The sequence below is a fragment of the Oncorhynchus gorbuscha genome, linkage group LG08 (genome assembly GCF_021184085.1).
Source record: "Oncorhynchus gorbuscha isolate QuinsamMale2020 ecotype Even-year linkage group LG08, OgorEven_v1.0, whole genome shotgun sequence".
NCBI classification, from domain to species: Eukaryota; Metazoa; Chordata; class Actinopteri; order Salmoniformes; family Salmonidae; genus Oncorhynchus; species Oncorhynchus gorbuscha.
In genome coordinates this window covers 45619599-45763777 of record NC_060180.1, presented here as the reverse complement: position 1 = coordinate 45763777, position 144179 = coordinate 45619599, and the positions used below count along the sequence as shown (strand labels likewise).

Below are 144179 nucleotides of genomic sequence, written 5' to 3'. Positions count from 1 at the left end.
CACACACACACACACACACACACACACACACACACACACACACACACACACACACACACACACACACACACACACACACACACACACACACACACACACACACACACACACACACAGACACACAGACACACACACAGACACAAACACACTCGTAATCGGGCAGGTGAGGGCGTTCCCTTTTGTGGGCGAGCCTTGGAAAGCAGCAAGGATGGTTCACACTGTCCAAACGACAAAGGTTGCTTTTACACACCTGCCCTGCCTCGCTTAATCATCTACCACTCCAAACAGCAGACTGACGCTCACCCACCACATCCCATCAGCCACTGGGGCAGCCCCCATGGCAGTTGTCACCAACAGTTTCTCTTTTTAAAATATTATCATACAACTAACCCTAACCACACTGCTAAAGATAAACATAATTCTTACTTTAAATGAACCTTCTACTGCAATGGGCTAAGTCAGGGTCACACAGAATGTTTCTTAACAAATCTACTTTGAAACTAAAGTATACACCTCACACACATGGTAATAAGCTTAAAATAATAAATAATAGAGTTTGAAGGTATTCAATCATAAGTTTGCATCCCAATATTACATTTTATATACATTAAAGAAGAAATTAAATACACTATATATACAAAAGTATGTGGACGCCCCTTCAAATGAGTGGATTCGGCTATTTCATCCACACCCGTTGCTGACAGGTGTATAAAATCGAGCACACAGCCATGCAATCTCCATAGACTAGCATTGGCAGTAGAAGGGCCTTACTGAAGAGCTCAGTGCTAGCTTTCCAACAAGTCCGTTCATAAAATTGTGGCCCTGCTAGAGCTGCCCCGGTCAACTGTAAGTACTCTTATTGTGAAGTGGAAACGTCTAGGAGCAACTATGGCTCCGCTGCGAAGTGGTAGGCCACACAAGCTCACAGAATGGGACCACTGGGTGCTGAAGGGCATAATGCGTAAAAATTGTCTGTCCTCGGTTGCAACACTCACTACTGAGTTCCAAACTGCCTCTGGAAGCAATGTCAGCACAATAACTATTTATTGGGAGATTCGTGAAATGGGTTTTACAAGCCTAAAATCACCATGCCAAGCTTTGGGGGAAGTGGTGTAAAACTCGCCGCCATTGGACTCTGGAGCAGTGGAAACGCGTTCTCTGGAGTGATTAATCACGCTTCACCATCTGGCAGTCCGTTGGACAAATCTTGGTTTGGCGGATGCCAGTAGGATGCTACCTGGCCCAATGCACAGTGCCAACTGTAAAAAATAATGTTCTGGGGCTTTATTTCATGCTTTGGGCTAGACCCTTTAGTTTCAGTGAAGGGAAATCTTAACGCTACAGCATACAATGACATTCTAGACGATTCTGCGCTTCCAACTTTGTGGAAATAGTTTGGGGAAAGCCCTTTCCTGTTTCAGCATGACAATGCCCCTGAGCACAAAGTGAGGTTCATACAAAAATGGTTTGTTGAGATCTGTGTGAAAGAACTTGACTGGCCTGCACAGAGCCCTGCCCTCAACCCGATCAAACACATTTGGGATGAATTGGAACGCTGACTGCGAGCCAGGCCTAATCGCCCAACATCAGTGCCCGACCTCACTAATGCTCTTGTAGCTGAATGGAAGCAATTCCCCGCAGCAATGTTCCAACATCCAGAAGAGTGTTATAGCAGCTAAGGGGGGACCAACTCCATTTCAATGAGATGTTCGACGAGCAGGTCTCCACATACTTTTGGTCATGTAGTGTATAACAAAGACATTTGAATCATGTTTATTAATTATATTACTTAAAATGTTATAATCATTCCACCCATGAGGTCACTGTGTCATTTGACTGCAGGAAATGGCTATGACCTAAGAGTTACCTGTTGTTTTAATGCAGTTTCATTTTGACTTAACCCTCTATGGGAGCCACTGCCCATGCAGTGGGAAGGTAGAGACAGCCAGACAGACAGAAGGACAAACAGAGACAGAGTCTCAGGCATAAAACTTAACTGCTCTGTGCCTGCCTTCCATAAAAACAAACATGTGTAAATAGGGCATTTCATTTGTTTTAAGCCCCAAACGCTTCAGACACAGTGACGAGATCCATCAAATACCGGAAATTACTTTCACAGCCTCCATAATGGGACACGGAGTTTTATTTGACATCCAGAACAAATCACAACTCTTCCTCCCAGAGTCCAAGTTATGACCAAAGAGCCGGACGACCTATAAACAAGTTGTACTGACTGTGAATCCGAATAAGAAAGTGGGATACTATGCTCTCTGTATATGTGTGTCATGGAAAGTTAGATATATCAATTGTAGGTCATTCATTCTAAACGTTATCCCAATGCATTAGATGTCTTTAGGGGTCAGTTAAATAACAACCAATTATCAGCCATATTCAATATGGCAATTGAAATGAGATTGTATGTATCGCTAAAGCATAACGTGAAAATATGTCGAACAATTATTTATTTGTATTGAGTCACGACATTACAATATTTGTATATTTCCAAGACGCTCCTATACAAAGTGACATACAGGAGCAATTAGGGGTAAGTGCATTGCAAGTCAACAGATTGTTCACCCAGTCGGCATGGGATTCGACTCGGCGACCTTTCGAGTTAACCATAATTAGCGGACATTAGTGGCGTCCTTTGGATTTAATCCAACCATGACGTTTTCTCCTTTAATAACAATGAAATAGCATTCTGCTCTGAAATGATCTTCTATTCATAAATTACCTCGAAATATATCCTACTGTATGTGGATCCTCTTGATGGATGCCATGTGCTGTGTTCTGTACAAAGCTGTGTCATTTCTTTGACTGAATTATCTCACTACCAGCTCAGCTGAGTCTAAACTCCAAAAATGCTCGATAAATTATCCAGTCATTTCGAGAGAGAGTACCTGCAACGATAAATCCCATTCCTTCGCTTATCTTTATCTCGTTTTATCACCCGTTTGTGAGATTAAATGGACACTCAAAATGTAATGATAAAATTCTGCATTACATTTATCTAGTGGCTAAAACAAAAGTGTATCTTATTGTTGTTATTATAATTGTTGTAATAGCGCAATAATAATAATAATAATAACAATTAATTTCAAAGTCTGTATTGTCAAATGTAATATTAACAGGATATCTCAAATGTGATCGCATAGCGGTCTTGGCGACGATATTGGATTGGATAAGATTTGCAATAAAACATTTAATCAAATAAAAACATTAACGGCAACATTTTCGTTCAATTTCCGAGCACATGAAAACATCTCCACCTAATCTAATCAATTATTGAGACGCAATCGAAACTGAGGTGAATAATTAAGTAAAAGTCTGAATGCTACAAGGTAGACACTCATTTACAAATCGCTGATTGTTCCCAATTCATCATAAACTCTCACCTTTGATTACACTATTCTATTACACTACAGACAAAGCAGACTTCCCTTTTCCCTTCAACACCATTCACGAATAGCATAAATTATTAGGTGTTGTGTCTGTATTAAACCAATCCAATCTGATTTTACGATTTTAACTGATATTTTTATTACGCCAAATCAATAATAATAATAATACTTTTGTCATCACATGACTAGGCCTATCGAGTAGACAAAACGTTAGGAACACCTTCCTAATATTGAGTTTGCACCCCCTTCTGCCCTCAGAACAGCCTCAATGCGTATGGATATGGACTCTACCAGGTGTCGAAAACATTCCATAGGGATGCTGGCCCATTTGGACTCCAATGCTTCCCACACCTACTACCATACCCCGTCCAAAGAAACTTAAATATCTTAACCCTCTGAATGGCACACATACAACATTCATGTCTCAAAATAGGAAAAATAGAAAACTCTGTCTTTCAATATAACAGAAAACGAGTAGTAGGAGATAATCATTATGATGTCAGTACATACAGTATAAGGCAATGACACCTGAGGGCGATTACTCAATGAAACAGACACACATTATTGAGATACGAATGAAGATACGGCCATCTTGAAAATCAATAAAGAAATTAATCACAAAATAATAGCATTTTATTAGTATTACCACTTCTATTATTTTCAAATATATATTATTATATTGTTGTTATTATTATTATTATTAATAATTATAACATTAATATTATAAGCTAGTCGAGGTCATTCGAATGTAGGCCCATCTGGGCCTAATAATGCCATTAAATTATAATAAACCTTAAATTATTCCACAGTGACAGTAAATAATTATTTTTCAATTTCCACATGATATAGACTATTTATTGTTGATTGCAAACAGTATTCTCCCGGTCTGCCCCTGCCTGAGCCTGTCCGTCCCTGGATAGTGTGAAGATAGGCTGAGACTGAATGGCGTCCTGACACTTTACGGGTGGGGATTCGTCACAGGTAGGCTAACTATCCGAGAGACACACTTCATGGCATCACAGCGAAAACACCTCATTCGTTAAGTCGCATTGGAACAGACAGTAAAATGATTTATTCTCGCACCTCCCTGATAACTGTCTGCCTCGGCCCCCCAATGTCCAGCCGAGACAGTAGCGTCTGCTTACTCCATGTTCCACCGTGCATTTGATTAGCTATGTTCTGACTTTTTCGCTTTGCTCTCAACGATTTATCAAAATAGCCTAGGTGATAGCTGTTAGTGCTATCCCTTTTACGCACGAGGACACGTCCAATTCATGGCGCGTTAAACCAATAGTCATAGTTCTGATACCTATTTTAGAAGTATGCAGTTGCTTACACCTCTCAGAGAACGTTTCTAAAATGCCACCTAGGTTTACCCTTTGCAAAGCAACGAAAAGTGAAAGGAATGCAAAGACCAAATTAAAAGAAGAATGGCCATTGTTTGAGCCCATTTTATAAGAGGAGTCAAACAGAGGATAGAGCATTTTGCAATGGCTCGTGTCTCTCCTCTCTCTTTCAGTGCAACGAAATGGTGACCTATAATTTACTCTGAAACGCGTATCGCCTAACAGTGTTATCCAGACAAAATGTAAATAGAAAGAAATACCAGTTGAATTCTTCCCAGGTTGACTAACGACGGGATTATTTGTTAACGTCTGGAAGGAGTGCAGAAGACTGGTATTAAATGAATGGTTTAATTGACAACTCGTCACTTTTGATAATTTCACTGAGCCAATGTATATTCCAACTGAAGTAATCATCGCCAGTTCAATGTAAATCCTCTCTGCAACAACAGATACGTGCTGAGAGTTTGTGCTTCCGAGGCTGACCCCATTTAATCAATTTAAGGGCTCACTTTAATAAACTAACTGTGAATGGTCTGCCCTAACATAACGCCGAAATTGAGAATAAACAAATAAATAAACAAAAAGAGGAGATTTTAAAATAGCTGTTCTCAGCGAGGTTTGTATTTTAGGGCCTTTACTTTCTAATTATAATGATTGTATCATTCAATGTTAGTTATTTTAAGTATGGTGCAATTGATAGGCTATGAAATATTTCACTCTGTAAATTGAAAAGTTTTTCAATTGAATATTATTTTTAAAACTCTATATTCGATGCCAACAGTTTTGTCGATAGTTCTGTAACATCTTACATTATTACAATGTATTGCTTTCCAGAACTTGTGAACACATTCTGAAGAATGTTAGCCTAGGGACTACTTCATTTGTCAAATGTCTATAATGATAGGCCTACTATAATTTGTGAGCCTCTGATAGGTTAATGTCCATCATGGTAGTCGTGGTTTGTACGCCTAACTAATTTGTACGCAATATCCGTTTAAACCTGGCTTGATGTCAATTATGAAAAATCCCCCTTTTTGCTCTAAATAAAACTCAGGTAATATCATATTTCTTTGAATATCTTAACTATGTTGTGAGTAAACCAATGTGCGATGCCAAAACAAGCTTTGCTCTGTATATGTATTTTCTCTGATATATGAATTTCGATTGTATTTCAACAACAAAAAGTCAATAGCCTACCGTGAAATGTTAGATTGATTGCATGTACAGTTTGGGTAATTTTTTAGATATGATCAAGTCTCTCAAAGGCTAGCACCCTCAACCAGTTGATATGTTTGTTAAACTGAAATCCAATCAGAGAACGCCCTCAGATTCCAACTGCAGCCTCGAGAAGCGCCTCCTCTCTAAAAACCTCGTCAAGCGCGCAGTACGCTAACGCTTTCATTCCTATCTTCCCAGAGAACAGCTACGACCCAGACACTATAGGAAACTTCAACGAGCGACCGATGGCACAGAACGAGTAGGTGTGTGGTGAATAATCCTTCCTCTCCTCTTTTGTCTTCTGTGTTTCAGTCCAGTCTTGGTAAAACATCTGGTTTCAGTGATCGTGCTCCTGGGTGCCAGTTGCGCAGAACCTAAATCATTTGGGGTATTGGTTTGTCACAATTACCCTGCCTCTTGTGTCTTATCTGTTATGCTTCTTATCAAGCGGTTATCACTTTGCTCCAAAGATATATTGCATTTGGTTCCTATCTGCAACGGTGTGTGTTTTTTTTGTAATTATGAAGAGGCTATCTCGAGAGGGGAGGACAAGGTTTTGACACGGATGGATTCAACTCCTCCGGTCAGAGCGCGCGGTGTGCTTACATTTTTATTGCCAAACATATCGTAACGATTAGTCTATAACCATCATATAGTTTTAATAGTGAGGATCGAGTATTGTGTGCTAAGTAACCTAGCCTTTCGCCTATCATTTTGTGTCATGTACTCAAAATTACGCGAATACGTTTCAAAATGAAACCAAGCCCCACATCAAGGGCTATGTTGGGTTTGTAATTACGCAGTTTCCCAGAGGGTAAGCTATGGAATTGGTATGATATTGTTATCATGGGGGATTACATGTTTCTTGCAAATTAATAGTATCGCTTGAAAGGTAATTCAAATGTAACTCTTTGGACCAAATCTTTGGGAAGAATATTTGAGATTGTAATAAGATTTTGATTACCTCATCTCATAGATCCTTTATGATACCAGAAATAGTTACTTGACGCCCAAGGACCTGTTTTAAGTTAACAATTCACAATATGATATATACCCTTTTAGCCTACTTGATCTTGATAATAACATATTATCTCTCATTCCCAGGGCAGACAACACCCTCACGATTTTCTAGCCCTACGGTGTATGGAAAGTGATCCTGGATGGACCTGGGCGAAAACAGCTGGTCCATGGTCAAGCAAGAAGTGTCCAGCAGCCCAGGGTCACCGGCTGAACAGAGCTACTTACACGGCGGCCAGGACAGGAGGGACAGTCACGGCCACGCGCACGACTCGGAGGGACTCAGGTTACCGCCGACAACCGATCAACTTGACTTAGTGGGACACCGGCGTGACGAGGGGCCAGGTAGACCATCTCTACACTCCTACGTTCACTTTGGACACGGACACCACAACAACAACACTGCCCTGCCCACCACAGAGGACATCACGCTGTTCACGGATTTAGACCAGGGCAACAAACTAATCATCTCTAGTGGAGCGCACCCGCACCACAAGGGGGGCCTTATCGTCGACCCCAGCGACATGTATCAAACACTAGCCATCGCGGCGGCCCACCAGAGCCAGGCGGGGTACGACTCGCCCTCTGGGGGCTATATGCACTCCAACCCCAACTCTCCAGTGTATGTACCGAGCTCCCGGGTGGGACCCATGATATCCAGCCTCCCTTATTTGCAAGCCAGCGGGTCGGCACAGCCTAGCCATTCAGTCTGGTCGCAGTCTACTCCGGAGAGTCCCTCTTACAGCACCGGGAGTCCTCATACCTCCAACCGTTTCCATTACCCTCCAAGCCCGCCAATGAACAACGTAGCGTCCAGGGATAACGGCTACAGTAACCCGCTGAATGTGGGCAGTCGAGACCAGTACGGTCTCCCGCGGCCCCTCGGTGGATCCTACGCCAGCCCCTACTCCCCGTATGTTGGACCGCAGCTATCCCAGTTGTCCTCGCCTTGGCCTGGAGGACCATTCGATAACACCATGTTGCACACTTTGCAAAGCAGAGGTGCGCCCTTGACGATTCGAGGACCCAATGGAGGTAGGCTTACTATTCCCAAAAGTGTCATAGAAAGCTGATTAATGATGTGGACTTCCATTATGTGAGAACTTTAATTCTCCATCTATCGAATAGCTGTTTAACGCATAAGCAACAAGGACATGGGTGAAACAATGGGATGATAATTTACGATTACAAGTGTTTAGGTCTAATGGGCCCCAATAAATTCTAATTCAATTTGGTTAAGGAAATTATCGGAGCTAAAATACATGTTTTATAGTAATGGTAAGACATGGTAAATATGTTCCATTTTAGAATAGCAAGTTAAGTAGGCTATATTTTTATTTTATTTAACTAGGTAAGTCAGTTGAGAACAAATTCGTATTTACAATTACTGCCTACGCCGGCCAAACCCGGAAGACGCTAGGCCAATTGTGCGCCGCCCTATGGGACTCACATTGAAGGCCGGTTGTGATACAGCCTGGATTCAAACCACGGTGTCTGTAGTGTCACCTCTTATACTGAAATGCAGTGCCTTAGACCGCTGCGCCACTCGCTCGGGAGCCCTACTCTCGTAGAAAAAAAGGTTCTGGATAAAATCAAAAAGGGTTCTTTTTATACTTGCTTTACATATGGCAACCCCAAAGGTTGGTAGAACCCCAATTTTGGTTCAGTGAAAAACCCCTGGGGTTCTGATGCGGTTCTGATCAAAGAACCCTACAAAATGGTTCTATATAGAACCTTTAGGGGTGCCATAAATGAAGCAAGCAATATAACACTTTTTGGTTCTACCCGAAACCTTTTTTCTAAGAGTGAAGGCTATATATTAGTTACATAGGCTATTATCAATGCATTTGTTGCGTGAATTAAAGTTTAGGCCTATCCCTGATATCAAATGTTTTATAACGACTTCTAAACCTATCATATTTTTCTATTTTTATTGGTGTAACTCAAATAAATACATTGTTGATTACACCCTCTGACTGCACATATAAAACCAGTATAGAAACATTATGAGTTTCTTAAAGTAAATTAATGCATTAGACATAGATCAAATAGCTAAAGTACAGTCAAAAGTGCAATCTCCTTGTGTATTGAATGTATAATCTTAATTTGCTATCACATATGCCGAGAATATACCTCATTTTGAAAATAATGGTGAATAATCATTTTCAAAAAACTTAAAAATGTACAATGTACGATAACATATTTCAAGACAGGTGCTCAATTAAGCCTAGGAAAAAGTCATGGCTGTTTTAATGCCCAAGCACCTCTCTGAAGTGTCATGTAAGTGATTGGTGTATTGCCTATCTGTTTCCCGCAGATATTCTCGACGACCTGGGAGAGAGCAGGGAATGCGTCAACTGCGGCTCCATCTCAACGCCGCTCTGGAGACGCGATGGCACTGGCCACTTTCTCTGCAACGCCTGCGGCCTGTACAGCAAAATGAATGGACTCAGTCGGCCATTAATTAAACCACAGAAGCGGATGGTAAGCTGAACACGCTCAGGGGACTACTTAACCACTCAATTTCCTGTCTATTTATTTAAAGCAATGGCTTAAGGTTATCACCTCAGATCTCTATACTCCTTATGGTGATTTTTTGGGGGGGACAAAAAATTAGCTTAAACGGTAGACCATTTTATTGCACCCTCAATTTAGCCAGCGTTCATATATTAACAAGGTCATTCTGGCTGTCATATCGGTAATTTAGTCAGGGTCAACAAGTGTACAGAGGCTACGTGACGGGAGAAAAAAACCTTTTCAGACACACATTCTCCTGGCGCCATTACGCAGTTATTACGCACACTAACAAACGACTGATGCCCTTTTTCCACGAACTCACTGACAATGAAATTCATGGTAATAAGCTGAACGTAACTTCCAGTTAAATGGATGACATGAATATGACCAATATTATTGTTTGGAAATTAGTGCAGATAACAGAAAGAGAGTCATAAGTCATGAGAGGAGAATCCATGCCCTTCATATCCAATGATGAATTAAAGTGCTTGGATCACAGCCAAAGATTCCATTAGTCAGGTAGCCGCGGGCTCAGACATCTCTCAATTTCACGTTTACAGCACGCGCTCACCTTTGCTTAATCGTAGCTTCATATCTTTATGTTCCAGTGTGTTTATCGTTGTTTATATATTGCCTTTTCCCAGTCATCATCCAGGCGAATCGGCCTCTCCTGCGCCAACTGCCAGACGAGCACAACCACCTTGTGGCGCAGAAACGCAGAAGGAGAACCGGTCTGCAACGCATGTGGGCTCTACACAAAATTACATGGAGTAAGACACAATCTTTACATTATGTCACAAGTTACCCCTTTTTATTAACTTCATGTTCGACAAATGCAGAGAATATTGTAACTGACACGTGCCTAATTACCGTGCGTAATTGTTTCAATGACTATGGAGAACAATGTTAAACGGGATCAGTGTATTCAGTGTGTTTTATAAATTATTATTATTATTAATAATAAAGTTTATATTTAAAGGACAATGTACATGTTTTCATTCATTGTACGTGTAACCAAAAAACATGACAGACTAATGTAGTCGTTATTTTTGCAGGTACCTCGGCCGCTCGCAATGAAGAAAGAGGGAATTCAGACGAGGAAAAGAAAACCGAAAACTTTGAACAAAACCAAGGGATCCTCTGGTAAGCAGATCCCTCTATCTCTCGCTCTCTCTCTCTATCTGTTGTATAATTGAAATGCTTCACTTGTATGGTTCTCTTTATATATATATACTTTTAAAATCATTTTACCACAGGAAATAGTAATTCAGTCGCCATGACTCCGACGTCGACGTCTTCTTCCAACTCTGAAGACTGCTCGAAGAACAGCTCTCCCAACACGCAGGTGCCAGGGTTAATACGAACGATCCATATTTTGATATAGCGCATTCAAAAGGAAAACGAATATTCAGGTGCGGGATAGGCCGCGTGTGTTATAAAACGGACTCAAGGTCGTTTGCAATTGAGATTCGACTGTTGTCCCCTCCTCGGATATATGTCTTGTGTAATAAATTATGCACGGCTGAATTCTTCCCACACATTTCAGTTAGCGTCAAATATATGTACACGGTTTTGGTAGGATAGACCCACTTTTACTTAATATATATATATATATAGGAATGGAAGCTTATTGTGTGCAATAGGGAGCAGCAATTGATTTCAAGCTTTAAAAAAGTAAACAAAATGTGCTAAAACATTTCTAGCTTGTCTATCTATGGTTAAGAAGGTGGATGTGTTATGCTTCAACCGATCAGTTTTCATATATATATATATATGAAATAGGATTTTATCGTTTTATTTATTGCACTAATTGGTATTCTTTTGAATGAATACTGTTGACAAATGTAGGAGCAGGCAGGCTAATAATACACTTTCATCTTATATGTTCGTGATAGCAATAATATTGGCCTGATAATACTGGATTCATAAGTATTGAGTCATACGGTATGTGGGATGTAGCCTACTGTATCTGGTGTCTTCAGGGGTATTTAAAGGCTGTCTGTAATGGGTTCTGGGAAGTGGTCTGCATTTCTCAGAGATGATGCTCTTCGGAATTTTGTCCTAAAACATAGTCTCTGATTTGTTCCAAATGAAACAATATTACAGGGCTATTTAAAGTACATTTTATTCATGATATTTGTCTGTTCCTATCATTTGATAAATGGGCCGGTTTGCTATAATAATGTGGAGATTCACTGCATATAGGCCTATACACTGAGTGTACAAAACATTATGAACACCTGTTCTTTGCATGACAGACTCACCAGGCGAACGCTGATGTCACTTGTTCTCCAAAGAAGGATTTTTAAGCCTTGAGACAACTGAGACATGGATTGTGTATGTGTGCCATTCAGAGGGTAAATGGGCAAGACAAAAGATGTAAGTGCCTTTGAATGGGGTATAGTAGTAGGTGCCAGGCGCACCGGTTTATTTCACGAACTGCAACTTTGCTTGTTTTTCCACACGCAACAGTTTCCCGTGTGTATCAAGAGTGATCCACCACTCATTGAGACTGCTCTGAGGGCAAAACTCAAGATCAGGAAGGTGTTCTTAATGTTTTGTACACTCAGTGTATATCCATTTTAGCAGTTACAAATTAAGATTTATCATTGATAGGCTTCTGGAAGCACTGGCTGTGACTATAGAAAACCAATGGAGAATAGTAGGGTCGTTCCACCGATTCCGTGCCTATTAAGAAATGTAATTTGGCCCCAAAAAGTTTGATTTCACCTTATATTCACATTCTGTCATTAAGAGCACATTTTCAACTTCATAAAAAATACATTTTCCCGTCTCAAGATTTTATACAAAAACGTACTATGGTGAGTGCCTATTAAGTGGCAAATAAAGTAACAGGGTTGACATAACATGGTTGACGATTTCATCTTAAATCAGCCTTAAATCCCCTTGTGACAGGAGGAATGGAAGCTTGTTGTGTGCAACAGGGAGCAGCAATTGATTTCAAGCTTTAAAAAAGTAAACAAAATGTGCTAAAACATTTCTAGCTTGTCTATCTGTGGTTAAGAAGGTGGATGTGTTATGCTTCAACCGATCAGTTTTCTACCACAAAACACCAGAAAATTGCCAAAAATAGTCAAACCAGCTCACCGGCTTTTACACTATTGACTATTAGATGTTTACTGTTTCTTATTTAAATGTTTTAAGAATAGTTTCACCGTATTAAAAACGAGTGTTCAGTTCACATAACAGGGTTCATGTAATTTATTGAATTATACATGTGGTCTATATTTAAGGGCACTTCATGTAATATACCAGGCTTTTAAAATTCAATATTGGTTCACAATTTCTAGTAAAAATATCAAAGGGATGCAAAAAGGCACTTCTTTTATGGAAAGACCCAGTCATTTCTTTTGAATCTGTGACTAACATTTCTCTGTCCTATTCCAGGTCCAGTCCTCTGTCCTGAGTGGACCAGCGGATGGCTCAGGCTCTGATGGCTCTGCCGTCGTGAAGTACCCAGGCCAGGATAGTCTCTACACCAGCGTGGGCCTCACCCAGTCTCCAGACATAGCCGGCTCCGTCAGGGGAGAGTCCTGGTGCCCCATGGCTCTTGCCTGAGTCACGAGCTGGGGATGGAACCCACCACACTATCCTTTCTCTCTCTCTGGATGTCCTGCTGCTGTGTGGTGGAAATATTCTGTGCCTTGATGGTTCTGGGTCTGTTTCCTACCTCCCAGCTAACAACAGTTGGACAGAGACAGCCCCCCCCCCACTCCCTCCACGCTCATGCAAGTTTGAAAAGTCTGTGGAATATTTGGGATTGATTTCCAGAATTATATGAGAAAACCTTAGTGCCTTTAACAGAAAGGGAAATATGTGAGAGGAGGCCTGTTGATGCATTCTTGACACTCTGCAGTTCGGATGTGTTCCGGACCGACCTGCTGTTCTCTCTCTCTCTCTCTCTCTCTCTCTCTCTCTCTCTCTCTCTCTCTCTCTCTCTCTCTCTCTCTCTCTCTCTCTCTCTCTCTCTCTCTCTATCTCTATCTCTTTCTCTCGCTCAGCTATGGAGGTGGATAAAATGTCTGAAATGAAGAAACCTGTACATAATGTTATGGATTCCCCCACTCAAGACAAAGGTGGTTAATTGGATATTAGTGCTTAAGAAAAGCGCAACCATGCATACAGAGGACATTTTGATTATCATTTTTTTGCAACTGGAATCAAGCTATCAAGTTACCAAGACAACCTTCCTGAATCAAGAGAAAGTATTTATTAATCTTCCATTGTTGAAAATATGACTATGATTGTTAAATAAAGATATGGACATAGAGTAGAACTGAAAAAACAAAAAAATCTTATATCTTCGTTTTTTAATATACTTTTGTATTTCCTTCTCTCTTGTTGAGTTAGTAGTTGTTAACAGTGATCGTAAATCTGCACGTTTTTCCACTGATAGCTCTTACTGTATCTGACTGAAACTCTTGGTTTTAAACAGGGTATCAAAGACTGCGACATCCTATGTCGGTCAGTTTTTGTTTTGAATGATTCACTCAATTCGCAAATAATTAAATCCCACAGATTAAATTAAAATGCTGTTCACTTTATGGTACTATTTTTTAAAGAAATTGGTAGAAGTGGGGTTTTTATAGGCGAGGAAAAGAGAGAACATGTCCGCAAAATCTTTGACACGTGTACAACAGCTAGCTAAGTACTGTTTGAATGAATGGCACCCACAATTGTTTTATAGATGCATATTTTTGTTACAATACAACACGGCAAAAGAAGACTGCTGCAATATTATCTGGCTGCAACAAAGACTACCTAACTGGTAGAAACAGTATACATTTATACATGCATTTGATGTTTATATAAAATTTGACAAAAATTAAATGAAAAGGCTAAATAAGGTCAACATAAAATACTGTAATGTTGCTATATGGACAAACATATGCGGAATTGATAAATTGCCCCTAACAAGTTTTTGGTTGATAAAAGAGTAATGGCTGTTCCTACAACCAACTGTAGACTGTCATAAAACAAAATTAGTCAATGAGTAAAATGTTACACATTTTAGGTAGGTAGAAATTTTATGTAGGTAGAAAACAACCTTTCACTGGTTTCAAGACATCATGACCTTATATGACAAATCACTGTTGATTTTGGTTTGACTCAACACGCAACAAAAAGTGGAATACAAACGCGCCCTTGTATTTTTACTCAAAATATGTCAAAAGCTCTACAGTACATATTCCTGACTTTCAACTTTTGACGTGGAAATATGACTTTCCCATTCAATACACAGATCATACTGTATGTCTCCCTCTCCTCCAGCAGGGGTGTGAATGGCGCCTCGCTCAGCAGAACTCTCGGTGGATCCATTTTAGGGCCAGACAAATTCCTCTCGTTCTCTGGGGAATGTCAATTTTCGGTGGAATGAATCTGAAGGTCATTGTGAAACTGCCGTTTTAAAATGCTTTTCAGTTTCACCATCAGGGTCGTTCAGCTGAAACAGGGCCTGGTAATAGTTTTTTTCTGGACTTATTTATTTTTTGAAATATCATGTTTATTAATAACATTGTTTTTCCTATTTTTTTTGTTTGGATATTTGTATTTCTTTGGTTGGTTGTTTTTTAAATCCTTGATACAGTTTTAAATGATATTATTTCAATATTTGAAATAAATTGTTCTGTTGATATGTGAATTTTGGAATAATTACCCATCTTAGAATATTTTAAGGAAATCTACACGTTGTTGGTGTGTCGTTGTATCACAGTGTTTTTGTGGTATGTGCCAGAGTTTGCAGCAAGAGTTTTAGCTCCATCTAGCCAATTGCTGTGAAGGTACATATAACCATTTTGAAATTGTGATATTAAATAACCCCTTATATTTGAATAATATTTAGACATTTGTTGTTATATTGGCATTAAATAAATTGGCAGTGGTATTCCTCACTTAAATTATTTCACCTCATGATTCAGGGAGGTTCGAAAAAAGCTAGTAGCCTACGGATATTCCGAAATATAAATCGCCTTAGCCTACTTTCCATTTAAAAAAAACTTCATGCTGGAATAATAAACCAAACGTTATCAAAACGTTTAATAAAACTATGTATTACAGTTTGTACATTTTTAAGATGGTACCTTCAAGGGAAATATGTTATGAGAAGCTGCAATGGATCCCCGAGGGTTTTGAATTTCCAGACAGTGTTGGTCTAGTTGTTTTCTCATTCTGTATTAAAATGAGCCTTTCCTCTTACACACAACAACAATTGCTTTCCACCTTCCGGAGACACCTGAAACCCCACCTCTTTAAGGAATACCTAGGATAGGATAAAGTAATCCTTCTCACCCCCCCTCCCTCCCCCCCTTAAAATATTTAGATGCACTATTGTAAAGTGGTTGTTCCACTGGATGTCATAAGGTGAATGCCCCAATTTGTAAGTCGCTCTGGATAAGAGCGTCTGCTAAATGACTTAAATGTAAATGTAAAAATGCTTCTTTACGCCATGATATGCAATCACTACAATGGTTTGATCAGTGTTTTCAATGTGTGCCTGTCACAGTGTGAAATATATTGAATATAGCTTGTAAATTATACCATCGGTGGAGGTGGCAGCGTAGCCTAGTGGTTAGAGCGTTGGACTAGTAACCGGAAGGTTGCGAGTTCAAACCCCCGAGCTGACAAGGTACTAATCTGTCGTTCTGCCCCTGAACAGGCAGTCATTGAACTCACTTTTCCCAGGCCTTGCCTGTTTAAATAAACTTGCCTGTTTAAATAAAGGTAAAATAAATCGGTAGACACAGACATTTTAGAGATGGCTAGATTTATGCCTGAGCTTCAGGTTATCTGGCTGCAATTTTGACATATTGATGTTGGAGAGTTTATTGAGTGTCAGCGTAGCTATGTTCAAAATTGCACTGCACATCAACCAGATACATCATTTAGAGATAAAAGTTATTTAAATGTTGTTTCACTTTTATTATAAGAAAATGGCAATTGTTTTATACTACCCGTCCCCTTGCATGATACTAGTTTTGAGCAGACCAGTGTAGGAAAAACATTATAATCCATTATTTTGATAATGTCACCAGTTCAATATCTTCAACAACTTTATTTTTCACTTTAGGATCTTTTGTATTTTATTCCTCTATAGCACATGCCTGAGGTGTTGGCAAGTGTCTGCAGGCTTAATTTCCCTCCAGTCTTTGCCTGAGGGGTTTGCAGTTATGCATCATCCATATTAAAGGTACAAAGCAGCTTGAATTGATCTCAATATCAAATCATTTCTGGGTAACAATTGAATACTCTAGTATGATTGTTTTTTAATTTTTAATTTTCAACAAGAAACAAACTTATAAAAGAGCAATTTCTCAAGGAAATGTTTTACTAGGACTGTCATGTGGTAGTCTGAGTGGGAGTTGTCGTCCTTATTGGTCTTTGAACTAATTGGCAGGCCAAAACTCCCTCCGACCAAAACAGGCTGATATTTCAGGCTGTCATTTCAGCCGGTCTCATCAAACAGCTCTTATCATCCTTTTCACAATTTCACAGTATTATTCCAACCTCGTAGTGTGGAAATATATATATAAAACACAGGTAAATCACGTTTTTGATTGCAATGGGCCTTTAACAGAAATGACCTCACACAAACTTTAAATACGCTCTGCTGCAACCGAGACAAATTACAAACTTTCCTTTAGATATGTAAATCAAACGTAGTGTGAAACCTAAAATAAGAACAAATATTTATAGGTCTATGAATTTATGAAGTGGTCCTAGGCTAGTAATGTCTTCCGGGTACACTTTGCAGCTGTCCCCATGGATCAACTTTTTTTGGTTCCAGGTAGAAGTATTTGGGGTTCGATGTGGAAAGGGTTCTACAAGGAACCCAAAAGGGTTCTACCTAGAAGCAGAAGGGTTCTACTTGGAACCAAAAGGGGTTATTCAAAGGGTTCTCCTATGGGGACAGCCGAAGAACCCTTTTAGGTTACCTTTTTTTCGAAGAGGATTCACAACACGTTACATCACTGAGGCCTTCCTCCCATTTGTTACTCTGAATTCATGTGCTTAAGCTTGAGGGTCATGCGCATGACAACAGTCACTCTATGTTATTTCACCATCTGTAGCTGTGAAGCCTCAAACCTATTTTAGGAGTTTGGTGAATGGCGCAATAGGCTGATGTATTTGTCACTGAGCAGCGTAACAGAGTCTTATCTGTGTTGAATGTGCTATTCTAAATTGGCAGAGACAGAAAGAGAGAGAGAGAGAGAATTAGAGTGAAAGAGCAAGTGTGTGAGAGAGAGAGAAAGACAGAGAGAGAGAGAGAGAAGGATACACACACACAGCAACTGACGCCTAAGGCTGCTTTATTTAGACAGTGAGTAAGAGAGTCCGTGTCACTCCCGAGGGCAGCGCTACTGAGTTGAAAGTCCTCTGGCGGGAGGTCTGGAGCCAAGGTAAACAGTTAGCAGCACAGCACAGCACGAGGACAGAGAGACTGCAAGCCTGGGTAACATTCATTAGGGCACACCGTATTATCTTAAAAAGGGTATCAAAAGGGTTCTTCAGGCTGCCGCATAGGGGAACAAATGTTTTATATAAAACTATACTAAATATAATTAGGTCACAGAATAACTGATTAAAACACACTATTTTGCAAAGAAGGTCTACAGTAGCATTAACAGCACTCTGTAAGGTAGCACCATGTTATACCCACAGGACAGCTAGCTTCCATCCTCCTCTGGGTACATTGACTTCAATACAAAACCTTGGAGGCTCACGGTTCTCACCCCCTTCCATAGACTTACACAGTAATTATGTAACTTCCGGAGCACGTCCTCCAGCCTATCAGAGCTTTTGCAGCAGGAACTGACATGTTGTCCACCCAAACAAAGGATCAGATAGTTAATCTAGTACTGAAAGCATAAACTACAGCGAGCTAGCACTGCAGTGTATAAAAGGTGGTGAGTAGTTGACTCATAGAGATAGAAAGACAATAGTTGAACCGTTTTGAACAAATTAATTTCTTCCAAAATTGAGAAGCAAGAGAGAAATAGAGCAAGAGATAAAGATTGTCATTTGTTTTCACTTTCAGTTTCACTTACTTAGCTAGCAAATGCAGCTAGCTAGTATAGCCTACTGAAAAACCTTCGCTTGCAACTGTTGGACTAATGATTACATCAGCTAAATGCAGAAAAGAGTGAGCAAGGCGGTATTCAATGTCACTTTGTGTCACCTCAAATTGGTCTCTCGACCTGTGTGTACCTACGTTGTAAACCTTCATTCATAGGGTAGGTTGTAGCAACCTCATTATGGGTATAGGGGAAATCTGAGTGTTATGTAGTGGCCTAAACCTATCAACGTTACATGGAACTGGGTGTATGGAATATGAATGAAGGAAATTGATTTGATTTATTTATTTATTTCACCTTTATTTAACCAGGTAGGCTAGTTGAGAACAAGTTCTCATTTGCAACTGCGACCTGGCCAAGATAAAGCGTAGCAATTCGACACATACAACAACACAGAGTTACACATGGAATAAACAAAACATACAGTCAATAATACAGTAGAACAAAATAAAACATAAATATATACAGTGAGTGCAAATGAGGTAAGTTAAGGAAATAAATAGGCCATGTTGGCGAAGTAATTACAATATAGCAATTAAACACTGGAATGGTAGATCGGCAGAAGATGAATGTGCAGGTAGAGATACTGGGGTGCAAAGGAGCAAAATAAATAAATAAATACCAATATGGGGATGAAGTAGGTAGATAGATGAGCTGTTTACAGATAGGCTAAGTACAGGTGCAGTGATCTGTAAACTGCTCTGACAGCTGGTGCTTAAAGCTAGTGAGGGAGATGTGAGTCTCCAGCTTCAGAGAGTTTTGCAATTCGTTCCAGTCATGGGCAGAAGAGAACTGGAAGGAAAGATGACCAAAGGAGGAATTGGCTTTGGGGGTGACCAGTGAGATATACCTGCTGGTGCGAGTGCTACGAGTGGGTGCTGCTATGGTGACCAGTGAGCTGAGATAAGGCGGGGCTTTACCTAGCAGAGACTTGTAGATAACCTGTAGCCAGTGGGTTTGGCGACGAGTATGAAGCGAGGGCCAACCAACGAGAGCGTACAGGTCGCAATGGTGGGTAGTGTATGGGGCTTTGCTGACAAAACGGATGGCACTGTGATAGACTGCATCCAGTTTTTTGAGTAGAGTAGAGTAGGAGGCTATTTTATAGATGACATCACCGAAGTCGAGGATCGGTAGGATGGTCAGTTTTACGAGGGTATGTTTGGCAGCATGAGTGAAGGATGCTTTGTTGCGATATAGGAAACCGATTATAGATTTAATTTTGGATTGGAGATGCTTAATGTGCATCTGGAAGGAGAGTTTACAGTCTAACCAGACACCCAGGTATTTGTAGTTGTCCACGTACTCTAAGTCAGAGCCGTCCAGAGTATTGATGCTGGACGGGCGAGCAGGTGTGGGCAGCGATCGATTGAAAAGCATGCATTTAGTTTTACTTGTGTTTAAGATCAGTTGGAGGCCACGGAAGGAGAGTTGTATGGCATTGAAGTTTGTCTGGAGGTTAGTTAACACAGTGTCCAAGGAGGGGCCAGAAGTATACAGAATGGTGTCGTCTGCGTAGAGGTGGATCGGAGAATCACCAGCAGCAAGAGCAACATCATTGATGTATACAGAAAAGAGAGTCGGCCTGAGACTTGAACCCTGTGGCACACCCATAGAGACTGTCACAGGCCCTCCGATTTGACACACTGAACTCTATCAGAGAAGTAGTTGGTAAACTAGGCGAGGCAATCATTTGAGAAACCAGGGCTGTCAAGTCTGCCAATAAGAATGTTGTGATTTACAGAGTTGAAAGCCTTGGCCAGGTCGATGAATACGGCTGCACAGTAATGTCTCTTATCGATGGCGGTTATGATGTCATTTAGACCCTTGAGCGTGGCTGAGGTGCACCCATGACCAGCTCTGAAACCAGATTGCATAGCGGAGAAGGTATGGTGGGATTCGAAATGGTCAGTAATCTGTTTGTTAACTTGGCTTTCGAAGACCTTAGAAAGACAGGGTAGGATAGATATAGGTCTGTAGCAGTTTGGGTCTAGAGTGTCACCCCCTTTGAAGAGGGGGATGACCGCGGCAGCTTTCCAATCTTTGGGAATCTCAGACGATACGAAAGAGAGGTTGAACAGGCTAGTAATAAGGGTTGCAACAATTTCGGCAGATAATTTTAGAAAGAGAGGGTCCAGATTGTCTAGCCCGGCTGATTTGTAGGGGTCCAGATTTTGCAGCTCTTTCAGAACATCGGCTATCTGGATTTGGGTAAAGGAGAAATGGTGGGGGCTTTGGCAGGTTGCTGTGGAGGGTGCCGGGCAGTTGGACATCGAATATGCTGTAATAGAAATTAGACCATGCTCATGAAAAAAAATTGGCATCCCTCATGTTAAACGGCACCCACCGCCACTGGTCCTAATGAATATGTTATGACCCCAGCCAGGTCCCAGGCCCTGGGGCTGTTTGGGCAGGAATGGGTAAGACTAGTACAGCAGAGTGACTCCCCCAGGAGTTGCCCGTTGATATTTCCACAGAGAGGCTTTTCAAAGGGGAGCTCCCTCTGTTTGGCTCTGCCCTGGCTGCCCCTGTCTGCCTACGGAAGCGATGGGATCTCTGACTCAGCCCTTTTGGGTTTCCTCGACAGACACACCGAGAGAGAGAGAGAGAGAGAGAGAGAGAGAGATTTGTACATCTTTGCAACACTGTATATATACGTAATATGACATTTGTAATGTCTTTATTGTTTTGAAACTTCTGTATGTGTAATGTTTACTGTTCATTTTTATTGTTTATTTCACTTTTGTATATTACCTACCTCACTGGCTTTGGCAATGTTAACACATGTTTCCAATGCCAATAAAGCCCCTTGAATTGAATTGAATTGAATTGAATTGAGAGAGAGAGAGAGAGAGAGAGAGAGAGAGAGAGAGAGAGAGAGAGAGAGAGAGAGAGAGAGAGAGCATATTTAAAATATTAAAAACACATACATACTCTTTAAGACTGCCGACTCATGTTTCTTGGAGGATTTGAATGGCAAATGACGATGGAAAGATAATTTCAATACATCAGGAGAAATCACTGAATGCTTATTCTAAGGCCTTTATCATATACCTTTTTTGAGAGATATACTGTAGCTATGTGTGGGAGTGTGAAAGTGAAAATACGTTTTGTGAAGCTCTGTAGTTGACAATAACCGTTTGTTGACAATGACAGTAGAAGCATGAAAAATAGAGCAAGGGAAGACGCCAGCAGCGACCTTAGCTAGCCTGATAGTGTTGTCTTTTTTCTGTCTTTTTCATTCGTTCCGTGACTGTGAGGAATGTGAGGAAGTTGTAGGAAGGCGAAACCAGTCTTTATGGGAGGAGATGCATTCTTAGGCTGAGATTGCAGGAAGGGCAAGAGAACAAACCCTTTTTGCCAGCAGAGAGGAAGAGTGAGGATCAGTCATAACTGACAACCCGTGAACCCTGGATGGAATGATAGGTGGAAGTGATTCTGGATGGAATGATAGGTGGAAGTGATCCTGGATAGAATGATAGGTGGAAGTGATCCTGGATGGAATGATTGGTGGAAGTGATCCTGGATGGAATGATAGGTGGAAGTAGAATGTTAGGTGGAAGTGATCCTGGATAGAATGATAGGTGGAAGTGATCCTGGATGGAATGATTGGTGGAAGTGATCCTGGATGGAATTATTATTATATTATGGAATGATAGGTGGAAGTAGAATGTTAGGTGGAAGTGATCCTGGATAGAATGATAGGTGGAAGTGATCCTGGATAGAATGATAGGTGGAAGTAATCCTGGATAGAATGATAGGTGGAAGTGATCCTGGATAGAATGATAGGTGGAAGTGATCCTGGATAGAACGATAGGTGGAAGTGATCCTGGATGGAATGATAGGTGGAAGTGATCCTGGATAGAATGATAGGTAGAAGTGATCCTGGATGGAATGATAGGTGGAAGTGATCCTGGATAGAATGATAGGTGGAAGTGATCCTGGATGGAATGATTGGTGGAAGTGATCCTGGATGGAATGATAGGTGGAAGTAGAATGATAGGTGGAAGTAATCCTGGATAGAATGATAGGTGGAAGTGATCCTGGATAGAATGATAGGTGGAAGTGATCCTGGATAGAACGATAGGTGGAAGTGATCCTGGATGGAATGATAGGTGGAAGTGATCCTGGATAGAATGATAGGTAGAAGTGATCCTGGATGGAATGATAGGTGGAAGTGATCCTGGATGGAATGATAGGTGGAAGTGATCCTGGATAGAATGATAGGTGGAAGTGATCCTGGATAGAACGATAGGTGGAAGTGATCCTGGATAGAATGATAGGTGGAAGTGATCCTGGATAGAATGATAGGTGGAAGTGACTCTGAGACTGACAGTAGTTTAAAGGTCCAATGCAGTCGTTTTTATTTCAGTATCGAATCATTTCTGGATAACAATTAAGTTACCAAGAAGGTTGGCTTGGAATTCCCTCCAAGCCAACTTTATACTAGAGGACCTGGTGTCCCTGGAGGAGTTCAAAGGACAAATTGATGGACAGTTTGTTGAGACATGTAGTTGTTTCTAGTTGTCAGCCGGTGTCACTAGTTTGCGTTGCCTTATGTAAGGAAGCATGTTGTTTTAAGTCACACACACCACACACATGCCTGCACGCACACACATCCACTGTTTGTTCCCTGTTGTATTTGTGCTGTTGCCAGTGTCTTCTGTCTGTGTTGTACTGTACATTTAGTCTTACATAATTTTTTGTTTTGTTCTATCCCAGCCCTGGTCCCCACAGGAGGCCTGTTGCCTCTTGCCAGGCCGTCATAGTAAACAATAATTTGTTCTTCATTAACTTTCTGGGTTAAATAAAGGTTAAATAAAAAGTCCCTTAGTGTGATTGTTTTCAGTAAAAATGGTCAAAAATAAACAAAAATAGCTTCTTAGCAAAGAGTAATTTCTCAAGCAAGAATTTTGCTAGGACTATCTGGGAGTGGTCTGAGTGGGGAGGGGAAAACTGAAAATTAGATGTGATTGGCAGAGAGGTTTGGAACTGTCTTTGTTATTGGTCTATTAACTAATTTACCGCCTGGTGATGTCTCCATTCCACCAAAACAGCCAGAAGTTTCAGGCGTTCTTTTCAAACAGCTCTAAATCTAAAACGTTATCATGTCACGGTATTATTCCAACCTCAGTGTGTAAATATGTATAAAACATAGGAAAATCACAATTTTGACTGCACTGGGCCTTTAAGTGTTGTAGTCGTAAATGGATGAGTGAACATACTTATTGAGGGTCCGCGCCTAAAACTAAACTTCTTTTTGAAAATGGCCTATGTGGCAAAAATAAGAGTCAGAAAAATGTATTCTAAGTGTCAAAATTGACTACTAAGTGTAAATAGGATCATTTTGGTCATAAAGTCTGGTTCAAATCCGATATTTGCAAGATAGGAAGAAAATGGTATATCATGGAATGACGGGTACTGTAAGTTTTGTTTGGGTTGTGTTATTTTCAATCCTGCCCACAACTGGCAACATGCAAGTAATCATCAATTCGGAGCGCAGTTGCATGACTCTATCGTAATGGTCAATTTGGTTATACACTCGAAATCCCTGTGGCGCTAGTTACAGACCATCAATAAATTGCATGGGACAATTTAAAAAATGTCAATAGCTCCAAATTTGATTAACTTAAAAACCTCACACCACCTACAGTGCATTCAGAAAGTATTAAAACATGGATTACAATGTTTCCCCCCCATCAATCTACACAATACCCCATAATGACAAAGCAAAAATAGGTTTCTATTCATTTTTGCAAATAATAAAACAGAAACCTGCCTCACCCAATGTGATACGGAATCTTTTAGAACACACTCAAGAACCCCCAGAAGCTAACCATCTAACTAGCTACAAGCTATTTAGTCATTGTTAGTTTTTTAACCTGCATAACACTCGCCAGTCCAGCTTCCCTGCCCCATCCACCGCTGCCCCCTGGACACTGATCACTTGGCTACATAGCTGATGCACGCTGGACTGTCCATTAATCACGGTACTCCATTCTGTTTGTTTGTTTTATCTGTCGGCCCCGTTGCCTAGTCAACGCCATTTTACCTGCTGTTGTTGTGCTAGCTGATTAGCTGTTGTTGTCTCACCTACTGTTTTATCTAGCTTTCCCAATTCAACACCTGTGATTACTGTATGCCTCGCTGTATGTCTCTCTCAAATGTCAATATGCCTTGTATACTGTTGCTCAGGTTAGTTATCATTGTTTTAGTTCACAATGGAGCCCCTAGTTCCACTCTTCATACCCCTGATACCTCCTTTGTCCCATCTCCCACACATGCGGTGACCTCACCCATTACAACCAGCATGTCCAGAGATACAACCTCTCTCATCATCACCCAGTGCCTGGGCTTACCTCCGCTGTACCCACACCCCACCATACCCCTGTCTGCGCATTATGCCCTGAATATATTCTACCATGCCCAGAAACCTGCTCCTCTTATTCTCTGTCCCCAACGCTCTAGGCGACCAGTTTTGATAGCCTTTAGCCGCACCCTCATACTACTCCTTCTCTGTTCCGCGGGTGATGTGGAGGTAAACCCAGGCCCTGCATGTCCCCAGGCACCCTCATTTGTTGACTTCTGTGATCGAGAAAGCCTTGGTTTCATGCATGTCAACATCAGAAGCCTCCTCCCTAAGTTTGTTTTACTCACTGCTTTAGCACACTCTTCTAACCCTGATGTCCTTGCCGTGTCTGAATCCTGGCTCAGGAAGGCCAAAAATTCAGAGATTTCCATACCCAACTATAACATCTTCCGTCAAGATAGAACTGCCAAAGGGGGAGGAGTTGCAGTCTACTGCAGAGATAGCCTGCAAAGTAATGTCATACTTTCCAGGTCCATACCCAAACAGTTCGAACTACTAATTTTGAAAATTACTCTCTCCAGAAATAAGTCTCTCACTGTTGCCGCCTGCTACCGACCCCCCCTCAGCTCCCAGCTGTGCCCTGGACACCATTTGTGAATTGATCGCCCCCCATCTAGCTTCAGAGTTTGTTCTGTTAGGTGACCTAAACTGGGATATGCTTAACACCCCGGCAGTCCTACAATCTAAGCTAGATGCCCTCAATCTCACACAAATCATCAAGGAACCCACCAGGTACAACCCTAACTCTGTAAGCAAGGGCACCCTCATAGACGTCATCCTGACCAACTGGCCCTCCAAATACACCTCCGCTGTCTTCAACCAGGATCTCAGCGATCACTGCCTCATTGCCTTTATCCGCTACGGAGCCGCAGTCAAACGACCACCCCTCATCACTGTCAAACGCTCCCTAAAACACTTCTGTGAGCAGGCCTTTCTAATCAACCTGGCCCGGGTATCCTGGAAGGACATTGACCTCATCCCGTCAGTTGAGGATGCCTGGTCATTCTTTAAAAGTAACTTCCTCACCATTTTAGATAAGCATGCTCCGTTCAAAAAATGCAGAACTAAGAACAGATACAGCCCTTGGTTCACTCCAGACCTGACTGCCCTCGACCAGCACAAAAACATCCTGTGGCGGACTGCAATAGCATCGAATAGTTCCCGCGATATGCAACTGTTCAGGGAAGTCAGGAACCAATATACGTAGTCAGTCAGGAAAGCTAAGGCCAGCTTCTTCAGGCAGAAGTTTGCATCCTGTAGCTCCAACTCCAAAAAGTTCTGGGACACTGTGAAGTCCATGGAGAACAAGAGCACCTCCTCCCAACTGCCCACTGCACTGAGGCTAGGTAACACGGTCACCACCGATAAATCCATGATTATCGAAAACTTCAACAAGCATTTCTCAACGGCTGGCCATGCCTTCCGCATGGCGACTCCAACCTCGGCCAACAGCTCCCCCCCCCTCCGCAGCTCCTCGCCCATGCCTCTCCAGGTTCTCGAGATAGCAGATGTTCTGAAAGAGCTGCAAAACCTGTTCCCGTATAAATCAGCTGGGCTTGACAATCTGGACCCTCTATTTCTGAAACTATCTGCCACCATTGTCGCAACCCCTATTTACCAGCCTGTTCAACCTCTCTTTCATATCGTCTGAGATCCCCAAGGATTGGAAAGCTGCTGCAGTGATCCCCCTCTTCAAAAGGGGAGTCACCCTGGACCCAAACTGTTACAGACCTATATCCATCCTGCCCTGCCTATCTAAGGTCTTCAAAAGCCAAGTCAACAAACAGGTCACTGACCATCTCGAATCCCACCGTACCTTCTCCGCTGTGCAATCTGGTTTCCGGTCACGGGTGCACCTCAGCCACACTCAAGGTACTAAACGATATCATAACCGCCATCGATAAAAGACAGTACTGTGCAGCCATCTTCATCGACCTTGCCAAGGCTTTCGACTCTGTCAATCACCATATTCTTATCGGTAGACTCAGAAGCCTTAGTTTTTCGGATGACTGCCTTGCCTGGTTCACCAATTACTTTGCAGACAGAGTTCAGTGTGTCAAATCGGAGGGCATGCTGTCCGGTCCTCTGGCAGTCTCTAAGGGGGTGCCACAGGGTTCAATTCTCAGGCCGACTCTTTTCTCTGTATATATCAATGATGTTGCTCTTGCTGCGGCGCGATTCCCTGATCCACCTCTATGCAGACAACACCATTCTATATACTTTCGTCCCGTCATTGGACACTGTGCTATCTAACCTCCAAACAAGCTTCAATGCCATACAACACTCCTTCAGTGGCCTCCAACTGCTCTTAAACGCTAGTAAAACCAAATGCATGCTTTTCAACCGATCGCTGCCTGCACCAGCATGCCCGACTAGCATCACCACCCTGGATGGTTCCGACCTTGAATATGTGGACATCTATAAGTACCTAAGTGTCTGGCTAGACTGCAAACTCTCCTTCCAGACTCATATCAAACATCTCCAATCGAAAATCAAATCAAGAGTCGGCTTTCTATTCCGCAACAAAGCCTCCTTCACTCACGCCGCCAAGCTTACCCTAGTAAAACTGACTATCCTACCGATCCTCGACTTCGGCGATGTCATCTACAAAATTGCTTCCAACACTCTACTCAGCAAAGTGGATGCAGTTTATCACAGTGCCATCCGTTTTGTCACTAAAGCACCTTATACCACCCACCACTGTGACTTGTATGCTCTAGTCGGCTGGCCCTCGCTACATATTCGTCGCCAGACCCACTGGCTCCAGGTCATCTACAAGTCCATGCTAGGTAACCTTATATTGACAGGTGTTCCTTTCCAAATCATGTCCAATCAGTTGAATTTTCCACAGGTGAACTCCAATCAAATTGTAGAAACATCTCAAAGATGATCAATGGAAACAGGATGCACCTGAGCTCAATTTCGAGTCTCATAGCAAAGGGCATGAATAAGGTGTCTTGTTTTTTATTTTGTATACATTTGCAGTTTTCACTTTGCAATTATGGGGTATTTTGTGTATATTGATGAGAATAAGGCTGTAACTTAACAAATGTGGAAAAGGTCAAGGGGTCTGAATACCTCCCGAATGCGCTGTAGGAATTCCAATACAAATAGTTAAAGTATTTAATGACCTTGTGACAGTTGTACAACATGAAAATATTTTCCCATTTACATTATGTAATTTATTGACGGTCCCTAACTAGCCCACGAGGAAGTGTTATGCTGGTGAATGAGGACCCAAAAGCGACTTAACAGAAACAGAGTCTTTATTCCAGTCTATAACAAAAACGATAATCCTGGAAATAATCTCAGGTAAAGTCAAACAGGAAAACTGAAATCCTCTAGGCAGTAGAGGGGAACAACTGGAGACGCGACCACAGACTGCAGGTCGCTTCGGGAAGGCGCAGGCCGTAGCTGATATAGATACCTGCTCACACGCAGCATCTGAAGAAGGCAGAAACACGACTGGGCGGAACAAGGACACAGAACAGCAAACATCAAACAAGGATCCGACAAGGACAGAAGCGGAAAACAGAGGGAGAAATAGGGACTCTAATCAGAGGGCAAAATAGGGGACAGGTGTGAAAGAGTAAATGAGGTAGTTAGGAGAATGAGGAACAGCTGGGAGCAGGAACGGAACGATAGAGAGAGAGAGCGAGAGAGGGAGAGAGGGAGGGGGAGAGAGAGGGATAGAAAGAGGGAAATAACCTAATAAGACCAGCAGAGGGAAACGAATAGAAGGGGAAGCACAGGGACAAGACATGATAATCAATGACAAAACATGACAGTACCCCCCCACTCACCGAGCGCCTCCTGGCGCACTCGAGGAGGAACCCTGGCGGCAACGGAGGAAATCATCAATCAACGAACGGTCCAGCACGTCCCGAGATGGAACCCAACTCCTCTCCTCAGGACCGTAACCCTCCCAATCCACTAAGTACTGGTGGCCACGTCCCCGAGAACGCATGTCCATGATCTTCCGTACCTTGTAAATAGGTGCGCCCTCGACAAGGACGGGGGGGAGGGAAGACGAACGGGGGCGCGAAGAAAAGGCTTGACACAGGAGACATGGAAGACAGGGTGGACGCGACGAAGATGTCGCGGAAGAAGCAGTCGCACAGCGACAGGATTGACGACCTGAGAGACACGGAACGGACCAATGAACCGCGGAGTCAACTTGCGAGAAGCTGTCGTAAGGGGAAGGTTACGAGTGGAAAGCCACACTCTCTGACCGCGACAATACCTAGGACTCTTAATCCTACGTTTATTGGCGGCTCTCACAGTCTGCGCCCTGTAACGGCAAAGTGCAGACCTGACCCTCCTCCAGGTGCGCTCACAACGTTGGACAAAAGCCTGAGCGGAGGGAACGCTGGACTCGGCGAGCTGGGACGAGAACAGAGGAGGCTGGTACCCAAGACTACTCTGAAACGGAGATAGCCCGGTAGCAGACGAAGGAAGCGAGTTGTGAGCGTATTCTGCCCAGGGGAGCTGTTCTGCCCAAGACGCAGGGTTTCGAAAAGAAAGGCTGCGTAATATGCGACCAATCGTCTGATTGGCCCTTTCTGCTTGACCGTTAGACTGGGGATGAAAACCGGAAGAGAGACTGACGGAAGCACCAATCAAACGACAGAACTCCCTCCAAAACTGTGACGTGAATTGTGGGCCTCTGTCTGAAACGGCGTCTAACGGGAGGCCATGAATTCTGAACACATTCTCAATGATGATTTGTGCCGTCTCCTTAGTGGAAGGAAGCTTAGCGAGGGGAATGAAATGTGCCGCCTTAGAGAACCTATCGACAACCGTAAGAATCACAGTCTTCCCCGCAGACGAAGGCAGACCGGTAATAAAGTCTAAGGCGATGTGAGACCATGGTCGAGAAGGAATGGGAAGCGGTCTGAGACGACAGGCAGGAGGAGAGTTACCTGACTTAGTCTGCGCGCAGTCCGAACAAGCAGCCACGAAACGGCGCGTGTCACGCTCCTGAGTAGGCCACCAAAACCGCTGGCGAATAGAAGCAAGCGTACCCCGAACGCCGGGGTGGCCAGCTAACTTGGCAGAGTGAGCCCACTGAAGAACAGCCAGACGAGTAGAGACAGGAACGAAAAGAAGGTTACTAGGACAAGCGCGCGGCGACGCAGTGTGAGTGAGTGCTTGCTTTACCTATCTCTCAATTCCCCAGACAGTCAACCCGACAACACGCCCTTCAGGGAGAATCCCCCTCGGGGTCGGTAGAAGCTACAGAAGAACTAAAGAGACGGGATAAGGCATCAGGCTTGGTGTTCTTATTTCCCGGGCGATAAGAAATCACGAACTCGAAACGAGCGAAAAACAACGCCCAACGAGCTTGACGTGCATTGAGTCGTTTGGCAGAACGGATGTACTCAAGGTTCTTATGGTCAGTCCAAATGACAAAAGGGACGGTCGCCCCCTCCAACCACTGTCGCCATTCGCCCAGGGCTAAGCGGATGGCGAGCAGTTCGCGGTTACCCACATCATAGTTGCGTTCCGATGGCGACAGGCGATGAGAAAAATAAGCGCAAGGATGGACCTTATCGTCAGAATGGAAGCGCTGGGACAGAATGGCTCCCACGCCCACCTCTGAAGCGTCAACCTCGACAATGAATTGTTTAGTGACGTCAGGAGTAACAAGGATAGGAGCGGATGTAAAACGCTTCTTGAGGAGATCAAAAGCTCCCTGGGCGGAACCGGACCACTTAAAGCACGTCTTGACAGAAGTAAGAGCTGTGAGAGGGGCAGCCACTTGACCGAAATTACGAATGAAACGCCGATAGAAATTAGCGAAACCGAGAAAGCGCTGCAACTCGACACGTGACTTAGGAACGGGCCAATCGCTGACAGCCTGGACCTTAGCGGGATCCATCTGAATGCCTTCAGCGGAAATAACAGAACCGAGAAATGTGACAGAGGAGACATGAAAGGTGCACTTCTCAGCCTTCACGTAGAGACAATTCTCTAAAAGGCGCTGGAGTACACGTCGAACGTGCTGAACATGAATCTCGAGTGACGGTGAAAAAATCAGGATATCGTCAAGGTAAACGAAAACAAAGATGTTCAGCATGTCTCTCAGTACATCATTAACTAATGCCTGAAAGACAGCTGGAGCATTAGCGAGACCGAACGGCAGAACCCGGTATTCAAAATGCCCTAAAGGAGTGTTACACGCCGTTTTCCACTCGTCCCCCTCTCTGATGCGCACGAGATGGTAAGCGTTACGAAGGTCCAACTTAGTAAAGAACCTGGCTCCCTGCAGAATCTCGAAGGCTGACAACATAAGGGGAAGCGGATAACGATTCTTAACCGTTATGTCATTCAGCCCTCGATAATCCACGCAGGGGCGCAGGGTACCGTCCTTCTTCTTAACAAAAAAAAACCCGCTCCGGCGGGAGAGGAAGAAGGCACCACGGTACCGGCGTCGAGAGAAACAGACAGATAATCCTCGAGAGCCTTACGTTCGGGAGCCGACAGAGAGTATAGTCTACCCCGAGGGGGAGTGGTCCCCGGAAGGAGATCAATACAACAATCATACGACCGGTGAGGAGGAAGGGAGTTGGCTCTGGACCGACTGAAGACCGTGCGCAGATCATGATATTCCTCCGGCACTCCTGTCAAATCACCAGGTTCCTCCTGAGAAGAGGGGACAGAAGAAACAGGAGGGATAGCAGACATTAAACACTTCACATGACAAGAAACGTTCCAGGATAGGATAGAATTACTAGACCAATTAATAGAAGGATTATGACATACTAGCCAGGGATGACCCAAAACAACAGGTGTAAAAGGTGAACGAAAAATCAAAAAGGAAATGGTCTCACTGTGGTTACCAGATACTGTGAGGGTTAAAGGTAGTGTCTCACATCTGATACTGGGGAGAAGACTACCATCTAAGGCGAACATGGGCGTGGGCTCCCCTAACTGTCTGAGAGGAATGTCATGCTTCCGAGCCCATGCTTCGTCCATAAAACAACCCTCAGCCCCAGAGTCTATCAAGGCACTGCAGGAAGCTGCCGAACCGGTCCAGCGTAGATGGACCGACAAGGTAGTACAGGATCTTGATGGAGAGACCTGAGTAGTAGCGCTCACCAGTAGCCCTCCGCTTACTGATGAGCTCTGGCTTTTACTGGACATGAAATGACAAAATGTCCAGCAGAACCGCAATAGAGGCAAAGGCGGTTGGTGATTCTCCGTTCCCTCTCCTTAGTTGAGATGCGAATACCTCCCAGCTGCATGGGCTCAGTCTCTGAGCCGGTGGGAGGAGATGGTTGAGATGCGGAGAGGGGGAACACCGTTAACGCGAGCTCTCTTCCACGAGCTCGGTGACGAAGATCTACCCGTCGTTATATGCGGATGGCGAGTGCAATCAAAGAATCCACGCTGGAAGGAACCTACCGGGAGAGAATCTCATCTTTAACCTCAGCGTGGAGTCCCTCCAGAAAACGAGCGAGCAACGCCGGCTCGTTCCAGTCACTGGAGGCAGCAAGAGTGCGAAACTCTATAGAGTAATCCGTTATGGATCGATCACCTTGACATAGGGAAGCCAGGGCCCTGGAAGCCTCCTTCCCAAAAACTGAACGATCAAAAACCCGTATCATCTCCTCTTTAAAGTTCTGATACTCGTTAGTACACTCAGCCCTTGCCTCCCAGATAGCTGTGCCCCACTCCCGAGCCCGACCAGTAAGGAGTGATATGACGTAGGCGATCCGAGCTCTCTCTCTGAGTATGTGTTGGGCTGGAGAGAGAACACAATATCACACTGGGTGAGAAAGGAGCGGCACTCAGTGGGCTGCCCAGAGTAACATGGTGGGTTATTAACCCTAGGTTCCGGAGACTCGGAAGACCAGGAAGTAGCTGGTGGCACGAGACGAAGACTCTGAAACTGTCCTGAGAGGTCGGAGACCTGAGCGGCCAGGGTCTCAACGGCATGACGAGCAGCAGACAATTCCTGCTCGTGTCTGCCGAGCATTGCTCCCTGGATCTCGACGGCAGTGTTGCGAGAATCCGTAGTCGCTGGGTCCATTCTTGGTCGGATCCTTCTGTTATGCTGGTGAATGAGGACCCAAAAGCGACTTAACAGAAACAGAGTCTTTATTCCAGTCTATAACAAAAACGATAATCCTGGAAATAATCTCAGGTAAAGTCAAACAGGAAAACTGAAATCCTCTAGGCAGTAGAGGGGAACAACTGGAGACGCGACCACAGACTGCAGGTCGCTTCGGGAAGGCGCAGGCCGTAGCTGATATAGATACCTGCTCACACGCAGCATCTGAAGAAGGCAGAAACACGACAGGGCGGAACAAGGACACAGAACAGCAAACATCAAACAAGGATCCGACAAGGACAGAAGCGGAAAACAGAGGGAGAAATAGGGACTCTAATCAGAGGGCAAAATAGGGGACAGGTGTGAAAGAGTAAATGAGGTAGTTAGGAGAATGAGGAACAGCTGGGAGCAGGAACGGAACGATAGAGAGAGAGAGCGAGAGAGGGAGAGAGGGAGGGGGAGAGAGAGGGATAGAAAGAGGGAAAGAACCTAATAAGACCAGCAGAGGGAAACGAATAGAAGGGGAAGCACAGGGACAAGACATGATAATCAATGACAAAACATGACAGGAAGGCTATCCAATGTCAAAACAATTTTGCCACGGTTGCTCACCAGCTGGTACAAGTTAATTGGCTAAATAATTTGGCTAGCAGTAGCTAGCCTAGGGGACTTCAAGACACAAGACCTGGTTAGACAATTTCAAGTTATCTAGAAGGGTGAGTTACTGTAACTGTGTACTGTTTTGGCAGAGTGACTGTACAAACGCTTGCCATGTGGAAACATATATACACAAGAGACAACCACATTAAAATACCCACCCAACACATCTCTCATTTGGCTTCAGTCTGCTGCATTTCTTAATTAACAGCTAAATGTATTTGAGGGTTTTGTAACGGCGTTCGTCTGTTGAAGAAAGAGAGTCGGACCGAAATGCAGCGTCTTGGTTACTCATGACTTTAATGAAATGAATCGCGGTCCATGAAATAACTTATAAAGACGAAAACAACAAACGGAACGTGAAACTTATTACAGCCTATCTGGTGAACACTACACAAAGACAGGAACAATCACCCACGAAATACAAAGCAAAACTATGGCTCCCTAAATAAGGTTCCCAATCAGAGACAACGAGAATCACCTGACTCTGATTGAGAATCGCCTCAGGCAGCCAAGCCTGTACAACACCCCTAATCAGCCGCGATCCCAAATAATACAAACCCCAATACGAAAACAACATATGAACCCATGTCACACCCTGGCCTACCCAAACATATAACAAAAACACAAAATACAATGACCAAGGCGTGACAGAACCCCCCGGACGCACCTCAAACCATAGGGAGGGTCCGGGTGGGCGTCTGTCCATGGTGGCGGCTCCAGCTCGGGACGTGGACCCCACTCCATTAATGTCCTTGTTCCTCCCCTTTGCGTCCTGGGATAATCCACCCTCTCCGCCGACCATGGCCTAATAGTCCTCACCCAGATCCCCACTGGACTGAGGGGCAGCTCGTGACTGAGGGGCAGCTCGTGACAGAGGGGCAGCTCGGGACAGAGGGGCAGCTCGGGACAGAGGGGCAGCTCGGGACAAAGGGGCAGCTCAGGACAGAGGAGCAGCTCGGGACAGAGGAGCAGCTCGGGACAGAGGAGCAGCTCGGGACAGAGGAGCAGCTCGGGACTGAGGGGCAGCCTGGGACTGAGAGGAAGCCCAGTACTGAGAGGAAGCACAGTACTGAGAGGAAGCCCAGTACTGAGAGGAAGCCCAGTACTGAGAGGAAGCCCAGTACTGAGAGGAAGCCCAGTACTGAGATGAAGCTCAGGCAGGTAGTAGGCTTCGGTAAATCCTGGCTGGCTGGCAGAACTGGAAGATTCAGGTTGACTAGCAGATCTGGAAGAGACTGGTTGTCTGGCAGATCTGGAAGAGACTGGTTGACTGGCAGATCTGGAAGAGACTGGTTGTCTGGCAGATCTGGAAGAGACTGGTTGTCTGGCAGATCTGGAAGAGACTGGTTGTCTGGCAGATCTGGAAGAGACTGGTTGTCTGGCGGATCTAGCTGCTCTATGCAGACTGACAGCTCTGGCTGCTTCTTACAGACTGACAGTTCTGGCTGCTTCATGCAGACTGACAGCTCTGGCTGCTTCATGCAGACTGACAGCTCTGACTGCTCCATGCAGGCTGACAGCGCTCTGCAGACTGGCAGATCCTGGCTGACTGGCACTTCTGGCGGATCCTGGCAGACTGGCGGCGCTGGGCAGACTGGCGACGCTGGGCAGACTGGCGGCACAGGCGGCGCTGGGCAGACTGGGAGCACTGGCGGCGCTGGGCAGACTGGGAGCACTGGCGGCGCTGGGCAGACTGGCGGTGCTGGGCAGACTGGCGACGCTGGGCAGACTGGCGATGCTGGGCAGACTGGGAGCACTGGCGGTGCTGGGCAGACTGGGAGCACTGGCGGCGCTGGGCAGACTGGAGACTCCGGCAGCGCAGGAGAGCAGACAGGCTCTGGCTGCGCTAAACAGGCGGGAGACTCCGACAGCGCAGGAGAGGAGAAAAGCGCTGGCTGCGCTGAACAGGTGAGGCGCACTGAAGGCCTGGTGCGTGGTGCTGGAACTGGTGGTACTGGATTGAGGACACGCACAGGAAGCCTGGTGCGGGAAGCTGCTACCGGAGGACTGGTGTGTGGAGGTGGCTCTGGATAGACCGGACCATGCAGGCGCAATTGGAGCTCTTGAGCACCGAGCCTGCCCAAGCTTACCTGGCTCGATGCCCACTCTAGCCCGGCCAATAGGAAGGGCTGGTAAGTGCCGCACCGGGCTATGCTCCCGCACTGAAAACACTGTGCGCTCCATAGCATAACACGGTGCCTGCCCGGTCTCTCTAGCCCAACGGTGAGCACAGGGAGTATGCGCAGGTCTCCTACCTGGCATAACCATAACCCCTTCTAGCCCCCCCCCCAATATTTTTTTTGGCCTGCTTTTCGGGTTTCCTTGCCAACCGTGTTCCCTAGTATCGTCGGCTCCTATCTCCGGCTGCCTCTGCTCTCCTTAGTGCCTCCACCTGTTCCCATGGGAGGCGATCTCTTCCGGCCAATATCTCCTCCCAAGTGTAACAACCTTTACCATCCAACACGTCTTCCCATGTCCATTCTCCGAATAATTCATCCTCCTTTTGCTGCTCCAGCTGTCGCTGCCTGTTTATACCAGCGCCTCTCCGTTTATCCGGCGTGTCTTTTTCTTTGACTCCATTCGCCTATAGTCCTCTTCGCATTGCTGCAGCGAATCCCAGGCGGGCTCCTGCACTCTCTCTGGGTCGGCCGCCCACCTGTCGATTTCTTCCCACGTCGTATACTCCATGCCTCTACCGTCCATAACATCCTCCTTTCGCTCCTGCCAGTTTACACGCTGCTCAGTCCGTGAGTGGTGGGTGATTCTGTAACGGCGTTCGTCTGTTGAAGAAAGAGAGTCGGTCCGAAATGCAGCGTGTTGGTTACTCATGACTTTAATGAAATGAATCGCGGTACATGAAATAACTTATAAAGACGAAAACAACAAACGGAACGTGAAACTAATTACAGCCTATCTGGTGAACACTACACAAAGACAGGAACAATCACCCGCGAAATACAAAGCGAAACTATGGCTCCCTAAATACGGTTCCCAATCAGAGACAACGAGAATCACCTGACTCTGATTGAGAATCGCCTCAGGCAGCCAAGCCTATACAACACCCCTAATCAGCCGCGATCCCAAATAATACAAACCCCAGTACGAAAACAACATATAAACCCATGTCACACCCTGGCCTACCCAAACATATAACAAAAACACAAAATACAATGACCAAGGCGTGACAGGTTTAGCATTTGTAATTTGAGTTTGATAGTTATCTGTACTAAACATTTCATCTGATAATACTTGTGGAATATAAAAAAACTTGCTTAAATATATGTTTTCTATTTCTTAAAAATACTTTGCAAATGCAACTTACACTCTTATCCATATAAATTTACAGTAGTGAGTGCATACATATTCCTGATGGCCCCCTCTGGGAATCAAACCCAAACCCTAGCATTGCAAGTGTCATGCTCTACCAACTGAGCAACATCATCAAAAACCACTTGATGTCTCAATGTACTCAATTACTGTATTGGTCATTGTTTTTCTTAATGGTGATGGAAAGTCTACAGGTACAAACCTAGATGACCAGCCTATGTACAATACAGTAATGTACTTTTACAATAAGTGGTTTGTAAAGGACAGTCAATTAATATTGCAGTGATAGTTTTCCATGTTATTTTATCAAGAAAAATGTTGAATTTGATGTGGATGTTTTGTGTCTTTGCCCATAACTTTGCACCTTTTGATGTAAATGTTTGAGGACAGGGTTTTGTTGGTCCTGGATTCCACTAGAATGACAATTGCAGGGAAAGGGACAGAACAAACATTCCAATTTTTGAATCTGGTCTTAATTATACAACTACTTTTTTTTTGCCATGCTGACGCTACAGACGTCTATATCCGTCCGCTAAAACTAGTAAAAGCCCAGTGCACTACGTTTGTGAAAAAATATTTACAAAATAAAATTCAATATTTTTTATAAATATCTTTTTTATTATTTTTATTTTTTTTCATAAACAAAAGGTCCTTTGCTGATGTAACATTCTGAAGGTTATACGGTAACACCTAAATATCACGTGCTTTATTAAGATTTGTTACAGTAGGTGCAGTACAGTCGATTAGAAGGTGTTTCTTTTCTATCCTGTGCTGCAGTAAGCAGGTAAAAGGCTTGTTCTGTTTGAGGAACATAATAAGATGTAAAGATTAACTCCTACGCCAGCTGGGAACATATCGGTCATGCTTACCAAGTGTTTGTTCAACACCAACCCCTTTGTTCTCTCACCTGGCATTCCACAGTTGACCACGGCAGGTTACTGGGAAGGGGACTTTACTTCCTGGACACAACACACTGCATGCGGAAGACTGACTTAATTGTGCGTGATATAGCTTTCCTAACTACTTCTACTGAACATGATGTAAAATGGTCAAATGTCGAGTAGCCATGGGCAGATTAGGAACCTGACGTTATTTAATTTGCATGTAAAGGTATGTCCTGTCACCAGATGTTTGGCCAACTGACTCTTTATAATTTTTGAATGTGATTTTTAAAAACCTATTCAATAAAATAAACACATAAGCACAGAGAAATACATATTTATTTCTGTGTACAGTATATATACTGTATATATAAAACATATTCAAGAAAATAAACACAGAAGCTTCTGTGTTTATTTGATTGAATATGTTTTAAAAAATCACATTAAAAAATGATAAAGAGTCAGTTGGCCAATCGTCACAGAGAAATATATATGTATTTCTGTGTGCTTCTGTGTATATTTTATTGAATACGTTTTATATATACAGTATATAAACAGTTTACATACACTTAGGCTGGAGTCATTAAAAATTGTTTTTCAACCACTCCACAAACGTCTTGTTAACAAACCTATAGTTTTGTCAAGTCGGTTAGGACATCTACTTTGTGCTTGACACAAGTAAATTTACAACAATTGTTTACAGACATATTATTTCACTTCACTTCACTGTATCACAATTCCAGTGGGTCAGAAGTTTACATACACTAAGTTGACTGTGCCTTTAAACAGCTTGGAAAATTCCAGAAAATGATGTCATGGAGGTGTACCTATGGATATATTTCAAGGCCTACCTTCAAACTCAGTGCTTCTTTGCTTGACATCATGGGAAAATCAAAAGAAATCAGCCACGACCGCAGAAAATAAATTCAAGGTTCATCCGTGGGAGCAATTTCCAAACGCCTGAACGTTCATCTGTACAAAAAATAGTACACAAGAATAAACACCATGGGACCACGCAGCCGTCATACCGCTCAGGAAGGAGACGCATTCTGTCTCCTAGAGATGAACGTACTTTGGTGCAAAAAGTGCAAATCAATCACAGGACAACAGCAAAGGACCTTGTGACGATGCTGGAGGAAACGGGTACAAAAGTATCTATATCCACAGTAAAACGAGTCCTATATCGACATAACCTGAAAGGCCGCTCAGCAAGGAAGAAGCCACTGTTCCAAAACTGCCATAAAAGGGCCAGACTACGGTTTGCAACTGCACATGAGGACAACGGTTGTGCTTTTTGGAGAAATGTCCTTTGGTCTGATTAAACAAAAATAAACCTGTTTGGCCATAATGACCATTGTTATGTTTGGAGGAAAAAGGGGGAGGCTTGCATGCCGAAGAACAGCATCCCAAACGTGAAGCACGGGGGTGGCAGCATCATGTTGTAGGGTTGCGTTGCTGCAGGAGGTACTGGTGCACTTCACAAAATAGATGGCAGGAAAATTATGTGGATATATTGAAGCAACATCTAAAGAAATCAGTCAGGAAGTTAAAGTTTTGTCGCAAATGGGTCTTCCAAATGGACAATGACCCCAAGCATACTTAGAAAGTTGTGGGAAAATGGCTTAAGGACAACAAAGTCAGGCTATAGGAGTGGTCATCACAAAAGCCCTGACCTCAATCCCATAGAAAATGTGTGGGCAGAATTGAAAAAGCAAGCAATGAGGCCTACAAACCTGACTCAGTTACACCAGCTCTGTCAGGAGGAATGGGCCAAAGTTGACCCAACTTATTGTGGAAAGCTTGTGGAAGGCTTATGGAAGGTTTGAGCCATGTTAAACCATTTAAAGGCAATGCTACCAAATACTAATTGAGTGTATGTAAACTTCTGACCCACTGGGAATGTGATGAAAGAAATAAAAGCTGAAATAAATCATTCTCTCTGCTATTATTCTGACATTTCACATTCTTAAAATAAAGTGGTGATCCTAACTGACCTAAGACAGGGAAATTTTACTCGGATTAAATGTCAGGAAATGTGAAAAACTGTGTTTAAATGAATATATACAGCATATGATGCAGCTTCCAACCCAGAAACATTCTTTGGTATTACTAGGATATGAAAATACCAGCCAAGGCTCCATAGTTAAGAAAGAAAGTGAGAGGGTTCTCTGGCCTCTGAATACACGAAAGCCTGACAAAATTTGACTGTCAAATGATAATTTATTCCCCCATGACGATGAGACAGGTTTGTCGTCGAGCTATTGTTCTACTGTTCCTAATGGGAAACGCACCACTACTATGTCTCGAGCTCTCTGACCGACTGTCTTCTCTTCTCTCTTTCAATAAAGAACCCGAGCTCGTACTTTGAAATCTACCTAGTAAATCATGTAACTCATTTAAGTATTTTCTCTCCTAGTCTTTCCAAGGAAGGCATAATCCAAGATTCTTGTGAGTTCAGAGTCCGGTCATAGCTATCTCTCCTCTCCCACTAGCTCAACAGTCAGCCTGGCGTCCAAAGGGGTTTTGAATTAAGTTCAGCACTTGTGTGTATGGGAAACCCAGCTCGCAGCCAAATGCAATAATTCCCGAGTATTTCCGTCAAAGTCCAGGCCTTTCAAAAACAAAACAATGTGAAATCACAGCGGAGACATTTTAATCAATTAACTGTGTCAACAAACAACATGTTAGTCATTCTTTTAACGGGGAGACGAATTATAGTGTGGTGACGTATGAGCAGGTGTCAATCATAATCTTTGAGGTAAACTATATTGGCCTACAAGAATGTATAACATCGTCATCTTTGCCTGGGTTCATAGACTGTTATAACCGTTAAGTTATTTCCGTTATGAATATAAAAGGCTGATCTCCTTTAATCCTGCCAACTGTTACACAAACTGCCATGCTCTTACTATATTACTGCACAGCATCATGGCTTCCCCATGCTTTCACTTCTGATATGTAAATATATGCATCTTATCTTCCTCCGGTCCCACTGGCAGCAGTACAAACACAATGTCCGGTGGGAGACAGACAGAGAACAATGTGAGGAGGAGAAGGATGGTCACCCCATTCCAACATATTGTGTGTGCGTGCCTCTGCATGGGTGGAAAACACATCCATCTCTCTGGCTGGTATCAGTCCTCTGGCTCCATGGCTCACTCTTCAGAGATTCTGCATAGAGTTACAGCCCTAGTCACTCAGGTCAAGTACAGGCTATGTAGTCTAGTGGGATACCAGCCCCTCCTTCCTGCTATGAAGGCAATGCAGGGCCAGGGTCTCTCCCTCCCTCTCTGTCCCTCCCTCTCTCTCCCTCTCCCCCCCCCCTCTCCTCTCTGGTATGGCTGTGTAAACATTATTTGGCTCATTGAAGTCTTGAAAACGCTATACATTTTCATTTGGAGTTCCAGATAGCTGTGGAGGCGCATAATGAGGATAACATGTAGGATGTTGTTGGGCCTCTGAGAGGAGAAAGGAGCTCTGGGCAGCCCAGGACTCATAGGAATACAATAGCATTACCACAACGGACATTCCCATTCAAGCCAAAGCTCTGTAATTATTTTTCTATGATGTGAACACAGCAGTGTCTACTCTGGCCACAGAGAACACATCTCAACCCTCCCCTTGATCCCTGGACAGACTGACCAGCGCAGACCCTTTGGCTGGGACCGCCAATTAATTATAGACGTGACTTTAAAGCTTCCTGTTTTTCTCTCTTCAATTAAGGCCAATCTGCCCCAGCACTGGAAACAGAGGAAATAACCTCAAAATAGTCTCTAATTTCAGCACATTCAATTATTTTGTGCTACCCGGTCTGAAAGCAGATTGCATCAGGTCGTGTTAATGTAAAGATCAACAATGTTTGATCGCAGGGAAATTATGTCTGTCATTTCTTCCTGTTTCTGGCCTGCGTAATGTGGGAATTTCGGAGGAAAAGGCTGGTCAGGCGGGTTCAAGATGGGCGCTGCCCACTGCCCCTATGCCAGGGTTAACCGCTACGTGCCCTTAGTCAGGCCCATCATCCACCATCAATCTCTGGCTAAGATGTTTATTATTACACTCCTGCAGTCACTTATTCAGGGAGAATAAAAAAAGGCTTTTGATTTATTCGCTCCCTATTAAGCTTTCCCAGTCCTCTTTTATGAAAACAAAATTCCAGTGAATTTGTCCAGTATTATCCTAGCAAGCGGGATGACCAGCTGGCTCTTACTCACTGCATTAACACCGTGCAGCGCCACAACATGACTTCAGCTAATACCAAGAGATACGCTGCCTTAGCCTGGTATTTGCAACACATTCTGCTGTACTGTAGGATTTGCTGCCAAGTGAGCGGTTGCACAAAGCACACCCCCCACCCCCCACCCATCCAATCCACCACCACCTGACAAATCGACCTTGACACACTTATCTTCCTCTCCCCCCTTTCTGCTGCAACACTCCTAATTACACAAAATCTACAGCGTAGTGTTCAAGAGCAACAAGTCAACTCGACTGTTATCATACAAGCTCTGTATTTGCCTGCTGAATACCTGGGAGTGTTTTCCAAAGTTGCCCTTTTCAACTCTGAACTGAAACTCACCTCTAGTCTGCCTCACCCTCTGTTTTTCACAGGGAAACCGGAAAGGAGGAGAAAGTGTAGACTTAAAGTGCACCAACCCGGGCAGGGCCAGTAAAACAGGCTTTAATAGAGGATTTAAGCTTCAGAAAGTCTGTATCTTGAGCTAATTCACATGTGAGTTCTACAGCAGGGGGTGACACATTCTTTCAGGCTCGACATCAGATAAATCCTCTCTATTGTTTTGGCCTAATGATATCTGTGCCGCAGATCTGCTGGATTGTGTGGTGAAAGTAAATTAAAAGGGAGAGGTAAATGCTGTGTACAGCTACTTTACAAGTCATGCATAGAGGTCGATTGGTAACAAATGACGTGACGTCATTGATCTTAACAGATGTAAAACAGCCGAGAACATGTCACTAGATATGTCATAGAGCACGGGGATGGTATGGGGACAGATGTGGGAAAAGTACTCAATTATCATACTTGAGTAAAACGAAATATACCTTAATAGAAAATTACTTAGGTTAAAGCAAAAGTCACCCAGTAAAATACTACTTGAGTAAAGTATTGATGCATAGCCAGGGCCACACTCCAACACTCAAGACATCATTTACAAATGAAGCATTTGTGTTTAGTGAGTCCTCCAGATCGGAGGCGGTATGGATGACCAGAGATGTTCTCTTGATATTTGTGTGAGTTGGACCATTTTCCTGTCAAAATGTAACTAGTACTTTTGGATGTCAAGGAAAATATATGGTACCCCCCAAAAAAGACTTAAGTAGTACTTTAAAGTATTTTCACTTAAGTACTTTACACCACTGTATGGGGTAGTGTTTATGGGGACGAAGGGGGTTTCCTGAGGGACAGGGCTTGGTGGGGGTGGAAGGGGTGAAGGGGGGTTGTTGATATGACATCATGACATCATCAGTGAGTAGCTAACGCCGGAAGCCCTCGTAGCAGCGGCCCGCTGGCCGGAGGCCCCTCCATAAACAGGCCGGTTATCACATCACTAACATTGATTTAACCCTTCTCTCTAGCACAGCACAGAAAGAGGACACAAAGAGAAATAAGGTGTTTAGAGGGGGAAGGGGAGGGTTGAGGGGGTGGCTGGTTGCTCAATCTCTCTGGCACAACTACAGTATCCCCTTTCCTGACAGTACTACAACCATCACCCCATCCCCTGTATTTCCGAAGTTAACTTTTACAATGGTAACTCCCTAGACACCCACAAACACCCAGCCAACTCCTACATTATAACAGCATCACTGTCACCGTCACCCACAGAACTCCGCCCTGTCCATTTCCATCTCCCCCTCTCTCTGTCCTCTGTTTGCCTGTCTCTCTAAGACTGTGTACTGCAGTGGAGGCTGGTGGGAGGAGATATAGGAGGACGGGCTCATTGTAATGCCTGGAATGGAATAAATGGAAGGTTTCAAACATATCGAAACCACATGTTTGACTCTGTTCCATTTATTCCATTCCAGCCATTACAATGAGCCCTTCCTCCTATATCTCCTCCCTCCAGCCTCCTCTGGTGTACTTAGGACATGACTTCATCACTGTAAGGTGGTGGTGGTGGTGGTGGTGGGGGGAGGGGGTCTCAAGAGGCCTCCCTTCCTCCATACCTTCTCCTCTCCCCCTCCATCCGTCCATCCCTCTAGCGTTGGGACTGAACACACAACTCTCTCAAATCAAATCAATTGTTGTTTTATACATCTCTCTCCAACACCAGGCATTGAGGTGGCCAGGCCGTCCAGGCCTCGTGTTTTTCTAATTCATTATTCAGGGGAAAGAAAGGCAGCACATACCAAAATAAATACACGAGTCTCTTTTGGTGGATGAGACTGTGTTTTAGAGTTAGTGCGATAGCTAGAATCGCCAGAATGCAATGTTGTTTTAACCGGAGGTGGATGGAATTCTATCTGGCTCTGGAGTGTGTCTGTCACTCTGTCACAGACCTTTTTCACTCAGCCCAGCAGGCCCAGGGTCTATTGTGACAGTCTTATCAGTTGATTTACCCCCCCAATACACCACTTACAAATGGGACCCTACCCTAGCAGCAACTGTTGTTGACATTGCAGTACATTACAGTATGGGATGTCCAAGAGCTAAACATCAGAGGATAAAAACAAATGTGAGAATCGTGTCAGTGGCTTATCCTAGGGATTCCACTGGGAGAATACAGTTGTGGCTACAGCCAACATATGTCTTGTAATTGCTGTTAGTTCGCCACAGAAGAAGTTAGGGAGCTGTATACCACTGGCCCTCAACAAGCAGTGGTTCACCTGATCCTGATAAGTTATGGTGAAATAAGAGGTAACTTCTCCCTGCACCTACAATGGGGAGCCCAAAGGCACCTGCCACTTAGTTTGAGGCTATCTTGATGCCGCCCCACTTCGGGTGAAGTCTGCTAATGGCCAATTGAACATTCTGTCAAGCAGAACCGTTCTGTGACCCTCACACACACACACACACACACACGCACGCTCGCACGCACAAACACACAAACACAAAATCCTAAACCTAACCCTGACGCCTAACCCTAATTCCAACTTTAACCCTAATTGTAACCCTAACCTCTAAGCTTAAAATAGCCTTTGCCCTAATGGGGACGTAGGAAATGTCCCCACGACGGAGAATTTTCCTTGTTTTACAATCCTTGTGGGAACATTTAGGGATTTCAGGTCCCCACGAGGATAGTAGAACATGTAAACACACACACTGCCAAACATTTACTGGGCCTCTGGAACATCAATAGTTTGTTTAGAATTAGCCGTGGCATCTCTTGACTACTTGACTTGAGAGAGTGATTTTTTTTTTTCAAAATGGCCCCAGGGGAACCATTGACTGATTGGCCCTAGGTGGCTGGCTGGGAGAACATAGACACACACACACACACACACACAACGGGGGAGAGGGGTGAAGGGGGGAGGAGAGAAGCCCAACTGTTCAATCCATTCTGTTCCCATAATTTACCTACCCTGAGGCCAGAGCAGAGTGTTGGTAAGCTGCCCAAGACCAATTCATACACAGAGGTGTTTATGCAGAGAAGTGTGAGGCGTAAATACCCACTGTGTGGTCCTGTAGTTGACTCTGTTGGTGGGACGACTCCTGGTGGGGCAAGGTGTGTGTGTGTGTGTGTGAGTGTTTGTGGGTTTGTGCGTGTGTGCTTGTATTTGAGCACACCCTGTTCTCATTATTGTTTATAAAGTGTCACAGCATCCATGGGAACACCTCACAACCACATCTCACATGGAAGCCCAACACCTAATAGCCTAAAGCCTAGTGGATTCCTCCATCCTCAGCATGCTTAGTGAAATGATCCATGTGTTTATGTTGTCATAAACGCTTTTAAATACCATTTCTAAGCATCTGAGTGTAGCCATGCTTCAGAAACAGTGCCTGCATGCACATTCCCTCCTACAGCGAGACAAGGATTGCTAGAAGTGTTTTGTTCAGTTAGTCACATAACGAGCGGCGCAGCGGTGTTTGCGTTGCCATTTTTCATCAACCCACGGAGGGACTGTTTGGCTTCACTGCATGGCGCCAGGTTAACTAACCTATGTGCAGGTAGGGCACTAAAACCTGGACCGGTCTGAATCCCTCCTACCATCCCTCCTTTCCCTTCCTCCCCCTTTATCCTCCTTTCTCTCCCTCCCTGCCTCCCTCAGTTTCTTCCTCCATCACCCTTTATCTCCTCCTCGAAGCTCCCTCCCTCCTTTTCTACTTTCCCTCCTTTCCTTAGTCTGACCTTTCACCTCTCTTTGACCATTCACCTGCAGATGCCCCCTGCCCTCTTCTGATCCAGTGTTTGCATTTCTGACTATGTAAAGTAGGGCTTACTCACTCACCCACACACACACACACACACACACACACACACACACACACACACACACACACACACACACACACACACACACACACACACACACACACACACACACACACACACACACACACCTTTGCTGCCTCCCTCACTGTGTGAGCCATACAATGGGTCTGTTAGCCTTGTGTTGTCTGAAGCCTGAGCCTTGGATTAGAGATTAAAGAACAGCTAGTGTGAGGTAAATATAGGAGGTAAATATGACAGAACTGTATTTTACCTGCTGTCCCAGTACACCGGATGTTTGCGTCAAACGGCCTACTTTGAATTTGACGTTTACATTTTCACTTGAGGTATAGGAACGGGGTTGGCTAGACAGAACAGTACAGAACAGACGTTGGTGGTTGCTTTGCGTTGGATCGCTGCCAGAAATGTGTTGTGAATGAAATGTATCCACTTGGCTCTTTGATACCTACTAGGTCGACCTGGAACTTGAATCGTCCCACCAAAGGAATGTGAAAAGCCCAACAGTGAATTCTCCCTACGTGTCATAATGGAGCGCTCTCAGTCTCTGAGGACGAGAGTGAAAATGAACATTTTAATCATTGATCATTTAATCTGGGAAACATCCCAAGGTTTTGCCTTAATATTTATTCTATTGTGCATTTCTTTGTTACAAAACTGTACTCATGTGGAAAGACATGTTCAAAAGTACAAGACAAATTGCGGGGTATCAAGTTCAGGCCATGCTATTGTTTAAGTCTAAATTGAAACAAGACACTCCCTCCAGAACATAGTCATTCATATTTGCTAATTGAATCTGACATATGATACATAGCTTTTTTAAAGAAATATACATATTTCCCTTAAAAAGACCCCATTAATTATAATGATACGGTACTCCAAATATAAAATAAAACATTCCAATAGATATTTCCCTGCAGGAAAACATAAATAATGACAACAAAGAAGAGATGATTCCAGAGGCTTCACTTAGAACTTCTCTTATCCAGACCAGTGAGGACTACGAGCAGTCTGACCTGTGAACTTTGAACTCTCTGTGTCTCCATGTCACAGTCTTCCTGGTGTTCAGTAAGTGGGCCTCCAGCTCCAGGTTCCTAAACTAACCTCAGTTCCACTTTAAACGGAACATATCTTTAAATGGAACATCACTTATAAGGATGAATACAGGCATCATAAACCAGTTATAATGCAGAAGCAAAATGTAGTGCCATAGCCTGTGGCAAAATTGTTATGACACATTTCTAACAACAATCATATTGGATCACAAAGGGGCAGCAACAGAACCTGGGAAAGTACAAAGAAACACACCATACACTGTATCAAGTTTGTTATGCCACTTGTCATATTCATATAGTTTCTAGCCAAGCAAAATGAAGCTGCCATACATCACATAAGGGAATATGCAACATGAGCTATTAGCATAATAGAATTTGTAGGGTAGAGTTTGGAAAGATCCCGAGAGAGCTTTTCTACTCAACATTCCCATCTCTACTTCACTCCCAAATCTGCTCACTGCTTACAAACTACAAGGCCCTTATATTGCTGGCCTGAAATGGTGGCTACATTTTCACGGTTTATTTTCATATGGTAACAAATGATGAATGGATATGTTTATAATGTTAAACAATGGTAGTTTATGACTCGTTAAACACTCCTCCGCTGCATCTCATTTATCAGAGGATGGTGGAAAGTTGACAGAAACATTCAGTTGGGGATGTTTAGGATTACATGTTGGCCCATGTTGGGTCAGACATATGTAGCACTGGCTAGTCACTATATGTGGAGGGTTAACGGACTTGAGCTTTCTATTGCTGCCCTGAGGAGAGAGCCCTTATAGCTTACAAGTGCTGTGCCTCAATTGAAGGCAAAATACTAGGAACATTGGGAATTTGGCCAAATACAAACACTGCAACAAGAAAAAAGAAGAAGAACCCTGAAAATGAAAGGTGAATAAAGATGGTTTTGCATGGGTGGCTACAATAACAGAATCCCGCCCGTTTCAAAAACACTGCAACGGGCCACTGAAATATAAGATTCCAGTTTCAAAGAGTGGCACTGAGAAATCCTGGAAATAGTAGATGGAGTAAGGAGTCGTCCCCTGCTCATGATCAAGCCTGGTTGTTCTTTGCACAATGTCTTCAGCACCTCACTCCCACTAGAATCTGATGACAAACTAGGTTTAACCTCCCAGCTACAAGGAGCTGGATGTGCTACTCCACCACTTCCTTAATGCTCCAGGGCGTGGGAGTTGTATATTCCAGCGAGAGATGGATCGGTAGTGTACCGTTCTGTAGTAGCCTCTGTAGGTTATGTTTCAGAGCAAAGGGAGGGAAAGGAGGTATGAAAGTCCAGGACTGTGAGATGATGACTCATGGGAACACCGTATAATAGGAAGAGAGGGGTGGTGGACGACGCCCCCCGCTACTTGCTTGGAAGACAAATGGTTCAGAAAAGGCCGGGAAATCAATTAACACAACTTTTTTTTGTTCACAGCATAGGCCTCTCGTAAGGAACCATGCAGGATGATGAGTAACCTTGCTTGCTACCTGAAGACTTTCATTAGCTCCCCAAGATAATCCGTATAGGCTTTAGCTCAGCAAGCCAATACAGTTTTGTAGCCTGAGACCCGAGTTCAAACCCAGTCGTCCACACCACCTCAATATCTGACCATAGCCTGTACACTATGCTCTAAATATAAACTGGGTGGTTCCAGCCCTGAATGCTGATTGGCTGACAGCCGTGGTATATGAGACCGTATACCACACCCCCCCGGGGGTGCTGTAAATTCCCTCCTCTCTCTAGAAAAGATCAAACTAGTGAAAGCTTAATTAGCTTGACATCAAAGCGGCTGCAGCATTTTCAATACATCCCTGCTGGCATTTCAACTTGTGCCAGTTCTTTCATCTCATCCCCCCCAGGGTCTGCCACTTAGACGGAGTCAGGAAGTCATTGGTATTGCCTGGCATGCTGGGATAGAAGAGAGAGAGGGTCCTGTTTGCTAGTCTATAAGGTCAATCATCACAACACCATATTTCTTCGTTGTTGTTTGGAATAGTCTCCTACTCGAAAAAATATGCATTTGTATTTTATTTGTATTTATCAGGGGATGCTGCAGCTATGCTCACAGGTTAAATGACTTGGAGTTGAACACAAGTCAGGAAAAAGTTTGAATATTACTGAAGTAGAAGGCCTTTAGTAGCTCTATAAATCAGGGCATGAAGCCCCCTCTGTTGTCTCCCCACAACACAAACTGACACTCCATGTGCCATCCACCATCCTTTCACATGACAAATTATTCATATTTCCACCCGATGCGTTTCCTCCTCTCCGCCACAACAGACAAAAGAAAGGGAAAAGTGCTGATGCTGCTCGAAAGAGGCTGTTTTCATAAGTGGTCCGGCATTGCTGCTGTCACAAAAGCTGCCCTGTCACCCTGCCTCAGCTATCCATTAGCTTCTGTTGGAGAGAGGAAGTGATCCAGGGGTCTTATTGTGTGCGTGTGTGGGGCTCCAGATTAACGCAATGGCTCCAGGGGGCCTGTCCAGTCCTCCCCCCTTGGCTCCCCTCTGGGCTGGTGGTGAGACAGGCAGGCAGGCAGAGGATGGGGCTGGAGATAGAGGGAGGGAACGAGAAAGGGCAGACAGAAAGGGGTGGGAGGAATAGAGAGAGAGAGAGAGAGACGGAGACGGAGAGAGAGGAGGCGCTGGGCCGGCTCTTGCCCTGTCTCTGACAGGATCTGGTCAATGTCCTGCTGCTGAGGGTCGCGGCCCAGAGCTTACACACACACACACACACACTCTCTCTCTCACTCTCTCTCACACACACACATACACACACACCCAAACATATCTGCAGTGCATCTGCCCAGGCCTCCTGCGCAGCCAGCCTGTCTCCAAGGCGGCCTGCAAGGTTTTCCTGCTCGGGGGAGGGGGAGACGGGATGGCAGAGAGAGAGTGGGTAGGAGGGGAGGGGGTTCAATGGGTAACTGAGCTGAGCTATAATGAAAACACCAGCCCCCTCCTGAGTAACAGGCAAACTCTTGCACTTCTGAATTTTGGACAAACAAAAATAGCTCTGACGACTGGCTGGCTATTGACCCACTCTTTCTGTCTGTCTGTCACTTAAAATTCCCACGCGTGTAACAAGCTAATTTTCAGACCTGAGCCGCCTGTGAGAACAGCTCTTTTGGTCTTCCGTTAAGAAAAGGAGGGAGAAAAAAACAGAATGAAATTTAATGATTCCAGTGGAGCCCCGTGTATATATCATTCCTTCTTTCTGTGGACTGATTCAGGTCCCATTGGTGAGTCATTCATCATTCATGCAGAATGCGCTCCAATTCTCATGACCTAATGCGTTGTAGGATAATTGCGGTAAAGGAGTCAATGGAACGCAGACGTTTCAATTGACCATATTGGCGCACATTCAACAAATCTGATGTAACAAAGTGGACATTTGTCAAAGACGTCATGATTTATGTATTGTATCAGGCCCACAATGTGGTTACTTAAGTCTGATTTGGATATATCTGGCTGTTTTCGCTGCATAACATGTAGAAGTTGTCTCTTTTCAGATTTAGAAGAGTTGACTCCTTAACGCTAACTCCCATTCGTAGAAGCTGGTTAGCATAGCTAGCATACAGAAGTCGGCGATGGTCGTCAAAGTCGTTTTTTAACTGTAATACAGATGATTGGTAAGGATGACATGAACATGTGTTGCGGTTGACATCCATACAAGCATTATACACAGATGTTTACCTCAACATATTGTGAAATACACATAGAAACAATAGCCAAAATGCAGTGGTGGAAAAAACTACCCAACTGTCATACTTGAGTAAAAGTAAAGATACCTTGATAGAAAATGACTCAAGTAAAAGTCACCCAGTAAAGTCCCTCTTGAGTAAAAGTCTAAAAGTATTTGGTTGAAAATATACTTTAGTATCAAAAGTAAAAGTATAAATTATTTCACATTCCTTATATTAAGCAAAACAGATAACACCTTTTTCTTGTTTTTATTTATTTACAGAAAGCCAGGGGCACACTCCAACAATCAGACATCACTTACAAACAAAGCATTTGTGTTTAGTGAGTCCGTCAGATCAGAGGCGGTAGGGATGACCAGGAATTTTCGGTTGATAAGTGCGTGAATTTGACTATTTTCCTGTCCCGCTAAAGCATTCAAAATATAACGAGTACCTTTGGGTGTCAAAGAAAATGTATGGAGTAAAAAGTACAATAAATTCTTAAGGAATGTAGTGAAGTAAAAGTAAAAGTAGTCCAAAATGTAATTAGTAAAGTACAGATATGCAAATAAACTACTTAAGTGGTAGTTTAAATTATTTTACTTAAGTACTTTACACCACTGCCTAAACGTAGACAAATTTAGCTGAGGGGAAATGAGGGGAAATGCTGAGGGGAAATGAGGAGACGGGATCTTTCCCCCCCAAAACTTCATTTTTTTGTTCGAGTTCGACTTACCTCTTTACCACATCTATTCCTGAACGGTGCTCATTATGTTATCTCTGTAATCCACTCCACTCCATCGTCAACAGAACAAGAGAGCCATGACAGACTCTACATGGGGGGGGAACATGGAAGTTACATTTGAATCATTCTGACAGAAAAATTGTGGTTGTATTTGAGTGGTTCTGACAGACTGACGAAGTGGAGATAAATTAAATAGGATATTATGATGGAGAGCAGTGCTTGTCTGTCTGCTGGTTAGAACTGCCAGGGTCAAGTACCTCAGATCATTGGGAAGTGATTTATTAGAAATAGGGGTATCATAAAAATGATTGAACTATATTAGAGGCATGTTATATGTCCCAAGGACACCATATACAATTGACAAATAACGTTAAGTTAGATGTGTTCAACGGTGCATTAGTTCTGTAGTAAATCTGATTTCTAAAAGTTACTTCAATTATTTTATTTCTCCTTTAGGGGTTCTTCAGACTGTATTTTAGTCTTAGGACAAAGGTATGTCTCAGTTTCACATTTTTTGAGGCTGAAAACCAGGGGGTTGACGATGCTGGTATATGCCATAGTAATCCAGCAGTTCTAGGACCTGTTGTAGATTTTGCTAAGCCGTCTCTGACAGTCTACCCGACACTGACACATGCACAGCCATAAACCTCTAGAGCACAGCTCTCCTCATCTGCTCCTTGTTGGGAGCCCTGTTCCAGTCAGACCTTTAGCACTGGAGCTACAGAGGTAAACCCGTGCTCGGAGTGTTTACAAGACAAAGTAGCATCTCATGACCTCTGAGAGAGAGAGAGAGAGAGAGAGAGAGAGAGAGAGAGAGAGAGAGAGAGAGAGAGAGAGAGAGAGAGAGAGAGAGAGAGAGAGAGAGAGAGAGAGAGAGAGAGAGAGAGAGAGAGAGAGAGAGAGAGAGAGAGAGAGAGAGAGAGAGAGAGAGAGAGAGAGAGAGAGAGAGAGAGAGAGAGAGAGAGAGAGAGAGAGAGAGAGAGAGAGAGAGAGAGAGAGAGAGTGTGTAATGCAAAAACAGTGTTGGAGAAGAAAGTTTGAACATGAGTCTTCAATATTCCCAGGTAAGAAGTTTTAGGTTGTAGTTATATTATTAGGAGTTATAGTACTGTTTCTCTCTAAACCATTTGTATTTCATATGCCTTTGACTATTGGATGTTCTTATAGTAGCTTTAGTATTGCCAAGCCTATCAACTCCCGAGATTAGGCTGAAGTCATAAACACCTTTTCCTAGCATTGCTAAGAGCTGCTGTTTGAATGAATGCTTACGAGCCTGCTGCTGCCTACCACCGCTCAGTCAGACGGCTCTATCAAATAACAAATCATATACTTAATTATAATATAATAAACACACAGAAATACGAGCCCTTGGTCATTAATATGGTCAAATCCGGAAACAAAATGTTTATTCTTTCAGTGAAATACAGAACCGTTCCGTATTTGATCGAACGGGTGGCAACCCTAAGTCTAGATATTACTGTTACACTACAACGCACAGGAGGCAGCTGAGGGGAGAACGGCTCGTAATAACGGCCGGAACGGAGCAAATGGAAAGGAAACAATGTGTTTGATGTATTTGATACCATTCCACTCATTCCGCTCCAGCCATTACCACAAGCCCACTCTCCCCAATTAAGGTGCCCAGTCTTATCTCCCCAGTCTTATTTTAATTGGAAGTAAGACACCTGGGACAATAGCAGCTCTACTGGCAGGGCTAGAGCAGAGAGGTTTAGTCAGCTGAGTGTTGTGCTCCATTCTCCGCTTTCCAGGGGTCATATTATCCACTTTGTTCCCAATGACATCACTGTAAACATAATAAGAGGACATAGAGGTATGAGGGAGAATGCGATTTGTATCCAGCTCCGCACAAACGGGATGTCGTTTTCTGCGTACGGAGGAGGGGGCAAAGCCAAAGAAGGTTACTTCACACTACGATCGGGACGAAACTGTGAGAAGAAAGAGAGGAGGAGAGGTGGAGCGAGAAAGTAAGGGCAAGAGGGGAGGATAGACAGAAGAGCCTCCCTCCTGTTTTAATGTACATTCTGTCCTGGCTGCATTTCTCAAGGCTGCCTGAATGTGTGTGTGTGTGTGTGTGTGTGTGTGTGTGTGTGTGTGTGTGTGTGTGTGTGTGTGTGTGTGTGTGTGTGTGTGTGTGTGTGTGTGTGTGTGTGTGTGTGTGTGTGTGTGTGTGTGCGTGCGTGCGTGCGTGCATGCGTGCGTGCATGCGTGCGTGCGTGTGTCTGTGAGGTGCCGGCTGGTGCCTGGCACAGTGAAGTGAGCGTCTCCTCCAACCCAGTGTTGACCCTGTACAGTGTGAGTACATGGTGATGAATACTCCTCCTACTACTACCCTGGGCGAGGCTCCACACTGCATGTACAGTAGACCCACACACACACACACACACACAGAGGCAGGCGCTTAAAAAAAGCAGACAAATTAATACACCTGAAAACACACAGTGATACACCAAGGGCAACGTAGAAGTTGGAGTAGAAGGGAGACACATGTATTACCTTGGAATTCATCAGCACAGGTGAAAACTAAACTAGAGGATCATGGTCCAGAAATTAGGTATAGGATGAGGTGGTCACGGTCATCTCAGGTCACATCTCTGACTTTGACACCATTGAATATTGTCCATTCAGCAACACCCCCCTTACTATTGGAATCTAGTGGAAATGTATATTCTACTACCTCCCGCAGCCTACGTGGCCCAATGTTCTTTACTATGGAATTCGCTGGTATGTTTCATCAATAAGGCTGTGTCTGAAAGACAACAACTCATTATGGAAGACCTCTCTGAATGATATGATTCTGGTTTGACTGTCTCTGCTCCCTTTTAATGAGATGTCCCCTGGTATTCCAGATGGTCTGAGTGAACCCATATCGTTCCCCCCCTAGTCATAACGGTGCCTGGTCCTATCTAGCCACAGGCCTCAACTCACTCACTCTGTCTTACCCACACCCAGCCGCCCGCAAATTAATACAAATGAGTGTTTTCATTCTGAGCTAGACGGCAAAGTATGTTATCACAAGCCTGCGTTCCTACACTTAAAACGAACCAATCTCATCCCCAAGAAAAACAAGGCAACAGGAAAACATGTTGTCCCCCACGAATGATGCAGCGTCCCCCTTTGGGACAATTGAGATATGTGAGTGTGAGTAATCAAATCAAATCAAATCAAATGTATTTATATAGCCCTTCGTACATCAGCTGATATCTCAAAGTGCTGTACAGAAACCCAGCCTAAAACCCCAAACAGCAAACAATGCAGGTGTAAAAGCACATTGTGGGGGACAATACATCCTCTTCGAAAAAAAGGTGCTATCTCGAACCTAAAAGGGTTCTTCGGCTGTTCTCAAAGGAGCACCCAGAGGGTTCTACATGAAACCCCCAAAAAGTTCTACCTGGAACCAAAAAGGGTTCTCTTATGGGGACAGCCAAAGATCTCTTTTGGAACCCTTTTTCCTAAGAGTGTATGACGCGGTGGAACTCTTGAAAATGCAATCGTATTGTGATCAAATTGCTTCTAATGTCCCTTAATGACTGGAGCTGAGGACAGAGAGAGCTTCACTGATTGATTCAGTGTTTTGGTCATAGAGTCATTTAGAGGACATGCTCTATAACGAAAATGTTTTTTGATGTACTAGTAGGCTATATGGGAGTGTTACATATGTATGACGGGCCAGGTGAGCTACTCCTTCAGCCAATAGGATCACTCACAGAATTATACTGTTTAAGGGGCATATTCGTTTTTGTCCCCCTAACCGTTATTAATGCTCCATAAAAGTGATTTCCTCATTACTGTGGAATCCTCAGTGATGCCAGGAACATGTCAGAAATGTAGAGGAGGGTTGAGTAACTTACACCCTGCCTTGGAGTTTGATTCAAAACTATTTGCTCATGTGTTTATAGTTGATGTTAGCTGAGAATCTACTTCAGAATCTCACAACTTAGTTTATGTAACTATGCACGTGGTGACGCAAAGATCAATATATACCACACCGACATTTTGCCAAATCCTCCTCAAGTCTTTCAATTAAACAATTTCAGATGAATGGCTTTAACTATGTTTTTCTCATAATTTCCCAAAAATATTTTGAGATATTGATCATATTTGGTTAACAATTTGCAGACATACATCGCAATGTTAATTCTCAGCATATTTGAGTAGGTCTGGTTAATATAGAGCTTTAGGTGAGGGGACGTCACAAGGTGCTGAGAGGGCTACAATGTCTACAATGTGAAGGCTGCCTCAGTATAAATCTCTCAAGCAAAGGCCTGGGTTGACCCTCAGCCTTAGCCTTTGTTTGGCAGACGCCTTGTCCCCCTTTAATCTTCTGAGGAGATAAATCCTTTGATGGACCTGGCCTGACTCAGTTGAAAGAGCTGCCTGGCCATCTCCATAGATCACCACAACCCGGCATGTTTGAAGTTGGACTGGGGAGCTGTGGTGGACAGTGCGGGTGGGCCTGGAGAGGGACGAGGGTGCTGGGGGGGGGCATGACCAGAGACCCCTCCTCCCACTCCTCTTCAAACCAGACACACACACAACCAGACCGCACCACAACCACTCCTACTGCTCTCTTGACCACAGACAACCAACACCATACCGACCGTAATACCTCCCAGGATAATCCTCATTGGTTATAGTCACAGCCGTGTACAGTGCCAGTCAAAAGTTTGGACACACCAACTCTTTAAGGTTTTTCTTTATTTTTACATTGTAGAATAATAGTGAAGACATCAAAACTATTAAATAACACAAATGGAATCTTGTAGTTACCAAAAAGCCACTCTTTGCCTTGATGACAACTTAATATATGCCATTTAGCAGACGCTTTTATCCAAAGCCTTGTCATGTGTGCAACATTCTACGTTGCACAACTACTGGCGTTACAAGCGCCATATTCTACCAACTGAGCTACAGAAGGACCATTCTTGGCATTCTCTCAACTAGCTTCACCTGGAATGCATTTCAATTAAAAGGTGTGCCTTGTTAAAAGTTCATTTGTGGAATTCCTTTCCTTCTTAATGTGTTTGAGCCAATCATTTGTGTTGTGACAATGTAGGAGTGGTATACAGAATGTCACGTGTGCTCCCTCTCTGGCCTCGAGGTTACCAGGCTGCTCGTTATGGTGCACACCTGTCACCATCGTTATGCACACCTGCGCATTATCAGACTCACCTGGACTCCATCACCTCCCCGATTACCTTCCCTATTTATGTCACTCCCTTTGGTTCTTTCCCCAGGCGTTATTGTTTCTGTTTCATGTCTGTGTGTTATTCGTGTTTTCTTGTTTTGTATTATGTTACGTTTATTTATTAAAACACTCACTCCCTGAACTTGCTTCCCGACTCTCAGTGCACTCGTTACACAGACGATAACCTTATTTGGTAAAAGACCAAGTCCATCTTATGGCAAGAACAGCACAAATAAGCAAAGAGAAACGACAGTCCATCATTACTTTTAGACATGAAGGTCAGTCAATTCAAGAAAATTCCAAGAACTTCAAAGTTTTCTTCAAGTGCAATCGCAAAAACCATCAAGCGCTATGATGAAACTGGCTCTCATGAGAACCGGCACAGGAAAGAAAGACCCAGAGTTACCTCTGCTGCAGAGGATACATTCACTACAGTTGACTGCACCTCAGATTACAGCCCAAATTGTCACGCCCTGACCATAGTTTGCTTTGTATGTTTCTGTTTTGTTTGGTCAGGGTGTGATCTGAGTGGGCATTCTATGTTGGATGTCTAATTTGTCTGTTTCTGTGTTTGGCCTGATATGATTGTCTATGTTTGTAAGTCGCTCTGGATAAGAGCGTCTGCTAAATGACTTAAATGTAAATGTAAATGTATGTTAGTTACTTGTGTCAGCACAGTTCTTATTATGGCTTCACGGTCGTTATTCATTTATTGTTTTGTATAGTTTGTTCAAGTGTTCTCTGTTCATTAAATTCACGATGAGCACATACCACGCTGCATTTTGGTCCTCCGATCCTTCCAACTACGCCTCCTCAGACGAGGAGGACGACGACGATCGTGACAGAATCACCCACCAACCAAGGACCAAGCAGCGTGGTAACGGGCAGCAGCAGCAGGAGAATCAACGATACTTGGAGAGATGGACTTGGGAGGAGATTCTGGACGGCAAAGGACCCTGGACTCAGCCAGAGGAATATTGCCGTCCCAAAGCAGAGCTGGAGGCAACGAAAGCAGAGAGGCGCCGGTATGAGGAGGCAGCACGCCGGGCGGTTGGGAAGCCCGAGAGACGGGCCAAAAGGATTCTGGGGGGAGGCCATATGGGGAGTGTTGCGAAGCCAGGTAGGAGACCTGCGCCAACTTCCCGTGCTTACCGGAGAGTGAGAGGGACCGGGCAGGCACCGTGTTATGCTGTGGAGCGCACGGTGTCCCCGGTGCAGGTGCATAGCCCGGTGCAGTACATTCCAGCTCCTCGTATCGGCCGGGCTAGCGTAGGCATTGAGCCAGGTACCATGAAGCCGGCTCTACGCATCGGGTCTCCAGGGCGTCTCCTTGGGCCAGCGTACATGGCACCAGCCTTACGCATGGTGTCCCCGGTTCGCCTGCACAGCCCAGTGCGGGCTATTCCACCTCGCCGCACCGGCCTGGCTACCGGGAGCATGCAACCAGGTAAGGTTGGGCAGGCTCGGTGCTCAAGAGCTCCAGTGCGCCTGCACGGTCCGGTCTATCCAGTGCCACCTCCACGCACCAGCCCTCCGGTGGCAGCCCCCCGCACCAGGCTGTCTCTCCGTCTTCTGCCTACAGGTGCTTCCTCCTCTCCAGTGCTGCCAGAGTATCCCGTCTGTCCTGAGCCGCCAGAGTCTCCCGTCTGTCCAGAGCTGCTAGAGTCTCCCGTCTGTCCAGAGCTGCTAGAGTCTCCCGTCTGTCCAGAGCTGCTAGAGTGTCCCGTCTGTCCAGAGCTGCTAGAGTCTCCCGTCTGTCCAGAGCTGATAGAGTCTCCCGACTGTCCAGAGCTGATAGAGTCTCCCATCTGTCCAGAGCCGCTAGAGTCTCCTGTCTGTCCTGAGCCGCCAGAGTCTCCAGTCTGTCCTGAGCCGCCAGAGCCGCCAGTCTGTCCTGAGCCGCCAGAGCCGCCAGTCTGTCCTGAGCCGCCAGTCTGTCCTGAGTCGCCAGTCTGTCCTGAGCCGCCAGAGCCGCCAGTCTGTCCTGAGCCGCCAGAGCCGCCAGTCTGTCCTGAGCCGCCAGAGCCGCCAGTCTGTCCTGAGCCGCCAGAGCGGCCAGTCTGTCCTGAGTCGCCAGTCTGTACTGAGCCGCCAGAGCCGCCAGTCTGTCCTGAGCCGCCAGAGCCGCCAGTCTGTCCTGAGCCGCCAGAGCCGCCAGTCTGTCCTGAGCTGCCAGAGCCGCCAGTCAGCCAGGAGCCGCCAGAGCCGTCAGTCAGCCAGGAGCCGCCAGAGCCGCCAGCCAGCCAAGAGCCTCCAGAGCCGCCAGCCAGCCAGGAGCTGCCAGAGCCACCAGCCAGCCAGGGGCCGCCAGCCAGCCAGGAGCCGCCAGCCAGGCAGGAGCAGCCAGCCAGCCAGGAGCCGCCAGAGCCGCCAGTCAGAAGCCGTCAGCCAGCCAGGAGCCGCCAGAGCCGTCAGTCAGCCAGGACCTGCCAAAGCCGTCAGTCAGCCAGGACCTGCCAGAGCCGTCAGTCAGCCAGGAGCTGCCAGAGCCGTCAGTCAGCCAGGAGCTGCCAGAGCCGCCTGTCACGCCGGCGATGCCGGAATTGCTCCTCAGTCCTGAGCTACCCCCAGAGCCGCCAGTCAGCCAGGACCTGCCAAGGCCGTCAGTCAGCCAGGAGCTGCCAGAGCCGTCAGTCAGCCAGGAGCTGCCAGAGCCGCCTGTCACGCCGGCAATGCCAGAATTGCTCCTCAGTCCTGAGCTACCCCTCAGTCCTGAGCTGCCCCTCAGTCCTGAGCTACCCCTCAGTCCTGAGCTGCCCCTCAGTCCAGAGCTGCCCCTCAGTCCAGAGGAGTTTGTTCAGTCCAGAGGCATCCTTCATTCCAGAGCTGCCCCTCAGTCCAGTGGGGCCCTTTAGCGGGGTTGCCAGTCCTACTAAGGTGGACTAAGACTATGGTGGAGTGGGGGCCAATACCAGCGCCGCCACCACGGACAGATGCCCACCCAGACCCTCCCCTATAGGTTCAGGTTTTGCGGCCGTGGTCCGCACCTTGGGGTACTGTCATGCCCTGACCATAGTTTGCTTTGTATGTTTCTATGTTTTGTTTGGTCACGGTGTGATCTGAGTGGGCATTCTATGTTGGATGTTTGTTTGTCTGTTTGTCTGTTTCTGTGTTTGGCCTGATATGGTTCTCAATCAGAGGCAGGTGTTAATCGTTTTCTCTGATTGGGAACCATATTTAGGTGTTTTGTCGTTGTGGCCTTCCAACTAGACAAGGAGGATGACGATCGTGACACAAATAAATGCATCACAGAGTTCAAGTAACAGACACATCTTAACATCAACTGTTCAGAGGAGACTGCGTGAATCAGGCCTTCATGGTCAAATTTCTGCAAACAAACCACTACTAAAGGACACCGATAATAAGAAGAGACTTGCTTGGGCCAAGAAACACGAGCACGAGGACACGAGGACATTAGACTGGTGGAAATCTGTTCTTTGGTCTGGAGTCAAAATTTGAGATGATTGGTTCCAACCAACATGTCTTTGTGAGATGCTGAGTAGGTGAACGGATAATCTCCGCATGTCTTGGTTCCCACCGTGAAGCATGGAGGAGGAGGTGTGATGGTGCTTTGCTGGTGATATTGTCAGTGATTTATTTAGAATTCAAGGCACACTTAACCAGCATGGTTACCACAGCATTCTGCAGCGATACGCCACCCCATCTGGTTTGCGCACAGTGGGACTATCATTTGTTTTTCAACAGGACATTGACCCAAAACACACCTCCGACACGAGACGTATGTGGCAGGGTCTACAGAAAATGACGGACTACAAAGTGAAAACCAGTCACGTCGCGGACACCGACATCTTGCTTCTGGACAAGCTAAACACCTTCTTTGCCCGCTTTGAGGATAACAGTGCCACCGACGCGGCCTGCTACCAAGGACTGTGGGCTCTCCTTCTCAGTGGCCGACATGAGTAAGACATTTAAGCGTGTTAACCCTCGCAAAGCTGGCTGGAGTGTTAACGGACATATTGAATCTCTCCCTATCCCAGTCTGCTGTCCCCACTTGTTTCAAGATTTCCACTATTGTTCCTGTACACAAGAAAGCAAAGGTAACTGAACTAAATGACTATAGCCTCGTAGAAATCACTTCTGTCATCCTGAGAGGATAGTTAAGTATATTATCACCTCTATCTTACCTGACACTCTAGACCCACTTCAATTTTCTTACCGCCCCAAATAGATCCACAGACGATGCAATTGCCATCGCACTGCACACTGCCCTATCCCATCTGGACAAGAGGAATACCTATGTAAGAATGCTGTTCATTGACAATAGCTCAGCATTCAACACCATAGTACCCTCCAAGCTCATCATTGAGCTAGGGCCCTGGGTCTGAACCAGCCCTGTGCAACTGGGTCCTGGACTTCCTTACGGGCCACCCCCCCCAGGTGGTAAAGGTAGGAAACAACACTTACACTTTGCTGATCCTCAACACAGGGCCCCCACAAGGGTGCATGCTCAGCCACCTCCTGTATATTCCCTTTTCACCCATGACTGCGTGGCCATGCAAGCCTCCAACTCAATAATCACGTTTGCAGTCGGCACAACAGTAGTAGTCCTGATTACCAACAATGACGAGACAGCCTACAGAGAGGAGGTGAGGACCCTGGGAGAGTGGTGCCAGGAAAAAACCTCTCACTCAAAGTCAACAAAACAAAGGAGCTGATCGTGGACTTCAGGACACACAGAGGGAGCACGCCCCTATCCACATCTACGGGACCGCAGTGGAGAAGGTGGAAAGCTTTATGTTCCTCGGCGTACACATCACTGACGATCTGAAATGGTCCACCCACGCAGATAGTGTGGAGAAGAAGGCACAACAGCGCCTCTTCAACCTCAGGAGGCTGAAGAAATTTGCTTGGCCCCTAAAACCCTCAAAAACTTTTACAGATGCACAATTGAGAGCATCCTGTCGGGCTGTATCACCCGGGGGCGGCCTGTTCACCCTGCTATCACCCAGAAGGCGAGGTCAGTACAGGTGCATCAAAGCTGGGACCGAGAGACTGAAGAACAGCTTCTATCTCAAGGCCATCAGACTGTTAAATAGCCATCACTAACTATCTTCCACCGGGTTACGCTACCCTGCACCTTAGAGGCTGCTGCCCTATATAGATTTGGAATCACTGGTCACTTTAATACGGTTTAAATCATGTTTAAATACTGCTTTACTTATTTCATATGTGTATATATTGTATTCTATTCTACTGTATTTTAGTCAATGCCACTCCGACATTGCTCGTTCTAATATTTATATATTTCTTAATTTCATTCTTTTACTTTTAGATTTGTGTGTATTGTTGTAAATTGTTAGATACTACTGCACTGTTGGAGCTAGGAACACAAGCATTTCTCTACACCCGCAATAACATCTGCTAAATATGTGTATGTGACCAATACAATTGTTAACTTTCTGTTATTTTCTCTCTCTTAATAATTAAGATCCTCTTACGTGTGTAAAACTTTACATTAAGTTGTAATTACAGAATTACTAAAGGAGAAAAAATGCACTCAATGTAAAGTCTGACCTAAAAGCGCAATCCAAACCAGTTCAGAGGGAAATTCCTAAGATTATCCAGAGAGCTACCCCTTCCTCATGAGGGTCTATGTGTATATGAATCATCCAGCAACTAGCTCTCACAGTCTCACGTCAAAATTAGACGTTAATGCATGTTTTCCAAACGTCAAATTTTGAAGTTGTCGCAAACGTCACATTTCGAAGTTGCCGCAAACGTCAAATTTCAAAGAGTTTAAGGTGAAGTTTAGGCATTAACTCTGGAATTTTTATGGTTAGGGTTAAGTTTACGCATTAACTCAAAAATGTTAAGGTTCGGTATTAACTCCAAATGGTTAAGGTAACGGTTGAGGTTTGGGATAGGCTGAAAACATCGCTGGATTCGAACTTGCAACCTTTGGAATGAGAGGGAAATGCCCATCCGCCATCCCCATCGCCCTGGCTGAACCACAACCTACTTGAAGATAGCAGAGCTCATTGTTGCCCCTAGTGGCCGATTTCCACATCTCCCGACGCCCTCAGACATGGATGGACGTCGAATACTGACTTGGCTGCATCTGGAATATGAATGGAGGTGAACCACAGGGAGATCTTTAGCTGTTAGCTACTGATAAGACCCTCTTTTTCCCATTACATTACTGTAGGCGCTCACACAGTAGAAGTGCTGCTCTCCCTCCTCACACTCTCCCTCTTATCTTAATCTTTCATCAACACACCCACTAATCTGAACACGGCTAATTTTGATATATCTTTTTTTGCTCTCCTCGGGGCATATCAAAGCTTTAAAAGGCCATTTAAACGACTTACCTTATTTCTCATGTTACAGAAAGGGTTTCGTTGCTATGGCTGTTAGGGATTTATAAAATGTTCTGCAGTCATGATGGGCTGTGTTTTTCCATGCTCATGCCACGGTGAAGTGTTAAAGATGAAGGTCTTGTTGGGTTTTTCCATGTGGCTGCTGACCTAGGGTGCTGCGTTCTGGAAGTGTGTGTGTGTGTGTGTTCTAGGCATGCATACAAAGTGTGTCCTTCTCCAAGCAAGCCCAACTAAGGCAAGCGACAATAACACCCCCTGATACTAGCTTGACAGGCATTTTAATTGCCGTACCCTGCATTAGCTCAAAATATTACTGGTTGAAAAACAAAAAGATACAGACTTTCCCAGCACTAGTATTAACAAAAACCTCGACAGTCCTGACTCAAAGCTGAAGAAAGTATCTGACGTTGATTCATGCCAAGTAAGATAATGGATTTAAAAAAAAATAGAATAAACAATTGCATCGTTTAAGATATTTCACCCTCACCGTCCCCCTTTCCTGGCTCATCTCTTTTTCGTTTCTCATCCTCCTCTCTTTTTTATTACCATCATACGCAATATCCCTCCACTCCCATTTGTTGCTTGATGTAAACTAGTCAGGTCCAAAGTTAGCCTTGATAAAGGTGAGCAAAAAAAGACTGTATCAAATAAATAATTCCAATACTGAGCTAAATGATATTATGTTATACTAATACAATTGTTCAGAGAAAGAGATTTTTGTTTAACAAGTCATAAAACTAATTGTCAAAAAGATACATTATCGGCATCCCTGTTTCTGCACCCTCAACTTGCGAGGATAACAGCACTGAGCCTTTCTCTAAAATGTTTTATGAGATTGTAGAACACATTGGGAGGGATCTTAGACCATTAGACTATCTTTCCAGATCCTCAATATCCTTTTTCTGTGCTTAAGGACTGCCTTCTTCAATTCAAACCACAGGTTTTCAATGGGGTTCAAGTCGGGAGACTGAGATGGCGATTGCAAAATGTAGGATAATGGATTTTGACGTATGCTTCGGGTTATTGTCTTGCTGGAAGATCCACTTGCGGACAAGTTTCAGCCTCCTGGCTGAGGCAACCAGGTTTTTGGTTCAAATGTCCTGGTACATGGTAGAGTTCATGATGCCCTTGACCTCAAAAAGGGTCCCAGGACCAGTGGAAACAAAACCGCCCCATAATATAAAAAAATCCTCCACCGTATTTTACAGTAGGTATTAAGATGCATATGCATCCTTCTTCTGAGGCCAAACCCACCACTGGTGTGCATGGCCAAAGAGCTCTATTTTCCTGTCATCTGATCATAACACCGGTTCCAATCCAAGTGTCAACAATGTTTAGGAACCTTCAGGCATTTACATGTTTTTGTTGCTCTCAATAAAGTTGTTTTTTTCTGGCAACCCTTCCAAAGAGCCTATTGGTTTGGAGGTGGCATCTATTTGTAGATTTGGAGACATGGTGACCCGAAGATGTGACCACATACTGTAATTCAGCCCTTGGATTTGTGTTTGCCTCCCAAACCATCTTCCTCACTGTCCATGGGGACAAGAAACACTTGCATCCAATACCAGGCATGTTTACTTTAAACTTCTTAATCGTTGCCTTCATAGTGGTAGGTGGTAAATGTCATTCTTTTGCAATTTTTTGCACCTATTACCTGATTTATGAAGGTCAACAACCATTTAGTATTTTTTCATTTGTGAGCTCTTTGCCTTTTCCCATGGTGACCAATGACAAAGGGATTTTACATGCGTGTTCCTCATTTTTACACCCCAGTCATACGGGAAGCCATGGAAGGCCACAATACAGTTCCTTGAGCTGAGATGAACTTAAAAAATTAGAATGTTAATGCAGATTTGATTTTGTTTGATTTTTATTTAGAAGAATCTTTAGGTGTACCAATAATTATGACACCTACAGTATATTTGAGGGGAAAAACATATTACTTGTTAAACAAAATATAATTCTCTGAGCAATTGTATTAGTATAGAATATAATTTACTCATTTGCTTGAGCACACAATATAGTTCAGTATTTGAATAATTTATTTTATACAGTCATTTTTGCTCATCTTTATCAAGGGTGCCAATCATTTTGGACAAGTCTGTATTGTCCGCACCTCATAACCCTTCAGGAGTAGTGCTCGTAATAATTTATGGTGCTCTAACACTTGGCATGTTTTTCCTTAATCGACTCTAAAGTAATAGCAGAGTCATGTGCATTGCGGCTCACAATGAGGTGCCAAAGCACTTCATCTGTAGGAAGTTTCACACAAACACAGGAAGTCCAGTGTTTCACGGCGACGGATGGGGTAGTAGGAGTCGGAGCCGTAGCCCGCGTCTCTCTCTCTCTCTCTCTCTCTCTCTCTCTCTCTCTCTCTCAGATTAATGGTAGGTGGCTAAAGGACCTGCAGTTCAGAGACAGAATCTAACCTAAGACATCTGAGCCTAAGATCTGCAGTGCACACTGGTTTCATTTTACATCATTGTATGGCATTGCACAGTAGTGTTCCGCTACTGTGGTTAGGAAGTAATAAAACAACTGGGCAGCATGGGCTTGGATCAGTGTCAAGAGTTACTCAAAATCCACACCCAACTACAGAAGTTACTATAGCTAGGGCCAGGAGTTTTCCTGAACATTTGACCTTACCAGAAATTGAAAAACTCCTGGCCCCAATTACCCCTAGCCCCAATTATAGGTATTAAATCATTAAAAGTCATCCCCTAACTTCCTCTGCACTATTATTCAGTAGTCAGTCTAAAACTCCATTTGGATGTGTATTAGTGGGACAGTGTGGTTGACTCACCAGAGGTCAGAGTAATATCAATCACCCCAATGCTTTTGACTGCTTGTCTTCTCAGGAAAGAATGTTCAACTTGACACTACTAGCAGCCCTCGTCTACTCCTCAATTGCAGGAGTTGGTTAGGATTTTTTCAGCAATAATCTGACATGGGAGCCGGTGTGGGTTTAAAATGAACACAGTGAGATTAGAAGAGCCACAGGGACATCCAGTGGTGAGTGGAGGCCTTTTCATCATAAACTGTCTAAATAACACCGCTTCCTGGATGGTGTTTTAGGGAACTATCTTCCATGAATGAAAGGCAAAAACACTAATGCCACCCAAAGGGGTTCCTACTACACATTGGTGATTGGTGAACGCAGACTCAGTTTAATGAGCACTATTTTGTATTGGTGTATAACTGCAGTATTGTGATATTGGCAAATTTAGTCTAAAAATGTCCTAACCTGACTACTAAATCAGACTAAACCATGTAAAGCAGACAGATGGCGCAAATGTTGCAGAAATGCAGAATTGCATATTTTGGAAATAGTGCAGGTTCCACTCGAGGGGCCAGGGTTCTGGTCTAGAGCACTGTTTCAACTGCTCCTACAGTGCTGCTTCGGTACTGCAGTTTAACTGACGCCCGGCCCAAAAATACAACTTCCATATAGACGGCAAATAGAGAAGTCAGATTTGAAAATTCCTAATGACACTTTCGTCATCACCTTTATGCACAAAACATCCATTGAATTATTCAAATAATGGTTGCTGAGGCCATTTTTTCCCCGTCACTCACAGCCGAAGATATTATCATTTTATTTTCATCCAATATTTTTTTAATTAATATCAAATCAATACATAAAGCACATGAGGGTACACATTTTCATCCAATATCTTCACTCTGTGAACACTGAGCGCTAGTGCGCATGTGATGTTGCTCCATGTAAATGGATGCAACCGAAGATTATGTATATACTGACAAGATGTCCCTTCACCTTAACAATGGAAGTCGTTGTCCACAAAGCGGCACGGCGGGCTGTCTTGCTCCCACCTATCCTTTCCCTGGCTTGGTGGATACATCTCATTATTGTAATACCTTTTTAATATTGTATAAGGGTTGTTGACGTCAACCGCCTGTATTCAATGGAGAGAGATTCGATGCTACTAGCCTGTCATGAATATGCATAGCCATCTCGAGACAACTCCGATACTGTGTTTTTTCTAAAAGTTGCCGGGGTGTCACGGGTTCTACTTATATCAGTACACTCGTAACAACTTAAGCATTACGACACTATTCGATCAAATAAACCTCTCATTGACCTTCATACAAAAACTCATTGCTAGGTGGGCGAAGCAATGACACAACCCCAATATACCCATAGAGAAGGATAGAGGCCTGTAGTGGCCAAAATCTTATGGCAGGGACAGCGCCATTGAGGGCTTCCACCATTTTAAAGTAGTCAACTGGATAGGGATTCCTACGGGTTGTAGCCTCAATGGCTCTGACCATGCTGTCGCAGAAGCTATAATGGCACATATAGAAATATAGTGGACTGATCTTTATATATGTTTGCTCAAAAAATGCTCAGCCCACTTATTTTCAATATCAAGATCTGTTGTTTTACAGATTCAATGTAGGTATTTTAGAGGCTTCCATGCAGTAAATGTTCAATATTTATGCTTTGAAGTCTTGGAGGCCTAGGGGATTAGGGTAGAATGTATAGGTTATTTAACCAATTACTTACACAATATGACACCAAAGCACACTATAGTTCCCCCCAAAAAAGGTTTCAGTGAAACCTTCCAGTCTTTGCCTTTAAGTTTTTCTATCTTTGCTTATGTTACCCCGACCTTTGCTTTCACTAAATATTTTTTATAACTAACCCAATACAGACCACAGCCTGTCATTTCCAATGGGAGCAAATTAATCATAGTGGGCAGAACAAGCGAAGAGGTGGACCGAGCCAAGCACCAGCTATCGAGAGCCTGTTGGGGCATTCTAGCCTGCATTTCCGTTAGGGAATGCGTACTCGGTGACGTGCATATGTGCAACGACTCAATACGCGCTATGCTTTCCTTATCAATGCTTCTCTTCTTTTTTTTTTTTACTTTGGCAAAGGTAAAGTCTACAAAATGTTGTCCACTCTGTTCGCAACATATTCTAGTTTTGGAAACAGAAAACTGTATTTAGATCAAATGTTTAAAATCGATAAGAAAATGTGCAGAATGTTAGCCTAACGCTATCTCGCTCCATCTTCTCCTACTTCCGGCCACTGGGCTTCCTCTCACCATTATATTTGGTAGTGAATGGAAACGCCAACCATATGCTTCACATTTATACATCTTGTAAAATATATGTCTCGCTGTTCTGTATGTGCTTTCGCTGCCTTTTTTTTGCTGTTGCAAAGTGTTGGTACATTCATTCCACGGGGTTAAGAGGAAGCCTAAAATGTTGAGTCTCTATTGGTCATCCGGTTTTGGAGTGACTGGTCAGCCTCACCCAATGATCCAGTTTGTTTACATCCTAGCTGCTCACCTCCTTGCTTATTCTGACCATTATGATTAATTTGCTCCCATTGAAAACGACAGGCTGTCGTCTTATCTTGGGTTAGTTATACAAGTCTTTGATATGACTGGTACTTTTGCTAGATAGCTGCAGTGCAACATAAAAAACTATTTTCTAAACACATCAATCCATGCTTATATGGCCAGTAACAATAGATCCAAATTATGTGTATTTGTTAAATATGAATAGACAGAATAGATGGACATAACATTCTTTGAGCTAGTCATTGGGTAGACAGTTGACAAAACTGTTACTTGCCTCAATGCTGTTAAAGCTGCATTATTGTGTATAGTTTTTCCTTGTTAATGTTGACTGGAAAATCAGAAGCATAAAGCAGATAAGTGTTAGTTAATTGTCATGTCCATACACAATTAACCATCAATTATTTTATTAAGGATATATCCCTTATTGTCCTTAGATGAAACACTGGTGTTCAAGAAACAGATTACAATTTCCACAAAAAGTGTTCAACTCGTTTTCCTTGATAAATGGTTTCCAAAATATGATTGGCAGAACTTCACTAAAGAGCAAGAACATTTCTGTATTGTAATTGTATAAGTCTGCCCTACTCGTTCTCATCGGTACAGTTAGAAATATTAGCAGTATTGTTGGGAATTAAGTGATATTCCTCCTTGGCTTCTCTCAGCTATGGAGACAGGTCATCAGCCACAACCGCCTGTGGAATAAATGAGCACAAATTATGCAAATAGGTTAACATGAATGGAAACCTAACACTGTTAGGTGGGGGGGTGGCACTACAATAAGAATATAATTCCATTTAAACTCTACTGTAAACACTACCATGCCGTAGAGTAGCAATTTAATCGGAATATTGCTGTAGGCTTCAGCTACAGGGCTAGACAGAGATGGCTGAGAGAGCACACAAGGGCTACGTCCCACTTCTCTACCCTTCTCCTGAAGTCTACACTTGCATACACCTCGTCATGGATTTAAAAGCATAGGATAGGTGTGTAAGCATTAGCAGGATGGAGTTTCCAGCATGACTAAATCCTTGCAAGAAAAGTGTGCAAGTGCAGGTTGGAGAATCGGGATGCAACGGACACAGTCACATGACTTTTAGGTTAAATCCATATTGGTACTGCCTACGGGGAGAATCAGTGCAAAGTAATGACTTGCATCCATAATGTAGATATTCTCTACCTCTAGGCTTCCAACCTCCACCACCTACCTATCCAAGTAGTAGTAGACCTACCTAATATAGGATACCGACTTCTGTCAGGCTCCCGAGTGGTGCATCGGTCTAAGGCACTGCATCTCAGTGCTAAATCAAATCAAATTTTATTGGTCACATACACATGTTTAGCATTTTATTGGTCACATACACGTCATTGCGAGTGTGGCGAAACGCTTGTGCTTCTAGTTCCGACAGTGCAGCAATATCTAACAATTCCACAACTACCTAATACACACAAATCTAAGGAATAAGAATATATACATATAAATAAACTCAGCAAAAAAATAAACATCCCTTTTTCAGGACCCTGTCCTTCAAAGATAATTAGTAAAAATGCAAATAACTTCATAGATCTTCATTGTAAAGGGTTTAAACACGGTTTCCCATGCTTGTTCAACCATAAACAATTAATGAACATGCACCTGTGGAACGGTTGTTAAGACACTAACATTGTACAGACGGTAGGCAATTAAGGTCACAGTTATGAAGACTTAGAAAACTAAAGAGGCCTTTCTACCGACTCTGAAAAACACCAAAAGAAAGATGCCCATGGTCCCTGCTCATCTGCGTGAACGTGCCTTAGCCATCCTGCAAAGAGGCATGAGGACTGTAGATCTGGCCAGGGATAATTGCAATGTTCGTACTGTGAGAACACACGGAACCCAAACCTGCTTCGTCATCATGCATACATTTATTTTGTCCTCCCCACACCAAACGTGATCACGATATGCAAGTTAAAATATCAAAACAAACTCTGAACCAATTACATTAATTTGGGGACAGGTCGAAAAGCATTAAACCTTTATGGAAATTTAGCTAGCTAGCTTGCACTTGGTAGCTAATTTGTCCTATTTAGCTAGCTTGCTGTTGTTAGCTAATTTGTCCTGGGATATAAACATTGAGTTGTTATTTTACCTGAAATGCACAAGGTCCTCTACGTCGACAATTAATCCACACATAAAATGGTCAACCAAATCGTTTCTAGTTATCTCTCTTCCTTCCAGGCTTTTTCTTCTCTTGACTTGATATTGCAATTGGAAACATTCATAAATTAGGTGCATTACTGCCACCGACCTCGTTCGTCTTTCAGTCACCCACGTGGGTATAACCAATGAGGAGATGGCACGTGGGTACCTGCTTCTATAAACCAACAAGGAGATGGGAGAGGTGTCAGAAACAGAACTGACTTCTATTTTAGCCCTTGGCAACGCAGACGCTCGTTGGAGCGCGCGAGCAGTGTGGGTGAAATTATTGAATAATATAGATTTCTAAATTTATTTTGCAACGCTCGCACACGTGATGCAAGCGGTGTAGTCAGCTTGTAAGACAGAGCTACAGGGAGATAGGATGGACAGGTGTCTGTCCTCATAGTGGCAGACCACGTGTAACAACACCTGCACAGGATCGGTACATCCGAACATCACACACCTGCGGGACAGGTACAGGATGGAAACAACTGCCCAAGTTACACCAGGAACGCACAAGCCATCCATCAGTGCGCAGACTGTCCGCAATAGGCTGAGAGAGGCTGGACTGAGGGCTTGTTGGCCTGTTGCAAGGCAGGTCCTCATCAGACATCACCGGCAACAACGTCACCTATGAGCACAAAACCACTGTCGCTGGACCAGACAGGACTGGCAAAAAGTGCTCTTCACTGATGAGTCGCGGTTTTGTCTCACCGGGGGTGAATGTCGGATTCGCGTTTATCGATGAAGGAATGAGCGTTACACCGAGGCCTGTACTCCGGAGCTCGATCGATTGGTCAGTCATGGTCTGGGGCGGTGTGTCACAGCATCATCGGACTGAGCTTGTTGTCATTGCAGGCAATCAACGCTGTGTGTTACAAGGAAGCCATCCTCCTCCCTCATGTGGTACCCTTCCTGCAGGCTCATCCTGACATGACCCTCCAGAATGACAATGCCACCAGCCATACTGCTTGTTCTGTGCGTGAATTCCTGCAAAACAGGAATGTCAGTGTTCTGTATTGGCCACCGAAGAGCCCGTCTGAGCACGTCTGGGACCTGTTGGATCAGAGGGTGTGGGATAAGGCCATTCCCCCCAGAAATGTCCAGGAACTTGCAGGTGCCTTGGTGGAAGAGTGGGGTAACATCTCACAGCAAGACCTGGCAAATCTGGTGCAGTCCACGAGGAGGAGATGCACTGCAGTACTTAATGCAGCTGGTGGCCACACCAGATACTGACTGTTAGTTTTGATTTTGAACCCCCTCCCCCCTTTGTTCAGGGACACATTCAATATTTGTTAGTCACATGTCTGTGGAACTTGTTCAGTTGTTGAATCTTATGTTCATACAAATATAAAAAATTTTTTAAGTTTGCTGAAAATAAACGCAGTTGACAGTGAGAGGACGTTTCTATTGAGTTTATATGGATGAGCAATGACTGAGCAGCATAGGCAAGATGCAATAGATGGTATAAAATACAGTATATACTTATGGGATGAGTAATGTAAGATATGTAAACAATTTTTAAAGTGGAATTAATAAAGTGATTAGTAATCCATTTAGAGTGGCCCATGATTTCAAGTCTGTATGTAGGTAGCAGCCTCTCTGTGTTTGTGATGGCTTTTTAACAGGCTGATGGCCTTGAGACAGAAGCTGTTTTTCCAGTCTCTTGGTCCCAGCTTTGATGCACCTGTACTGACCACGCCTTCTGGATGGTAGCGGGGTGAACAGGCAGTGGGTCGGCTGGATGTTGTCCTTGATGATCTTTTTGGCCTCCCTGTGACATCAGGTGCTGTCAGTGTCCTGAAGGGCAGGTAGTTTGCCCCCGGTGATGCATTGTGCAGACCGCACCACTCTCTGGAGATCCCTGTGGTACAGCCCGACAGGATGCTCTCAATTGGGCATCTGTAAAAGTTTGTGAGGGTTTCAGGTGACACGCCACATTTCTTCAGACTCCTGAGGTTGAAGAGGTGCTGTTGCACCTTCTTCACCACACTGTCTGTGTGGGTGGACCATTTCAGTTTGTCCATGATGTGTACACCGAGGAACTTAAAACTTTCCACCTTCTCCACTGCTGTCCCATCGATGTGAATGGGGAGGGGGGGGGGGTTCCCTCTGCTGTTTCCTGAAGTCCATGATAATCTCCTTTGTTTTGTTTGACATTGAGGGAGAGGTTGTTTTCCTGAAACCACACTCCGAGGGCCCTCACCTCCTCCCTATAGGCTGTCTTGTCAGTGTTGGTGATCAGGCCTACTACTGTTGTGTCGTCTGCAAACTTGATGATCGAATTGGAGGCGTGCATGGCCATACAGTCATGGGTGAACAGGGAGTATAGGAGGGGGCTGAGCACGCGCCCTTGTGGGGCCCCAGTGTTAAGAGCTGTGATGCTCGGTTTGAATACTAACACGAATTGCTTGTGGTACGGTTTTGGAAGCATTAGGACCTTATCTTTCATATCGGCAATAAATTGTAAAAAATAAACTAAAGGTTAAATTGATCCACACTTTTCTAGGGTTAGGGTTTCCACGCTGCCATATTTCCATGTTACAGTGCTTGTTTACTGAAAACAGACAGTGGACAGAGTGCTACCTGTGCTAATTAGCTATCTGTGTCTCCAAACACCTGTTTGTAAACAGAAGACAGACGTCACAAACACGTTGTCACTTAAAAATACTGTCGCCTGCAACTGTGCTAAAACCCGTAAAAGCAGTGTACACCAGAGGAGGCTGGTGGGAGAAGCAATAGGAGGATGGGGGCTCATTGTAATGAAGGGAATTATGTTTGACTCGATTCCATTCGAGCCATTAGAATGAGCCCTTCCTCCTCTGCAAGTGTGTATTTTGTATTTGTGAAATTATTTTGATGTGATATTATGAAAGTAGAGGGATTTATGTTTCTAGAACCGTATCACAATTGAGAATCGATTCATGTTTAGATGGAGTATTTGGCTGTTTTGGCTTCCAGAGCCAATTTGCCTTTTAAACAGAAAAAGTCCTTGGACTCGTAGGAATGAATGGTAAGTTCCTTTAGCCTTGTTCTCGAATAGCCACATACGGTACCTCTAGAGTAACTTCAGAGTAAGTTCAGTGCATCATATCTTGCTTGCTATAGATGATATAAATGATACAACCATGCTAACTTAACTACCTAAAAAAGACACTTACCGAGGATGTTTCCCCATGTCCTTCTTGTCGTACATTTTACCCTGTCTAGCTAACTAGTAGCCACTGAGACCTATTTATCCAAAATGGAAAAGTTCAATAAGTTTTTAAAAAATAGTGAAAAAAAATTAAAGATGACCTGTCATTCCAAAACCAGTTGACCAATAGAGACGCATCTTCTACGCTTCCCTTTAAACCCCCAAAAAAGGCAGCTAAAACGAAGGACGGGCAGGGTAAAGTAACCAAAGAAAGAAAATATTGCAGACAAAGAGGGAAGCGTTTCTTTGCAATCATTGAAAATGTTTAAATTAAAACCATTTTTTCCCGCATTCATTCACAATGTATTTGTTCTTGCCTTTCCACATTATTTCCATGCTATGTTATTTATTCGACCTCAACACGTGTGGGTTAATGTTTTGCTTTCAGTATCATTTTTGTTTGCATTAAGAATTTAATTCACGAATTCAAAAGGTTTGTTTGATATTAAAAAGGCACAAAAGTAATTCCATAGAAGAGGGGAGGAAAAAAACATTTCATACGTATCCCTGAAAGCTTATTGGTCCAATTTTTCTGCTGCCACAATTCACAATACTGCACACACGTGACCATCCTGTGTTTAGTCAGTGTAACGCTTGCACTTAAAAGACAAGCATTTGCTAAATACATAATCACTCTTTACACACTTTTAATGTCATCTTGACAAAACCGCTGCTCGCAGCTTCGTATAGCAGAAAGCGGACCATGGCGGCTGCCTTGAGCAGCAACACATCCACGCTTCAGATCAAGTATTCCAGTATCGAGCATACGCGGAAACGCATAGACCCTCGGAGGAGACAAGCCGCGCTGTCTTTTCTCAGTAACATTTCTTTGGATGGTCTACCTGTGCAAGATGATGCCGACAATCAGATCGAAGAGGATAATTCAATTGAGGCCAGGACTAGACAGAGCCTGGTTTCCACAGCAGAGCGCCCGCTGTACGCGGTTGGCAGTGGCGCTGCGGTAGCAATCCCCACCGCCGCCCAGGCGCTCGCTATTGCAAACCAGGCTCTGATTGCTAACACCCGAGCCAGTTTTGGGATTGGTCCCGCCGCTGCAGCTCCAGTATGTACAGATCCGGAAGGGGATGCTTTCGGTCCTTCGATTTTCAGTTCGTCCTTCTCTGTAGTACCAGCCGCGACTAGAAGCAGGCTCCAGACCTACACTCAGGGAGTCGTGCCTGCTGCCCACCCTAGGCAGGCTTCCCAGGTCTGCTGTCTAGAGGGAGGACAGATCGCCAACTCGGGACTGGAACTGCAGAGATCAAGGTAACTATAGATCTCTGCATCATGTAGCGTTAGTGTTTACATTTCTTGAGTTGTGAAGGAGTGACTGTTATGTATATCAATGTTGCCTATGTTGGGTAGACTACTGGCACAGAAGCTCACACAGGCAGTGTTTACACTGCACTCTCACAAATTAGGCATCATGTCGTATGCGACAATATTGCAACCCAGTAGTGTCAACACTACACCACAGGCTACAGTATTGCAACAGGTAAGTGTTATCTTGATGAAGGTCTTTGTTGAGTGAAGCCAAGAAACGTGATCCACAGTTCTGGGCTGGGCTAGGTTAGGCTAGGTTAACGTTTATCAACAGAGATAATTTAAATAACAGAACGGGTTCGTCCTGTCACATTTTGTAGCATGGTTGCTCAACGGTCATCATCTTAAGTCTTAGTCAGTGTACTGCTAAAGACATGTTAAATAAAAAGAGACAGACAGCAAAGACAAAGTGCCCTCAGATTTGTGAAACCGTATCTCATCAATGAGCGACTTATACACTTGTGTGCCGAGATTCATTAATACACCAATACACATGCGGTGGCCCATTGATACAAGTGTAATCAATGTTGCATATCAACCGGATGAGGTGGAAACGGTTAACCTGTTGTGCCATCATTTCGATTAGCCTGCCTTAACAGTATGATGCACGTCCTTTAAACAGAATTTGTAAAACATGTTCGGGATAGCACTGAAACCATGTGAGGTCAAACAATTAAAGGCATGTCCATAAGGAAGAAAGGGGTGACTTTTTCTCCCCCATGCAGATTCAGTCCCACCATGACTACTTGACAGGCATGGAGATGAAGGCCTATATGGATCAAGCTGTGGCCTAGTTCCTTTCACAGACCTCATCACTTCAGACAAATGTTTCCTATCTCGAGGACTGGTAATCTACTTGCTATCTCACATGGCCTAATTAAGTGAGAGCTAACTGACAATATAGCCTATTGGTTTGTACAGTATATAGAGCTAATGCTGCCCAGGTAGGCCTACTGTTTATTCTGGAGTTGAGGGTATGGGTATTTTCTCCCCATAATCTGTTGGATGTGTGTGTCTTTCTAAAGCGGCCCAGCACCTGCCGCCTTGCCCTCTCCTATGCGATATAAACATCCTGTAACCCAACACTCCCAAATACACCGTACCACGGATGCCTTTTATTCCATACCGTTGTTCACTCTGTAGAGTAGACCAGAGCACAGGGAAATATGAGGCTGACTCTTTCTCTCGCCACTGCAGGAGAGCTGTCAGTAACAGTCTTCTCTTTCTCTCACTGTGTCAGAAAATGCTGTTAGATACACTACACTCTCAGGCCACTCCACGATGGAGACACTCTGCGAATGAGACACTCTGCGAATGAGACACTCTGCGAATGAGGCACTCTGCGAATGAGGCACTCTGCGAATGAGGCACTCTGCGAATGAGGCACTCTGCGAATGAGGCACTCTGCGAATGAGGCACTCTGCGAATGAGGCACTCTGCGAATGAGGCACTCTGCGAATGAGGCACTCTGCGAATGAGACACTCTGCGAATGAGGCACTCTGCGAATGAGACACTCTGCGAATGAGGCACTCCGCATTGTGATGCGTTTAGTTCACCTTTTGACTTCATCGAAGTGACATTAGTCAAACTGCCCCTGAAATCTGTCATGAGCTAATGCTATATCTTAATGGTGAAAAGTACATGTAGTGTAAAACATGCCATTTGGTAATGAATGTGTTATGAAGTTTTTAAAAGCAGAATTCATGGGTTTTTATCAACCCCAACAGTATTTTACACAAAGTTGAATTCATTAGCTTACTGCAATATATTTATCTTGAAGGTGTTATGATGATTACAGTTTGCGTAGGGGTCTTCTCATTGCATTAGTTAGCCATGTAGTGAGCCTGATTTACAGTACCATGATTTATTAGCTAAACCCACACAGGTTATGGAATGCGGTCAGTCAGAGAAGGAAGCCCATGTAAACTGAATTATAAGCTAACTAGGGCGACCTGTTGATAGACCCTGGCCACATTTTCCACAGTCATACCATAGATGGGAGTCCTACAGTGGCTGGTTTGTTTTCTCAGGGCAGCAGCTTGGTGGAAACGTGGCCAGGTTCAGAGAACCCTGGCTGGAAAAGGAAAGGCAGGATGCCCAGGCTTTCAGAGACGCTGCCCGGCCAGGCTCTCCTTTCTCTCGTTTTCTATCCTCCACTTCCTCTCCCAAGGGCACCAGACTAGACATTCCTTTGCTTTCATCTCTCTGTCTCTCTCTCTCTCTAGATAATAAACAAAAGTGGAAAAAAAATCATATCCAAAAGTGGAAAAATAATAATATCCAAGTTTACTGGCCCAGCGCTCTTAACCTCTAAGCTACCTGCCACCTCAATGCTCACAAAAGTTTCAAATAATATAGACATTTGAAATGTTATATTCCTGGCTATGTACAGTTTTGTAACAATGTGCAAATAGTTGAAGTATGAAAGGGAAAATAAATAGACCAATAAATATAGTTTGTATTTACAATGGTGTTTGTGCTTCACTGGTGGCCACAACTCTTGCTGGAGTTTATCAACATTGGATTTGTTTTGTGGGTCTGTGTAATCTGAGGGAAATATGTCTCTCTAATAGGGTTATACATTTGCCAGGAGGTTAGGAAGTGCAGCTCAGTTTTCACCTGATCTTATTGGCACATAGCCTGCCTTCTTTCGAGAGCCAGGTCTGCCTACGGCGGCCTCTCTCAATAGTAAGGCTATGCTCACTGAGTCTGTACATAGTCAAAGCTTTCCTTAATTTTAGGTCCGTCAGAGTGGTCATGAACTCTGTTTAAGGCCAGATAGCATCCCAGTTGGCTTTGTTTTTTGGTTCTTTTCCAATGGCAGAGTTGCAAAGAAAAAGCCATATCTCAGACTGGCAAATAAAAATAAAAGATTAAGATGGGCAAAAGAGCACAGACACTGGACAGAGGAACTCTGCCTAGAAGGCCAGCATCCTGGAGTCGCCTCTTCACTGTTGACGTTGAGACTGGTGTTTTTTTTTCTGGTAGCTGCCAGTTGAGGACTTGTGACACGTCTCTTTCTCAAACTAGACACTAATGTACTTGTCCTCTTGCTCACTGGGGCCTCTCACTCCTCTATCTGTTCTGCTTAGAGCCAGTTTGCGCTGTTCTGTGAAGGGAGTAGTACACAGCGTTGTATGAGATCTTCAGTTTCTTGGCAATTTCTCGCATGGAATAGCCTTCATTTCTCAGAACAAGAATAGGGTGATGATTTTCTGAAGCTACTCAACTAGTCTAAAGAAGGACAGTTTTATTGCTTCTTTAATCAGGACAACAGTTTTCAGCTGTTCTAACATAATTGCAAAAGGGTTTTCTAATGATCAATTAGCCTTTTAAAATGATAAACCTAGATTAGCTAACACAACGTGCCATTGGAACACAGGAGTGATGGTTGCTGATAATGGGCCTCTGTATGCTTATGTAGATATTCCATAAAAAAATCAGCCCTTTCCAGCTACAATAGTAATTTACAACATTAACAATGTATATAGTGTATTTCTAATCAATTTGATGTTATTTTAATGGACAAAAGCACATTTTTTCTTTAAAAAACAAGGACATTTCTAAGTGACCCCAAACTTGTGTGTGTGTGTGTGTGTGTGTGTGTGTGTGTGTGTGTGTGTGTGTGTGTGTACAATCGTTAAGAACACCTGCTCTTTCCACGACATTGCTTCCACCTGGTCAGTCTATGATCCCTTATTGATGTAACTTGTTATATCTACTTCAATCATTGTAGATGAAGGGAAGGAGACAAGTTAAACCAGGATTTTTAAGACTTGAGACATGGATTGTATTTGTGTGCCATTCAGAGGGTGAATGGGCAAGACAAAATATTTAAGTGCCTTTGAACAGGTTATGGTAGTATGTGCCAGGTGCACCAATTATTCTAGAACTGCAACGTTGCTGGGTTTTTCCACACTCAACAGTTTCCAGTGTGTATCAAGAATGGTCTACCACTCAAAGGACATCCAGCCAACTTGGTACAAGTGTGGGAAGCATTGGAGTCAACATGTTTTTTAATTTGAAAAAAAATCTCTTTCCTCCTTCCCTCTCTCTCTCTTTTGGCCTCCAGTCCTGCTTCTGCTCCCAGCCAGCAATCCTCAACCCTCAGATCAAGTGCCAAAAGATACTAGGCCAGAGCTCAGGGCTGCTTAAAACCATCCTCTTATTCGGTGTGCCCTGGTTTGAATGCATGCGGATGATGGCTGGGTCTACATAGGCTGCAGTATTCTCCTGCTCAACCTAGACTCATAAATTAGGCTGGAATGGAAAAGGCATTGTGTGAGACGCCCACTCCGTCTTGCTGCTAAAGGTGTGTCCACCTGAGCTGTTGATCTGTTTGCCCCGGTTTAAATGTAAATGTATATTTAGCGTAGTGAGCATTGTTGGCACACAATCCATTTCATAGAAATGGTTGTTGATTGACAGTTAAGGCAGTTAATTAAATTGTGCATCGCAAAGTCTTCCCCATGTTTTAAACCATTTTTTCAGAAGTTGTCGTTGTGTTCAGAAGCCTACTATGAGGAGACTATGAAGCCAAGGGAAGCCATAGCAGAGAAACCACATGTGGTATAAAAGCCATTACAATGGTCTGGTCCTTTTGCAGTTTTGTGTGTGATTGAGTCATATCCTTTAGGTTAGGAGGTTGATTGTTCGGTGATGTCATAGCTGGCATAATCATATGTTTTTGTAAGCAACATACTTAGGCTAGTTTTCCTCTGAAACCCTTGAGACTTGAACTGTATGCAAAAGCTCCAAGCAGCTGTAGGGATATTGTTAAAAACGCCACCACAATCGAAACATTACTGGTAATGAGTCTTGAGACAAGCTCTTCATCATGGATTACTCCTTAGTTCCAAAATGGATCTCTGAATACAAGTTCACTAGTTCAAGTTCCACAATGCTAGTTGCACTGTTTCTCACCCTAGACTACATGCTATTTTAAGGGATGGAGGATGAAATGGATTCAGCGTTTTTACTTTGTCAAGCCACTGGGAAAGGGGGATACCTAGTCAGTTGTACAACTGAATGCATTCAACTGAAATGTGTCTTCCGCATTTAACCCGACCCCTCTGAATCAGGGAGGTGCAGGGGGGCAACTAACCACACGGTGCTGTGTCTTGAACAATATACAGTTGGGTTTATTGGCACCCTTTTGCACACTCCCCTGGTTGAAAGAAAGATCCAACAAAAGAGTCTAGATCAGAAAGTGTAACAATAACATCCATAGTTATGGACTTGCAAACAGAAGTCTTCAAAATGTCCAATACTGTCGGTAACGTTGTAGCATTAGGCTAAAGTTAGCTAGCTAGCTTATTGTCTTTGAGAGGGTCTGTTACTTAGGCACTACTAGCTACTTAACCCAAACATTTCTCTCCATCATTATAAAGCCATAGTTATTTTTTTGGTTTGACAGTCATTTCTGAAGATGATTTATTTCATGTGATTCATTTACGTCCGCCCTCGTTTTTAAGGTCAACCCTATTAAATGAACTGAACTCTCGTTTTAATATGGTGAGGATGTCTGGCCATTTTCTGTTTTGTGGTGGAAAATGAGCGGGTCGAGCATAACACATCAACCCTGTTACCCATAGATGGACAGGTTTGAGCATAACACATCAACCCTGTTACCCATAGATAGACAGGCTAGAATAACACATCAACCCTGTTACCCATAGATAGACAGGTTCGAGCATAACACATCAACCCTGTTACCCATAGATGGACAGGTTTGAGCATAACACATCAACCCTGTTACCCATAGATAGACAGGCTAGTTACCCATAACAGGTTTGATCAACCCTGTTACCCATAGATAGTTACCCATAGACAGGTTCGAGCATAACACATCAACCCTGTTACCCATAGATGGACAGGTTTGACCACATCAACCCTGTTACCCATAGATAGACAGGTTCGAGCATAACACATCAACCCTGTTACCCATAGATGGACAGGTTTGAGCATAACACATCAACCCTGTTACCCATAGATAGACAGGTTTGAGCATAACACATCAACCCTGTTACCCATAGATGGACAGGTTTGAGCATAACACATCAACCCTGTTACCCATAGATAGACAGGTTCGAGCATAACACATCAACCCTGTTACCCATAGATAGACAGGTTTGAGCATAACACATCAACCCTGTTACCCATAGATAGACAGGTTTGAGCATAACACATCAACCCTGTTACCCATAGATAGACAGGTTTGAGCATAACACATCAACCCTGTTACCCATAGATAGACAGGTTCGAGCATAACACATCAACCCTGTTACCCATAGATGGACAGGTTCGAGCATAACACATCAACCCTGTTACCCATAGATGGACAGGTTCGAGCATAACACATCAACCCTGTTACCCATAGATGGACAGGTTCGAGCATAACACATCAACCCTGTTACCCATAGATAGACAGGTTTGAGCATAACACATCAACCCTGTTACCCATAGATAGACAGGTTCAACTATTTTTTTCTTTTCTTTTTTTTTTCTTAAGCATTTTTGTGAAGCATTCAATTGCGCCTCCCGGTTGCACACAACAAGCTTCCATTCCCCCTGTCACAAGGGGATTTATAGCTGATTTAAGATGCAATCATCAACCCTGTTATGGTCAACCCTGTTACTTTATTTTGTACTTAAATGTCTAATGCAGAATTTTTACCTCGGTATTCAAATAATTTCTGGGTAACAATGAATTACTTTACTGTGATTGTTTTAAATTAAAATGGTAAAAAAGAAACCAATAGCTTCTTAGCAAAGAGTTTTGATAGGACTGACTGGGGAGAGGGAAACGGATCATTTGCTGTTATTGGGAAAGAGGTGATGTCACCAGGCAGGCCAAAATTCCATCCCACCACAACAGGCTAAAATTTCAGCCATTCTTTTCAAACAGCTCTTACACTAAAAGGGCATCATCATACTTTTTTACAATTTCACAATATTATTCCAACCTCAGTGTGGAAATATATATAAAACACAGTAAAATATTTGTGGGGACTGCACTGGGCCTTTAATGGGCACTTACTATAGTAATGTTTTTATTTAACCTCTTGATGGGAAAAATGTGTTCATACTCCCTGACTAAGGCCATAACGCCGAAGCGAGTGAGTTTAAAAAAATCTTGGTTCCATTGAACATGCCATACAAATAAAGGCATTTGAATTCGTTATATGAGGAGTGCCTTGGTCCTCCTTTTATCTTTTGTGTTTCTTATGAAGTTGAACATGTGCTCTTTTTGACATTCTGTTACAATAATTTGGTGAAATCAAATGTTATTTTGACCAAGTTACACTTTTTCAAAAGGCACCGAATTTGTGGAACGACCTATTTCATTCCACTCCATCACCCGACAGTGGAACGGGAAGGCAATGTCCATGGCAGGCTGCCAGTGGGTGTGCATGTGAAAATATTGTAATATTCTAGAGCACTACTGCGCCGTAACCTAAAAACAGCAAGCATAGCAGACAGGTTATATATGGATTTTGTTTTTACGTTTATTGCGAAGATTGATCATTGACCTTGCTTGAAATGATTCATTGTTAATTTGAACAGGGCTTGAAAACAACCACTTGAGGCAACAAAGAGACAAATAGGGTCTTTCATTGGCAGCTCTTACTAACAGATGCCATTGTTCTTTCAACGTTGAAGGAGGCTAGAATCCAAAGTAGCCTGTGCTCTACGTTGAAGCTTCTGAGTCTGACCAGACCATTGGATTGGATTCTATTGATCCAACATCCAACCTTACCCTCAGTTTAACATCCAATAGCTGGTAGTGTCAGAGTTTTGTCTGAAGTGAATGAGTGGTCTGGTCTGTGTGTTATTGTGTCCACAGTTTACACTGTTGTGGAAACTGTCCTTTGCCAAAAACCATGTCCTGTCTGGCCTGCCGTTGCTCATCTACAGTGGCTGGATCAAAGTCCTAGTGTCCCGCTGAACTGTGGAAACTAGTTTTCATGCCAGCTGGATTTTCAGAGAGCTCAGTTCCTCAGTTGTGTACCGTACGAACTGTGAAAGAAAAACCTATTAGTCAAATAACACTTGTATTCTGTCCAAAAACATTTTAAAAAAGGAAAGATGTCTCTGTGTTATAAGACTTTGCAACGTTATTATTTGTCCTCTACTCAAAAACAGTGATGGTGTGGTAGGCCATCTGTAATTGAGTGAACCTAATCATTTGTCATGGAGTACCTGGAACCAGGCCTGTATTTGTTCAGCTGACTGCTATTGCCTAGCTGTTTGTGTTAATATGTTCTCCAGGGAGAAGGTGGAGAGACATACAGGTAACTGCCAAAATAAAGGAAACACTTGAGTAAATTATGGTTACAAAGTGTAGTGAAAGCAAAAGCCTATTATTTGGGCGGGAATACTTTTTGTACATCATTGATTCTACACCTCACTTTGCTTAAGCTGGACTCAAACCTAGGTCTAGCGATTTACAAGCCAACACCTTAACCGTTACACAATGTTAGGATTTTGAAAGTGATGTAGTGTACGCCCGGCATTGATGATTGCGCCTCTGACCCACTCACATTAAACGAGCGTTGTGACGGCCGCATGCCCCGTGTAGGCAACGACATGGGGGTTTTGTCTCCGATCTCAAAAACCTGCCTGGACAGCTAAAGAGAGGCCCAACTCTGCGGAAAATCTGCCTCACTCCAGCAGGGGGCGTTTTCTTCCCGCTCACCAATACGGATAGAAGCTAAGTTTCATAATGCTTAGGTTCTTATGAGTACTGAAATAAGTAGAATGTGACATCCCCGCAACTTTGAGAAAAAACACTTTATATCGGAGTTGTCTCGAGATGGCCATGAATATGCATAGCCATCTCTCCATTGAATACAGGCAGTTGATGTCAACAACCCTCATCGAATATTCCAAAAAGTATTAATATAATTACATGTATCCATCATTCCAAAGGCTGGAGCTAGACAGCCTGTTTGTGGACAACGACTCCCGTTGTTAGGGACGGAGAGACAAGTATCTTATCAGTTTATCCATAATCAGAACATTTCCTAGGGTTTCCTGCAGCAACACTAGTGGACAATGCTGGTAGTTATTTTACTTCCACCGTGAATTTAAGTCCATGGTTCATGAGATGGATTGTAATTCTTGTTTTGTCCTTTATAAGTAAGGTTATGACTTAATCTAGAAAAGTCCAGATGACATTTCTCGAGCTTGTATAGGCTTAATCTCACATGTTCAGTAGGGCTGGCTGCCTATTATATAGGGGTGGCAGGTAGTAGTGTTTCGAGGGTCAGTAACTGAAAGGTTGCTAGATCGAATCCCCGAGCTGACGAGGTAAACATCTGCAGTTCTGCCCCTGAACAAGGCATTTAACCCACCATTCCTAGGCCGTCATTGTAAACAAGAATTTGTTCTTAACTGACTTGCCTAGTTAAATAAATGCAGCAATAGCCTAATAGATGTGGCTCTGCCTGTTGAGTCACGCAACCCAAGTGTGAAAGAAAGGCCTGTCTGTGAGGAAACCGTTCTACATGAGAAAATGCTTTCAGAATCATCCCTTGTCTTTATCCTCTCAGTTACCGACCAGACCAGTGCCTGACTCTAGATTGTTCTAACCATTCTACATGATCTCACACAGAGGCTGCCGGTCAGAGTTTCGAGCACAACAGTGGTCATTGATGACGGCAGCCAGGCAGTGTTGATGTCGGTGATTACTTGATTCAGTGACTGCAGCTCTGAGCTCTGTAAGAGGCAGCACAGCACGCAGCTGTGGAGGTTTTAGCTATGCCTCAAATCTGACTTGGAGGCACATGAGGTCTAGTTAGTTTAGGCTACTCATTCATTCTCCAGACCGTTAAAGAACTATCAAAATGATTGTCTTTGCTGATCACTGTTGCTTTTAGATCTTCTATATTTGCGTTCAGAACAGGACAGTGTTGACGATTTCTGCAAGGTTGTCCAATACTCATATAATGGTCTTTTTAAATGGATTATTCTTTGACCAAATTTGGCAATCATATTTCGCAAAGAAATCTTGCAATGCAGAATAAAATATTAGAAATAGGCCTAATTCTTATTGTGTCCAGCCTTTCCCCCTCCATGGCCAGGTCAGAGCTGTTTCGCAGCACCGCAAGTTGCTTGTAAATTCCATACCAGCATCTTTCCTAACAACTGCCTCTTTATTTCTCTCTCCTTCTCCCCCCGCCCTCTCTTCTTCTATCCTTTTCTCCACAGACGGAGGCTCATCTCTCAGCGCTCCTCCTTGGAGACACTGGAAGACATTGAGGAGAACGCCCCTCTACGCAGGTACTGCATAGCAACAACTGTCACAGACCGCACAACATGGCACGCCGCCCCGAAACATAAGTTTGGCTTGCTCATATTTTCCTCTCATTTTAGAGCTGTACTTGACAAGTCAAAAACAGCTTTACCCGGGGAACTATTTAGGTAGATAATGACATTGGGGGGGGTGGGACTATAATTTCACTTCAGTTTGATTTGTGGAGTACTTTTATGTCCTGTGGGGTAGTGATGGTGGGAACGTCATGCTGCTGCGGTATTGTATTGGTCTGGCTCCATCTCTCTGTTTTAGAGTTGTAAAAAATATACGTGGTCTTCACGGCTCAAATGGATCCCACTTAATCACATTTTTGTTTTGATCAGTCTTCTCTATTTGGTGTGTTTGTAGATGCAGAACCCTGTCAGGTTCACCCCGACCAAAGAGCTTCAAGAAGGTCCACTTCATCAAGAACATGAGGCAACATGATATGCGCAATGGAAGGTATGAATGGAAACGACGCCAGTCCTAATTCCATACAAAGTTTCAATGGAAAATGGCAGGATGCCCCCCAATGAACACTCAGCAGTTTGAATGTCCATCAGGTTACCCAACTTTAGCCTACGTCTTGGACAAGAGATGTAGGTTGTTAATTGAAGGTTATTCCTTATAGCTTAGAAGTACTGTATCAATTAATGTGCTATTGGTTAGTAACTGATCTTCTTGATCGATTCATGTGTCAGACTGCTCAGCAGTTCATTGGGAGTCCGGTCAGTTTTCACTGAAATATTCTCAAATTGAGTTTTAGAATATTTTGTTAAGGCTCACACCGGTTGAATCACAAATGAGTCGTGCAACACGTTTACAATGGTGTGGCATGTTGACTTAGAAATTCCAGAGCACTGAGGACATTTTAGCACACAGATTTATTTATATATATATATATATATATATATATATGCACACAGTTATATGTAGCTATTGTTCAGCTTCTCTCAGTAATGAATACTATCACCTTTTTGTGGCTGTTTTCTGGAATCTAAAAGGAAATGGACAGCTAAACTATTTCCATGGCACTTCATTTCGTATTACACCGATCACTCGAGTAGCTTTTTATTCTGGAATTTTTGAGCTACAAGCCTCAAGCTTCTTTTACACTTGGGTGTACCGAACCCATTTCTTTTTGATTAAATTTGTTTACAAATTATATATATATATATATATATATTTCCGTCCTAGGAAGAAAATAGAAGTACATCTATGCTGCTGTTTTTTTAAATTTACTCGTATCTAGCTTATCAGTGTGCCATATACAGTAGTATGACATTGCCACACGTTACATTCTGCCTGTGACATTGATATTAATCGATGAGTAGGCCTCTTATTGGGATGTCAACTCCGAAGGTATAAATCAGTGACAAACGTTTATGAAGCAGTAGTTATGCAAATCACTTCTTTCAGGAGCGATTCAACTGTACTGTTCTATCGTTCAATGTCTTTATGTGCGGCTGATATTCTGATATTGTACGATGAACAAGTTTGGTCTTTTTTTAGTCTCTTTAGACATGGCTAGTAGCCTCATTTTTAAAAGATCAACATACAAAATGTTTTTGTCCCCAAACCACTGACTACACAACTCTCACACAACACGTATACATATAAATAAATACAGGATTTCATTTAGTTTTCGAAATCTTGATGGTTTTACTGCACACTTTTTCCCCTCCATCTTTTAACCTGTAGATCTGAGTGTCTTTTTCAGAGTTAATTCCTAATTAGTATATTTATTATTTTTGTTTTTATAGGATAGTCCTAATCAGTGGCAGAAGATCCCTTTATAGTGTATTTTCTGTCCTGCCCTATCGAGATTGTAGCCAAGCAGGGTATGTATCCTACAGCATGCCATCCTTCTAACCTTTGTAACTTCGTTCTCTGCTTTCCCTCCATTCTCTCATGGGTTCATTCCACCAATTCGGTGCCTTTTGAGAAGCTACATGGTTCTTGCCATTGAATATAGGGGATAACACAAGGGGGGATAAAACAATAATAATATAGGGGATAAAACAATTACCTGCACTCCAGATCGCCAAATCAGCCAATAGATTGTATGGGCTTACTTGTCTAGAACACATCCATCCGGCCTCCTGAGTGGCGCAGTGGTCTAAGTGCTAGCTGTGCCACTAGAGATCCTGGTTCGAGTCCAGGCTCTGTTGCAGTCGGCCGCGACCGGGAGACCCATGGGGCAGCTCAAAATTGGTCCAGCGTTGTCCGAAAGAGGGTTAGGGGGGGGTTTTGCCAGCAGGGATGTTCTTGTCCCATCTCACTCTAGCGACTCCCGGGCCAGGCGCAATGCACGGTCGCTAGGTGTATGGTGTTTCCTCCGACACATTGATGTGGCTGGCTTCCGGGTTAAGCGGGCATTGTGTCAAGAAGCAGTGCGGCTCGGCTGGGTCGTATTTCGGAGGACGTACGGCTCTCGACCTTCGCCTCTCCCTAGTCCGGGATGGGTCAAGACTGTAACTACCAATTGGATACCATGAAATTGGGGAGAAAGAGGTTTAAAAAACGAGCAAAAACACATCAATCTGTTTACAGTATATCTTCATGACAAAGTATGTATTTCGCTTAGATGTGCTCAATATAAGCCATGTACCAATTTTTTAAAACTCAGTTTCTCCTTCAAATACCATCTCGCAATGGAAAGGGAAGACCTAGTCAGTTGCATTCGACTGAAATGTGTCTTCCACATTTAACCCAAACTCTCTGAATCAAAGAGGAGCGGGGGGCTGGCTTAATCGACGTCCATGTCATTGGCGCCCAGGGAGCAGTTGTATATGGGGGTTAACTGCGTTGCTCAAGGGCGGAACGGCAGATTTTTCCACCTCGTCTGCTCAGGATTCGAACCAGCCACCTTCCGGTTACTGGCCCAACGCTCTTAACCGCTAGGCTACCTAAACCCTGTGTGTCTGTGGGGAAAGGGCCGTTGTTGCCATAGCAATGTACTCTGCACTCACCTTGGCGGAGACCAACTGCAAGTTGAACTCTGTGAGATGGATTCCTAAATTGTTCAGGTGATTTTTACAGCCACTTAACTTGCTGATCTTGAATTTGGAATTATTGTGTGTAGCTATGTTTGCTAGCTAGCTAGCCAGCCAGCCCAGAGAGAGAGCATTGCATTGTGGGTTTTGTAGTCGACTTTGCACTGCAACAGATTTCCACACTGATTTTCGCATGTTGTTACCACCCTTGTTATAACAACAAATCACTTTTTTTATAAACAAATTCTCAGATTTGTTGAATTTTTCATGTGGCTTATTTTAAACGGCACATTTAATATAACAGGCTTCTGATTCTATTTTGGTGCACAATTCCTACTTAAAATAAAAGGCACTCTTTTCGTGAAACGATCCTAGTCCCTTTTGTTTCTGCGGATATAATCTCCTATAACTGGTACTTTATTACATTGGGAGGGTTGACCATTGTTAGATTGAACAATTTCCTGAACGGGTTGGTTTTGGTAGATACTTTTTTTTTTTTAGGAGAGATGAACAAGTAATTAATCACACCCATTTTCAAGGGAAAATCCACTCAAATTATACATTTAGTATCATCATGAAGTCTAATATCTGGAGAACCTTGACTGCTCACATAAAATACATTTTGGAACTGTATCAACAGTGGAGCACTGAAAAAAAATACCAACAAATAGTTTTTGGGTGGATTTCCCCTTTTAAGGCTTGTATCCATTTCCCTATGTTTTCATATAGTTCTATAGCGGAAGAGGCTGGTGTGAGGAGGTATAGGAGGATGCGCTCATTGTAATGGCTGGAATGGAATAAATGGAACGGAGGCTAATGTGGTATCTATGTGTTTGACCCGTTCCATTAATTCCATTCCAGCCATTACAACGAGCCCGTATTCATATAGCTTCCCCTACCAGTCCTCTGGCCTATAGGTTGCTGTTGGCTGTGTCTCGAGATCTCTTTGGAAGAAGTCATGAAGTTCAGTTAGTTTCATTCTAATAAAACACTGTTTTGCCCGTTGCAACCGTTTCTGCCTTTTGCTGTTATCATGTAGACTGCACCTTTCCTCAAGTCATTGCTGTCGTCAAAGATTCCGTAGCATGCTTTTATCTCAGCTCTCAACTTTGAACTTTGCATGCGCTTCGCTGCAACTGCACAACACGCATCACAACATTTTCGGAGTGGACCCAAATGAACCATCCATAACAGCGCATTTTGGAGTTTCTGTTTGGAGTTTACACCTGATACGATGTGTTGTTTATCCTCCCTGTGTGGTTAGAGGAGATATTTTCTGGCCCTTGGAAGAGAAACCCTGGCTTATCAGTAGTCATCGTCCTCATTGCAACACAAGGTTCAGACTCCTACATTTTATGGGAACTCATAGTAGTCCTGAACACTCTCCGGCCTGGTATCCTCCCATCTGGCCTGCCTGCCTGTCTATGGGGATAGTGGCGGTGTTGTTGTGACCTAGGTCTTAGTGCCCCTCCAGAAAGAGCTTCTTGTTTTGGAGGAGGCGTAAGAGAAAAGGAACTGATCAACACAGAGAATAAAATGGACAGAGAGAAAGGAGCCTTTCCAGGGCCGTGACCTCTTTGTTGATGTGGCGTAGTCTTCCTAAGACATCAAGGGGTTGTAAAGAGCTCCTAGTTATATCCAATAGCTGAGCCCTGACTGCCTAACACTGCCACAGAGGTTTTCGACAGCATCAAAAGGAAATGTGAATTATAATGAATGGACATTTTTGTTGAGGTTGCTAAAAAAATGTAAGGGAAAATCCAGTCTGAAATTTCAAAGTGGAAATTACAAACTTCAGCAGACTATTTATTTTTTAAACCTCAAATCCACTGCAAGTTTTAGATTTCCTGCATTGCAGGAATGTTCTACTGCAACAGCCTACACCTGTAATTGACCGTTGACAGTTAAATAACGTTTTTGGATGGGTCTTGGGAGTGTCACTACAGCAAAATACACTTTGACTATGTATAGAACTGCCCAAGCTAAAATAACATGCCTGTCCTAAATGGAAATACTCAGTACCATGTACAATTATGATCACTGACATTATGTCCATGAGACAGATGGTGCATTCGGAAAGTATTCAGACCACTTGACTTTTTCCACATTTTGTTACATTACAGACTTATTCTCAAATGTATGAAATAGTTTTTCCTCTTGTCGATCTACACACACACACTACCCCATAATGATGAAGCAAAAACACGTTTTGAGAAAGTCTATTACAAATTAAAAGCTGAAATATCACTTTTACATAGTGGGCTCCACAATTACTGGCACCCCTGACTGGCAATGCACACCAAATACTTAAAGCAATATAATTATAGAGAAACTCAAAATACCAAAATGTGAGAAATAATGTACTCAATGTTTCAATGGAACCAACCAGAATCATACAATTATTTAATACAAAATACATTTCACCAAAATCAAGGCTTCAAGCAATCCTCATTTAGTACTTAGTGCAACCACCTCTGGCAAGGATAACAGCATGGAGTCTTTTCCTGTGATGTTTGAGAAGGTTAAGGAACACATTTGGAGGGATTTTGGACCATTCTTCTATGCAGATCCTTTCAAGATCCTTCACATTCTTGGGTTTGCACTTATCAACTGCCCTCTTTCACTCAGCCCACAGGTTTTCGATTGGATTGAGTTTCTGCGACTGAGATGGCCATGGCAGAACATTGATTTTGTTGTCACAGAACCATTTCTGTGTGGATCTTGAGGTACGTTTTGGATCGTTGTCTTGTTGGAAAGTCCACCTACGGCCAAGTCCCAGCCTTCTGGCAAAGGCAACCAGATTGTCAGCCAAAATTGCCTGATACTTTGTGGAATTCCTTATGCCATCAATCTTAACCAATGCCCATGGATCTCTGGGAATTAAAACAGCCCCAAAACATCACTGACCCACAACCATATTTCACAGTGGATATGAGGTGCCTCTCCTAGTATGCATCTCTGTTTCAACGCCAAACATGCTGTACCTGACCAAAATGTTCAATGTTGGGCTCATCTGACCAGAGCACCTTCTTCCAGTCATAATTTAAATGACGTTTGCCAACTTCAAGTGATTGTGTCTTAGGGTCAGAAAAGGCTTTCTTCTGGCAACCCTTCCACAGAGCCTGTGGTTGTGGAAGTGGTGTCTGATGGTGCTTTTTGAAACCTGGTGACCCCAAGACGCCACCAAGGCCTGCAATTCTTTCACAGTGATTATTGGGGATTATGTTGGTTCTCTCACCATCCTCCTCCCTCTCCTGGGGGGCAAAATGTATTTGCGTCCTCTACCCGTGAGGTTTAACTGTTCCATATCGTTTGAGTTTTTCAATTATTTCCCTGACAGTGCTCAGTGGTATATTCAATCGTTTGTTGATCTTCTTGTAGCCATTACCAGATTTATGAAGGTCTACGACAATCTGTCTCTTTTGAACCTCCAGTTATTTTGTTTTCTTCATGGTGTTGGATGGCAAAGAGATGTTTCATGCCTTTTACTTCATTTTTATACCCTAATTGCTCAATATAGTTCCTTAAGACTTAGATAAACTGAAATAAGTTTAATTTATTTCCTGGATTTAAATTTGTTAATGTTATTTACAATAATCTTTAAGGGTGCCATTAAAATTGTGAAACCTCGATTTGGAGGGCATTGCATTTGAATTAAGTCAATAAATGATTTTGGTGGGTTCCATTGAAACATTAATAAAGTACAGTCTTTCTCACATGTTGGTATTTTGAGTTTTATCTCTACAATTATATTGTTTATATTTTTACAAGTATTGTATGTGCATTGCCCGTCAGGGGTGCCAGTAATTTTGGAGTCCACTAAGTATTCAGACCCTTTACTCATGTCTTTGTTGAAGCACCTTTGGCAGCGATTACAGCCTCGAGTCTTCTTGGGTATGACACTACAAGCTTGGCACACCTGTATTTTGTGAGTTTCTACCATTCTTCTCAGCAGATTTTCTCAAGCTTTGTCAGGTTGGATGGGGAGTGTGCCTGCACAGCGATTTTCAGGTCTCTCCAGGGATGTTCAATCGGGATGAAGTCCGTGCTCTGGCTGGGCCACTTAACGACATTCAGAGACTTGTCCTGATGCCACTCCTGCATTGTCTTGGCTGTGTGCTTAGGGTCGTTGTTCTATTGGAAGGTGAACCTTCGCCCCAGTCTGAGGAACTGAGTACTCTGGAACAGGTTTTCAAGGATTTCTCTGTACTTACAGTTGAAGTCGGAAGGTTACATGCATACACTTGGGTTGGAGTCATTATAACTTGTTTTTCAATCACTCCACACATTTCTTGTTAACAAACTAGTTGGTGAGGACATCTACTTTGTGCTTGAGAAGTAATTTTTCCCACAATTGTTTACAGACAGATTATTTCACTTATAATTCACTGTATCACAATTCCAATGGGTCAGTTTATATACACTAATTTGACTGTGCCTTTAAACAGCTTGGAAAATTCCAGAAAATAATGTCATGGCTTTAGAAGCTTCTGATAGGCTAATTGACGTCAATTTAGAGGTGTACCTGTGGATGTATTTCAAGGCCTACCTTCAAACTCAGTGCCTCTTTGCATGACATCATGGGAAATTCAAAAGAAATCAGCCAAGACCTCAGAAAAAATATTGTTGACCTCCACAAATCTGGTTCATCCTTGGGAGCTATTTCCAAACGCCTGAAGGTACCACATTCATCTGTACAAACAATAGTACACAAGTATACGTGTTCTGTCTCCTGGAGATTAACATACTTTGGTGCGAAAAATGCAAATCAATCCGAGAACAACAGCAAAGGACCTTGTGACGATGCTGGAGGAAACAGGTACAAAAGTATCTATATCCACAGTAAAATGAGTCCTATATCGACATATTCTGAATGGCTGCTCAGCAAAGGAAGGAGCCACTGCTCCATAACCGCCATAAAGCCAGACTACGGTTTGCAACTGCACATGGGGACAAAGATCAAACTTTTTAGAGAAATGTTCTCTGGTCTGATGAAACAAAAATAGAACTGTTTGTCCTTAATGACCATCATTATGTTTGGAGGAAAAATGGAGAAGATTGCAAGCCGAAGAACACCATCCCAACCGTGAAGCACGGGGGTGGCAGCATCATGTTGTGGGGGTGCTTTGCTGCAGTAGGGACTGGTCCACGTCACAAAATAGATGGCATCATGAGGTAGGAAATTTGTGTGGATATATTGAAGCAATATCTCAAGGCATCTGTCCGGAAGTTAAAGCTTGGTTGCAAATGGATCTTCCAAATGGACAATGACCCCAAGCGTACTTCCAAAGTTGTGGCAAAATGGCTTAAGGACAACAAACTCAAGGTTTTGGAGTCGCACTTCACAAAGCCCTGACCTCAATCCTATAGAAAATTTGTGAGCAGAACTGAAAAAGTGTGTGCAAGCAAGGAGGCCTACAGAGGTATTCAACCGGGGGCACCTTATTTAACCAGCGACTCCGTTACACCATCTCTGTCAGGAGGAATGGGCCAAAATTCACCCAACTTATTGTGGGAAGCTTGTGGAAGGTTACCTGAAACATTTGACCCAAGTTAAACAATTTAAAGGCAATGCTACCAAATACTAATTGAGTGTATGTAAACTTCTGACCCACTGGGAATGTGATGAAAGAAATAAAAGCTGAAAGAAATCATTCTCTACTATTATTCTGACATTTTCACATTCTTAAAATAAAGTGGGGATCCTAACTGACCTAAGACAGGGATTTTTTACTCTGATTAAATGTCAGGAGTTGTGAAACTGAGTTTAAATGTATTTGGCGAAAGTGTATGTAATCTTCCGACTTCAACTGTAGCTCCGTTCATCTTTTCCTCGATCCTGATTAGTTTCCCAGTACTCGGTACTTTGTTGGAGCACCTTTGGCAGCGATTTCAGCCTCGAGTCTTCTTTGGTATGACACTATAAGCTTGGCTAGTCTCCCAGTCCTTGCCTCTGAACAACATCCCCACAGCATGATGCTGCCACCACCATGCTTCACCGTAGGGATGGTGCCAGGTGAAACGTGACGTTTGGCAATCTCCAAGTGGGCTGTTATGTGCCTTTTACTGAAGAGTGACTTCCGTCTGGCCACTCTACCATAAAGGCCTGATTGTTGAAGTGCTGCAGAGATGCTTGTCCTTCTTGTAGGTTCTCCCATCTCTACAGAGGAACTCTTGAGGTCTGTCAGAGTAACCATCGGGTTCTTGGTCTTCTCCCTGACCAAGGCTCTTCTCCCCCGGTTGCTCAGTTTGGCATGGCGGCCAGCTCTAAGAAGAGTCTTGGTGGTTTAAACTTCTTCCATTTAAGAATAATGGAGGCCACTGTGTTCTTGGGGACCTTCAATGCTGCAGAAATGTTTTGGTACCTTTCCCTAGATCTGTGGCTCGACAAAATCCTGTCTCGGAGCTCTACTGGCAATTCGTTTGACCACATTGGATTGGTTTTTGCTCTGATGTGCACTGTCAACTGTGGGACCTTATATAGACGTGTGTGTGTGTGTGTTTGTGTGCCTTTCCAAATCATGTCCAATCAATTGAATTTACCACAGGTAGACTCCAATCAAGTTGTCGAAACATCTCAAGGATGATCAAGGGAAACAGGAATCCTGTGCTCAATGTTGAGTCTCATAGCAAAGGGTCTGAATACTTATGTAAATAAGGTATTTCTGTTTTTTTTATTTTTCATAAATGTGCCGAAATTTCTTAAAACCGGTTTTCACTGTCATTTAGGGGTATTGTGTGTATATTGAGGATTTTTATTTATCTAATCCATTTTAGAATAAGGCTGTAATGTAACAAATTGTGGAAAAAGTCAAGCAGTCTGAATGCACTGTAGAACTAGACTAGGAACAAGTTCAAGCTTCTGTCTGGTATGACTTTTTCCTTCATTTTCTCCCTTTCTTGCCCCAATTAGAGTTGTTATTGATTTACGACAGTGTTCATAATAACTATTTATGGCACCGGAGAATTCTGGGAACCTAGAATACGTTTGGCTTCTCTTATGTTCTCTATCTGGTCCAATTCCACATTCCTTTCTTTAGAGCCGTCTCCTGTTGTTAATATTAAAAAGAACATAGTTTTCATTGCTCACTCCTGAACTGGAGGTCTCTTTGTAACCTTGATAATTGTTAATTTAAAAAAAAACATTTGAATACATTTAGGTCTGATTCTGCTTGTTTAGATTGTTGTTTAATCTCTGTGAAAAGGCAGTTCTATTTTATTTTTTTGCCCCTCGTTTCTTATGAATTCATCCCTCAGCCTCTTGACAAGATCCTCTTTGTTTCCTTCCACTACTGTGTTCTCTGTTTCATCCTTTGACAGACTGCAACCCCTGGCTTTCCTGGCTTGCTTAGTTTCCTCCCTTCCTTAAAGTTTTCTGCCTTGGGATCTTTGTGTGTGTGTGTGATGCATCGGTCAGCAAGATTTTCCCATGTGCCAGATAATGCTGTTTTCATCACAGCTCCACCTCAGACAGTCTGCCATCTAATTCTAATAACAATGGTCATGTGATGGCCATCTGTGTGTCATTGTAAAGCAGTCACGCTTGTCCAGTGGCCTTTCCCTGCCATCGCTACTGTAACCACCACATACCTTTTCTGTCAAATCAGTCTGGTGAACGTCCATGAAGGGATGAGCGTTTAATAATAATGCATTTTTTTCTAGAACATCTGCTCAAGGCTGTAACCCGACGGGTCATTTCCAACGACTGTGTACCACTGACACAGTTTCAGCTCAGTGCAGTACTACATTTCCTTCTTTAGTCGAGCATGTGACCCGCTTTTTTTATTTTTCGAAATCTAACACACTGATATGAAATGTAGAGTACTGGTGATGCAACCGCCCGCATTCCTTCAACCCTACTTGGCAGAATGCTCCAGTATGCCCGTATTAAACCACACTCTCATTTCAACCCTCGCTGTATACATTTTAGGATTCCAAATTCTAACAAAGATCACCAACCCAGTCAGAGATCGCATACAGGTAATCTGAGAATCTAATTGGGTTAGTGCAGTGCTCTACAAATCAATAACAAGCACATTTTAACAGTGTGTAAAAAAAATATAAAAAAATAAATGGAACTAGATGGACAGAGTTAGAAATGCTGAGGTGGAGTCTAGACAGCAGACTGTTTGGCAGGGGGTGTGGGCTTTTATGGGAAGGGATGTCTAAAGGTGTTGCGCCCTGGCAGGGATGTGAAACTGGAAAGCGGGCGGCAGCGGCACCCCTCGGGCGGGGTCAATGCCAAGGAGATGGTGATCGGGCTGGAGGGAGTGGAGCTGGGGGCCGACGGAAAGGTGAGAGAGGACTGGAGACAAACCCTGTGTGAAAGCCTGAACACGAGCCCCTTAATTAACAGTAACATGCTCTTGAAAATGTGTCTCTCTTTCTCCACAGACTGTGTCGTACACCCAGTTCCTGTACCCCACCAACGCCCTGGGCAGCGGTCGCAGGAACACCATAGACTCCGTGTCGTCCTTCACTCAGTCTCGTAACGTCAGCCACCGCAGTCTCAGCCTGGCCCGGGCCAACAGCAACCAGAGCAGCATCGACACGGGTCAGTCGTATGAGTGTGTGGAACCTCTGGAGTAGTTGTAGCGTTTCGTACAGGTCAGTGTGTGGATCCTCCATGCTAGAGAGAGGCCCCTGAATATGAGTAGGCCTGTCAGAGTGGGTGTGATACATATCACGTTTTCCGAGGCATAACCATCCGCAGTGTGGCTTTTTTAGATGAATCAATTACATGTTCAACATTGAGGGCTTGTATTCATAGTCACTTTACCCCTACCTACATGTACAAATGACCTCGACTAACCTGTAGCCCCGCACATTAACTCGGTACCGGTACCCGTACCCCCTGTATATAGCCTCCACATTGACTCGGTACCGGTACCCCCTGTATATAGCCTCCACATTGACTCGGTACCGGTACCCCCTGTATATAGCCTCGTTATTGTTATTTTGTTACTTTTTATTTATTTTCTTAACTCCATTGTTGCTTAAGGGCTTGTCAGTAAGCATTTCACTGTAAGATCTACCTGTTGTATTCGGTGCATGTGACAAATAACATTTGATTTAATATGACTATGTATTAGAAGAAGTTGAAAAACACTGTATATTCTTAATTCTTGTCCCCAGTGTTTGTTTGTCCTTGGCTCATTGTGTGACTCTGTCATTTTGTCCCCTACAGGGAACGATCTGGGGGACTTGATCCGGGAGTACGACCCTAATCTGTTGGACGATCCCCAGTGGCCGTGTGGGAAACACAAGCGGGTCCTAATCTTCCCCTCATACATGGTGAGATACCCCTCTGCTTACCAGGCCTGGGTTCAAACAGCATTTGTTTTTGAATACTTTGAGATTTTGAATTGAGCCTGCCTTTAGTGCCGCATGAACAGGGATTGTACTCCATTGTGCCAGACAAGCACAGCTAAAGTATTTGAAAGATTTGGGGCCTATCTTGTTTTTTCAGATTATTATCAACATTTTTCAAAATAAATAGTTGTCAGAGACAACCTAAGAGAAACAACGAACCAGCTCCAATTTATTATCACAGACCAGAGGTGACGACAAATGTTCCAATTTTTTCCCTGGGGCCCAGAGTTTTTCCTGATCTGGTAACCGAACCAGATAAAACTCTGGACCGCATGACAGTGATTCGTCAGTTGCAAAAAAAGGTTTTATGTGGGCTATGATGGCCCCAGAGTTTCAAAAAAAAATCAGGCCACATGGTTTTTAAAAAAAACTGCTGAAAAAACTTCTGTCCCTAGGGGGGGATGAAAACCCTGTCAAACTGCAGCAACCTTGTACTTGTTCATGTGAATTATATTTTAAAACCAGACTCGTGGGGGTTTCCTCGACACAGAGATGTAACGGATGTGAAACAGCTAGCTTAGTTAGCGGTGGTGCGCGCTAAATAGAGTTTCAATCGGTGACGTCACTTGCTCTGAGACCTTGAAGTAGTAGTTCCCCTTGCTCTGCAAGGGCCGCGGCTTTTGTGGAGCGATGGGTAACGATGCTTCGAGGGGTGACTGTTGTTGTGTGCAGAGGGTCCCTGGTTCGCGCCTGGGTATGGGCGAGGGGACGGTCTAAAGTTATACTGTTACAGAGACAACAATTACAATAGAACTCACAGGGCTGACTTTTCTTCATGCAGGTTTGCATCGTGTATGCCTATGGAACTGTAGGCCTAATTCAAAATGAACTTGTTCCATGTCATCACTATTGTGTTGATTTAGATTATTTCCAGTTAATACTTCTGGATTAAAAAGTTCTAGGTAGCCAGCCCAAGTTCGAATCTAAAACCCAATTGGATCACATTCACATATTCTCCTATCACAAACAGATGAGCTATAAATACATAATGTTACCACTTTGTTTACCCTGCCCGGAAGGACAGGGCGCATAGTAGGCTGTGTTAGTAGCCTACAGCAGAGGTATTCAACCGGGGGCACCTTATTTAACCAGCGAAACAGATTTGAGTGAAAATGTGTTTAGTGACCTTTCTAGCTAATAGACTATGTTAGAGTTTTCACTTCCTCTTCCAATTATAATGCTAGCAGGTCAAAATACCAAATCTACCAAATCTATTTACTTTAAAATGTTGGCTACTTCTTAATTCCCCTGGTATTTTTATTTAGACATGAATATTTATTTATTTTTTGCTAAAGTATGATAGGGGTCCCTGGGTCGGCGGTTTTCCTGGGAGTGGGTCCCTGGGTCGGCGGTTTTCCTGGGAGTGGGTCCCTGGGTCGCCGGTTTTCCTGGGAGTGGGTCCCTGGGTCGCCGGTTTTCCTGGGAGTGGGTCCCTGGGTCGGCGGTTTTCCTGGGAGTGGGTCCCTGGGTCGCCGGTTTTCCTGGGAGTGGGTCCCTGGGTCGCCGGTTTTCCTGGGAGTGGGTCCCTGGGTCGGCGGTTTTCCTGGGAGTGGGTCCCTGGGTCGGGCGGGGGAGTGGGTCCCTGGGTCGGCGGTTTTCCTGGGAGTTTTTTTCCTGGGAGTTTTCCTGGGAGTGGGTCCCCGGGTCCGGTTTCTGGGAGTCGGGTCGGCGGTTTTCCTGGGAGTGGGTCCCCGGGTCGGCGGTTTTCCTGGGAGTCCCCGGGTCCCCTGGGAGTCCCCGGCGGTTTTCCTGGGAGTCCCCGGGTCCCCCCGGGGCGGTTTTCCTGGGAGTGGGTCCCCGGGTCGGCGGTTTTCCTGGGAGTGGGTCCCCGGGTCGGCGGTTTTCCTGGGAGTGGGTCCCCGGGTCGGCGGTTTTCCTGGGAGTGGGTCCCCGGGTCGGCGGTTTTCCTGGGAGTGGGTCCCCGGGTCGGCGGTTTTCCTGGGAGTGGGTCCCCGGGTCGGCGGTGTTCCTGGGAGTGGGTCCCCGGGTCGGCGGTGTTCCTGGGAGTGGGTCCCCGGGTCGGCGGTGTTCCTGGGAGTGGGTCCCCTGGGAGTGGGTCCCCGGGCGGTGTTCCTGGGAGTGGGTCCCCGGGTCGGCGGTTTTCCTGGGTGTGGGTCCCCGGGTCGCCGGTTTTTCTGGGACTGGGTCGACGTGCGTTGTACCCCGGCCCCTGCGACCTGTGATCTCCGTAATCTGATTGGTCAAGACACGCACAGAACCTGCAGCCCTCCGATGCGAAGGACAGATCAATTTTGCGTGAGTTGACAAATTGAGGCAAATCAGCCTAAAAAAACTGTACTTTGTTCCTATGTTTGAACTCTTTTGCATCGATACTTTTATTTTTTTTTGGTAAGTCCTCGGGCAAATGCCAGCTTGACACACGTTTGCGCGTGGCTCTACCTCATACTGCATCAACTGAACTCACTGTAAGTCCAAAGACGCTGTCTGACCATTCTAATCAGAAAGGTCATTGGCCCAATCCCTGGTTCAGCTCACACTCCTACTTGTGTGTGAATACACTCCCTGTCTCTCTATTCAGTAGAGCTTTAAACAGCCACTTCATAATAGCTATGGTGTGTTAGAAATGGCCCCCTATTCCCTGTATAGTGCACTATTTTTGACCAAAGCCCATAGGGAGTTGGTCAAAAGTAGTGCACTAAGTCTGGAATAGGGTGCCATTTCAGACTCACCTCTGTTGTTTATCCGCTCCACTCCTTTTCCTGTGACACTGTTACTTAATCACTTTCTCATGTCCAGAATTTGGCAAGGGAACGCTCGTTTTGTGTTCAAATCAAAGCAACAACAACAGACTCCCAGTTCATTTCTCATTTGGCTCCGTTGGTGTTATCTAGGCTGGTAGAATAGACAGACCAGACTTGAAGTGTTCAGTTAAGGCTAGACAGTTTTTTTCCTTCTCTCTTATCTTCCTCCCATTGCGAAATAACAATAGCTATTGTGTTTTCCCTCGAGGAATGTGACCAGTAGATGCTGAACGTTTCACTGCACAATCAGTCACTGTGCTAATCTAAGCCTTTTATCTTTATTGAACTGATCATTCAAGTCTGCTACTAATTGTAGAGTGGGATAGAAATCATTTTAGTACATTTAGTTTCCTTTGCGGTAAAGGATAAATCTATACATTTACAGTCCCTTCGTTTTAGAAATGCTCCCTCTAGTTTTCCCAGGGCCCACAGTAGCCACAGATTTGCTGCAGTAGGCAAATTTTGGTTGGTGCAAAATACTTTAGTATATTTTGGATTCAGATAGGGAGCAATGCAAGTTTGAACAAAGCAAATTACTTACCATGAGCCAACTTGGGCAATATGTTGTTTTGATTATCACTCTCCTATCACATACCTCGATTCGTGGGGGGTCAACTCCAGTGCTCCTTCTATCTTCCTAAATAACGGACATGAACCTCTGACCTGAAATAAAGTTAAATGGCTCAGTTAAAGTACATCAACGGAACGTACAGAGCTTGGAAATGTAAAGCGTCGTAAACGTTCTGGAATATTATTCTATCTTATCGTGGGACATGTACGGTGTGCCACCCAATGTTACCTGTCTCCAGAGGAGGCTGGTTGGAGCAGCTATAGGGGGAAGGGCTCATTGTGATGGCTGGAACAGAATACATGGAACCCTATCAAACCTATTGGAAACCACGTTTCACTTCGTTCTATTAGTTCCATTCCAATAGCTCCTCCCACCAGCCTCCTCTGCCTGACTCCAATATCTCGTGCACCGTCTCTGACACTCAACCACCACCTCAATGAAACCTAACCCTGAATCTAAAGGTCACATCACCTTCCATAGTGAGATTGATGCTTCTCTGTGTCCTCTTCTACATATACAATGATCTAATACTTGCACAATTTTACAGACAGCAGAGCTTGACATCAGAGCGTGTCTTTCTGACACCAATACTTTGATCTCTCTTTTCAGACTACAGTCATAGAGTACGTCAAGCCTTCTGACCTCAAGAAGGACATGAACGAGACATTCAAGGAGAAGTTCCCCCACGTACGGCTGACCCTCAGCAAAGTCCGGAGGTAGGGACGTCTACGCGACACATACGTTTCAGTATGATGTTGAAAAGATCATTTTTGGGTCAGCCTTATTTGAACCCCTTGTGGTTAATCGTATCAACAGTAGTTCCTGGCAGACATTGGGGACACTGGTACTTTTGGGGTTTTCTTTTTTTTTCTTTAGCATTGACCTCTCTGCATTTGTCTGTTATCGCCGGCCTTCACCACCTTCCACCCCCCCTCTCTACCTTCCTCTCCATCTCTTCACCAGTCTGAAGAGAGAGATCCGTAAGTTAGCCCAGGAGGAGTGTGGCTATGAGGAACCCACCGTAGCCATGGCCTTTGTCTACTTCGAGAAGCTGGTCCTCCAGGGGAAACTCAACAAGCAGAACCGCAAACTCTGTGCCGGCGCCTGCGTCCTGCTCGCCGCCAAGATCAGCGGAGACCTCAAGAAACACGAGGTCAAGCAGCTCATAGATGTAAGTGTCGTCGCCATCTCTTAGTGCATTAGGCTTCGGCTCTTGAGCAGCCTGGTGGAAGTCATGGGTGCTTTCCGGTCACGCCGACAAACAGCGATTCTGCACGGAATATACTATTTGTTATATCTTAACAATCCCTTTAGACGTGGTTCCTTTGAAGTTACACACTTTTTCAGATATCGGCTGTTATGTAGTCTGTGTAGAATCTGCTTTTATCTGTGTGACAGAAAAGCACCACATGACAGATGGCAAAGTGGCTAGCATAGGGATCATAGACAATATTATATTTTTTGTAGTCGCTCTCCACTGAGTTTACAAAACATTATGAACACCTGGCCAGGTGAAAGCTACAGTGCCGTGAAAAAGTATTTTCTACCTTTCTGATTTTCTCTTTTTTGTATATTTTTGAATCAGTCTCTCACATTGCTGTCGAGGAATTTTGGCCGACTTTTCTTACGTACAGAACTGCTTTAACTCGGCGACATTTGTGGGTTTCAAGCATGAACTGCTTGTTTCAAGTCCTGCCACAACATCTCAATTGGGATCAGGTCTGGACTTTGACTAAGCCATTCCAAAACTTCAAATTTGTTGCTTTTTAGCCATTTTCATGTAGACTTGATTGTGTGTTTTGGATCGTTGTCTTGCTGCACGACACAGCTGTGCATCAGTTTCAGCTCACAGACTGATGGCCTGACATTATCCTGTTGAATCCCAGTTGAGATGTTGTGGCAGGACTCGAAACGAACAGGTAATGCTTGAAATGTCACAAATGTCGCTGCCAACATTCCTCCACAACAATGTGGGAGACTGATCGACAACTACAGGAAGCGTTTGGTTGGAGTCATTGCAGCTAAAGTTGGCACAACCAGTTATTGTGTGTAAGGGATAAATTACTTTTCAGACGGGGGCAGTGGGGGTTGCATAACTTTTGTTTATGAAATAAGTATGCAATTGTTGTGTTATTTTTTTTTCACGCAGGTTCCCTTTATCCAGTATTAGGTTTTGGTTGAAGATCTGATAACATTCAGTGTAGAAAATGACAAATGAGGCAAATGCTTCTCATGGCACTGTATGATCTCTTACTGATGTCACTTGTTAAATCTACTTCAATCAGTGTAGATGAAGGGGAGAAGACGGGTTAAAGAAGGACTTTTAAGCCTGGAGACAATTGAGACATGGATTGTGTTTGTATGTGTGCCATTCAGAGGGTGAAGGGGCAAGACAAAAGATTTTAAGTGCCTTTTGAACAGGGTATGGTAGTAGGTGCCAGGTTTACCGGTTTGTGTCGAGAACTGCAACTTTGCTGGGTTTTTCACACTCAACCGTTTCCCTTGTGTGTCAAGAATGGGGAGGGGGCAACTCAATATTAGGAAGGTGTTCTGAATGCTTTGTACACTCAGTGTGTATTACAGGATATAGGAAGTAATCAAGTGGGTTAGTTTGTACATTTTCTCATCTCCCTTTTTTTCTCTGATGTGTAGAAACTGGAGGAGAGGTTTCGTGTGAACAGGAGGGAGCTGATAGCCTTTGAGTTCCCTGTGTTGGTGGCCCTGGAGTTCAACCTGCACCTGCCTGAGAACGAGGTCATGCCACACTACAGACGCCTCGTCCAGACCTCCTAGCATTAGTGACCCATCAGGAGGAGCACCCACACCCAGCCCTCCTGATCCAGGACCAGTAGACCCACCCCACCTCACCGAGTCCCACAACCAGCTGGTCTCCCTGCAGCCTGGAGATCCATAGGGTTGGAGCTCCTCTACACTCTACTGCAGGCCACATTCATATGTACATTTTCGGATCGAGACTTGAAAGCAGCCAAAGTTACCCATATTCTTCTCCGACTTTTACTTCTACTTTCTTTAACACTATCTACACCTTCAAAAGATTGGTAGCTGAAAGTTGGCGAAAGCTGTTCATAACAATTAATTTTTTGTTGTTGTAATCCTTGCTTGGCATGTTTTGGTTGCCTTATGATTGTCGTGGAGAATGACGCAAACCTGTCGCGTGGCCGATTTTGACAGGACTGTTATCCCAGTAACTCTGTGCTTTTTGAAAAACGTTTTCCAGTCTCTCCTCGCTAGAAGTGCACTTTTTGAATATTGCAGACATGGATAGAGGCCATTTTCGGAGACACTTGACTGGGTGAGGGTTGTGAAACAAACTCATTCAGATCAATTTGAGCTGACTCAAACCCCAGAAGGGAAGTTGATCTAAATAGCTTTCAATATATTTTCTAATCCATTTCCTTTTTCATTTTCCCAGCCACCAATCCCACGATCCGCATGACAATTTATCGACACAACCTTTTTGATTGCAAAATACTTACAGATTTAATAGGATTTTATATGGTACATTATTCAGTACATTTAAGTATTCTTGTTTTCTACCTGTTGAGTGCTTGCTTTGGACATTATGTGACTGGGCCCACTCTTATCATTCAATGTGTAATCTCCTGTGCTCTATGTTAGAGTGTATCATCGGCACGTTTCCAGTGTTTTACTGGAGTGGGTGGAAAGGTATCAGAAGTAGGGCACGATGTTGCCAATGCTACAGCTCTGATCTTGAAACTGAACTTGAATTAACGTCATAATCAAAATATCTGTCAAGACTTGACTAAGTGTTTGATATGGCAGGTGATGAATTTGTCACGGTCACAATATGATTGTGCCATCTGTCTTTTATGACGATTGGTTCCAGTTCTAAGGTCACCATTATTATGGTCCCAGTCAGTATTAAATAGAACGTTGTTGCCCTGCCCGCCTATAGGGAAAATAATCTTGGCTCACAGCAAAAACTTGACCTTTTTTCAAACACAATTTTCTTGTTGTCTGTTTGATTTTGTCAATTACAAAATAACAGTTAAGAAAAATAAAATGTCATTGCCTGCTCCCAAGCGTTCTCACTACTTAGAAAATCATAATATTGTAGGGCTTCCCTCATGCCCCTTTTCATGAAGGTGCTAATGTTAGCAACGTGAGTGCTAGCTAGCTACCAACCAGAACATTAAACTAGCCAAGACCAACAACACAAACAAACGGACTATAAAGCTACAAGTAGTGATTGGAGTTACACACGGACTATACTACATTAGTTAAATGTCTTTCTGACCTGTGATGAAATGTTTTCCAAACAAATGGCTATGTGTAGCCTACTTGGACACTGGGTCACCACAATTTCCCACACTCCCACACTGAATAGTCTGAAGCCACAGGGCTCTTCTCGCATGCGCTATTTCCCTACGTGGGAGCATTGCAAACCGTAGGCCGGGATTTACCTGGTTACATGTACATAAGCATGTACAGCGCATTCGGAAAGTATTCAGACCCCTTTACTTTTTCCACATTTTATGTTACAGCCTTATTATAAAACTGATCCTCATCAATCTACGTAAGTATTCAGACCCTTTACTCAGTACTTTGTTGAAGCACATTTGACAGCGATTTCAGCCTCAAGTCTTCTTGAGTATGACGCTACAAGCTTGGCACACCTGTATTTGGGGAGTTTCTCCCATTCTCCTCTGCAGATCCTCTCATGCTCTGTCAGGTTGGATGAGGAATGTTGCTGCACAGCTATTTTCAGGTTACATTTACATTACATTTAAGTCATTTAGCAGACGCTCTTGGGGTGGGGTTTCAGGTGTCTCCGGAAGGTGGTGATTGACTCCGCTGTCCTGGCGTCGTGAGGGAGTTTGTTCCACCATTGGGGGGCCAGAGCAGCGAACAGTTTTGACTGGGCTGAGCGGGAGCTGTACTTCCTCAGTGGTAGGGAGGCGAGCAGGCCAGAGGTGGATGAACGCAGTGCCCTTGTTTGGGTGTAAGGCCTGATCAGAGCCTGGAGGTACTGAGGTGCCGTTCCCCTCACAGCTCCGTAGGCAAGCACCATGGTCTTGTAGCGGATGCGAGCTTCAACTGGAAGCCAGTGGAGAGAACGGAGGAGCGGGGTGACGTGAGAGAACTTGGGAAGGTTGAACACCAGACGGGCTGCGGCGTTCTGGATGAGTTGAAGGGGTTTAATGGCACAGGCAGGGAGCCCAGCCAACAGCGAGTTGCAGTAATCCAGACGGGAGATGACAAGTGCCTGGATTAGGACCTGCGCCGCTTCCTGTGTGAGGCAGGGTCGTACTCTGCGGATGTTGTAGAGCATGAACCTACAGGAACGGGCCACCGCCTTGATATTGGTTGAGAACGACAGGGTGTTGTCCAGGATCACGCCAAGGTTCTTGGCGCTCTGGGAGGACACAATGGAGTTGTCAACCGTGATGGCGAGATCATGGAACGGGCAGTCCTTCCCCGGGAGGAAGAGCAGCTCCGTCTTGCCGAGGTTCAGTTTGAGGTGGTGATCCGTCATCCACACTGATATGTCTGCCAGACATGCAGAGATGCGATTCGCCACCTGGTCATCAGAAGGGGGAAAGGAGAAGATTAATTGTGTGTCGTCTGCATAGCAATGATAAGAGAGACCATGTGAGGTTATGACAGAGCCAAGTGACTTGGTGTATAGCGAGAATAGGAGAGGGCCAAGAACGGAGCCCTGGGGGACACCAGTGGTGAGAGCGCGTGGTGAGGAGACAGATTCTCGCCACGCCACCTGGTAGGAGCGACCTGTCAGGTAGGACGCAATCCAAGCGTGGGCCGCGCCGGAGATGCCCAACTCGGAGAGGGTGGAGAGGAGGATCTGATGGTTCACAGTATCGAAGGCAGCCGATAGATCTAGAAGGATGAGAGGAGAGAGAGTTAGCTTTAGCAGTGCGGAGCGCCTCCGTGATACAGAGGAGAGCAGTCTCAGTTGAATGACTAGTCTTGAAACCTGACTGATTTGGATCAAGAAGGTCATTCAGAGAGAGATAGCGGGAGAGCTGGCCAAGGACGGCACGTTCAAGAGTTTTGGAGAGAAAAGAAAGAAGGGATACTGGTCTGTAATTGTTGACATCGGAGGGATCGAGTGTAGGTTTTTTCAGAAGGGGTGCAACTCTCGCTCTCTTGAAGACGGAAGGGACGTAGCCAGCGGTCAGGGATGAGTTGATGAGCGAGGTGAGGTAAGGGAGAAGGTCTCCGGAAATGGTCTGGAGAAGAGAGGAGGGGATAGGGTCAAGCGGGCAGGTTGTTGGGCGGCCGGCCGTCACAAGACGCGAGATTTCATCTGGAGAGAGAGGGGAGAAAGAGGTCAGAGCACAGGGTAGGGCAGTGTGAGCAGAACCAGCGGTGTCGTTTGACTTAGCAAACGAGGATCGGATGTCGTCGACCTTCTTTTCAAAATGGTTGACGAAGTCATCTGCAGAGAGGGAGGAGGGGGGGGGGGCGGAGGATTCAGGAGGGAGGAGAAGGTGGCAAAGAGCTTCCTAGGGTTAGAAGGTCTCTCCAGAAATGTTCCAAGTCCGGGCTCTGGCTGGGCCACGCAACGACATTGAGACGGTCCTGAAGCCACTCTTGCATTGTCTTGGCTGTGTGCTTAGGGTCGGTGTCCTATTGAAAGGTGAACCTTTATCCTAGTCGGAGGTACTGAGTGTTCTGGAGCAGTTTTTCATCAAGTATCTCTCTGTACTTAGCTCCGTTCATCTTTCCCTCGATCCTGACTAGTCTCCCAGTGCCTGCTGCTGAAAAACATCCCAACAGCATGATGCTGCCACCACCATGCTTCACCGTAAGGATGGTGCCAGGTTTCTTCCAGACTCTTGGCATTCATCTCAAAGAGTTCAATCTTGGTTTCATCAGACCAGACAATCTTGTTTCTCATGGATTGAGTCTTTCGGTGCCTTATGGCAAACTCCAAGCAGGCTGTTCTGTGCCTTTTACTTAGGAGTGGTTTCCGTCTGATTGTTGAAGTCCTGCAGAGATGATTGTCCTTCTGGAAGGTTCTCCCATGTCTACAGAGAAACTGTGGAGCTGTGTCAGAGTGACTATCAGGTTCTTGGTCATCTTCCTGTCCAAGGCCCTTCTCCCCCGATTGCTCAGTTTGGCCTGGTGGCCAGCTCTAAGAAGAGTCTTGGTGGTTTCAAACTTCTTCCATTTAAGAATGATGAAGGCCACTGTGTTCTTGGGGACCTTCAATGCTGCAGAAATGTTTTGGTACACTTCCCTAGATCTGTGCCGCGACAAAATCCTGCCTCTGAGCTCTACAGACAATTCCTTCGACCTCACCGATATGTGCGTTTCCAAATCATGTCCAATCAGTTGAATTTACCACAGGTGGACTCCAAGTTGTAGAAACATCTCAAGGATGAAAAATGGAAATAGGATGCAATTTCGAGTCTCATAGCAAAGAGTCTGAATACTTAAGGTATTTCTGTTTTAATTTTTAAATACATTTGCAACAATTTAAAATAGATTTTCACTTGGTCATTATGCGGTATTGTGTAGAGAATTTAAAAAAAATCTATTTTAGAATAAGGCTGTAACATAACAAAATGTGGTCCGAATACTTTCCGACTGCACTCTACGTAAGAATTTCGCTATACCAGTGATTATTACATCTGCAAATATGTGTTCGTGACCAATCAAATTTGATCGAACAACACAGCAGCTTTTCGGCACGTTTGTTATTTCTTGATAACAAAAAAAATCTACGACGAAGTTGTCTCTTTTACAGTGGGGGTCAATGGGAAAGAATGTTTGTTTTCTCCATTTTGTGGCGTGGTTGAGGGGAATTCCTTCTTATGACATGAATACTGACTCGGAATATGCTAATGCTATTTTTGTGACATCATAGCAGTGTTACCAAGAGTTTCTCTTGAAAAACAGGAAAGTATTGTTTATTTTATCAGATCAAAATCGTGTCTGATTTTAATCGAATTGTAGTCATTTTAATTATACAGAAAATATGGATAGTGCTGAAATCAGGGTGAAATACTATTGTTAGATGTTTTGATTTCTAAACCCAAAGAATTTGTTGTAGGATACACACTTTTTTTACGGTTTGGCAGAAAGCTCATGGTCAACAACACCAGAATACACGTGTGTATGTTTGTAAATATACTGCCTTGCTTGTTCAATTAAAACAAGATTCCTGAAATGTGATTGGCTTCCTCATCATTTTGTGTCACTCTATCCTGCTGGCTGCTGATCTTGGTGACTGGATTTACTGCCATTACATAAGATCTCATCTGGTTCCACTCTTAATATTTATTGCAGAGAACCAATCATCTATTACAATTCAAGCATGCATGATCAGGCAGGGCATGTTTCTCATAGAATCCTACCCACTTGATAACTTAAGGAGGCTTAGCCCCAAGTGTTAAAACACATCTTACGGTGACATTGAGTCTGTCACCTAAAAGGGGATATTATGAATAACTTGTAAATTAGACTATGAATATTAAAGTATATCCCGGGCTCCCGAGTGGTGTAGCGGTCTGAAGCACTGAGTGCAAGAGGCGTCATTTCAGACCCTGATTTGATTCCAGGCGGCATCACAACCGGCTGTAATTGGGAGCCCCATAGGGCAGCGCACAATTGGCCCAGCATCGTCCAGGTTTGGCCGGGGTAGGATGTCATTGTAAATAAGAATTTGTTCTTAACTGACTTGGCTAGTAAAATAAAAATATTTCTTGGCAGTATAGCATTAAAAAAACTACTCTAAGTCAGTGTGACTATTGCCGCGTTCACTTGCTAGTCGGAACTAGGCAACTCGGAAATGTCCGACTTGTTACTGGTGGTAGTTATACCAAAGACAGTACAGTAAAAAGATAGGCAGAAACTGCTTCGCCAATAGAAATCCCCAATCAGGAATTGTAGGTGATAACATGGCGACATCGGCTATCTAAGCTCATGCTGTAGACCCCGATAACGTGTTTTTCTAACTGTCGTCTCGCACCGAACTATGCATGTGCAGGCCATCAAATCAAAGGTACTCCTTCGATATGTTGTTTTACAAAGTTGGAGTAATAACATGTTCAACTAGTTAAGACATTGGCTAGAATCTAGGTTTTGCCTTTAGATTTCGAGGAAATGAACAACTAAGGAAGAATTTACATCTCTCATTGATTTCTCAAACCCCGGCCTGGTCTGCTTCGTTAACGTTCCCGGAAGTCTTGTGATATTGATCTTCTGGGTTTAGGAACTCTGTGGTTATACACTTGCCGGGTTCAACCAGTCAGCAAGTCAGAAATTTCAGACTAGCAAGTGAACACGGTATAAGAAGGCCTGCCAGTGCTATTGAGTGCCCGGCTCTGTCCTACATTGAGCTCAATGCTCATGTTGTTGTGCCAGGCTGTGGCTCTGATGCAATCGGAGAGGAAAGTTTCTCATGAAGGGGAAAAAGGAAAATCGAGCAAACGAGAGGGAGAGAGTTAGCTAGATGGAGAAAGGGAGGGAATGAACAGGTTCTCTCGGGCCACCTGACACATATCCAACCAAGGTAAACAAGGCGGGCAGTCACGTCAGTCCCAGTCTCGTGCTGCAATCAAAACAAACAGTTCCAGGCCTGGCCACGGCCACATGGCCTATATGGCTTAGTCCTCTCCATTGATACTCCTAATACCCCTATCAGTGCCTCATAAAGGGGGCTATTGACTGCCCTCCCTGGGGTCAGCTCACATGTCAGCCACCTCCATTGTACCAAATATGTGTTCCATCGTTTGGGGGAGGCAAGCCCCCCTGGCCTAGTCTATTGCCCTTCCCTCTTTTTAAAATAACATTATGGCTGAAACGGCAGTTTCCCCCCCCCCAGGCCTTTCCCCCCCTCCTCTTGATGTTGTGAGTGATGCAGTGACTCAGGGGTTTTCATTTGTAAACAAGGAAGTGAATGGTGGGAACTGAATGGTGGGTGTTGTGTGGCGTGTTGTGGCTGTCAGTGGGAGAGGGACTCCCTGTTTGTCTGGTCAGCGGGGAGTGGGGCACACAGGGGTGTATTCAGTCAGTGATGTGAAATGTTTTGTATGTTGCAGATAGACATAGAATGAATTGAGCTGACACGATTTCCTATCTAGCTGACAGACATTATTTTATGTAGTCTTAACAATTTAAATTGGATTTTATTTCACCTTTATTTAACCAGGTAGGCTAGTTGAGAAAAAGTTATCATTTACAACTGCGACCTGGCCAAGATGAAGCAAAGCAGTGTGACACATACAACACAGAGTTACACATGGAGTAAACAATAAACAAGCCAATAACACAATAAACAAATCAATGACCACAGAAAAAAGAAAGTCTATATACAGTGTGCGCAAAAGGCATGAGGAGGTAGGCAATAAATAGGCCATAGGAGCGAATCATTACAATTTAGAAGATTAACACTGGAGTGATAAATGAGCAGATGATGTGCAAGTAGAGATTCCGGTGTGCAAAAGTGCAGAAAAGTAAATAAAATAAAAACAGTATGGGGATGAGGTAGGTAGATTTGGTGGGCTATTTAGAGATACACTTCTATGTAAACGTTCAGTAAATTGACATCCCCCTGAACAGGCCCCAGGCAGCCCTGCAGTTGGACTTGTTTGTGAATCTGATCCTCTGCATGTCTGAGATGATTCTCTAGTCCCACTGGGCGGCGGGTAGCCTAAGAGTGTTGGGCCAGTAACTGAAAGTATACTGGTTTGAATGTCCGAGCCGACTAGGTCGAAAATCTGTCTGTGTCCTTCAGCAATGCACTTAACCCTAATTGCTCCTGTAAGTCGCTCTGAATAAGAGGGTCTGCTAAATGACTCATTTTTTTTTACCACAGTCTATTTTGGCATCAACTGAGCCCGGCTCTAACAGATAACCAGTGACTCAAAACAACAGGGCATTAAATGCCTCTCTCACCTTACTCATTAATGGACCCTTTAAAGTGATTCAGTCCAATGTCTCAAGTAGAAAATACAGCCAGTGGCCTGAATCTGAACCCCTAGGATAGTGTTGGCAGCAAATAATGCAACTCAATGACTTGCTAGGTGTAAGGTGTTGACAAGAAGTACGTGGTGCTTTCACGAACCAGCTTTGAGAGATGTGGAGGCGTTTGCAGAATTTGCTTTGGATTCCTGGTAGGCGACGAGCGAGAGACAGCAGGAGCTGATCCTTTGTCTGCTCTTATTATACTCATGTGATGTGTGTTGCTTGAGTAAAGGTTTTTTGTAAGCATACAGGATGTCATTGCGCCAATAAGATGTCACGGCAATGCACGTCAAGCAAAGTGACCTCACAGCAGAGAGGAATGATAATGTGTGACTTTACAGAATTCCTTTTCTCTCTAATTCTTTCACATTAACTACCCCCCCCTTATTCAAGTTGATTAATGGAATAATGCACCAGGTCTACAGCTTGTATGGTAACTGTTGCTGGACAGTAAGTCTTCTCCCTCTCTGTGCCAGTAGAACATTTGACATAACTTGCTTTAGTTTAGTGAGCTGCTGCCTTTTCGTCCCACATTTTCTATATTTCCTTTTGGTAACCATTTTGTTCTGTTAAAACAATGGTGCACTAGAGTACCATAGTATGAGTCATAAAACCTAGCAGTCAAAACAGGGAAAGAGTTCCAATAGTTTTTTTCACCATTCATTTTCCCCCATAGGTGATTTTAGAATCACGTAAAATAAGGGCTGTGTTTCGTGTAAGCTTACCTTGGCGTTTTGATAACCGTATAAATCTGGAGGTATTGTCAACAATCTGAATGGATGGGAAATGCTGTACTTGAATGCCCACAGGACACATCAACCTTGCACCTGAGAGATAGTACAGTATACTGTACGGTTGCTGTTCATAAAACATTACCTTGTTTCACGGCGATATTCACATTCTCAACTTGTAAATCTCATTGAGCGACTGATGCTGAAAACAAGGAAAAGCATGGTGTAAATGACTTTCAATAATTCAGTGTGTCTCTATTCAAATAAACTCAAATAAAGGATTTAAATACATTAATGCAAAGCCTAATGTCTGGTATGTGATTTGCAACTTAGTTGAAAACCAGCTGATGAAATATCAGCAATGGCAAATCAGCTGTACATTACAACCATATTATTCATTTAACAGCATTGTCTGCTAGTGACAGCTGTGTCGTCTGCACTAAGCTGTAGCCGGTCTGGGGTTAAGTACTAGGGCTCAGATGTGCGTGAGCTGGGTCAGGTGCTGGGTCCAGTGAGAGGTGAGCCACACAGGGCTTACATAACACAAGAACCTCGACCCCCCCCCCCTTCAACTCTCGTGTGTTCCCCTCTCCTCCTATGTTCTGTTCCCTACACAGCCCCCCTTTTTTTATCTCTCTCTGACAGATTCAAAGAACAGCCCAAACACTGAGAAAGCTGATGAATAAATGATAAAGTGGCAGGTATCGAAACTAGCAAGTTAGACCACACCCATCTGAAGTGAGGAAATATTGTATAACAGCGACAATAGCCCTACAGATTGCTGAAAAATAAGTCAACACTAACAGTCAGGAGAAGTAGTTCCATGCAGCATACAGCTAGCTCTACTGTGGTATCTGGCGCCACAATGTGGTCTCTTTTTACATAACCCCCTTCAACCATGCCGTTCCTTCTGAACATGTATACTGAATGCAACATGCAACAATTTGAACGATTTTACTGAGTTACAGTTCATATAACAAAATCAGTAAATTGAAATAAATTAGGCCCTAATCTATGGACTTCAAATGACTGGGAATACAGATATGCATCTGTTGGTCACAGACGGCTTAAAAAAAGGTAAAAATAAAAAGGTAAGGATCAGAAAACCAGTCAGTATCTGGTGTGACACCATTTGCCTCATGCAGCGCTATACACATCTCCTTCTCATAGAGTTGATCAGGCTGTTGATTGTGTCCTGTGGAATGTTGAAGCACTCCTCTTCAATGGCTGTGCGAAGTTGCCGAATATTGTCAGGAACTGGAACATACAGTCGTACATCCTAAACGTGACATGTCTGGTGAGTAATGCAGACCATGGAAGAACTGGGACATTTTCAGCTTCCAGGAATTGTGTACAGATCCTTGCGACATGGGGCCGTGCTGAAACATGCGGTGATGGTGGCGGATGAATGTCATGACAATGGGCCTCAGGATCTCATCACGGTATCGCTGTGCATTCAAATTGCCATCAATAAAATGCAATTGTGTTCTTTGTCCATAGCATATGTCTGCCCAAACCATAACCCCACCACGGGGCATTCTGTTCACATTGTTGACATCAGCAAACCGCTCGCCCACACAACGCCATACACGTGGTCTGCGGTTATGAGATGGGTTGGATATACTGCAGAATTCTCTAAGAAGACATTGGAGGTGGCTTAAGGTAGAGAAAGTAACATAGATATCTGTGGCAACAGCTCTAGTGGATATTCCTGCAGTCAGCATGCCAATTTCACGCTCCTTCATAACTTGAGACGTCTGTGTCATTGTGTGAGAAAGTTTTATATTTTAGAGTGGTCTTTTATTGTCCCCAGCACAAGGTGCACCTGTGTAATGATCACAACATTTCATCAGCTTCTTGATGCGCCACACCTGTCAGGTGAATGGATTATTTTGGCAAAGGAGAAATCGTCACTAACAGGGATGTAAACAAATTTGTGCACAGAATTTGAGCAAAATAAGCTTTTTGTGCATATGGCACATTTCTGGGATATTTTATTTCAGCTCATGAACCATGGGACTAATACATTACATGTTGCGTTTATATTTTTGCTCAGTGCATTTAGGTTACTCAAAATAAGGAACACGTGAGATATTAGTTAGTGATTTATTTATGTGATTTATTATTTTTTATTTTATTTTACCAAATTAAGCAAATCTATAGTGGTGTACCAATATACCAATGAGATACTATTGCAAATCAGATTTAAATCTGTCAATACCGAGCTGCAATACAGTCCACACATTAAAATGTTAAAACATTAAGATTTTCATTCAAGACATGGTTACCATATTACAACATTGTGCTTCTTTCTAGTGCCAATGCGCAGCATTGTCAACAAGCATGTCTATAACAAACATCTCGAGCCCCTGTTTGCCCCATAATAACAATAATAAATATTACTTTAATATCTTTGTTCAACCTTACATTCTGAGGTACTACAGACAACTGGGCACAGCCCTAACTGTAAGCAAAAACATTACTGCAAGATGTGAAGCCAGACCAAGCCTAGTATAATGTACTTACAGACAGCTCTTATTCACAGATCTTGGATCAGTTTTGCCTATTCATTTATCATTATATGGACAAGGTGGCCCTGGTCCAAGATCATCACTCTTACTCTGCGTCACGGTGAATATTGACCCTTGGCTATACAGGAATACATATTGTCACACAATATTATTATAATAACGTTAATAAAAGTTGCCTCAAATCAAGCTGGTCAAGTTTTTCAGTAACTGTGGAACCATAGAAACAAAATTACAGAATTATAGTAATTATTTTTCTATGTGTGGAACACCTGGAATGTATACCAGGTTAACTGTATCTTTAAACATTATTTGGTTTCATTATTAGTTACAATACAGTATACATAAATGATTCGCCATATCAAACTTTTTTTTCTTCTTCTCAGAGAAGTAATCTTTTGCATATATTATCATTCTCTTTACACATTCTACTTAGCTAATCCCCCCCAAAAACACTGTCTGGTTAAAGAATAGCTGGTCCTCAAGAGAAAATAAAGAGTAGGGTCATAAGATGTAAACTAGAAGTTTATGGGGGTTTAAGTTTTTCCTATATTCACATAGCTGACTTCCTGTGTTGAGAGGGGAAACAGTATATCATCCTATTGCTGCTAATGTTACATTAGGGGGCTATTCTAGGTTACTGAAATCAGTGGTGTTCATTCGGCACCAAAACAGACAAAACCAGGGAAAGACTACTGGTCGACAAGAAATGCCATTTTTTTCCATTTTCCATTGCAAAACATTTTGCCACTGTGTGCCCTAATGAAAACTACCCAGAATTGCCCATAAGAATTCAATAAAGTGTGAGAGGCCTCAGAGACACACCCAACAGTTATTCCTGAGTTGCATCCCTGCATTGCGAGTGCGTGTCAGAAATCATAGAAACTGCTACCTCCGTCACCCCACACCGTCTCTCCCAGATCAGGACAGAAAGGTTAGTCAGTTCAAAATCATCATTGTCCTGCTCTTTTCCCCACAGAGCCTCTAGAAGTTGAGGCGGTGCTCCCTTTCTGTGCCGGCATAGCGCTTGTTGGCTGCAAACACCTTGGCTTTGTTTACCGAAGGACCTGAGGGAAGAGAGACCGACAGATTGTGTCATTTTTCCAATGGTGAAATCGTTTAAAACTTTTGGGGAGGCAACCGTATCCTCGTTCCATGCAGTGTAAACATTGACATAAAGACAAACTGGTACTAAGTAAGATGAGACACCACACAAAATACTAGGTGAATTTCAGGGCAAGTTTCCTTTTGGGGCTTGAGGGTTTTAGTGAGCTTACAGAGAGGTGCTATAGTGTGATGCAAATTATATTTGCGGTGAAAGGCCACACATTTACACACACACACACGCACGCACGCACGCACGCGCACTGGGAGAATCTTAATTGGTTTTGCTCGACTAAACAATTTTACTCTTATGAAATGAGAAATCTTCTCCACCTGCGCGTCATCATGCAAATTATGTTTACAGAGGAATCCCCAAATAAGATGTGTAAAGTGGTAAAAGGAAATGTAGCTGGTTGTGCCAGACATGTAGATAAATAGCGTATCGTTTTGAAATGTGTGCACGCTTTTCTTCAAGAAAACAACAGCTGATTCAAAGAGGGTTTGACGAATTTCAAAACTCTTCCACGCTAGGGTGCCGGTACGATAATTATGAGGTTCCTCATGGGGGGAGGGGGGGGCTATCGAAGGGAGGAGCCTCCGTTCACTTATTATCAAAGTGGTACTCTCCTACACATGGCGAGTTTAGAAGATGGACTTTTGCCCAATTGAGAAATCACCCTATGCATACCTGCGTAGCTGAGCAGCACAGGGAGGAAGATGAGTCCATGCGTGGCGCCCAGCAGCACCATGGCCAGGTACATGCGGAAGTAGAAGATTTGGAAGATCTGGGACTTGGACAGAGCCAGGATCAGGATGCCTCCAAACTTAGTCAGAGTGATCCCACTGAACACCTGGGAGAAGAGGAACCATGGTTTAGTTCCATTCTGGTGCTCAGCATTCCCTGCAGTCAAAAATGAAATCAATAACCAGGTTCTAAAAAACAGAGGCAAACAAATCAGGTGATTTCTACTTTCCGAGATATTCCATTCAAGCCAAGAATTCAATTTCACACAGTTTTTTCCCCCCTCCATTGCTGCAGAGCCATTTTTTTGGGGGGGGATCTTTAGTCTTCTGCACTCAAAGATCCTTCCCGAAGCTTCTGCGCACGTGCAGCCTACATTCTCTACTTTACTCACAGAGAACAGGCTACGGTGCCCGTTTAATAAAGTCAGATCAAAACGGAATCCGTGTCTGCAGGACCACACAATGATCACAGTATTCTACATAACAGAACCCAATATAATAGAATAATATAACGTTACTTTAAGACAAAAACACCATCGCATTCAACCGCGCATGATCATTCGTTCAGTTTAACCCGTGAAACGTCCACGCAGCCTCATTCTGCATAGCAACCAACTGATCTCAATCAGTTACATGGCGATATGCATTTTGATCTCCTTGAGTTATACAGTGTAGTTTCAAAGAGGCTTCAAAGTAGCCTACAGTGTTGTTTTGAACGGAGTGAACGAAATGTAGAGCAGATGGTGTTCAACTGTATATAGCCTACCTGTGTATTTTGCCCTGTAGCGCGCACTTGAGTTTTGGCCACAAGAGAGAAAAACGCAGTGGTGTTTTTCACTTACAGTAACATTATACATTACATTACATTATACTATCATATTTAGTTCTGTAGAACACTATCATTGTGTGATCTTACAGACATCGATTCACCTTTGATCTAACTTTATTAAAGGAGCACCATGACCGGTCGCCTGAGTAGCCTGTTATCCGCGCATAAAGTAGAGAATATACACATGTGCAGAAGCCTCGCGAGGCTCCGGATCTTTTAGTGCAGTGTAAAGATCCCCAAAACGTTGGATCTGCAGCCACTCCGTACTATTGTTTTTACATGTCAGATTACTGATAGAACAGACAATCCTCGGGCAAAGGATGAGCTACATGCTTTTTTGAAACACATATTCAGACAGTGTGCCGTTTCCATGAACACAGCACAAAGTGTGCTAGTGTGGGTTGAACCACAAGAGTAGAGATCTACTTACTGAGCTGCCCATGTGGGCCAGAGCTTCTTCAGCCCTTTCCACCCTGGTACTCTTCACACTGATGGAGAAAGCCCTCACTATGTGACTGCAGAACTCCACAGAGATACCACAGCTCTGCAACACACACACACACACACACACACACACACACAATGAATACACCGGAGATCCTGGACTGCGTTCACAACAAGGAGTGTTCTGCATCCTCCTTTCTGGTCAAAACATATCATTTAGAAATAACTACCAAAACTACCCAGAAATGTCAAATTATAGGAAGACATCATTTTGGATTTTTATATATATATAAAAATATCAGCCTGTTCCTTCTCTCACCATGACGAGGTTGACAAGGGACACAGCATTGAGGCTGATGTCCCAGAGCCACATGACCCCGAACATGTTGACCAGGATCATGGCGATGGTGATGCTGACCAGCACTCCTGACCACAGCTCAAAGCCCAGCAGCACCGCGGTCACCGCAAAGATGGCCGCCAGCGACACGCCCAGCTGGAAGACCGTGTCGTAGACAATGGTCAGGTACTGCTCGTAGAACACGTAGAACACGCTGGAGAGGGAAAACAACAGTTACAATTTGAGTTTCAACAAATTCAGACTCTGCAACAGAATTCCAGTACAGTATATGTAGACAATGACATGTTGTGAATGATGTACTTTAAAAAAAGTTCAAACTTAAAAAGGTCCCTAGTTTGGCAACTCAAGGCACTTTGACCCAGAAGCAAAACAAACAAAAAAACAGAAGGGCACTTTGACAGGACAAAATACGGACAGATGGCATCTTACATGCAGTGTTTACGTGTACTATTACAACCCCTCTTGAACCCTTAAAACAGGATGTGTAGTAAACAGGGGGGGGGGCATAAAAGCTGGATGTATAAGAAAATAAAAAGATAGATTGTTCTCTATGTTATGAGGGCAGCTAAAACAACATGTTATGAGTGTGTTTATTTATGACTGACTTAAAATAACCATAAAAGGTGAAGTGAGGAACAAAGACCTGGGCCACACAATTTAACAGCTTTTCAGAGCGGTTCTATTTAGCTCGAAGAAATCAGGAACTCAGAATGGGCGAGTTCAGGGCGTATCTATCTCACTAGAGACTATATTTCTCTTTTCGTGAGGGCAAAAAAAACCAGTGACTGTTATATCACTAGCTAACCCAGTAACACGAACCCTTCGCGGGAAAAGCCTCGCGCTTTGTTTCACAACATGTGAGGCAGTGGAGGCTGCTGAGGGGAGGGCGGGGTCATAAAAATGGCTGGAATGGTCAATCGAGTGGTTTCAACCACATGGAAACGGTGTATTTGATGTGTTTGATACCATAGTCTACCTGTAGGGGAAGACTTTGTGGCCCATGGTGCTAGTGATGTTGTCAGCCAGGACACGGGCCATCTTCATGGCGTCTATGAAGTCAGGGGAGTCCTTGAGGATGGTGTGGTAGGTCATGAAGTAGGTGGCCCCCACAGATGTGTTGTTCCCCTTTAGGACCACAGCTGAACTGTAGGCCGCGTGACCACTGCAGGACCACAAAGACCACGTTAGAGGCAAATGCAGAGTCAAGTCAGTGAGAAGCAAAAAAAAAAAAAAGTGTAAACTACATCAAGGTAAAAGCATGAAATGCAACCAGTCAATATGTCTCGATACACACTCAACTATGAACTACAATGCCTTCATTGCCATAGAGAAACAACCATTACCCTTTCCCACACTTGACGTTGGGGTTGTCTGACAAAAACATGGGGAGGAACTTCATGAAGTCCTGCTCTATGGGCCTCAGCTTCCCACTGGGGGTCATGGGGCGGCAGTGCACACACGACGTGTCCACCACTGATGAAAGTAGACAAATGTAGGTACTTCAATGCAACATTTCTAACACGCAATTACAAAGAAAAAGCCCTTCAAATATACTGCCTCATTGACTAAAAGCAATACTTCAGAATGGCACCGTTTCGCAACAGCTTGATATCGGAATGTAGCCGGTGTCTTCAAAATCAGGATGCGAGTGAGACATTGTTAAGACGTGTTAAGAGTTGTCCTGAACGTGTAGACTTGCTTTGTCCAGAAGCCGTTGGAAGAGACTATAGAGAGTGCGTGACCTGATCAGAGCAGTGTGTTATTGGCACATTGGATAATGGTTTAACGTTGGTGCCTGAGGCATTGCAGAAGGACCTAGAGGAGTTGTAATATCTACAGCAGGTGTGTGTGTTACCTGAGGCATTGCAGAAGGCCCCAGAGGAGTTGTAATATCTACAGCAGGTGTGTGTGTTACCTGAGGCATTGCAGAAGGCCCCAGAAGAGTTGTAATATCTACAGCAGGAGGACTGAGGCTTCACCCAGTCAAAGTAGTCATCCAGCCACGACGACGGGTTGAATCCTATAGTGGTGCTGGGGGGAGAATTACATTGAGATGACTAGATCCTTTTCTATTGGAAGACATTCAAGAAAGTCTTATAATACCTCCAAACAAGAAAGGTATTTGTCAGCAGTGTTGGGGTAATGCATTACAAAAGTAACACATTATGTAATTATATTACTTTTATGAGTAACGGAGTAATGTAATGCATTACTTTTAAACATTTGGAGGAATAATAGTTACTTTTTCAAGTAATGTGCACGTCAATTTCAGAAAATATTTCACCTCTGTGTGAAAGCTGTGCCATTGATTGCTTCTGTGGTAACAAAGCCCATAGGGATTCACTGTCTAGTGCCAAGGGCGCCTCTAGTTATCCATCTCTATGCAGAGGTCTAACCAGCACTGGCGGCTGGATTTTGAAGGATGAAATTATATTATTTAATACTAGTACAATTGCTCACAGAAAGTGATTTTGTTTAACAAGTAATATTTTTTTCTCTCAAGGAAATAAAGGGTCAACATTATTTGCACCCATGTTTTCAATACTCTGGCACCCTCCCCTTGCGAGGATAACAGCACGGAGCCTTTTTCAAAAATGTTTAATGAGATTGTAGAACACATTGGGAGGGATCTTAGACCATTCCTCCATACAGAATCTTTCCAGATACTTGAAATCCACTGTCTGTGCTTAAGGACTGCCCTCTTTAATTCAAACCACAGGTTTTCAATGGGGTTCTAGTCCGGAGACTGAGAAGTCCATAGCCTTCTCTTCTCTTGCTGGAAAATCCCCTTGTGACCAAGTTTCAGCCTCCTGTCAGTGGCAACCAGGTTTTTTGGCTAAAATATCCTGCTACTAGGTAAAGTTCATCATGCTGTTGATCTTGACAATGGCCCCAGTGGACAAAAAATAACATAACATCAAAGATCCACCATATTTTACAGCAGGCATGAGGTCATTTTCAGCATATTCATCCTTCTTTTGACACCAAACCCACCACTGGTGAGCGTGGCCTAAGAGCTCTATTTTCATGTCATCTGACCAATGCACCGGTTCCAATCCAGGTGCCAATGCAGTTTAGCAAACTACAGGCATTAACATTTGTTGGACGAGATTAAAATAGAGCTCTTTGGCCATGTACAGCAGTGGTGGGTGGTTTTGTTTCATGTAACAAGTAATATGTAATATGACTTTGTCAAGTAATTAAATCACATTTTATTGGTCGCATACACATATTATTGCGGGTGTCGCGAATCCCAGCACTGTTTGTCAGCGAGTTCAAAACCAGAGTTCTCGTCTCCCTGTTAAACCCTGACTGATTTCACATCATACCAGTGATTTCAACATGCAGCCCAAAGGTGAAAGAAGTGGGGAGGGGTTGCTGTTGCTTCACTCACTAGTTGCTGATGAGAGATGCTGCGTACACCTGTTGGACCAGAGAGTTGTTGCTGCAGCCCACCCCTCCACACACAGAGTTCTGGCCCTCCAGACTCAGGTAGTCATGGCCGTCCTCCACCACGAAGTAGACCGGAGGACCCGTGTGGAGGTACTCACTCAGGTTCTTAAAGTAGTCCAGCACGTACGAGTCCTATTGGATAGGAGATTCAACACGAGACAAAATGTCTGACATTATCCCACGCATCAAAAGAGAAGACCGATTATCAATAGCACACGGAGTGAGGCTGGTGGGGTTGGTTAGACGTACTAGACAATACTTACATCAGGCATGGAGAGCTTCTGGTCCAGTCCAATCTCTACCTTATTGGTGACAGCGATACTGAAGGACAACATCCCCACAAACACAGCCACCTGTCCGAGAGAAGTTGTTAAAGATAGACTATGGAAGTTTAGTGGCTAACTGTTTACAAAACATGTTGGTTTGAACGCTGACTCTATTGTACATTTAAATCTGAGCATCAGCACTCACCACAATGGGTCTGACCCACTCTTTGAGGATGAAGGGGGCGTAGACCTTCTTGAAGAAGTGGAAGAGGAAGCCATCTGTCCTCTCCTCCTGGCCAACTGGCAGCTTCACACAGCACACAATGTCCAGACGATTCCCCTGGAAAAACAAAGTCTAAATTCTTGAAGCGCAAAAGAATGATGTTGACTTAACCCGGAAATCCTGAATAAGGCCCCAAGGACCCAATCAGTATAGCATTTTAAAAACAGGTGTTCAGAATGTACTTCCTAATTAGATAACTTGTGTCTCTCTCTGTTAAATGTGACATCAGTGCACTGCTCACTTGAAGTGGGCTGTAACCGTGACGCTCATGCTTAGCTGGGAATAACATGGTAATGAAACAGGGAGTTAGCGAATAGTGACACAGAATGCTGACAGCTACTGTTTAGCATGCCAAGCCTACCCCTGCGAGTCATCACCAGTCCTCTCACAGGAGAAGCAAATGCAGTGTGGAAAGATTTAGTTTATTCCCCAGCCGTCCTCACCTCCTGTCTCTTGGCATCCAGGCCCAGCAGGCTGACAAAGCAGCTGATCTGTAGCAAGAAGTCATCCCCAACCCTTAACCAAGCCCTACACTACCCCCATACCAGCCCAGCCCTCCTTACCTCCTGTCTCTTGGCATCCAGGCCCAGCAGGCTAATGAAGCAGCTGATCTGTAGCAAGAAGTCAATGAACACAGCCAGCCCAGCAAACAGGGAGAAGGTCCGCACCGCTGGCATAGTGGACAGGGCCCCTGGACAGGAAAAAGGTAGGTAACCCACTGACATGAAGAGCTCCAGACTCAAGCTTGTCGTTACACAAATTGCAGTCAATACGGAAATCCATGGGAATGACAAAGGACCTAGTTGACGTCTTCAAGTATTCCCATACTGCCTTATACAATACGTTTGATTGTTCTATAATGTAGCCAAGTAGTGTGTCAACACGAGAGGTGTTAGGTGACTGAAGGTTACAGGTCATTCTCATACCCAGGAAGAAAGCCACTGTCTCAGAAAAGGAGGAGAGGAGCATGCTGGGAGCCACGTCTCCTAGGATACGGCCTATCTGCTGGTGCAGCTCCTCTTGAGGCATCCGCTCATCCCTCTGTACAACAACGCATCACACATGGTGATCAATACATTCATTCATTCATTCATTCATTCATCACTGCCATTACAGAGTTCGACAGTGACCATATACATGCCGTTACATACACATAATGTACACATACATACACGTACCTGGTACGTTTGGACAACGATGAAGATGTTGTCGACGCCGACAGCCAGCACCAGGAAGGGGATGACCTCGATGACGATGAGGGTGAGAGGGATGCCAGCATAGCTGAAGATGCCCAGAGAACAGGCCACTGAGCTCAGCACTATCACGATGCCTGCTATGCCCAGGGAGATCTTAGAGTCCACCTGGGCAGAAAACAACGACAGACGGTTAGTCATTCAGAATCAGAACCTTGCAGGAGACACAATGCTGCGAACAGGGGCTTGACCTCTCTTTTGAGCTAGACAAAGACCTAAACTATTGTCTTGAGTCGGGGAGAAGTCGACAAAACACGTTATTAAATAAACGATTACTACTAACCAGCACCCTCCTGAAGCTGTGGATATGTCCTAACGCCAGGGAGATGTAGACGAACATGATGGCGTAGCTGACCACGACGGTGCTGAGGTCACTTTCGCTCTCGCGATTGATCTCGTCCTCGATGCTCCTCTCAGAGTTGAAGGAGATGGTCAGGTTGGGGTTGCTGTAGTTCTTCAGGAAAACGATGAATCTGGAAATGGAGGGATGTGTTACTTCAATGGCATCATGGCAAAACCAAATCTGACTGAAATGTGAAATTGCTTTAGTATATACACTAGCATCTGAAAAATTTGTTTTGCTCACTCCTTCTCCCAGGCCAGAGCTTTTCCCAGATTGATGCTGTCGTTATGGTAGTTGTTGACAGGGAACGTGATCACTAGAGCTGTGGCATTGTTGTAGTTGGTGGCTGGGGTGAGAGAACAAGATGCAAAAAAAGTGCCACGGTCAGGGAATTTGTGTTGACAAAGTTCAATACAAAAAAAAAACACAAACAATAGTAAAATCAGTATCAAAGAGCCTGAAGGATGTTCCAAGACACAGATTCAAAGTTGCAAACAGTCCGAGTTAGCTCATTAAACCCGAATCTACAAGGTCAGTGACCAAATAACTATCTTTGCATAGCTATCTCTGCATAATAAAACATTTGTGATTATTATATACAGGAGTTAAGCAATAAAGTTTAGCCTTTTGTAGCAGACACTTTTTCCTAATTTAAAAACACATACAATACACTCACACACACCCATAGGGAAAAAACTGTACAAAATTGAAAAAAAAGAAGGTATATTTCCCACTGACTAATTCTTATTCCCACGGACTAATTCTAGATTCTATTTCTTTGTGTGATGATGTTAACGTATCCCCACTCACCATCATAGCCTCCCAGGACCAGCCAGGGGAAGACAGGGCCTCCGTAGGTGCCCAGGCAGGGATCATGGAGCTTGTTGGTGTCGTTGAGGGATGCTGGGGCACTACACACAGGAGAGACAGACAGAATTATTTAATAACGGAGGTAATATACACAAATCTAAGACTAACTGTTCACCACACACAGCTATGAGTATATATCTGCTGAAGGAAAACGAAGCGCAAGAAAAACATTTTACAATGTGCAATATCAGAACCAATCTTTCAATGTGAATGATTCGAGTTGGAGAGGAACTGGCAACTGGTACAATCTCATGAGTTCTGTAGCATTCCCCAGGTGCAGAATGTCACTAGAGAAAGTGTTCTGAGGGCCACTCACCTGACGCAGTAGAGGAAGTGTGTGTGGTAGTCGGCGTAGACATAGAACTCATCGCCTACGCTACGGTCCAGCTGGTCGTGGCTGTTCTGGAAGTAGTTGAGAACACTGAGGATGGTGCAGTTGTCATTGAAGGGGGCCAGCGGGGCCAAGCAGATATCCTTTAAGGTCACTTTCTGGTCCCCGTATGAAGCCACTATGTTTTCTATGTCCGTCTGGAGATCCAACACCTGAGATAAGAGATTGTGTTAAAATTTGAGAAAAACAAACTATAAAATGTCACATTAGAACTAAGGCAAAGACCAAATACTGTAGGTCTTCCTAAAGAAACTCCACACTTGATCAACAATACAGCGGATATATTCTTGACACAGCATCATTTCCCCTATACTAATTTAGCAGAGGCGGGAGCCAAAGATTATAACTAAGGTCACTGATCCAGGGTTTCAGCTGCTGAAAGAAATCCTAGAGGAAACCCTACTCAGATAGCTTGAACCAAAATGTCCACAACCCATAATCCCATTCTAAATGCTACAACAACTCCATCTGAACATATCAATCACACACAATCCATCACCCCCCCTCCAGCTAACCCACCTGGTGGAGGACGTTCTTGTCCAGGGGGGCTCCGAAGGGCACGTCAGCCCCCGCGGGGTTCGGGGAGTAGATGGATTCTGACTGCAGTGTGGTGGTGATGATGAGCTGCTCTGCCCTGAAGAAGGGTCCGAAGTGGCTGTCGAAGTAGTCCTTCTCCTGCCTGGCCTGGCTGCTGGGAGAGGACCATAGCTCCACGGGGTCCGTGGTGATCTTCATGTAGACCAGGCCCCCTGAGCAGGCGGCCACAACGGCCAGGCTGCCTAGGATGACCACGAGGGGCTGCCGTACGCAGAACGAGCCCCAGCGGGCGAAGAGGGAACGCAGAGAGCTCTCGAAACGCTCGCCCAGCGTCTCACCACACGACGCGTCCACTGTGACACAGAGCGAGAGATGAGGGAAGGAGTTAACGGTCAGGTAGAAAATGGGAGTTTTTTTTTGTTGAGAATATTACTGTATTTTGGGCTGATTTGGCACAGTCGTATGTAGATATTTTAATAGCTGGGAGTCCAGAAAGTTAAGTAAAACAAGTAAGTGCTGCACAAAGACTTGATTGATATGCAGCACCGTACCTTGGTCAATGTTGTCATTGTTCAGACAGGGAGGGTTATTGCTGTCCAAAATGGGACCATATTCCGACTCGATTGTCCTTTTTCTGGGTGAGAAAAGAAGTGAAAAAAACAGCACCATTAGATACATTTTAGGAAAACACTGCTTCAGTCAGGTCATAATATGCGTCGGTCCTTGCCTGTAGCACCAGGCTCCGATCACGGCTCCGATGAAGATGAGGAGGAAGGACACATAAGAGATCCACATGATGACCACCATAGCGTCGATGCCCAGAATTGTCCATGGCGGAAGCAGGGGCGGAGGGACAGGCTGGGGGCCACAGGCCTGGCTACAGTCCTGGCAGGAGCATGGCCCAGAGCCATCCTCCAGACCCTCCGTACAGCCATATGTCTTGTTGTTCATGGGGATCATACCAGACACTGGCACGTCTGGAGGCGTGGGGATAGTCAGAGGATGTGGAGTTATTGTGCTGTTTTAAACAGAGACCAATGTTATCCTTAACTGAAATAAGTATGAATACTTGTGGAGACAGATCCCCTTTCGTTGTAAATGGCACATATTCTGTACTGTGCATCTTACCTGAGAATATAGGGATGATGGGGAAGGGACTCTGTCCATTGTTGATGTCGAACATGTACTCGATCCAGTTGGTGGCGTTGCAGTCACTGGCGTCCTTACCACAGAGCAGTGACAAGGCCTTCACGTTAATGGAGGGGGCCTGAACATCCTGACAAGCATTATACATGGCTGCCAAGAGAGAGGACCAAAATTACATTATACAACTTGGGACTGACTGATATCTGTAGCATTACGTCAACAACAGTGCTAGCCAATGGAAGTGACTATACATTTCCACTCTTCCACTCTCAAACTTTGAACTGATCTGCCAACTAGCCTAATCTGTTTGCAGTCTTGCCAACTCCTATGGACAATGACCATAGGAGTTGGCAAGAAAGCATTAACAGATTTGTATTTTTTAAATGTTTATTTAACTAGTCAGTTAAGAACAAATTCATATTTACAATGACGGCCTAGGAACGGTGGGTTCAGAGGACAGAACGACAGATTCTGTCGTTCAGAGGACAGAACGACAGATTTTTACCATGTCAGCTAGGGGATTCGATCTAGCAACCTTTCGGTTACTGGCGCAAAGCTCTAACCATTAGGCTACCTGCCACCCCAGTCTAGAGGACCAGGCAATGTGCCCCCTCACCATTGGCAAATGTCTGTCCAATGTAGTACTGGACTTCCACCACATTGGTCTTGTTGGCAGCTGTGTCATTAGTGAACTGGGTGCCGTTCACGAACAAACTCTGGCGGGGGCTGCAGGTTAGCTCACAGAACAGGTTCATCAGGTTGAAGAAACAGGCTGGGCATCTGGAGACGGAGAACCCAGAGAGAGTCAGGGAACTTTAGATTGACAACATATCAACAAAGCTACCTTACTGCTAAGGCATCTCGCTAAACCAAATCATAGCCATTACGGGAGTATGTCCAAGTATGGCACATGGAATGACAAAGTTATTTTTGCAAAGACTATGGTGCGTACCGAGAGAGGAACTGTAGGGGAAGCTGAAGGCTCCCTTGAAGAGTCAGGAGCTGCTGGACATCACAGCACAGACTCTGGTTCCCATAGTCATAGCCTGGACACAGCTCCTATACACACAAAACAAGAACAGGGATCATTCAGATGACCTAACCTGGTTTTGTTCAAGTAAAACATGTGAGAACATTACAATTGGAGTCAAGTGTAATTTCAGACGTGTAATGAAAACATAGAGAACCAGTTAAAAAAAAAAGCTTCCATGATAAACCTTACTGTGAGCAGCTCATGGCCCTCTGCTGGGAGTGGGAGAGGTGGTCCTGTATAGTTGCAGTTGTACTTCTTCCCCGGGACCTTGTCGGACTCCCCACACTCACCGTACCACACACAGTGCTGGGCTTGAACCTGAGCGGAGATATGGAGACCAAAACAAACAAACAATATTAACATTTGCCCTGTGAGAGGTGTACAAAGAGGACTTGATTCATGAGACATTACTTCTAAAGTGATGGAAATTCTCTTTGGCTTATCAGAACTTTAAATGTGCTGTTCTGTAGGCTACATACACTCCCCTTCATATGTATTTGGACAGTGAAGCAAAAAACTTTAATATGATTCTATACTCCAGCATTTTAGATAGGTCTCATAAACTCAGCAAAAAAAAAGAAACTGCCTCACTGTCAAATGCGTTTATTTTCAGCAAACTTAACATGTGTAAATATTTGTATGAACATAACAAGATTCAACAACTGAGACAAACTGAACAAATTCCACAGGCATGTGACAAACATAATTTGGATAATGTGTCCCTGAAACAAAGGGGGGTTGTCAAAATAAAAAAATAACAGTCAGTATCTGGTGTGGCCACCAGCTGCATTAAGTACTGCAGTGCATCTCCCCATCATGGACTGCACCAGATGTGCCAGTTCTTGCTGCGAGATGTTACTCCACTCTTCCACCAAGACACCTGCAAGTTCACAGACATTTCTGGGGGGAATGGCCCTAGCCCTCACTCTCCAATCCAACAGGTCCCAGACGTACTCAATGGGATTGAGATCTGGGCTCTTGGTTGGCAATGGCAGAACACTGACATTCCTGTCTTGCAGGAAATCATGCACAGAACGAGCAGTATGGCTGGTGGCATTGTCATGCTGGAGAGTCATGTCAGGATGAGCCTGCAGGAAGGGTACCACATGAGGGAAGAGGATGTCTTCCCTGTAACGCACAGCGTTGAGATTGCCTGCAATGTCAACAAGCTCAGTCCGATGATGCTGTGACACACCGCCCCAGACCAGACCTTCCACCTCCAAATCGATCCCGCTCAAGAGTACAGGCCTCGGTCTAACGCTCATTCTTTCGACGATAAACGCGAATCTGACCATCACCCCTGGTGAGACAAAACCGCGACTTGTCAGTGAAGAGCACTTTTTGCCAGTCCAGTCTGGTCCAGCGATGGTGGGTTTTTGTGCCCATAGGCAACATTGTTGCCGGTGATGACTGGTGAGGACCTGCCTTACAACAGGCCTACAAGCCCTCAATCCAGCCTCTCTCAGCCTATTGCGGACAGTCTGAGCACTGATGGAGGGATTGTGCGTTCCTGGTGTAACTCAGGCAGTTGTTGTTGCCATCCTGTACCTGTCCTGCAGGTGTGATGGTCGGATGTATCGATCCTGTGTAGGTGTTGTTACATGTGGTCTGCCACTGCGAGGACGATCAGCTGTCCGTCCTGTCTCCCTGTAGCACTGTCACAGTACGGACGTTGCAATTTATTGCCCTGGCCACATCTGCAGTCCTCATGCCTCCTTGCAGCATGCCTAAGGCACGTTCACGCAGATGAGCAGGGACCCTGGGCATCTTTCTTTTGGTGTCAGTAGAAAGCCCTCTTTAGTGGCCTACGTTTTCATAACTGTGACCTTAATTGCCTACCGTCTGTAAGCTGTTAAGTGTCTTAACGACCGTTCCACAGGTACATGTTCATTAATTGTTTATGGTTCATTGAACAAGCATGGGAAACCTTGTTTAAACCCTTTACACTGAAGATCTGTGAAATTATTTGGATTTTTACGAATTATCTTTGAAAGACAGGGTCCTGAAAAAGGGACGTTTCTGTTTTTTGCTGAGTTTATTAGGTGACAGTACAGAATGTCTTTTATTTGAGGGTATTTTCATACAAATCCGTTTTAACATTTAGTAATAAAAGCACTTCATGTAGGCAATCCCCCATTTGAAGAAGTCCTAAGCATTTGGACAAATTCACTTCAGCCAAATAGTGTATTAAAGTAGTCAAAAGATTAGTATTTGAGCCCATATTCCTTGCATGACTACATCAAGCTGCAGACTACAAACTTGTTGGATGCATTTGCGGTTTGTTTTGGTTGCGTTTTGTCCCATAGGAACTGAATGGTGAATGTCTTGTGCCATTTTGGAGTCCCTTTTTTTGTAAGTAAGAATAGAAGACGTTGCTGAACACTTCTGCATTCATGTGGATGCTATCCTACCATGATTATGGATAATCATTAATGAATGGTGAATAATGATGAGTGTCTTGCCTCAAAATATTATAACCTTGGCTGCTATTGGTAATGGTGAGAGGTTAGAACTCGTTTTATTGTAGCCTTTTATTGGACGGCATCTCACTCATCATGATTAATTCATGATTATTCTTAATCCTTGCATTATCAAGAGGGCAATTCCACGGTAACATAGTGACACTGACTTTTGCACCGTCAAATGTGTGATTGGCAACTTAAACAAACCAAATGAAACGTTATGCCTAAGTAGGCGTGGCCACCGGCTATAGTCATCATTTACCATTCAGTTCCTAAGGGGCACAACATAACCAAAGCAAACTGCAATGGCCTTTCAAATCATATCAAATTTGATTTGTCACATACACATGGTTAGCAGATGTAATGCGAGTGTAGCGAAATGCTTGTGCTTCTAGTTCCGACAATGCAGTAATAACCAACGAGTAATCTAACCTAGTTTGCCTCCGGTGATGCGTTGTGCAGACTTCACTACCCTCTTGAGAACCTTACGGTTGTGGGCGGAGCAGTTGCCGTACCAGGCGGTGATACAGCCCAACAGGATGCTCTCGATTGTGCACCTGTAAAAGTTTTAGAGTGCTTTTGGTGACAAGCCAAATTTCTTCAGCCTCCTGAGGTTGAAGAGCCGCTGCTGCACCTTCTTCACCACGCTGTCTGTGTGGGTGGACCAATTCAGTTTGTCCGTGATGTGTACGCCGAGGAACTTAAAACTTACTACCCTCTCCACTATGTGGATACGTGATGATTGAGTTGGAGGCGTGCATGGCCACACAGTAGTGGGTGAACAGGGAGTACAGGAGAGGGCTCAGAACACACCCTTGTGGGGCCCCAGTGTTGAGGATCAGCGGGGTGGAGATGTTCTTACCTACCCTCACCACCTGGGGGCGGGCCCGTCAGGAAGTCCAGTACCCAGTTGCACAGGGCGGGGTCGAGACCCAGGGTCTCGAACTTGATGACGAGTTTGGAGGGCACTATGGTGTTAAATGCTGAGCTGTAGTCGATGAACAGCATTCTCACATAGGTTTTCCTCTTGTCCAGATGGGTTAGGGCAGTGTGCAGTGTGGTTGAGATTGCGTCGTCTGTGGACCTATTGGGGCAGTAAGCAAATTGGAGTGGGTCTAGGGTGTCAGGTAGGGTGGAGGTGATATGGTCCTTGACTAGTCTCTCAAAGCACTTCATGATGACGGAAGTGAGTGCCACAGGGCGGTAGTCGTTTAGCTCAGTTACCTTAGCTTTCTTGGGAACAGGAACAATGGGGGCCCTGGCATGTGGGAACAGCAGACTGGGTTAAGGATTGATTGAATATGTCCGTAAACACACCAGCCAGCTGGTCTGCGCATGCTCTGAGGACGCAGGCTGGGGATGCAGCCTTGCGAGGGTTAACACGTTTAAATGTTTTACTCACGTCGGCTGCAGTGAAGGAGAGTCTGCAGGTTTTGGTAGCGGGCCGTGTCAGTGGCACTGTATTGTCCTCAAAGCGAGCAAAGAAGTTGTTTAGTCTGTCTGGGAGCAAGACATTGGGGGGAATATATGCGGCAGGGATTATAATCGAAGAGAATTCTCTTGGTAGATAATGCGGTCTACATTTGATTATGAGGAATTCTATGTCAGGTGAACAGAAGGACTTGAGTTCCTGTATGTTGTTATGATCACACCATGTCTCGTTAATCATAAGGCATACCCCCCGCCCCTCTTCTTACGAGAAAGATGCGTCAAGAAACCAGGTGGCTGTAACCAGGTGGCTGTACCGACTCCGATAGCGTGTCTCAAGTGAGCCATGTTTCCGTTACAGTCTCTTATGTCTCTCTGGAATGCTACCCTTGCTCGGATTTCATCAACCTTCTTGTCAAGAGACTGGACATTGGCGAGTAGTATGCTCGGGAGCGGTGCGCCATGTGCCCGTCTCCGGAGGCTGACCAGAAGACCGCTTCGTCTGCCCCTTTTACAGCGTTGTTTTTTTGGTTCGCCGGCTGGGATCCGATCCATTGTCCTGAGTGGTGGGCAAAACAGAGGATCCGCTTCGGGAAAGTCGTATTCCTGGTCGTAATGATGGGGAGTTGACGCTGCTCTTATATATCCAGTAGTTCCTCCCAACTGTATGTAATAAAACATACAGAAATGAGAGATGTTTCATCCAACAAGTGGGGTATCTAACTGCACCCTCATATGTCATGTCTTGAAATATGCAGACAGGCGGAAAAAGTTAAATGTACATTGTAATACTTCTGACAGCCAACGTTCTAACTCTTTTACCATAATCCCAGACTTTACCATAATCCCAGAAGGCATGGATTGAGTCATTGTTAGTTTTACATTTAAGACATGACTCTGTCGTTGTGCTGTAGAATTAGCGAATTTCAATGTGTAATAAATTCTATACTTTAGTTTATACTGGATTAAGCGTACATTTTTATTAACTAATTTCATTAGCTATGTTCCAACACTCCCTCCATCTTGTGCCAACATCAGTTCCTTTTAAATCTTGGTTCCAATAGTTCATTTTTTTCTAAAAGATTGTCAGTTGGATAGGCTCTCTGCAAGGTTTTATATAGCTTACCTATCATATGAACATCCTTTTCTGACTCAAATAGGATTCCCTCAAGATTACTCTAACGTCCAAAAGATTTCAGACCGAAGTTTCCTATGAAGAAATAATCTACATTGGTCAGTCCAAAATGTATTTTTTATTATTTAAATGGAAATAAATGCATTGTACTGAGACATTTACAGTTTCTAAACATTTAGTTTTCCATGTGGACCAATCTATCAGTGAATTCTGAAAAGCTATCCAAGGATTGAAACTGAATTTGTGGAACCAAAGAATTTCTGTACAAACTGTCAGAAACATTCCCGGGGAAAGCCATCTGCGTGCTCGTCATCCTCACCAGGGTTTTGACCTGAATACAGTCCGGTGTCAATACCAACTTCAGTGGGCAAATGTTCACCTTCGATGGCTACTGGCACGCTGGAGAAGTATGCTCTTCACAGATGAATCTCGGTTTCAACTGTACCGGGTAGATGGCAGACAACGTGTATGGCGTCGTATGGGCAAGCGGTTTGTTGATGTCAACGTTGTGAACAGAGTGCCTGTTGTGAACAGAGTTGTGGTATGGGCAGGCATAAGCTACGGCAACGAACACAACTGCATTTTATTGACGGCAATTTAAATGCACAGATACCGTGACGAGATCCTGAGGCCCATTGTCGTGCCATTTATCCGCCTCCATCTCATGTTTCAGCATGATAATGCCGAGCCCCATGTCACAAGGATCTGTACACAATTGCAGTTCTTCCATGGCCTGCAAACTCACCAGACATGTCACCCATTGAGCGTGTTTGGGTTGCTCTGGATTGGCAAGTACGACAGCGTGTTCTAGTTCTTGCCAATATCCAGCAACTTCCCACAGTCTTTGAAAAGGAGTGGGACAACATTCCACAGACAACTATCAATTCTATGCGAAGGAGAGTTTCGCACTGCATGAGGCAAATGGTGGTCAAACCCAGATACTGACTGGTTTTCTGATCCACGCCCCTACCTTTCTTTTTCAAGATATCTGTGACCAACAGATGCATATCTGTATTCCCAGTCATGTGAAATCCATAGATGTCGAACTAAGTAATAGATTTCAAATGACTCATTCCATTATATGAACTGTAACTCAGTCAAATCTTTGAAATTGTTTCATGTTTCTTTTATATTTTTGTTCGGTGTATAAAATTTCACAAACCATGTCGCGGGCAGTTTTAAATTAATCCTGGGTCGCTAATTATTGGTTTGATAACAAACAACGTTGTTCAGTCATGTTACCTAGCTAGCGAACAACCTGGTAACTTGACAGTAGGTCCAGGCTAATTTGAATGACACAGGAACAAAAGGAAATGGGTCTGCTACTCATGAGGTGTGCTTCAAAAGTAGGATTCATATAGGCCTAATGTAAGTCTAAACTATAAAAGTTGCGAGCAGTATGTGTTTGTGGGCGAGAGAGGTGTGTGTGTTTATGAGGGAGAAAGTGGGAGTGTGTGAGGAAAGGAGAGTGTGTGTATGTCTGTGTTAACTGAAGAGTAAAGAAGGTGTCATGCAGTGTTTTCCCCTTACTACCGCAATGGCATGTAGATTCTCTCTCACACACACAGAGAACAGTGTGAAGCTAAATGCAATGTGTTGTATTGAATAGAAGTGTGAATTTCAGTGGCCAGTTTGAGTAGCACATGTTCCCGTTTTCTTAACGTTCTGCAAAAGACACATTTCAAGTATTTTTACTTAAGTACTTTACACCACTGCGCATTTCACCCAACCCCTCTAAATCAGAGAGGAGCGGAGGGCTGCCGCAAAAAAAATTATAATAATTAAATCGCCGTCTTCGGCGGCCGGGGAACAGAGGTTACATAGGCAGAACGACAGGTTTTTACCTTGTCAGCTCAGGGATTCGATCCAGCAACCTTCCGGTTACTGGCCCAATGCTCCTACCTGCCGCTGGGAAAAGGGTGTATTCTTATTCATCAGGATGCCTACACCTCTGCTGTTACTATAGTATGTGGCAGCATAGTCCTCTCCAACCCAGCTCCTATTCGCTCCTACTCTCCTTTTTTTGAAAGGTAACTCTTGCAGGAAAGCCAGATCTGCTGACAATCCCTTTAGGTGTTCAAGAACCATGTGTAGCCTGTGCACATTCCATGTAATAGGTTAGATTTTGTTGGTCTTTACTTGTATAGAATCTAAGTGAACCTTGTCTGTTCCGTCTATCATTGAAGAACCAGAGAAAACATTCAGCAAACATGCTGTATGAGGGAGGTGGGCATTCCATGAAATGGGAGAGTTATAGTATGTGGGCTGAGATGTGGGCTGAGAAGACATTTAACAAAAAAAAACAGACAAAAAAAATCATTAAAAAGTGCTTTGTACTTTTGAGATGCTTTTAAGGGCCAACTCCTCTCCTAATGTACCAAAAGTCTGGAATATGTCATTGAATATACATTGGCGAAAGACTGCCACTTAAGTATTGTGGTCAGTTTCTATTACCTTGTAAATAAATACAAATATATATAGTGGTTGGTGAGACTCTACTTGGGGACAATGGTATTCAGAGAGACTGAAGAGAGGTGAGTAGAGGCCTCACACACACCTTAGAGAAGTGTATGAATTGCTCTGTTGAATTGGCGCCTTTTCGTAGCCCATGTTGCTACAGTATGCTGCCCTACCAAGCAAAAAGGCAGTAACTGCTAAATTGGTCCAAAATTAGTTAGTCATTTTTGCTACATTAAATACATGCTTAAATCATGGCAAATAAAGTAACAGGGTTGACGATTTCATCTTAAAATCAGACATAAATTCCCTTGTGACAGAGAGAACGGAAGCTTGTTGTGTGCAACAGGTAGTGGCAATTGAATACAAAATCCATCGTTAGACAGGCTAGAAATGTTTTATCTGGTATCCATGGCTAACAGGGTTGAGGTGATATGCTCGAACCTGGTCAGTTTTCCACCACAAAACACCAGAAAATTGCCAAAAATAGTACAAACAACAAACCACAGTTGGGTCACCTGCTAGTGTCCTCTCTTCCACTGACACACTGTTATGTTCAACTGTTTTCTTTCTCTTTCTCTTTCTGTTGTCTGATGCTCAAAGCGAGAGTGTGAAAACATTCTGGACAACCCCCCCCCCTCTCTCTCACTGAGTATCACCTGACACCAGACATCCATGGACGTTGAAAAATAGTTTAAATTTGGTCAGTCCGCCCTGGCCTTGATTTCAACGTCCATGGACGTTAGCCCAAACATAGATGTCCATGATTGGTGAGTGGTTCTGATTTGCTCCTATCATAGACGTCGATATTTCACAAGTGTGGACAGTAAAGTACCATACAGTAAAAATTAGAGTATAGTTTAGTGCAGTACAGCACACTAGAGGAGAGTACAGTACAATGTACTGTAGTTCAATAACCAAAAGATGTCCAAAAGGCTCCTTAACAGCTTCTAACCCCTAAGCCATAAGACTGCTAAACAATTAAACAAATGGCCACCCGGACTATTTGCATTAATCCCCCTTGTTTTTAAACTCATACTACTCGCTGTTTGTCTATGCATAGTCACTTCAACCCTTACCTACATGTACAAATTACCTCGACTAATCTGAACCCCCGCCCATTGACTCGGTACCGGTACCCCAGGTATATAGCGTCATTGTTGTTTTATTTTTTTAATTACTTAGGTTTATTTAATAAATATTTTCTTACAAGTGCTTGTAAGTAAGCATTTCACGGGAAATGTCTACTACACCTATTGTATTCGGCACATGTGACAAGTAAAATTTGATTCGATTTGAATTCTGTTACCAAACTGCACTGTTCCAGTAAATGTGTTTTTATGAAATGTTCTTTGTCAATTGTTCAAAGTAGTCATTGTGCATAGTTGTAAACTTTGAAATCAATGGTTTTTGTTTGGCATACATTTTGGGCAGTGGAGGCTGGTGGGAGGAGCTATAGGAGGATGGGTTTACTGTAATGGAATAAATGGAACGGTATCAAACCTATGGAAACCATGTTTCTCTGCATTCCATTCCAGCCATTACAATGATCCTATACCTCCCACCAACCTCATCTGATTTTAAGGTGAAAGTCTGAGACTCAGCAGAATTATGTTTCTGTGGAATTGCCCTACTGTGTAAAAGTCAAGGAATTTCACAGAATAATATAATAATATATGCCATTTAGCAGACACTTTTATCCAAAGCGACTTACAGTCATGTGTGCATACATTCTACGTATGGGTGGTCCCGGGAATCGAACCCACTACCCTGGCGTTACTAGCGCCATGCTCTACCAACTGAGCTACAGAAGGACACAGAGGCACTCTATGCTTTTCTTCCAAATGATATTCTTGCTAAATTAAAGCAGAAGTGAGCCGCCATATTCTGCACATTTGGGTTAATTTGACTTTTTTCTCTATACCAGATCTGAATGTAATATGAGTCTACTATGCACCTCGAGAGAACCCCTGTGTTTCAGGTCCCAAAATACAACCTTAACTTCTGGCAATCACGTGCTGTTGGTCTCTCTTGCTAATTTGATTGACTATTTTGATGGTTGACTTCCGAGCACACGTTTCTCTCTTTGTTGTACTGACTGATAATGCACAGTACACTGTGTTCCCTTTGGTGCCCTGTTCTTTTGAATGTGGTCGTCTCACCTGAATGAGACTCGGTTGGCTCCTTAAATTGTCACTGTCAAGGGTTTCAAGTAAGTGGAACTCTAAGACAAACCAGACTGAACTTACTACAGCTAAACTACTGTCAAATGACTTCCAACATGTATCATAACTTATTGCACATGCTTTTGAAGTGGGGTGTGTCCACCTCCTAGCCTGTCTGTTCTGACACACAGGCCTTGTTTTTCAATGTGGGATGATGTTGAAGGCCCCCGCCATCCACCACAAACCATTTAATCAGTTGCCTCTGAGGAGGATGGCCAGACACTTAACAGGCTGAGTAATGTCATTAAAATATCTGATTGAAGGGGGAAATTCAGAAGAGAAACTCTAGTTCTTTCCTTGAGGATACAGGTCTCAAATTACAATACTTTTCACCTTCAGCATCCAAAAATGTTTCTATTGCTACCCCATAAAACACTGTTTCCACATCTTAAAATGAATTGCCCTTTTGCTGCATGAGTTGTGTATGGGAATGTATTTGACTGTAGGAATGAGGAGTCCTGTGGTGTATTCATTAAGCCGATTCTGTAGTAAAACGTTTTACTACGTTTATTCCAAATGGAAAACGTCTTGCAACGAAAACAAGAGTTTCTTTTGGACAAATGTAGGTAGGTTCCTCCCGTTTATTTCCATGTGGTTCTTCCTAGAGTAAACCGTAAAAGGTTTCCATATAAAAACCATTTAACAGACCAAACATTTTGCAACGGAATCCGACTAATGAATACACCCCTAGTTTATCTTGGGGATGCAAATTAATCCGCCAGTACAATGACAGCAATTGTCCATTTTGACAATGGCCTATTGAATTCCATTCCACGAGACCAAGTCTGATCAACACAATTGCTTTGGGTTGGGTTTATTTTAGTGTGGATTGTCTTGTATTTTCTTTCGCAATAAAAGTTGTTTATTTGAGGAGGAGATAGAGGATGCATATCAGTGGCTTTAAAGATCTTGTCTCACTTCTCGAGACCGAATATTTTACATGTAAACCCAGATCACGCAAATATTAGATGTGAAAAACAAGTGGTCATTTCCTATATCTTGTTGCATTTGATGAATGAGTTTCGTCTAGCTACATAAAATCGCGTGACAGTGACGCAAAAATATTTCGCAATGTATGGATTAGGTTAGCTAGCTAGAACTAGCTGTTTGCGTCCTAGCTAGTTAGTTAAACGAATTATCACTAGCTCACATTGGCTGAACTGGCTGCTTGTACAATTTGTAGCCATAGTACTTTAGCTGGCCAAATGATGATGGTTGATAGATGCTAGCTAACACTACCTACCAAGCCAACTTTAAGCTGAACAAACACTAACAGCACCGGCTAAAAGTGAACAGGCCTTGCTTTACTTTTTGACAATGATTTAGCTCGCTTGACACACTTTAGTTAGCTAACGTTACCTACCGGTGATTGACAGCAAGCTAAATATAAATACGCAATAAGAAGAGATTAGCTACTTAGCAAAATTCTCCCGTCCAGAAAGCTATTTAACACGTAGGTTGACTTACCCACTTATAATGTCCCTCTGTCAAAATTATGAAGATGAAAAAGAAATAGCTTCTTTCTGATAAGAGCCCCATCCCTCTAATCAAAAAGTCTTCAGTGTTCCTGTTACTCCTCTGACTTGTTCATTACGGCATTGATGACTGGAGAACAACCCTTTGGCACATTGCTGCCACCACCAGGATTGGATAGCGCGGACACTAGCTAGTCACATTGTGCAACGTTTTCTTGACTTTGACCACAGCCTGTAACTGCATCCCACTCGAGCATCCATTGGTTCCTTCATGAACCCCCCCCCCCCAAGCGCAACATCTTCATGCTTGTGTGACGATTTTGAATACCAGTCAAAAAAGGGAAATATAAGTATTAGATTTTTTTCGCCCAGCCTACTGGAGTCGCCCTTGCTAGCTAGGAAACTGGTAGACGGTGCCCTTCGCTCCTGCCTGCCCTCAGTCATTACTAAAACTGCGGTAAAACAGTCCCCTACAGGCGGAGGCGACGGTCTTTCGGTAACCTCCGCCTCGCGAGTGCTAGCTAATTAGCTGGCTAGTTTGTTAGTGGCACTTTGTGCTAGTTTACTAGTTAGTTAGCCAGCACAGTGTCACCCTCGCCTCCCGCCTGCTGTGTACCGGAGAAAACTGCGGGAAAACAGTGCCCAACAACAGGCGGAGCGAAGGACACTGTCTAGTACCGGTCGCCCCCGCCTCCTGATAGCTCAGCGGGAGGCTGTGGCGACACTGTGTGCTAGTTAGCTAGCAAATAGTTTCGCGCCTGCTGTGTATTTTAATCCTCTTTAGGACTAGCTGGCTAAATTACCACATAGCATACTTCGCTCCCACCCGCTGAACACCTGCCGTCGTTAACAGACCACAAACGACAGGCAGGGGGCTAAGGACACTGTCTAGCCGCATCGCCCCTTCTTCTGTGCGGTTTATAGCGGCTGGCATCCAACGTTATTGTGCATTAACGCCACCTACTGCACTGGAGCGCCTCTGCCTCCCACATGTCCTAACTTTAAAATAAATACAGTACCAGTCAAAAATTTGGACAAACCTACTCATTCAAGGGTTTTTGTTTATTTTTTACTATTTTCTACATGGTAGAATAATAGTGAAGACATCAAAACTATGAAATAACACATATGGTATCATGTGGTAATCAAAAATGGTTAAACAAATCCAAATATATTTTATATTCTTCAAAGTACTAGTGCCCTGATGACAGCTTTGCACACTTTTGGCATTCTCTCGACCAGCTTAATGAGGAATGCTTTTACAACAGTCTTGAAGGAGTTCCCACATATGCTGAGCATTTGTTGGCTGCTTTTCCTTCACTCTGTGGTCCAACTCATCCCAAACCCTCTTAAATGGGTTGAGGTCAAGTGATTGTGGAGGCCAAGTCATCTGATGCAGCACTCCATCACTCTCCTTCTTGGTCAAATAGCCGTTACACAGCCTGGAGATGTGTTTTGGGTCATTGTGCTGTTGAAAAACAAATGATAGTCCCACTTAGCGCAAACCAGATGGGATGGCATATCGCTGCAGAATGCTGCGGTAACCATGCTGGTTAAGCGTGCCTTGAATTCTATATAAATAACTGACAATGTCACCAGCAAGGCACCCCCACACCATCACACTTCTCCTCCTCCTCCATTCTTCACGGTGGGAACCACATATGCTTCTCACAAAGACCTGGCGGTTGGAATCAAAAATCTCAAATTTGAACTCATCATACCAAAGGACAGATTTCCACCAGTCTAATGTCCATTGCTCGTGTTCCTTGGCCCAAGCAAGTTTCTTCTTCTTATTGGTGTCCTTTAGTAGTGGTTACTTTGCAGCAATTCGACCATAAAGTCCTGATTCACTCAGTCTCCTCTGAACAGTTGAAGTTAAGATGTGTCTGTTTATTGAACTCTGTAAAGCATTTATTTGGGCTACAATCTGAGGTGCAGTTAACTCGAATGAACTTATCCTCTGCAGCAGAGGTAACTCTGGGTCTTCCTTTCCTATGGCGGTCCTCATGAGAGCCAGTTTCATCACAGCGCTTGATGGTTTTTGAGACTGCACTTGAAGAAACTTTGAAAGTTCTTGATATTTTCCAGACTGACTGACCTTCATGCCTTAAAGTAATGATGGACTGTAATTTTTCTTTGCTTATTTGAGCTGTTCTTGGCATAATATGGACTTGGTCTTTTACCAAATAGGGCTATCTTTTGTATACTAACCACAAGGCACACCTGTTAATTGAAATGCATTCCAGGGGACTACCTCATGAAGCTATCTGGTTGATAGAATGCCAAGAGTGTGCAAAGCTGTCGTCAAACTTTGAAGAATCTCAAATATAAAATATACTGTATTTAGATTTGTTTAACACTTTTTTAGTAACTACATGATTCCATGTGTTATTTTATGGTTTTGATGTCTTCACTATTATTCTACAATGTAGAAAATAGTAAAAATAAAGTAAAACATTGACATAAGTATTCAGACCCTTTACTCAATACTTTTTGAAGTACCTTTTTGCAGCAATTACAGCCTCAAGTCTTCTTGGGTATGACACTACAAGCTTGGTACACCTGGATTTGGGATAGTTTCTCCCATTCTTCTCAGCAGATCCTCTCAAGCTCTGTCAGGTTAGATGGGGAGCGTTGCTACACAGCTATTTTCAGGTATCACCAGAGATGTTCGATCGGGTTCAAGTCCGGTCTCTGGTTGGGCCACTCAAGGACATTCAGAGTCTTGTCCAGAAGGACTCCTGTGTTGTCTTGGTTGTGTGCTTAGGGTTGTTGTCCTGTTGGAAAGGGAACGTTCATCCCAGTCTGAGGAACTGAGCGCTCTGGAGCAGGTTTTCATCAAGGATGTCTCTGTACTTCGGTCCGTTCATCTTTGCCTCTATCCTGACTAGTCTCCCAGTCCCTGCAGCTGAAAAACATCCCCACATCATGATGCTGCCACCCCCGCGCTTCACGTATTGATGGTGCATTCAGGCCAAAGAGTTTAATCTTGGTTTCATCAGACCAGAGAATCTTGTTTCTCATTGTTTGAGAGACATTGGGTGCCTTTTGGCAAACTCCAATCGTGCTTTAATGTGCCTTTTACTGAGGAGCGGCTTCCGTCTGGCCACTCTACCATAAAGGCTTCTAAATCTTTGGATTTAGAAGACATTTTAAGGTTTGCGTAATTCACAGCTAAAGTTGCCAATGAACTCTGAATCTAGCATATAGGACCTGTTTCAAATGATCACTTTAATGCGCTAAGTTCAATTATATTGTTCTTAGTATAAAATCATATAATATAAAATAATGGTAGGCATTATAAGCATATCTTGTCTGACAAATGAACAAGCCTAAAGCCTCTGGCATGGCGCATAGCCAGATAACGTACAGTAGGCCAACTCATATTCCATTCTTCTGAAATCCATTTTCTTCATATCATAATGTTTATTTAGACCTGCCTAAAATAAATAATACATTTATTGTGATGGTGTAGGCAAGTGGTCACCAACTGGTTGATCCCGATAGACTGGTCGATCTTCAAGACATTCCTAGTCAATCACCAAACATTTCTACAGAAAAGCCTAAATAAATATATTTTTATGTTGTGCTGTTGGCAGTACTTAAATCAGAAGCCCTGCGTACCAGGTAGGCAAATGTTCCCATTTTGAACCATTTCATTTGTCTGAAAAGACAAACCTTGCCTACCAGGTGGACCTGGTAGATCTGTAATTAAATCGAGACTGTCAGAAAATCCAGCAAAGAGCTGGTGTTTTTATCAGTGAGTTCATGTTTAAGTTTTTAATTCAGCACTGTCAATGATGTTTTTATTCAATACTATTACAAAACATGAAACGTACTTCTCCCTACTTCCAGCTGCAGCTGCAATGAATGAGTAGCTAAGTATATTGATAGCCCTGCGATTTTATTATTAGCAGCTCGTCGTGTCTATTTTAATATTGAAGAACAATATATTTCATTGTCTCTAGTCACAGGCACAACATGAATTTGTGCATGAAGCATATGCTGTGTTTCACCATCAGGTGAAAAACGGTACCCCCCTCTGGTCAGCCTCACCAGAGGAAGGGAAGGAAAGAGCAGGGACCGTGAGAAGCGGACTCTCTGTTGCTCTCGCCCTCCCGCCTCTGAGATTAATGCAGGGTTCAAAACAACTGGGTACTTGTAAATCTTTGACTTCCGACTTCAGTGTGTTCAAGACAACTGGGAATGAGTGGAGGCCTGGAGATGCTAAATGTGTTTATGTTAATTAACGGTCAATTACCGTGAGACCGGCAGTCTTTTACATGGCAATAACCAGCTGACAAAATGGCATGACTGCCACAGCCCTAGGTGCAACTTGTTATTAGGAAGGTGTCTTAATGTT

General features: G+C 43.9%; 3 protein-coding genes across 7 annotated transcripts; 2 read left to right on the top strand and 1 right to left on the bottom strand.

The window, feature by feature from the left end:
- Nucleotides 1-6071: 6071 nt before the first annotated feature.
- LOC124041725 (GATA-binding factor 6-B-like) lies at nucleotides 6072-15404 on the top strand. Of its 4 annotated transcripts, none has more exons than XM_046359645.1 (7): nucleotides 6072-6228; nucleotides 7070-8017; nucleotides 9300-9466; nucleotides 10144-10269; nucleotides 10555-10642; nucleotides 10756-10844; nucleotides 12908-15404. In XM_046359645.1, exons 2-7 carry the CDS (start codon nucleotides 7126-7128, stop codon nucleotides 13076-13078), a joined length of 1533 nt encoding a protein of 510 aa, XP_046215601.1. In that variant the 5' UTR covers nucleotides 6072-6228; nucleotides 7070-7125; the 3' UTR covers nucleotides 13079-15404. The 4 variants fall into 4 exon arrangements, with proteins under 4 accessions (XP_046215601.1, XP_046215604.1, XP_046215605.1 ...); XM_046359648.1 differs by having other exon boundaries at nucleotides 6136-6224; XM_046359649.1 differs by lacking the exon at nucleotides 6072-6228 and adding an exon at nucleotides 6235-6353.
- Nucleotides 15405-74559: 59155 nt separating this feature from the next.
- Nucleotides 74560-104773, top strand: LOC124041724 (CDK5 and ABL1 enzyme substrate 1-like). 2 transcript variants are annotated; one of them, XM_046359643.1, is made up of 10 exons: nucleotides 74560-75288; nucleotides 85559-85630; nucleotides 86013-86105; nucleotides 87407-87484; nucleotides 96828-96933; nucleotides 97034-97193; nucleotides 97827-97933; nucleotides 101954-102060; nucleotides 102308-102515; nucleotides 103997-104773. In XM_046359643.1, exons 1-10 carry the CDS (start codon nucleotides 74726-74728, stop codon nucleotides 104135-104137), a joined length of 1635 nt encoding a protein of 544 aa, XP_046215599.1. In that variant the 5' UTR covers nucleotides 74560-74725; the 3' UTR covers nucleotides 104138-104773. The 2 variants fall into 2 exon arrangements, with proteins under 2 accessions (XP_046215599.1, XP_046215600.1); XM_046359644.1 differs by lacking the exon at nucleotides 87407-87484 and having other exon boundaries at nucleotides 74561-75288.
- Nucleotides 104774-115150: 10377 nt separating this feature from the next.
- On the bottom strand, nucleotides 115151-139990 carry LOC124041723 (NPC intracellular cholesterol transporter 1-like). Its single transcript, XM_046359642.1, has 25 exons — nucleotides 139809-139990; nucleotides 128824-128952; nucleotides 128554-128660; nucleotides 128218-128381; nucleotides 127584-127751; nucleotides 127183-127432; nucleotides 127007-127089; nucleotides 126438-126808; nucleotides 125844-126070; nucleotides 125468-125568; nucleotides 124901-125003; nucleotides 124598-124787; nucleotides 124240-124422; nucleotides 123988-124102; nucleotides 123625-123752; nucleotides 122984-123118; nucleotides 122776-122865; nucleotides 122454-122644; nucleotides 120975-121090; nucleotides 120403-120532; nucleotides 120036-120221; nucleotides 119021-119252; nucleotides 118688-118801; nucleotides 117373-117535; nucleotides 115151-116647 (listed from the first exon to the last, which is right to left on the bottom strand). The coding sequence occupies exons 1-25, from the start codon at nucleotides 139878-139880 to the stop codon at nucleotides 116565-116567; spliced, it is 3831 nt and encodes a 1276-aa protein (XP_046215598.1). The 5' UTR covers nucleotides 139881-139990; the 3' UTR covers nucleotides 115151-116564.
- Nucleotides 139991-144179: the final 4189 nt, after the last annotated feature.

Bases quoted from the DNA above. Each gene is read 5' to 3' on its own strand.
- LOC124041725 (XM_046359645.1), top strand. From the start codon at position 7,126: ATGGACCTGGGCGAAAACAGCTGGTCCATGGTCAAGCAAGAAGTGTCC. The intron at 9,467-10,143 runs GTAAGCTGAACA...GCCTTTTCCCAG, and splicing joins TTAAACCACAGAAGCGGATG to TCATCATCCAGGCGAATCGG. The intron at 10,845-12,907 runs GTGCCAGGGTTA...GTCCTATTCCAG, and splicing joins ACAGCTCTCCCAACACGCAG to GTCCAGTCCTCTGTCCTGAG.
- LOC124041724 (XM_046359643.1), top strand. From the start codon at position 74,726: ATGGCGGCTGCCTTGAGCAGCAACACATCCACGCTTCAGATCAAGTAT. The intron at 85,631-86,012 runs GTACTGCATAGC...GTGTGTTTGTAG, and splicing joins GAGAACGCCCCTCTACGCAG to ATGCAGAACCCTGTCAGGTT. The intron at 102,516-103,996 runs GTAAGTGTCGTC...TCTGATGTGTAG, and splicing joins AGGTCAAGCAGCTCATAGAT to AAACTGGAGGAGAGGTTTCG.
- LOC124041723 (XM_046359642.1), bottom strand. From the start codon at position 139,880: ATGGGGCTCTTATCAGAAAGAAGCTATTTCTTTTTCATCTTCATAATT. The intron at 124,788-124,900 runs GTGAGCAAAACA...CTCCATTTCCAG, and splicing joins GCTCTGGCCTGGGAGAAGGA to ATTCATCGTTTTCCTGAAGA. The intron at 119,253-120,035 runs GTAGACTATGGT...TTCCCTCTCCAG, and splicing joins CACAAAGTCTTCCCCTACAG to CGTGTTCTACGTGTTCTACG.